Here is a 102,082-nt window from a genome sequence, read left to right on the forward strand (position 1 = left end):
GACACCTCAAGTTAAGGAATTTAGCGCTTTTCTATGTATGGGAAGATGCAAGAGTCTGAGCTCACTGAAATAGTTCCTTTGATATGCACCTCAGCCATTTGGGGCCAGTATCCTGTATTTTCACATCCTGAGTTTCCTCAGGGCTCACTGCAGGGAGTGGCTGCAGTCTGATGGCTGCTAGATGGCAGATATTCTTTTCAGCCCTGAGTTTCCTCAGAGCTCACCGGCTCATGTTGGAGGGTTGCAGTCATTGATGACTGTGACATCCTTTGTGTATTGACATGGCAGGAAATATTCCATTTATAAATACTCTATTTATCAAGTTCATTCTTAAGTCTGTGAGTCTGTTTCTCTTTTGTAAATAAGTTCATTTGTATCTTTCTTTCTTTTAGATTCCACATATAAGTGATATCATATGATATTTGTCTTTCTCTGTCTGACTTACTTCACTTAGTATGATAATCTCCAGGTCCATCCGTGTTGCTGCAAATGGCATTATTTCATTCTTTTTAATGGCTGAGTAATATTCCATTGTATTGTACCACAATACAATATATATGTACCACATCTTCTTTATCCATTTATCTGTCGATGGACATTTAGGTTGCTTCCAAGTCTTGGCTATTGTAAACAGTGCTACAATGAACATTGGGGTGCATGTATACTTTTGAACCATGTTTTTCTCCAGATATATGCCTAAGAGTGGGATTGCTGTGTCACATGGTAGCTTTAGCTTTAGTTTTTTTTAAGGAAACTCCATACTGTTCTCCATAGTGGCTGTACCAATTTACATTCCCACCAACAGTGTAGGAGGGTTCCCTTTTCTCCACATCCTCTCCAGCACTAATTGTTTGTAGATTTTTTGATGACAGCCATTCTGACTGGTGTGAGGTGATATCTCATGGCAGTTTTGATTTGCATTTCTTGAATAATTAGTGATGTTGAGCATTTCTTCATGTGCCTCTTGGTCACTTGTATGTCTTCTTTGAAGAAATGTCTATTTAGGTCTTCTGCCTATTTTTTGATTGGGTTTGTTTTTTGGATATTGAGCACACAAGTTGTTTGCAAATTTTGGAGACTAATCCCTTGCCAGTTGCATCATTTGTGAATATTTTCTCCCATTCTGTGGGTTGTCTTTTCGTTTTATTTGTGATTTCCTTTGCTGTGCAAAAGCTTTTGAGTTTAATTAGGTCCCATTTGTTTATTTTTGTTTTATTTCCATTACTCTGGGAGATGGATCAAAAAAAGACATTGCAATTTATGTCAAAGAATGTTCTGCCTACGTTTTCCTCTAAGAGTTTTATATTATCCAGTCTTATATTTAGGACTTTAATCCATTTTGGGTTTATTTTTGTGTATGGTGTTAAAGAATGTTCTAGTTTCATCTTTTTTACATGTAGCAGTCCAGTTTTCCCAGCACCATTTATTGAAGAGACTGTCTTTTCTCCATTGTATAGTCTTGCCTGCTTTGTCATAGATTAATTGACCATAGGTGTGTGGTCAATTAATATTCTGGGCTTTCTATCCTGTTCTATTGATCTATAGTTCTGTTTTTTTTGCTAGTACCATACTGTTTTGTATCATTTTGCCCCTCAAAGTATAGCCAGTGACTGTTCCTTCTATTAAGAAATGTGATCTTTTTGCTTGATTAACTAATTATGTCACCTAAAACTTATGAGCAGGTAGAAGTATCTTCCAGTCTGCCAGATCAGTGCTTCTGAACTGAATTGCACGTACAGATTAACTGGAGGTCCTGATAAATTGCAGATTTTGATTTAATGGCTCTGGGAGGGGCCTGAAATGCTGCCTTCTTAACAAGCCCCTAGTGAAGCTTATCCCAGGACCCCTCTGTGAGCAGCAAAATCTAGAGAATTAGAAACTGGACAAGTGTAAACATGAATAAATGTAAACAAGTATCAGAGAACTGTAGAAAAACTTAATTTTAAGTAGTGATATGTTTAGCCCATTCAGAATAAAACCCAGGAGGGTCCCAGGGATTCCCAGCTCTGTTCCATTTGTGAGGAACACGACCTTAAGGTTCTCATTTGTTTATTAGTACATCAATTTTCTTGTTCTCAAATTGCTATAATAATTTGCTATCAAGAAGCTTAGTGCATTTATTTTTTGCTGAATGAGGGCAAGTAAGGGTTACAGCTGCTAACCTGGAAAAATGCATTAGAGAATAAAGAGCTTGAAGAACTTATACTACTAAAAAAAATAGAATTGAATGAGAATAAGGAAGATCAAATTGAAATAAAGAATGAGTCAGTAGGGTATAGACTGTTAAACACTTGATGAGATTTCCCAGGTATTGGCACACTGGAAACTTGAAATAAGAAGAATAGAAGAAAAGGTCAATTTGAATCCTTAAAATGCTGTGGGAGGCTTGGAGTAAGAAATACTACATCATAGAGTCTGGTACTAAAAATTTTTAATTTATCTTATGGAAGAAAAAAGAGAGCAATTGACCAGAAGCAATAGGAAATGGAAGAAAGAGGTTTGTCTTCAATTATTTAAACAAGAGGAAAATCTATAAAGCTAGTTAAAGGAAGATTTATGAAATTTATATTTACAGAAAAAATATTCTATTAAAGACATTATGTATGATCAATTATTCATAATTAATATATAATGCCAACAAATTTCACAGGATATAAATATGAGAATAATTTAACTTAAAACAGAGTTGAGTACAACCTTCACTTCAAAAAAACAGAGAGGAGGGGGCAGATTAGTTAAATACAGGATAACAAACAAATATTTAAAAAGGCTGTGAAGTTATGTGGAAGCACATTTATAAAAAATATTAACGGCAATAAAAATGGTTGACATAATGTTTTCAAAAAGCAGGGGATATTTTTCTACCAAGAATATGGTAGACTGGATTTGCTGAACCCCCAATCTGCTATATAACATGTACTCATACCAGATAAAATGTACATGTCATTTTAAAATGAGTACTGCCAACCTGTAAAGGAATTAAGGTAAACCTGATAGGCTAAAACATGAGGAGACTATATGAATCCAGAGAGATATGCAACCACCACAACCAGAGTCTTCTGCTTAAAGCCAGAACTCCAAAGGACTATAATTTCAGTGAAAGGGAAAATTAGGAAAAAACCTGCCTCTCAGAGGGGGCCAACTAGAAAAATTTTCTGCCCCAAACCTAATACTAGGTTGAGAAGGAAGAATCACAAGTCCATCTTCACATGAATTTGTACTTTAAAATCTTACTACCTATATAATTTTTAAAAACTCAATTGAAAATTTATTTTATAGCTGTCCCTGGTTGGTGTTATCTCCAAGAACCTAGCCAAAACAAAAACAAAACAACTTTGGAGAAATCCATATGTATCGCAGGTCTCAAAGAATTACCACTGACAAAATTCCATTAAACATGAAATTAAAAACAAGACTATCAGAAAACTCATGAGGATATAGGCATCACGAGCAGAAACATAGAATAGAATGATAAAGATTTCAGATATTAGAACTATTATATAACCATAAAAGCTATATTTAAGATGTTTAGAGAAATCAAAGAAGTGTTCCAGGAATATAAATTAGAAAAAAAAAATATCAAGCAGATTGGGAAATAATTTAAGAGAACTTTTAGAAATAAAAAATATCATAGAAATCAAAAACTTAAAGGACAGATTAAATACTAGATTAGAAACAGCCAAAGATAAAATAAGTGAATTAGAAGTTAGATGTGAAAAAATTATACTGGATATAGCAAAGGGAGGAAAGGAAAATGTGTATGTGAAACAGAGATTGAATTGAAACAGAGAGAGAAATAGGGTCAATATCTAATATGATCAACAAAAGAAAAATAGAATTAGGGAAAGATAATATCCATGGAAATAATATCTGAGGACTTTTCATAATTCAAATTTGTCAATGTTCAAGATGAAATAAAACACTTGAAAAATTTCCGAGCCTATTAAACATATTTAATTAGAAGCTAAAAATTCTTCCCACAAAAAGAGAACAAACATGTCCAGACATTTTTACTGGTGAGTTCTAACAAATGTTTTCAAGAAATGTATTATTTTTATCATACAAAAAGCAAAAAGTATTCCAGAATGGAAAAAGAAGGAACACTTCATTTAATGAGGCCACTACAATCTTGATACCAACATTAGACAAGAAATGTACGATAGGGGCTTCCCTGGTGGCGCAGTGGTTGAGAGTCCACCTGCCAGTGCAGGGGACACAGGTTCGTGCCCCGGTCCGGGAAGATCCCACATGCCGCGGAGCAGCTGGGCCCGTGAGCCATGGCTGCTGAGCCTGTGCGTCCGGAGCCTGTGCTCCACAACCGGAGAGGCCACAACAGTGAGAGGCCTGCGTACTGCAAAAAAAAAAAAAGAAGAAAGAAATGTACAATAAAGGAAAATTATAATCAATTTCCCTCATGAACCTAAAGGCAAAAATTGTAAATTAGAAATTAGCAAATGAAGTCTAGCAATCTATGAAGAAAGATAACATAGTATGAAAACTGGGTTTATTCTATGAATGCAAGGACTTTTAACAATAGAAAAAATCTATAAATGTAATTCACGTTAACAAGTAAAATGAGCAAAAGCAAATCATCATTTCAGGAGATGCAGAAAGTAAATTCAATAAAATTAAATAATTAAGTTTGATGAATCTAGCAGACTAGAAATAGAAGAGCTTTTAGTGTCCACTTATAAATCAGAAACTCTTCTTGGTCTTTCAAGTAGAGGTGAGTTAATGGAGATAATTAATTACGCAGATGATGGAAGCCAAACCAGGCATGGTGAGTTAGCTACTTAAGAGCAGGAAACCAGCAGTACCCCTAGGGCTAGAAGGATAACGGTAAGAGTGATCTCTGGTGGCCTCAGCCTGCAGTGGCCTGTAGCATTGTTTTGGTTCCCGGCCAGTGATTGAGGTCAGGTCACGGCAGCCAGGTCACGGCACCGAATTGTAGCCAGTAGACCAGTGGTCAGTGACAAGGCCCTGGCCCTATGGCTTTGCAGAAAAGGAATTCCCACAAAGACGGAAAGTAGTGAAACAAATAAAGTATGTATTAGGAGAAAAAAGAAGTACAGTACATGTGGATAGACATACAGGCGGGCTCAGAGAAAGAGTCGTGCCCTCGTGGCAGTTTGAATCACTTTTATGGGGCATTTCTTCTGGGTTTCCTTTGACCAATCATTTTGATCTGCCTGGTTCAAAGTCCATATTTGGTATATCTCAAGATTTTCCCATGTGTGTGTGCACATCCCTTAGCCAAGATGGATTCTACTGAAGAGGCCTATGGGTAAGTGAGCATTAGTTGGCATCACTCCCCTTTTGGGCTCTAAGGAGCCCTTCTGCGCATGTGTAGTCGGGGAGGTCTCCTGACTTCAAGAATGAGGAATATGTGGTCTCTTACCTTCTATCTGGGAAGGGCCCAGCCTCCTCTCTCAATTGTCCTGTTATTCCCATCTCTGAGTAGCGGTCCACAAGGAACGAAGTCAAACCGTTTGCCCTGGGGGCCCATCTGTCTCCTGCCTCAGGAGGTATCATTATCAGAGACAGGAGACCAGAATCTCAGGCAGGTGCTAGAGCTGGGATCAGCACTGTCTACTGTAGTTGGCTCCATGAAAGTGGGGCCATTTGTCAGGAGTTGGGCCCCCAGGAAAGAGACGGGCTTTGCAGGAGATACCATAGGAGACAGAGAGCTGATACCTTGGCTTCTTCCACTGCCTCTCACAGATGCCTGGAAATGTATTTTCCTGAAATACAAAACAGAGCAGGAGAGTAGATAGGAAGCAATCTGAGAACAAACTAGTTTGGGACCTAATAAATGATTGAATAGAGCAGGGAAGAGAGGGACTGGTCAAAGCAGGTGGCTTCAATGGTATTTCAATGTCCTAGTTTTGAAACTCAGAGGTGGATACATTATTGTTTTACTATGTATGTCAATATCTTATACCTATTTTATAAATATTATTTTATATATATTCAGTATTTAACTACTTTTCAAAACAGCTGTATACAAATTTGTATGTACAGTATAATGCCATTATTGTTGCACATACTTTTACATAATAGTATTTAAATACATAAATATGGAAATATACATGAACTTTGAAAGCTAGAATATGAACATGAGACAAAAATGTACCCCAAGTTATAGTTATGTTACAATAATTGAATTTAAAAAGAAAGAAGCAAATTGCAAAAGAAAATATCACTCATTCTTAGAAGCTGTCCAAGAAATGTTCTGTGGCCATTCCAAATCCAACTGCTACAAACTTAGGGAAGCATAACTGAACTGTGGCTTAACTCAGAAAGCTTATATATTTAGTAACCATATTTATTCTGCCTCAGGAAATGATGTCTTAACAGAAGAGGGTTAATCTGCATGGAGTCTGTAAAAGGGAAGCTTGGATAGAATTAAGTTATGTATTTGTCCAAAATTATCTAGAGGCAAAGGACAGTTGGTCGACAGGAGTGAATCTCTGATATTTTTTCTTTTGACATTAAGAGGTATAATATAAATCAGCGAAAAAAATACTGAAAGGGAGTGTGCTAAGATTTTAATAGTGACTATTTCTGTCAATGATTTTGGTTTTACTCTTTACTATTTTCTATATATTTCTAATGTCTCTTAATGAGTATATAGTATTTAAAAAATACAAAAACAGCAATGAGTAATGCACTAAAATAATTTTTTAAAAAATTGTGACCTTTGCCATTGTCTTAGTCTGCTGGGCTGCTATAACAAATTGCCACAGACTGGGTGGTTTATAAACAACAGAAATTTGTTTCTCACAGTTCTCACAGTTCTAGAAATCCAAGATCAAGGCACCGGTATATCTGGTATCTGGTGAGAGTCCACTTGCTAGTTTACAGCCAGCTGTCTTTTCACATGTCCTTACATGGCAGAAAGGGGGAGGGATCTCCCTGGCGTCTCTTTCATAAGGGCACTGATCCCATTCCTGAGGGCTCTGTCTTCATTCCCTAATCATCTCCCAAAGCCCCATCTCCCTATACCATCACCTTGGGGGTTACGATTTCAACACATAAGTTTTGGAAGATACAAACATTCAGACCATAGCAGCAATGTTTATAAGCCAATCACGAAAGGGAGAGACACAGGTAGAAAGGGGGGCAATCAATCTCCCAATTTGCTCAGGAATGAGGGGTTTTCTGGATGTGGAACCTTTGTTGCTAAAATCAAGACAGTACTGGACACAACAGGAATTCACTTTTCAACTGTGAATTTTTTTATGTTGGTCTAGAGGCCTGATGGTTCTGATGAATAGAGTGAGAAGATGTAATATCCCTGGAAAGACAATTGAAATCTTCCCATTACCTGCCCTATTAAATATTGATACTCTGCATCCTTGTGAGAAAATATCTTATACTTTGAAAGAGAATGTCTTAGTTAATTAGCTGAGAGCAAAGCCCTTGGAGATTGTGACATAAGAATGGTTCCTAGATAGAGCAAAAGGGGAAGTTGATAAAAGAAATTGAGAGGAGGCCATGGAAAAATTTTTTCTAATCTCACTAATTTTCCTAGACACTATGTTGCAGAGGGAAAATATGTTTTCAAGAGGTAGACTTCTAGTAATGAACTCTAACAGAAATTTTCAAACCAAGTTTCAAAAAGCAGAATATGTGTCCATATAGTTGTTGTACTTTATTTCCCTTTGTCTGTCATTATCCTGTGGTTAGGTATATACTCGGGATCTCTTTGGGAAAGGGACATTATATTTGACAAGACAGGACTTGGAGTTTCTTAAGTATCTCGGTCCTATAGGGTGGTTCTCTTTCAGACCTAAGAACCATTAATCTTATAACAGTGCAATTCCTATGAAGAACACAGATACTGTAAGTAGATTTGTTACAACTGTGTTATCACTAGGCCAGATCAGTCTATAGGAATCTATCAATGGTAAGGACTTGAGTTAAATTTAAGAGAAGTATCATTAATGTAAGAGTGGTGTTTGGTCCTGTTTGAGGCCTAAGGCATATGCGTGGGCATAATAGAATCATGTTTAGAGCTTTAAAAAAGGGCCCTGGCCTCACACTGTCCCAATTAAATCCAAATCTCTACCTGATTGTGTCCAGAGTATTAGTATAAAGAAATAGCGATTCTGTTGCACAGCCAGGGTTAAGAACCAGCTTTCAAAACAATCATTATGTGAAACACCTGTTTCAGAAGAGATACTTTCCAGACTTTGAATTCAGAGGAGACAAGGCAAGCAATAAAACAATCAAGCCAAAGGTCTCGAAAAGCTAGTAGATAATAGGGTGTCAATTTAAATTAATTCAGTTATTTGGTTAAGATTGCTGGAGTAAAATTTCACTTAAATTCCAGTTGGCCAAATAGAATGAAAATATTGAGTGTCCTTTTATAGAAACAATATTGTGTTTTTCTGAGTGCCTTGAAAGAGGCTGGAAGTGTTAGATATGAAGTACATCCATTTGTTAAATGGGCAAACGTTCTGTTTTATTTTATTTACGTAATGTGAAATGTTTGGCCACCTGGAGCAGTGCCTGAAAGTGGATGTAAAATGGAAAATGTAGTCAGTGAGACTGATTAATAACCATGAGCAGAAAAATAGGCCAAGTGGAAAAACTTATTCATGTAATTGCTTCATTTTGCTGACTGCAAAAGAATTTGTTTGGGAAGTGATTTCAGCTATTTAACTTTGTAGATTGATAGATCAGAGAAAGGTCTTTAAAAATGACATTACACAATCTTGCTCATAACATGAAATTAGTCTGACCCAAGAGATATATGCCACTTTTTGTGTCTACCTTATAAGACCCCCGTCCTGAAAAAATAATTATTGTACAACATAAACAGACTTTGTGAAAGGAAAGTTAGGAAGACAGCAGAGTACCTTCCTAAAAATCATGGTTTAAAAATTATCAAATTTTAAAAAGACATTTTTCTTTATACACAAAAATAAATGGGAGAAAACAGAAAAAAAGCCATAATTTCATGTACCTGATAACTCATGCTAACATAAAAATATAATTCATGCACCAGATAAGAAAATCCAAGAATTAAATTAAGGTAAAAATAAAATATAAAATTCTTCTTCTCTAGTCTTCCACCACCATACATCTAGAACTTTCCCTGCAGATAGCTGTTAACAATTTCTTGCCTTTCTGAAAATGATTTTAACACATATCCCCCAGTATAGAATATATATCTTAAATAAGTTATAGAAAATATAACTATCTTTCAGAATTACACAAAAAGATGCTCAGAACCTAGGCTTTGTGCTTTTTCCCCAGCTTTACTGAGATAGAATTGACAACATTATGTAACTTTAAGATGTACAGTAAGATGATTTGATATACATATACATTGGAAAATGATTACCTAGGCTTTGTGTTTTTATTTAATAATTTATCTTCAAGATATTCTTACTTTTAACAATTGCATTGTATGAACACTTCATTTAAACCCTCTACTACCAACAACATTAATGACCAATCTTGGTTTATGTACCTTTGCAAGATTATCTATGTGATAAATTCCTGTCAGTGAAATTGCTGTATACAAATTTAACATTTTTTGTTGCTGAATGTTGGTGCTCAAGAAGTATCATACCAGATTTAAGAAAAATATTCTGGCTCCTTGGACTGTATTCTCTACTTTTCATCATATTATTATCAGCACCAGGATGTTAGGACTATTTCTCAGAGAGTAAGAGAAAGATCAAGGAAAGTGAGAAGTAATGAAACTAGATTCAGTTAATCTCTGGCTTGTCAGCAGCTTTCACGAAAGATTTGTTTGTTGAAGAAGTTGAACCCATTAGCTTAAACAGGGATTCACTCTGTTAGCTCTAACAGAGCATGGACAACTAAAAATTCATTGGAAATTAATTGAAAATAATGCAGTGCTGTGAGATGGAGGAACATGATTTACAGGAAATTATACCAAGTGCTCTGAATTAGCCAAGGGTAAACAAATGCAAACCACCATTCAATAAAGGTTACTATAAGCTGATAAAACAATTCAAAGTATAAGAATAGAAGATTGGTAAGAATGAGTGAATTTACAGAGACAAATAGCAAAGATGTGAAGTACTGGAAAGAGGAACAGTGAGTGGATGCATGAGTTGATGATATTGTTTCACAGGGGAGACCTATTCATTTATGAAGAAATTTCAATTTTCAAAACACCACCATCTCACCAGTAAGAATGCCATGAACTCACTATTAAGATTTGCATTTATGTGTTTTTTTGTTTGTTTTGCTTCACTTTGTTTTGCTTTATTTTGGGGTTTTGTTTTTGGAGGCTGCTGCTGATGTTCTCACTTTATACTGTTTGCCTCTAGAGTTTAAAGACAGGGTCAGTAACCGATAAAGACAGTAGGTGTCTTTATTTTGTTGTTGTTTTTTTGGGGTTTTTTTGCGGTACGCGGGCCTCTCACCGCTCCGGACGCGCAGGCTCAGCGGCCATGGCTCACGGGCCCAGCCGCTCCGCGGCACGTGGGATCTTTCCAGACCGGGGCACGAACCCGTGTCCACTGCATCGGCAGGAGGACTCTCAACCACTGCGCCACCAGGGAAGCCCCGGTGACTTTTGTTTTGCCAGCAAAATATTTAAAAATTTTTGAAATGTGAATACACTGAGATCACCAAGGTGCCAATCTACTTTTGCTCTGCATCCACATGTTTCACTCAAGATCCTAGAGAGTGTATTAGAAGGTGGTAAGCATCCTGGTAATACCAGCCAATGTTTATCGTTGCTTTCTTTCTATGTGCCAGGAATTGTGTTGACCACTTTAACAAGATGTTACTCCTTAACGTGAACACAACACCCCAGGAAGAAGGTATGATGATTTAGTCCAGTTTAGATATTATGGGAACTAAAACTTAGAAAAGTTAAGCAACTTGCCCACATTTGCAAAACTAGTAGGTGGAAGAGCTAGGATTTATATAGGAACTTTCCAGCTCCACAGCCAGTGCTCTGTTTGTTCAGGAATTCTGATATTTAATTTACCAGGACTCTTGGCATTTATTATAGTTATACATATTTTCAGAATTTGCATTTTAAAGGGATAATGTTGATATTTAATCTCATTAGTGAACAGGGAATTTCAAATTGAAGAAGACACTATTTTTTTCATCCATCCGATTATATTTTAAAAATTCAGAGATGGTGAGGATTCAGGGATACCAACATTATACATTGTTGGTAGAAAGGTGAATTGGAAACTTTTTGTAAAGTAATCTGCCAATAATCTTTATTTTTCTTAAAGACAAAATACCATTTGACCTTGAAGTTCTACTTTTGGGATTTGGGCCTATGGAAATTGAAGCACGAGTGTGAAAGAATACATCTTCCAGAAAGTTAGATGTTTATTGCTGCTTCGTTTGCAGTAGCAAAATATATCAGACCATGGTGAATCTCTATTAACAGGAGAATGCTTAAATAACTTGTAGAATTAAGTTATATGTATATATATATTCACACTCATATATATACACATGCACACATACATACATTTTATTTACATCTATACGTAAATATTATGCAGTTATGTAAGGTAACAGTTTTGATTTTTTTTTTTATTGTCCTGAGGAAGTGTTCATACTGTATGACATGGAAGAGAATCAATATGTTTATATGAGTTTAAGTGGCAAAGTCAAATTACATTTATAAAGTTTATTACAGATTTTATAAAGGGTAAAAATTTACCTATAAATTCCTCAAAAATTGTTAAAACAGCACGGTGAATCATTTTGTGCAGCTTATTTTTGATGGCCTTGGAGACATTGGTTCCAATTTATCCTCCACTGTATCACTAAATGGGGTCAGCCTACGTTGAGGCAATGAAGAATGAGGACCGTTCATCCTTGCTTTTGTACAACTAAGAAAAAAAAATTGGAGAGTGATGGATTCTTTTACTCTGGAATTCTTAATAAAATTTCAAGGAAGAAGGAATAACAATTTTTATTGTATCAATGTATTTATGTCCTCCTAGGAGAAAAGGAAGAAATTCCAAATCTTTAGAATTCTTGAATAGCAAAAATAGAGAAAACAGAATCAAACAGCAATGAGACCGGCATGGTCTACAGCTTGTGGACTGGGCTGGAGATAACACAAGTGTGATATTACTTAGGCCTGAAGAACCCAGACATTCTGATTTTAGGCCTCTGTGTCCAAGACTCTTGGAAATTTGTTGTCAGACCACAGCTCTTTGATTTTGTGTAATGTCAGGGAGCCACTCTTCTGTCAGGTGAAAGTGTTAGGGCACCTGGCAGATAGTCTTTTACACCTTTTTTTTTTTCTGGTCTATTTGTATTGAAGATGTTGATGACTTCTAGCATCCTCTGTTGTTTTTCTTTTTGCACAACTGCATGAGCTCAAAATGTTTGCACTCATTGGAATGGAGAGTCACACTTTGAGATGTGGGTCAGTGAACTTTCGTGTTCTTTGCTTCTTTCTGACATATGAATGAAATTGTAAAGCTTTTTGTGCGTGTGAAATGAAATTCAAGTTTTTCCCTATTCTTATGAGAAAAGGTTAATTAGCCTTTAAAGTGGTCTGTTTTTAAGTGTTACTACTCTTTCATTTTTTTCTCTCTCTCTCCGAAATCTTTGGCAGATTAATTGGGCACAAAAATCAGTCATTTTGTGAACATTCTAGGACAGTGGTTCTCAAAGTAGTCCTTGGTCCAGTGCTATCAGCATTACCTGGGAACTTGTGATTCTCCGGCACACTCACGTTGAATCACTGTTGTAGCAGTAACTAATGAAGACAGTTCTGCATGGCTTGTAAAATGGAGAGTTCTAACTTTTGAGAGGGTTTTGCTTGGTTTGTCTAAACCAAGCTTTTGGTGAGCCTGAGTACGTTTTGTAGTGGGAATTGTTGCTTTTGACTTGTCTGAAGTGGCATCTCCTTCTGAAAACTCTAAAGCGTTTGGAGTGTATAACTTTCTCCTTTCTCTCAAAAGAAAACAGGAAAATCTCACAGAAATATAAAAATGAGTCAAAATAAGATGTGAGGGATATTCGGTATGCCAACAATAAGGTATTGCTAAATCTCAACAATTACGTCCCTAACTTGACCCACAATCTGACTGGGTGAGGACCATAAATAAACAGCACATAAAGGTACACAATAAAATAGGGAGAAAATCATCACTGGCCCAGAATTTGATAATGACCTTCTGTTGTGTGATATAAATATCTTTTAGACAAATTCTTATATATTTTACCATCTTTGGAGAAAATTAATAAATTAAGGTAAACAATCTCTTAAATTTAATGAAGCTCCTGGTTTCATTGGCATATCTATATAAACTAACTTGCTGACCTGTGTACAGCTCAGAGGAAAAAATACAGAGGTTTAGTTTTGAGTTGAATTAATGGACTTCACTGCTATGTGAGATGAGAAAAAGCAAAGGAAGGCAGGTGGGTAAAAGGAATCAAATAATGTTAAGGACTTTGGTACTTTATAAAGGGGGCGTGTTGCCTCCCCGTCGGGGAATCGAACCCCGGTCTCCCGCGTGACAGGCGGGGATACTCACCACTATACTAACGAGGACGGCAGGACTTTGGTACTTTAAAACAAAATTTGAAGGGTTTTACTATTGAATTAAAATGAAGCTTACTAATATTTCTAATCACGGGAAATTCTTGAATAAATGCATATGGTTTGATAGTTTTGTTCTAAATAAATCATATGTTTTCTTCCTGTTTGTATCACAATGTTAGAATTAATGTTAGCATTTTTTTTTTCTAATTTATAACATACCCTAATTAATCAGAAGTCTCTAAATGTCCCATGTTGGTTTTATGGTTCAACTAAATTGAATTATAGTAAGTACTGTCTTTTAAAAAGTTTTATTCCTGGAACTTGAGGTAGGGCTACAAATCGTTACGTTGTTTAGGCGAAATTACACACTCTGGGAAAAACTTTTCAAATTTCATACCTAACAAAATTTTAACATACATTTTTGTTTCTCTGTAACGGGTCGGCATAAATTGAATTTTAATATACCACTTAACTTTAACAACTTGGATTAATATTGCATTGAGATAATTAACAAATAATCTCTGGATACTCAAGCAAAATTTTTAATATATCCCTGTCCCTTATTTTTATAGGTTATAGAATGACTATCAGATAAAAGAATTAACAGTATGTACAAATATCTTTAACTCCTATTGGTGTGCCCATTTGTTCTATTTTAAGAAATCAAGTCAGTGTGAATGTAGGCAAAGCACATGCAAGATAATGTGTTTTTGTTTATCAAGGCAAAAAGGGAGTAACTTTTTAAAAAATAGTAAAATTGTTATGGTTTGCCATAATACCAAATTAGACTTTAAAATACAAATCTGAGGGTATATAACAATTGTAGAGTATCTGTGGAAAGTAAACTTTATTCACTACATAGTTCATGATACTTGCATATAATGAGTTTAAATGAGCAATACAATGTTTACAATTTTTTGACTAAGTTGTTTTAATTTAATGAGTTTATATATAAAATGTAAAAGGGCTTTTGAATCTCTTATTGCAAAATCTTATATAGATGATCTAAGAAAAGTAATAATATTTGGGTTTTCTTTTTCATAAAATGATAAATCAATGTTTGTATACTAGCATGCTCTTAATAAAAATAGTAAAGTTACTGTCTTCCAGATAGCAAAGGTTCTTCATTTAGTCAAGACACTCAATGTTTTTGCTTCTGTTATGTATTTGAATACTCTTTAACAAAATCTCATTTGTAATAACCATTTTGTCTCACTGTTTCTAATGATCAGTGTTTCTTATTGCGGTGCTTTTTTTGTGCCTTTTATTATTCATTGTCCTTAGGTGCTTAAAACTGATGCTCCTATTTATATCCTCTGATATATTTATTTTTGTGGTAAAACAGTCATGTTTCCATATAAGAGTGAGGTGAAGAGTGGTGAATCAACTTTAAATGACAACACGACCATTCTCCTCTGATGTCATTTTGGTCATTTTAAAAAGGAGTTAAGAAAGCCTTTTGGAGAACATTAAGTTGATGAACGGTGTGATGCATTTAACATAGGTATAGAAAAATTTTCTGCATCCATTATGTAACTAACTTCTAATGTTCAGATTGCTTTGGCATAATTACAGATTATTTTCTGCCATTAACTAGAAAGTAAAAAATTTACAAGTCAGAAAATTATGTCCTGAATTCTGAAAGACACCAACAAAGGATATCTTTAAGTTGACTATTTATGATTGTCGATTTGGAAATTAACTTCTTAAAAACTTTGAGATTTAATATACCAAGGCTATGAGAATTCTATCTGATAACTTATGCAGTGTAAGTTGTTACATATTGAAAATTCATTGTTCATAAAAAATTGTGTTCAGAAGTGTCTTGTCTTCCTGCTCCCAGAAAATAGCTTCATTTCTTAGTCACATTGAAGAATCGAGGTCTAATGTAATTTTTACCTGCAGAATAGAGAAAACCTAGAATCAAAGCTTCTGTGACTAATCCTTGGGTAACAACTCTCATGTGAATAAAATGAATGAACATTTTCTGACCTCTTCTGTACTTTAACTTGTAAAGATCATTGGACACTATAGTTACAAAACTGGTAACCCTCAGGGGCCAAAGGGGAAGCTCTCAATTTCCTGATTAGTTTAGGATAATTGGCTTTCCCCATCATTTGCACATCAACTGTTATCTGAAGACATTTTTTCCTTTGAAGTGTCCCATCACCTGCTGTCTGTCTTCTGACAGACAGAAGCCCCATATATCAGTACAGTCTGAGGCAGGGACACATTTACGTGAACTTTCCCACTAATTGACAATGGGAAAGCCCAGTCTCACAAACCCCTTGGGGGAGTGGTCAGTAGCTACTGGTCAAGGTTTCCACAACCTCTGCTGGAAAATCACGGGTAGTGCCACCTGGGCCACAATCAAACTTAAGGCTTCAGAAGAAGATGAATTTACTTAATTCTGCCCTTCACAGGACAGCTCCCAACTTAAGCCCCAGTACCTGATCCCTGGACAGAGATTCAAGGGGAAGGCGGGTGCAGGGGTGTAATAGGCTGGGGTGGAGTTGTAGGGGGCTAGCAAAAATTCTTGTCCTTTTAGGAGATGTGCTTTCCCAGAGTGGCACCACTGCAGCTGGGATGCTGAACTAAGTTGGGAGCCCACCTGGGGTTACCTGATGGCAGGGTTCTTGACTCTGCAACCTCTATTGTTGACACTCTTTTTGATACTACTTTTCCAAAATTTAACCCTCCAACTGAAAATAGCAGACTATTAAGTTTTTTTTTGTTTTTTTTTTTTAAGAAGATGTTGGGGGTAGGAGTTTATTTATTTATTTTTGCTGTGTTGGGTCTTCATTTCTGTGCGAGGGCTTTCTCTAGTTGTGCCAAGTGGGGGCCACTCTTCATCGTGGTGCGCAGGCCTCGCATAATCGCGGCCTCTCTTGTTGTGTAGCGCAGGCTCCAGATGCGCAGGATCAGTAGTTGTGGCTCACGGGCCTAGCTGCTCTGCGGCATGTGGGATCCTCCCATACCAGGGCTCGAACCCGTGTCCCCTGCATCAGCAGGCAGATTCTCAACCACTGCGCCACCAGGCAAGCCCAAGATTTTTTTTTATGAATACAATATCTCTAGGTTTCCTAGATGACCACTGGGCAACCCCAGAGATCTGCTTTCTAGCCATATACAAGAAGAAATAAGAAATAAAGGTGGTATTTTGCATTCTCCAGATTCTTAATTAGCTCACGACTCCCAGTGGGAGTCGTTCTGCTTTTCAAGCCCACAATATAAGAACACCTAACAAGTAAAAATAGTCCTAGATTAATTAAACACAATAATTATTTATAACTACTGTGGCTACATTGCAACAATTATGTACTTTTCAGGTTGGATTGAGGCATATTTATGGTCATGTACAAAGACTGGTATAATAACTGTCCACCAATTAATTTTTTTTAAATAACCTTATCAACTGGTGACAGTAATAATATATACTTTATGGGGTAAATTAAAGGCCCTAGAGATGTATTAGAATTCTCTTATTGTCCTTAATATGCTTGTTCTTTTATGGCATTCACTGATAAAAGTTTTATTAAATGAATTTGTATTATACCTCAAAAGAGAATTTCATTCTCCTTCATTGTGAGGTTGTTTACTATGACACAAAATAAACCAGACTTTTTGGTCTTGTTATCAACATCTTCTTTCTCTTTAAAACAAAGGCCTCTAGAAGCAATGTCAAAAGAGCTTCAGTAAGAACTGTACCAGACACGGTAGATACTCTTGATACCACAGGAAACTGACTCATGGATATCAGCCTCCCAAATGAGCTGACCTTGTTCTCACAAACAATATTCTAACTATACCAAGTGAATGAGTCAGGACTTCCAAGTCTTTTATGTAGAAGCAGGTGAATTCATGAAGGTAGACTGCACAGCTCAAGACCAGTAAAAGAAGAAGTAATGGCTTAGGACTAAAGGGACTTAATAAAGTGATTTAATTGGGGTTAATTTAATTTTTTTATTTTAATGAACACGAGAGAACCCCTTGTTTTCTTCTGAATCTATTTCTAACCCTCAATTTAAGATTAAATTCTGTAAAAACTAAATGGAGCACTCCGAATTGGAATTCTCAGTGTTGAGAAAAATATACCTTATGAAAATTCTTTATATAGAATTGAAACTAATAAGTTTCCAAGAAAAAATACTGTTAATGATTTTGTAAAGTCTTATGCTACATTTGGCTTTGTCTATTAAAACACTCATGAAATTAGTTGTAATGGTTAAACATTATACAAAATTACTTCCCCCCCCCTCCAAAGTTACTTTTAATAAAGACCTTTACTTTTCATGACAATGTAGTTATTTATATTGGTTCAGTAAGAACTGGTTTTCTTTTTTACCTGAATATAATTGGAAAAATCAAACGTTTACCATTACCATGCTACAAATTCCATTTAATTAGACAAGACAGACCCAGTAATAAAAACGTGTTCTATGTTTTGCATGCAGAAGTGATGCCTACAGCATCCTTCAGGAACCTGATCTGGTACTTGCTCTACGGACTAGGGAACTCAGCCTTGGAGGTGGAAAAGGATGCCACTTCTTGACAGGACAAGGACAGTGAGAAACTTGAGTATCTTTTATAAAAAGGACACCCTTAAAATTATAAGTACTGTAGACAGAATCAGGTAGAATGAATTGGATGGGTTATCTGCTCTCAACTGAACTAGTAAACACATAGAAATAAATTAAAACCATAGGGTCTGGGCTTCCCTGGTGGCGCAGTGGTTGAGAGTCCGCCTGCCGATGCAGGGGACACGGGTTTGTGCCCCGGTCCGGGAGGATCCCACATGCCACGGAGCGGCTGGGCCTGTGAGCCATGGCCGCTGAGCCTGCGCGTCTGGAGCCTGTGCTCCGCAACGGGAGAGGCCACAACAGTGAGAGCCCCGCGTACCGCAAAAAAAACCAAAAACAAAAACAAAAAACAAACCATAGGGCCTTACAAACCTACAGATAGAAGTAAACTCTTGAATCTTAGTATCATATTGTTCCATTAAAAAACCATACAAAGAGATAATTACATATTAATCAACATTTCTTGTTACATCTATGCAAATAAAATGAGTCAAAGTAAAATATAAAATCAATAATACTGATTGAGAAAATGTTAAGCAAATGTAGGTAGGCAAATGTGTCCTATGGGGAGGAAACATGACCACAGGAAGGACTGTAAAAGCAGAAGTGACACCTGGCACTGCCACCATTGTAAGCACATGTACCACATCCCACCACTGAAGAAAGAAAAAAAAACCCTCACACTTCACTCTGATATAAATAAAAAATAAAAGGCTCTGTCTGTCTGGTTCTATCTAGTCTCCCAAATAAATAAAACTTTGAGTATTTTCTTTAAATTGCTAACTCAATAAAAATGACTTCATTGTCGACAAGGCGATTGTCTGAAGATATATCATGAACTTTGTGAGTATGGTAACCATGATAAAATTGCTGTTTGCCACCGTGAACACACTTAACAGTCTTTATAATATTGTTTGTTTACTTTAAAAAACTGGTCCTGTTTTTTATTTTCTTGGGCTACTTCTTCTGAAGTTGACTTCCTCATATTTCTTTGCAAGCAAATGCCACCTTCGTTTTTCCATGTGCTTTTGTTTCTGAGCCTTCCTTTCATGCTCCATACACAAATCAGTAGGTGATGGAACCTGCAGCTATATTTGGGATTTTATGCTTCACTGTTCACTTTCAAAGGAAGAGAATATTTTTGTTCTAGGCTTCTTAACAAAAGACCTGAAATTCACCCAGAACCAATGAATGTCCTTTATATTTACCTTTGGCAAGAAGGCTTTAAGTATTTCTAGCTCATTACTTCAGAACTCAATAGTATTTCACCCTTGCTGCTAATCCTGACCTCCTCTATGTTCTTATGTTGTCTTATGCCCCTATAATTGATTCAGTGACTCAGTAATAGGCTTAATTTCTTAACAACTTAGGCCATGCATCAGTCTTGCTATCTCTCAGCCATTTTCCTCAATAGTTTTGTACCACACCCCTGCCTGTCTGCCTTCTATTTACTAACACAGTTCCCCAAGTTGATTTATCCACTCTTTGAAATACCTACTTTTTGGCCCTGCGCTGACAGCTTGCCTGGGTTCGCACTGGTTTTTGGTTGTTACCATCTACAGATTCTGAAAATATCATCTAGAATGTACATCACTTCCAGCTAGGCCTGTTCTCCCAGAGTCTGCCTTAAACGAGCAGATTTTGCTTCAAGTTCCATCTTCTCCCCATCTACTCCATTTCATGACAGTTAGAGAAGCCATGCACTAATGTAGGACAAGTGGTAATTTAGCAGAGAAAAATGTTACTTCAGGGTGAGTTCGGGGAAAGCACTTTGATGGAGAGTCAGCTAAGATCAGTTATAATAGGTAATCTGTAGAGCATGTAGATGATGGAATGATGAAATGGAAAATGAAGTAGATACATATGGACATTCCAGATAGAAACAATGTAAGCAAAAATGTGACGACAAGAAATGAAATGGCTTTGACAAAGACAAGGAAATAATTCAGATTCTTCAGATCATCAGTGTTGGGGGGAGCTGGGCTTATGGAAATCAATGGTTAATGTATCAGAACATGAGCGCTGTTGGGAAATGGGACACAAACTGGGTGACTCATGTATAAGGTGACCATTCAACAGGGGGAGTGGCTTCTCAGTTGTAAACATGGCTGAATGTCACTGAACGTTAAGGCCACCTTCAGTTAAAACCTTACTGAAATTATATTGACCGCTGATGACCTTCAGAGAACACCAGTTGGATGGATTGATGGTAAGAGAAATTTGAGAGGGCAATAGAGCAAATCTGTGTATGAATCCCTACTATATAATTTATCTAAGGCTTCAGCTTGATCCAGTGATTTGTTTGTTCTGACTGTGGTCAAAACACTAGGTACAACCCTATTGGAACAATAAATCCAGTCATAATAAATGACAAAGGGCATTCAAGCGGAGGCAAGAAGCAAAATATTTTTCAAGTGTAAAGATCCACTGTGTTAGGTCTTGTCCTTCTAACAAGCTTCTCCAATATTTTCATGTTGCCGACCTGCCTGCCTACCCTCCAGCTGGATAGACTCCTTCTATTTGCTAATTCCCCTGAAAGTGATTACCTGATTCTCTGTTCCCCAAATTGATTCATCCTGTTCATTCAGAAATGCATTTTTAGGCTACTAACAAATGGCTTAATTTCTCTCTTTTTTAACCACTTCTGTAAAGTTCCCTGCTTTCCTTCGGGGGTTGTATTAAGAATCAATACTTGGTGAGATGAAGACAACATGGTCTAAATGATAAATGTGTCTAAAAGCAACTGGTAAATTACCTAAACAGGTAGAACAACACACTCTAGAGGGAGGTGGGCTGCATGAGAACGTGTGAAGAGTGGAAATCCCACTGAGGTCTTTCATTTCTCCATCGTTCTACACACGCTGAGCACCTGCAGGTGGCAGGAGCAGTGCAAGATGCTAAGAATACCCAGGTGAAAAACACCACTTCTGGTCCTACTGGTTCTGCAGGCTTAAGGAACAGACCTGAAGCTGTATTTTTCCTCCCTGTACCTTCTGACTCAGGCTGAGAAAAAAATAACAAAGCAAAAAGTGCTGCATGTTTGGCAGAAAAGGACGTAACTGATTTCTAGAAAAAAGAATTATGTGTAGGGGCTTCCCTGGTGGTGCAGTGGTTAAGAATCCGCCTCCCAATGCAGGGGACATGGGTTCAAGCCCTGGTCCGGGAAGATCCCACATGTCGTGGAGCAACTAAGCCCGTGCGCCACAACTACTGAGCGTGCGCTCTAGAGCTCGCGAGCCACTACTGAAGCCCATGCACCTAGAGTCCATGCTCTGCAATGAGAGAAGCCATCGAAATGAGAAGCCATGCACCGCAACGAAGACTAGCCTCTGCTCAGCGCAACTAGAGAAAGCTCGTGCAGCAATGAAGACCCAACACAGCCAAAAATAAATAAATTTATATATATAAAAAAAAGAATTATGTGTAGACTAGAAAGGGGCACCCCAGAGAAGAAAAAAGAGACAGTGTGTGAAAAGGTTTAGGAAACACTGAGGTGCCACAGAAAGGTAATGTGTGGTCTATCTAGGAGTATCCGGGCTCTTACGCTTTTGTTGTTGAAGTGAACCTCCTTCACCAGGATTGTTGTCATTGCTGTTTGCAGGAGGTCCTTGGTGGGTTTGTTTGGGAGGAAGTATACCCTTCCTTTACTCATTCAGCTCCCCTCCACCCCAAGTGCTGTTTATTAAGATAATATTTTAAAAGGATATCTATTATGCACATTTTTAATGCTTCCACAGAGAACTGAAGGCAAATATTACCATGACAATAGAGCATATAACAAGGTGAGAAAGCATTAAAGAAAATGCAGTGTAGGATTCTGTGCTGTTACCTGAGGGCCTAGAGTAAGGAGGTGCAGTCACAGGTGCATCCCAAGGTGTGGCTGATATGATTAGAAGTTAGTGCTCAGGAGTGGCTTCTAAACTATAGGCAAATGAGAAGATAGATGTGAAAGTCACTACAAAGGCAATAGTATTATGCAAATATAAACTATGACTACTAAAATGTATGATGAATTGAGGTGTCATGAAAAGAGTTCCAGCATTGGACCGGGAATCAGGAAACATGGGTTTCTGGTTTCTCATCATTAGAATGAAGGAGTTAGATTTACAATCCCCAAGGGTCCCTTGTAGGCTCTGTGGGTTCTAAGTAACTGGTGAAAACAAAGTAAGAGGGACACAGGCCAGTTTCAAACCAAAAAATAAAATGGGAAATTAAAGAAATAGATTGGCTACTCTGCCCAAAACAAATGACTGTTATTTGTTTTTTTTTTTTTTTTTTTTTTTTTTTATGCGTTACGCGGGCCTCTCACTGTTGTGGCCTCTCCCGCTGCGGAGGACAGGCTCCGGACGCGCAGGCTCAGCGGCCATGGCTCACGGGCCCAGCCGCTCCGCGGCATGTGGGATCCTCCCAGACCGGGGCACGAACCCGTGTCCCCTGCATCGGCAGGCGGACTCTCAACCACTGCGCCACCAGGGAAGCCCCTGTTATTTGTTTTTTTAAAGCCACATGAGACTGTGTAGTGCAGTGAATGAAATGAGACCAAAAACAAAGAAAATAGATTTCTGTTGATAGAGGTGGTGTGAAGGAAGACAGGTAATATGGCTGCAAATGAAACTATATGCATAAAGAAGAGAGCACCTAAACCATAGCTCTTTTTAGTAAAGAAGTTTTATCTAAGTCTAGCAGTGGAAAGGTAGAAAGAGGAAAAGAATGTATGGATACATCAATAGAGGAAAGCAACAGAGGAAAAGGCTCAAAGAAATAAAGTTAATAGGCCCAATGAAATGGACCATTATGCCTGGAAGAACTAGGAGGATAGGGGCAGGGCAATAACAATAAGCCTTGAGACAAATGGAAGAAGCAGAAAGAGGGAAACTGAAGGGCGTGGAGAGGAAAGGGAATTATTATTATTATTACTACTACTACTACTACTAGTCAGTATTTTCCATGCACCAAGATATTTTACATTTATCTCTTGAGAATGTGCTGCTTTCTTTTGAGAGGAGAACATGACAATTTCTAATAGGGATACTCTTAAGGGAAATATGAAAAGTTATCTGAGGATAATTTCCCTGCATCTAGAAGTTATTCAAAGGAGATTTTAGTTGCATCTCAGGGAGAAGAACATAAGGTGAAAGCGCATGTATTTGTGTATATGTGCTTACAGTTTGGATTGTAATATGAAAAAAGAAAACAGAAAGAAAAGCAAGAAGCAAGTCAATAACAACTACCAATACATTTGGATAATATTGTGATGGCTACACTATATTTTCAGAAATGTGATCTCAACTGAACTTCAAAACTGCCCTGTAGGGCTTCCCTAGTGGCACAGTGGTTGAGAGTCCGCCTGCCGATGCAGGGGACACGGGTTCGTGCCCCGGTCCGGGAGGATCCCACATGCCGTGGAGCGGCTGGGCCCGTGAGCCACGGCCGCTGAGCCCGTGCGTCCGGAGCCTGTGCTCCGCAACGGGAGGGGCCACAACAGTGAGAGGCCCGCGTACCTCAAAACAAAACAAAACAAAACAAAAAACAAAAAAAAAACTGCCTTGTGATGGAAGATGGCACCTTTCCTGATAATGTCAAAATTCATTTCTCAAAACCTGAATAACTGGCAGGAGCACATAAAAGATGAACAAATTCTATTAGAAATGGGAATGCATTTAAAATATAGGACATAACTTTAAAATATTTAAAAGTTTTGTTGTTGCACAACTAATACTTATTCATTGTAGTAAAAAATTAGAAAATACTGAAAAGAAGAGATTAATCACCTATAAACTCACCATCCATACTATGGGAATTTTCAAAAATATATAAAAGTAGAGAGCGAGCATGATGAATCCCCTGTACCCATCATCCATGTTTAGTAATGATCAACATCCTGTCAATCTTGTTATCTATTGCCCCATCCGATCCCAAAGCATACAGTTTGACAAGCGGGGCTGGAATATTTTAAATCAAATTTCACCTATTGTAACACTTCACCAGAAAATACTTCAGTGTGCATCTCTAACAGACAGGCTTTAAAAAATATATAGCTACAATGCCATTATCACGCATAACAAAGTTAATTACTCCTTAATATAATTTCCACGATTTTCTCAAAAATGTATTTTAACAGTTGTCTTTGTGTGTTTGTTTGCAAATGAGGATATAAGAATTTTGTAACAAACCAAATTTTTAAGTTTTTAATCGTTTCTCCTTCCACTTATTTTTATGACATGTATGGTTGAAGAAATTAGGTCCATTGTTTTGAAGAATTTCCCACAGTTTGGATTTGGTTGATTGCTTCCTTTGTGTTGTCATTTAACTTACTCTGTTCCTCTTTCCTTCAAATTTTTTTGCAATTTGGTAGTTAGATTTAGACATTGGTGTATAAATTTATTATAATACACATTATTTCTATAACAATAAGATGTTCTCACTCTAGTTTTTGTAACTTGCTTTCACACTTCATATATCGTATGTATAAAAGAAAGCTAACACTGGTGAGGAAACCATTGATCCTTTTTAACTTTTAAAATTTTGGAGAATAATGAAACAATTTAAATATGATAAAAGTTTTAAGAGAAAAAGTGATCAAAAGATATTAAAATAATAAATTTTCAAAATTACAGAATGCAACTGAATGATCTAAGAAATAGAAAAAAACAAAAGGCAGAGAAAGTGAAAATCAGAATAATGGAGGTTAGATGGGAAAAGAGGAAATACAAAGAAGAAAAGAAGCACTACAATGAAACTAAAAAATGTTACAGCTGTGAGGGTCCTGAGGTAGGATGTGTCTTTTCTGTCTGCCAAACATATTACCGTGGATTGTTGTTCTAAAGTCTTTTCACAACCATTTCTCACATAAGGAGATTACAACTCCCCAGCCGTGTAGATTAAGTTAAATTCCTGGTAGAACTACAGAAGGAAGGTACACGCACTCCTACTTCTCAGTTTCTCTGAGGCAATTCTTGTGGTTAGGTATTCCAACTTTTCTTTAGATTCTCAGAGATGCCTGAGTAATTTTTCAAAAAATTCTTTTATTCTCCCTTCAGGGTAAATGAAGTTTTATATACATTGGTGACTGGGCCCTGAAATTTTTCTCCTAAAGATTAATTCCAGTAAAGGCGATAGGGGCAACTCAGATTTATAAATGTGCATTTGGGGGGTGGGGCAAGGTAGTGGGTGTTCTAATGATTTAGAGAAAGGTTCTTCTGGCCAAAAGAACTCACTATTAAATCTTACTTGATAGTATCTATCACTTAGCATAGCTGATGCCAGTATGTCATTCTGGCTTTTCCCTCAAGGACTGCCCTCATTGCCACTCATTTCCTTGTCATTGGATGTCTTGCCCTGTTTGCCATGTAGGCCATTAAGTCACATTATTACATGGACATTTTCCTCATTTATATGTCACCGTTTGGCAGCTGAGGGCTGGAGTGGGTTGACATAGACCCATGGCTGCTAGAAGATTTTACTTAATTTGAGATTACATAGGACTGACTTGGGAAAGAGGTTTGCTGACATCCTTACTGCAAAACAGGAAGCAAAAGGTACACCACTCTCACTCCAACATCCATTGTGTGCAGCCTCACAGGTTGGAGAAAACAGGAGTTAATTGGAAGGCACACTTGGTGACAATGGAGTCACTGGGGAGATCCCTTAAGAATGTGTTATTATTCTTATTTTTCATACTTATTGGTATATTTTCTTTCTTCTTGTTATCTCCAGTCTTACAGTGGAACTAAAAGATTCTTAACTAAGATAGCATATAAAGAAACACTTGCACTAATCTACAGAAATAGGTGAGAATATTATATATCATCTTAATCACCATCTTCTGTTTATCGTCTGAGGCTAATTAGAAACTGGCTCTGGTTAAATTAAGTAAATAAACATATTTAAAAGGAAGATGTTGCATAGCTCACACAGTAAAAGGGAAAACAGGATAACCATGCCTCAGAAAAAAATTGAACTATGACAGCTTTCGGCATCTCAGTCAGAAATTCAGAGACAGTTTCTTCTGAGTGCCCACAACTCAACTTTAAGACCACCATGGCATTCTAGTCAAGACTCAGATTCCCAGGAGAGACAGAATCTTGGTTTATGTACTACCTGTTAGTTAGGAAGGGGTGGGTCACTGTGATTTAGTCTAAGAGCACTTTGCCATTAAAAAAGGAGGAGAAAGGGCTACTGGAAAGACAACAACTTATATTCACCCTACCCACGACCATTGGATCTCTACAGAGAGAAATTGAGGAGAATGGGGCAAGGTCATTAGCTATATATACTACATATAGTATATATATATACTATATGTAGTGTGTATATATATATATATATACTATATATAGTATATAATATCTATCTTTAGACATAGAACTTAAATGTGAGAAAAATCAAAAGATGAAAATAAGGGCTTCCCTGGTGGCGCAGAGGTTGAGAATCTGCCTGCCAATGCAGGGGACAAGGGTTCGAGCCCTGGTCTGGGAAGATCCCACATGCCGCGGAGCAACTGGGCCCGTGAGCCACAACTATTGAGCCTGTGCGTCTGGAGCCTGTGCTCTGCAAAGAGAGGCCACAACAGTGAGAGGCCCGCTTACCGCAAAAAAAAAAAAAAAAATGGATGTAGAGAAATCTTGTATAATCCTTTGAAAATGGTATGTCAAGAAAGTAACAAATAAAAATAAATGAAGGAAACCAGAAAAAGGAAATATGAGGCATTAAAATATATCATTAGAAATCAGATCAATAAAACTAGATTAGAAATTTAATGAAGTGGGGGGAGAATTCTTGTATCGTTTGTTGCTGAGGGAAGGCAGCCTCATTTGTTTTTTTGGACCTAAATGTCTCTTTCTCCACCCCAGATTTGACATTATTATTCAGTACTGTTCTGATCAATGTAAAGACCTGTGTTAGTCTCAATTGTTGCTGTAAAAAATTATCACAAACTTAGTGGCATAAAACACATAAATTTATTATCTCACAGTTATGTAGATCACAAGTCTGACACGGATCTGAGAAAACATCCAGGGGTAGGCAGGGCTGCAATCCTTTCTGGAGGCTGTGGCAGAGACTTTCCCTGCTTTCAGAAGCCACTCATATTCCCTGGCTCAAAGCAGGCAGTGCCCGGCCCTTCTAATGTCTCATTTCTCTGACCTTCTTCTGTCTTCACATCCTTCTCAGACTGAAGCCGAGAAAGATTCTCTGCTTTTAAGGACTGCTGTGATTAGACTGGGGCCATCCAGACAATTTCTCCATTTTAAGGCCCGCTGAATAGCAACCTTAATTCCATTTGAAACCTGAGTTTCCTTTTGCATATTCACAGGTTCCAGAGACTAGGACATGAACATCTTTGAGAGGCCATTATCCTGCCTACCACAACATGGGACAAGAATAGAAGGGAGAACTTTTTTAACAAGCTGGGATATAATTGCTAATATGTTTAGATAATAAGATGATACCATGGCCTATTGGGAGTATGATGGTCTATGTATTTTTTTGCATTTTATAACTTTTCCTGTCATGAGTATTATCTTTATTAAAGAAAAATAATGAGTTGGATAATTTGATTGACATTTTTATCATCTGTGAGGTACCACAGTTAATAGCATGTTAGAGTTCTAAAGGCAGTTTCTGTTAATGAAAAAAATTTTAAGAAGAAAGAAAAACAATAAACCTTGTATTTAAAATAGTAAAACTATTAGGTACACATCTATAAAAGGAACTTTACTGAGAAACAAAATAATATTTGAAAAACACAAGCATGCTAAGTCCTGAGACTACAAATTCAACTGTTTCAGAATTAATTTAGAAGTTTAATGTTATTTTTAATAAAGTTACCATGGGGAGCATTTAATATAATTTTCTTTTAGAATTGAACCACATTTTAACAAAATGTGTTTGGCAGAATAAACAGTCTAAACAATTTAGACTATTTTGAAAAAAGATGGGGATGGTCGGAAAGGATTTTCCCATCAGATATAAAATGAATTTTGAAGCTGCAATGCATAGAACTGAAGTAGATATGTCAGAAATAGGCCATACGTGTAGTACTCTTCTGAATCAAATACTACTGGTGTATATGCAATACAATACCTGTTTGAAGAGTGAAGGCAAATAAATGTTTGTATTGGGTACTTGCCAAGGAGATTCAAGGTTTGATACAGAAGAGGAACCCCAGAGATCATTCAACTTGTTAAAAATTAAACACTTGATGGAAATTTATTTCTTCTTAGCAAAACTGTCATGTCTTTTAGAAAAGTAATGTCTCTTATCATTGAAAGAATTTTTATTATTGAAAATTTTCAGCTTTAGATGAAGTCATGAAACCTCACTCAGATACTTATTTCATTATGTCTCAAAGGATTTTGATTTTTTTAAAAGACATTTTTTCGTATAATTTATATATCACCAAAACAACAGCTGGCATTTGGGAAATCTTATTTTAAAACTCCAAATATCCAAGAAAATCATTCAAACTCTGCAACTTCTACTTGACATCTGTTAAGGCTCAATCATCCAGTCTACCACACTCAAACCTGTAGTCTGACAAAATCTTATTTATTGACTTGCAAGCATGGGAGCGCACTGCAGAGGAAACATGAATGGTGCTCTCCAGAGGGGGAAGAAGGTGTCATCTCTGTAAGGTTTGGGTTCCTGCTGAAGGATTCTGAGGCAGCTCTCAGGGAAGGGAGACCAGTTCTGGGTTGGATGCTGTTTCTGCAGCAGGATTAGGAGAAGCAGGGATAAAATAGGAACTGGGTGCTATCCTGAGGCAGGGATGGTTTAGTAACTGAGTATCTCCAGTAATAGATGGGTGAGGATAGAAAAGCAGGGCTGGAGGCATCATTAGTAACAAAGCAGTGGTCACACAAAGAGGGGAGTTCGTGATGGCATTTTATAGCTGCATGACCTTGGAAGAAACAATGTTTCCTGTTAAGTTTGCAGCTGGTTTTATCTGTGTCTGTCCTCCCAGCATGATTAATGGCAGGACTACTTTTTTCTTTTTCAGTCCAAGCTGATTTTCAGTCCTTCAGTCCCAGACAGATTTTACTCTTTCACATCTACAGAACCAACTCTACTTGAATTTTCCTGTTAATAGCTTCTGAAAATAGCTATATCCATTGACAACCAGCTTTATTTTAACAATTCAAGAGAAAAACAGTGTGAATTTATGCTGTTGTTATTCAAAATTATGCTATGAAGACATGGATTAATGACTAGGAAAAATCAGTTTAAGATTGTTTTAGAGTTTGGTTTTGAGTTTCAATATAAAGGAGAGAGAAAATAAACACATTGGAGACAAGTTCTAACAACTGATCAGATATGACCCAGGGTATTCGCGTGAGCCGGAGCTGGGCCACGGGTGGGAGAGGGAGAGGAGGAACCGTCTAAAAGTGTGAAGAAATGAGCACATAACATCTGGTCCTTCTTTGATTACCCTCTTTACATAGTTCTTTGTCAGACTAACACTGATACTGCAGTCACCACTTTCTTGTGCTTCTTCTCATGTCTTTCCTTCCCTTAGTCTTAAGAACCTTTGGAAAGCGGGTCCTTCTAGCAAGAATAGACTCAGAGGAAGGAATGAACTCCCCAGCTTTGTTCTGCTCTCCTCTTCCACATCCTTCCTTCCCGTCCTCCCCTTCCCAACCCTCCATTCCTCCCTCTTCCTTATTCAAACTACATTCACAATTATTCTCCCCCACCTCCTCCCATGGAAAATAAATACATGCAAAGAGACATCAAGGGTGATTCTTCTATGCAAGAAAGAAATGATTAGATCTGTAGACAAACACCTTCAAAGGACTGCTGAGATTGGAACTAGAACAATGCTGAATTGGCACGTGAAAGTGTTTACACAGCTACTAGAAAAAGTCAACATAAAACTCCTAGGGAAGGGAAAAAGCATTTGCCCTAGAGAAGGGTTAGAGAATAAGCAAAACAACCTCTAAATGTGCATAAACTAAAATTAAGGGGTAGAAAATTGGGATGGGGAAGAGTGGACTCATTATATTGACAAAGAATCTTATTAAACATAAAGGGAAACAACTACAATTATTCTCTGGGAAATATGGGTTCTCTGGGATATCAGTATTTTGGAAGCATTGCTATGTACAAGGTTTGGTCAACAAATGATCCTAAAATGTGAACTACATGCTAGAAAATAGAATGGAAAAGGCAGTGACAATTTGAGTATGCAGTCTTTATAATGTTTTGCTATTTAATATTTGTGGAGGTTCTGTTGGTGTGGTGGTGGGAAGAAAGTCATGAAAGTTGAATTAAACCAGCGTTGAACAATGTGCAATCACCTTAAGTATGTCTTTGTTAGATATTATTAACGTTTGTGATTTCTAGTAGTAACTTAGAAGGGAAATCCATATTTCTTACAGTGAAATAAAATTTTAAACATTGTTTTTCATTGGGAGGAAGGGCAAGTGAAGAGTAGGACTGAGTAACTGAAATGGTAAGAAAAAACTTGCCTGAGTATCTGTTGCAGTGGGAATTTAGGGATTTGCCTTTTCAAGTTTGGATAAACACAATTTGAAAATGGTGTTAAAGAAATAAGAATGCTGTTAGCTAACATGTGAATTATGTATAGAGATGACATATTGAGCCCAAGAAAAAATGAAGCTGAAACATTCTGGTTCAACATACCTGTCTACAAGATATCAAGGGAATGTAATTAAAATAAAAAATTAGGGATAAGAATGCTAAGACTTCCCCCCAATGTTCACTGCAGCACTCTTTACAGTAGCCAAGACATGGAAGCAGCCTAAATGCCCATAGAGAGGAATGAATAAAGAAGATGAGGTACATATATACAATGGACTATTACTCAGCTATAAAAAAGAATGAAATAATGCCATTTGCAGCAACATCGATGGACCTAGAGATTATCAGACTAAGTGAAGTAAGTCAGACAAATATCATACGATATCACTTATATGTGAAATCAAAAAAAAATGATACCAATGAACTTATTTAGAAAATAGAAACAGACTCACAGACTTCAAAAAAAAAATTATGGTTACGAAAGGGGAAAGGTGGCAGGGAGGGATAAGTTAGGAGTTTGGGATTAACATATGCACACTGCTATAGAAAAAATAAATAGTCAACAAGGACCTACTGTACAGCACAGGGACCTCTACTCAGTATTCTGTAATAACCTATATGGGAAAAGAATCTGAAAAAGAATGGACATAAGTATATGTATAACTGAATCACTTTGCTATACACCTGAAACTAACACAACATTGTAAATCAACTATACTTTAATATAAAATAAAAATTAAATTAAAAAACTTACTGGGCTCAGGAACATAGGACAATTGTAGTAGTTTTCTGTCTGACCTATCTGCATACCATCCCTTCCCTACCAATTTACCATTGCTAGATTATTCTTCCTAAAATATGGCTTTTGTTATATCACTCTTGGGCTCAAAAGTCTTCAGCAGCTGGATATTGTCTCCAAAATGAAACCCCAAAGCCTCCAAAAACAAAAAAAGAATGTTAAGACTTATAAAGAAAAATATTTGGGACTTCCCTGGTGGCACAGTGGTTAAGAATCCACCTGCCAATACAGGGGACACAGGTTTGAGCCCTGGTCCGGGAAGATCTCACATGCCGCGAAACAACTAAGCCTGTGAGCCACAACTACTGAGCCTGCACTCTAGAGCCCACCAGCCACAACTACTGAGCCTGCGTGCCACAACTACTGAAGCCCACACACCTACAGCCCGTGTTCCGCAGCAAGAGAAGCCACTGTGATGAGAAGCCCACGCACCGCAATGAAGAGTAGCCCCCGCTCGCCACAACTAGAGAAAACCTGTGCGCAGCAGCAAAGACCCAACGTAGCCAGAAAGAAAGAAAGATATTTTTAGAGACTTGAAACCATCATAGAATGAAGAAATATTATTCAATTGCCGTAAAGTGTAAATATCTACATTAAATAGGAAAAAAAAAACCTTATCTAACCTTTTCTGACATGGATGGGAAAATCTTAGATATTTACAAATGAAATACAAACAACCTAATATTTGAAAAAGTGATTGACAAGAGTTAGTCTGTATGAAATCAGGCATATGAGATTGTTGATATAAAATTACATTTGACTCGGGGCTTCCCTGGTGGTGCAGTGGTTGAGAGTTCGCCTGCCGATGCAGGGGACACGGGTTCGTGCCCCGGTCTGGGAGGATCCCACATGCCGCGGAGCGGCTGGGTCCGTGAGCCATGGCCACTGAGCCTGCGCCTCCGGAGCCTGTGCGCCGCAACGGGAGAGGCCACAACAGTGAGAGGCCCGCGTACCGCAAAAAAAAAAAAAAAAAAAAAAAATTACACTTGACTTATGAAAATGGTAATATCATGTGATTCAAAGTAGTACATAATTTTAAAGTATTTAGCAAGTGTTAACTGCATACTGAATAATGTGTAATTTTGCCTTTGAGGAAAAGTTTTCATGGATTTTTTAATAAACACTCTTCCAAAGGTAATCATAAAAGTAAAATAATATAGCATTGACTAATTTCATAAATGTTAAGGGAAAACCGAATAGAGGAGTAACCATGGGAGGAATTAAATGGAACACAATTCTTCCTGATGGAATACATTTTCTCTTGTGTATTACCATTTTCTTGTTTGTGGCAGAAGCCTTAGGTATTCATAAAGCGTTTTACAACCTTCCTGGTTTGTTATGAGGTTAACCTCTTTATTAGTAAGTAATTTCTGATATAGAATTTTAATATTAACAATCTCTTTGGAAAACATGTCTCTGAAAAATTATTTTGGGAATGAAACATTCTGTGTATAAGTATCTGAAATGAGCAGTTCTGGTGGCATCTCGAGGGAAGTTTGAGATCTTTTTCTCTAGAGCAGCCAAACGGCTTTGCAGCAGTGTCCCAGGGGCTGTACTGAGGAGCTGACATTTCCCGGAAGAATGTAATAAGGATAAAGGCTGAATTTTTACTTTGGCTTAGGGAGAAACAAAAGTTCCTTCTGGAGTTTCGAGGAGTCAACTTAAATGAAAAGTCAGCCATTTCTGCCCTAAACAATGCTTGGGTTGCTAAAGGGAGAGCAAGTATGTTTCAGCAGAAGGTATACATTACAAAACAGCAAAATTAAAAAGAGTGACACTCTTCCCCTCCTTCCCCTCACATTTTCATTGTCATCACAAATACCCAGGATGTCTTCCTCTTCTTCTCTTTTAAGAATTCTTTTGTTTTCATTGTGTTCATATCATTAAATGTACTGCAGTGAGGCTGTTTTTCCTCTTGTTTGTACTTCTTAAACTTCATTCTGTCACAAAAGTTGGACAGAAAATAGAAGCACATGGACTAAATTCATCATTCATAAATAATCACAGTCATAAAAATCATTTTTTGTTTGAATTGTACATTGTAATTTTTCAAGCACTTAGCTATATGATTGTCTCACTTTACAAAATCCTTTGAGGTATGTATGGCACTTGATCTTATACCCTTTCTTTCAATTTTATTTATTTATTTATTTTTGGCAGCTTTGGGTCTTGGTTGCTGCACGCGGGCTTTCTCTAGTTGGTTCAAGCGGGGGCTACTCTTCCTTCCGGTGCGCGGGCTTCTCATTGCAGTGGCTTCTCTTGTTGCGGGGCACGGGCTCTAGGCACATGGGCTTCAGTAGTTGTGGTCTGTGGGCTCAGTAGTTGTGGCTCGTGGGCTCTAGAGCACAGGCTCAGTAGCTGTGGCGCACGGGCTTAGTTGCTCTGCGGCATGTGGGATCTTCCCGGACCAGGGCTCGAACCCATGTCCCCTGCAGTGGCAGGCGGATTCTTAACCACTGTGCCACCAGGGAAGTCCCGATCTTATACCCTTTTGACAGTAAGGAAACTGAGGTCCAGATTGCTTACTGATGTGTTCAAAATAAAGAGCAATATTATGATGAGCAAGGCGCCTGGTGCCTAGTCTCAAGTTCAGAACCACAGACTAGCCTACAGTGCTCCTTCTGTACCAGGGGTCCCTGTGGCAGGGGTTTAGCTACACATTCTGGGCCCTTTATTGATAAATCTGTAAAGAACATGTTTATCCTGCAAAATTTAGGGTTCATATGGATGACAGAGTGAGAAGACAATTAAGGCATGCCTGACTCTGCTCTTCTCCCCATAGCCTTCCATGCAGACCAGAGAAACACAAGTCGTTGATCTTCCATCATCTAAAACATTGATTTTGAGCAACAGGTACTTCCTACAGGCATAGGAGATTTAGCTGAAGCAAGGACTATAAATACAGTAGCTAGTAACTGATTCAATATCCTTGGTTGAGTTATATCTTCCTATTTTGTGACTTCCAAATTTGTCTCTTGGGAGCCCTCCAGTTACTAGGCCTCCAAGCCTTGCTAGGTTTCCTCCCGCTGAACCCATGCCCTAGGGTTGTTGTGTTGTTGTGGTCATTTTCAAGGAAAAGAGAAGGGACATCTTCAAAGCAATGCATGACCTAAAGTAGCAATTCTCAATTCTGACATTTAAAAACTGAACTCAGGGGCTTCCCTGGTGGAGCAGTGGTTGAGAGTCCACCTGCCGATGCAGGGGACATGGGTTCGTGTCCCGGTCTGGGAGGATCCCACATGCCGCGGAGCAGCTGGGCCTGTGAGCCATGGCCGCTGAGCCTGTGCGTCCGGAGCCTGTGCTCTGCAATGGGAGAGGCCACAACAGTGAGAGGCCCATGTACCGCAAAAAACAAAACAAAACAAAAAAACCCCCCAAAAAATGAACTCACACCTTGATACCACCCCAAAGATTCTGACTTAATTGGGCTCAAGCAACAATATTTTTTAAAGCCTTCAAGAGATTCTAATATGTAAGTGGGGCTTGAGAATCACCGTTTCCAGGAAATCATAACAGATGTATTTTAGAGAAGTTCCAGAGAAGAGAACAGAGGGCGATGCAATACTACATGCATTTAAAACTTTAAAAGAGCACACATACATTAAGAAAATGCACATATCGAGGAAATGCCAGTTTTGAAAAGGGATTCAGAATTGTGATGGGATTATTAATACATACAAGTTTTTACATGGGTCAACTCAATTCTTCTTTTCAGGGAAGCTAAAACTTTACAGATGGTGCTCTGACAGAAGAGAGAGTTAATCCAGTCAAGACAGGTAAGAAGTATTAGAGAACCTTTGAAAAGGCAGAAGTGGGAGAGAACGATCTATAAGAAAGGATGATGTTCGATTTTTAAAATCCGAGTTGGGCCAAAAATATGAAGTGAGGAGTTAGAGATGTGTGATGAAAATGGGATCTGTGGTGAGAGCCTTGTAGCTCAAGATAAAGATGTTGCTACAATTACTGCACTATATATCTAAACATTTCAGCGTACTGTTCTGGTGAGATGAAATAATGACTTTTACTTCTTTCCTGTCTTAGAAAAGGAAGAGCAAAAGTCATTATTAATTTAATTGCTTTTTCCTGGAGAGCTTGCAATGCTTGGCAGCAAGGCAGAGAAGGAATGATATGTACTTAGACCTGGAATCATACCCTGGCTCAGGCCATTTATTGTAGTGATGGAGGATCGTGCAGTATTGAACTGTGTGCATCTCTTTCTTGTCTGCGCTTCCTGAGGATTCCCTTCATAAACAGAGGCATCTACTTTGCCTTAGAGTTATTAGGTAGGGCAGAGAGGTAAAGAGAAAAAACAGTTAACTTTCAAACATTTTTTACTTTAAATCTAGACTTTTGAGAGTAAAACAGAAGGCTGTCAGAGGAGCAGAGTACAGATGTCTGCCATAACTACTTATCTCTTCCCTGGGGGATGTTATGTGAAGGTGGCCAGGCTGGAGGAGAAGCGGGGAAGGGAAGGAGTGGAGGTCTCCCTGTGGGAGTTCTGCGGAGAGGAAGACTTCCAGGCAGTGGTGCACCAGCCGTAACAGAGGAGAAGGTTTTGAAGAGCATTTAAAAAGATTTGCTTGGGGCCTCCCTGGTGGCGCAGTGGTTGAGAGTCCGCCTGCCTATGCAGGGGACACGGGTTCGTGCCCCGGTCCGGGAAGATCCCACATGCCGCGGAGCAGCTGGGCCCGTGAGCCATGGCCACTGAGCCTGCGCGTCCGGAGCCTGTGCTCTGCAACGGGGAGAGGGCACAACAGTGAGAGACCTGCGTACCGCAAAAAAAAAAAAAAAAAAAAAAAAAAAGATTTGCTTGGACCGTCCCACAGAGATTCTGGTAAGGTCTGGGAGTGAGACCTGGGTGTGTGCACACATTTGAAAGTCTCCCAGATGGTTTTGACATGCAACCAGTGTAACAGAAAGCACGCTACCTGACTGAGAGTAGGCAATCAATAAACACTGGTCTCTCTTCCACCCTTTTCATTACTTCCACCATTACCCACATGCCCTCATCAAGTCACATCTATATTACTGCAAAAACATCCACACTGGTTCCCAACACTTTAATTTTACCAGATGAAATTACTGCTTTTACTTTGTCATCACTGTGACTGGAAGCCACCGATGAGTTCACTCCCACTTTGGAAATCAAGTCCCACATCTCTAGAGTTTACTGTTTCTAACCAACTTACATCAACATTACCATGCTGACATAACAAGTCCTCCAAGTTCTCTGCCTTAGGTAAATAAAGCTACGTAAAATTAAGCATAATAGACAATGTCTCTTATTTATTCAACTAACAGGTTTTATCATTTTTGAACTATCTTGTGCCAGTTGCTTGACATATGTAATCTCATCAATCCTCAAAGCCCCCAGAGAGAGTAGGATGGTAATGTTATTTTTATCAGTTCACGTTTTGTAAGTTTTTAAGAGAAATGCCTGTGCCTTGAGCCTTTCGGAGCCTTGTTCTTCAAAGTATGGTCTGGGCCAGCAACATCAGTATCCCTCCTAGAACTGCAGAATTTTCAGGCAACAGCTACTGGACCACCCTACACCTAAGGGACCTAAAAGTTAGAAAGAGCAGTTTAACATTATCCTCAACTGGTCATTTACACATTACAGTTTAGGAAGTACTACAAGTGTAAGAACTCAGCTAGTTTAGCAAACGTTGCACACCCGGCTGTCTGTTGATTGAAGACAAGTATTTCATAGTCACGCTGCAAGGAAGGGACTAGTGGTTTCACTGTAATGTATAAATGAAAAATATTCATAACGTATATTTACTTTCCTATGAAGAAAAGCCATAGTGTTTCCTGTTTATTGTACTGTCCCATTTAACACCACTACCAAGAACAAAGCCACTAGCTTAATTCACTGACCCATGATCTGTACAATTTAAAGATCCATTAGATGAAGTCTGAGAAATTTCCAGATAAAGGATCATTACACTTGATCGGTTTCACAACTACTGTATTAAGGACAGTCATTGAAAATTAACATTATAACCCTTTAAAGAAAACCCCAGAGGAAAGCTTTTTAGCAACCAAGCCTCATTCTTACTTGGAGACTACTGAAAAACGAATTTGATCAGTGAAGTTTGCTCTTTCATTCCCCTCATCAAGCAGTAATATCAATCTCACAACAAAAATGTTTAACAAAGCTTTTACTCTGACCTTGAGAGACATATGTGTTTGATAATAGTAAAGGTTATTTGAACTTACAGATGGTCTATAGCGTTAACAAAATATATAATGAAAACCAAAAGCCTTGAGTCTACAAATTAACGACAGGCCATAGTACTTTGATATCCTCTTTTGAGATATTCAAAGAATAGATGCTATTTCTGAGTTGAACTACAAATTGATACTCAACCAAATAACACTAAAATAGATGTCTCAGGAGAATTTCCATACACATCACTATCTAATATAATAATAGTAATATGATTAATTAATAATATAATAAAATAAATTATACACAAAATGATATGAAAAATAAAGATGATTATTTAGTTTAACCATCTGTTGTGGGCTGAATATTTGTGCCCCCCCCATTATACAATAGGATTAGTGTACTTATAAGAGGAGACACCAGAGAGCTTGTTCTTTCTCTGCCATGTGAGGACACAGCTAGAAGGTGGCCATCTGCAAGCCAGGAAGAAAGTTCTCACTAGAAATTAACCCTGCTGGAACTGTGAGAAAATAAATTTCTGTTGTTTAAGCCACCCGGTCTATGGTATTTTGTCATGGCAGTCAAAGCGGCCCAGTTACCAATTTTCCCTTCTGCTAACCTCACAAAGAGAATGGAGTTAACAGTTGGTAATATCATTTACGGGGAGCTCTAACTTTTAGCAAATGCATGAACCCAAGGTTCTCCTAAAATCACTGAAGAAGTTTCCTAGAGTCCCCTTAAGTGGCCAGGTACTTTACAGGGACATGTTTCAGAGTCTCATTTACTGAGCATACAATTTTTGACAAGTCTACTTATCTGGTTTCACCTCTCATCGAAGAGTAAAAACTATAAAAATGAAAAATACTAGAAATTTGGTAAATTTGGACACCTTCAGTGCCATAGAGGTTGACAGCCTTCTATTTAAGAAGGAAGAGACACAAAGTCTAAAATACAGTCCTAGTGCTTTATTTCAATAATGGATATTCATCAAAAGTCATTAAGACTACACGGATGTGCATAGATTACCCTTGGTTTAAAGAGGCAAAAATGAGATGTCTTTAGTAATGATCCTTCTAACACTATAAAAACACCATAAGGGCAGGGACCTTTGTATCACAGGGTTGTATCACAGGGTTAGTCCCATGCCTGGCAAACACAGCAGCCTTATACAGAATTTATACTTATAGAAGGAAATAGTGAAATATATGCAGTGATGCACCTTGGAGCTGAAAGCTTTAGTTAGCTGGAAAACTTACTATGTATAAATATGCAAACCTCAGTTACTGTTTAATTTTATTTCTAAAAGGAGTAGTTCATTGTTAGAATGTCAACACTGAAGAACTTTTACATGCTATTATTTATTTTTTTTATTGAATGCACATGGTACAAAGGCACGCAGTATAAAATTCTAAAATGTTCCTTCCATAAAGTTCTCTAACCATCCAGTGCTTTCCCTAGCGGCAAATATAATTCCTTGCTTCTTTTGCATCCTTTCCTAACTACTATTAAGTGCAAGCAAAATTTAATTTTATTCATTTCAATATTGTTTAGGGGATGTTGCCCTGAAAAAGCAGGTGTTCTTTTTATAAGGTAAACTTGTTGTAATTAGAATAATTTGCATCCCACAGATGAAATGCTGTCCAAAATTCAATGATCCAGAAGTGTTCTTTGAACATTAAAGTAAAAATGTGTATTGTTGTTCTTTATTACTCTCTGATGAAACTGGACTTGGCAGCAGCAGGTGGGATAATGCCAAGTTTATTTCCAGAGTTTGCAGTCAGAGAGTAGACTGTACTAGAGACCATGGAGGCAGTATTGCAAATGATTATTGGCCCAGTGTCTGGGCATTCACAAAGGACTGGAGAGAAAAAAGGGAACTAATACTTATTAATCAGTAATAACCAATACAATGTGGTAAAAGAATTCTTGGACCCTGGCTCAAAACACCTGAGATAGTTCCCTGATTTTCTTTCCAAAAAGTTGCTTTACCTTGGAAAATTGCCTTAGCTTCTCTGGGAATTGTATCCTTACCTATAAAATAAAATTTCAAAGATTTCTTGCAAAACTTATATTCAGTAATTCTCAAAAGGCTGGTCATAAGTTATCTTAACCATTACCATATCTCTTCATTGACTATGAAGTGTCATAGAACCTAAAGTATCATTATTGTGGCTGGACACAGGATCAATGAGGTTTTAAACTGATGTTGAACGGGAGCATACCTGTTAAGTGTAAGATCTCTCGGCACCCCCTGCTTTCCAGTTAATCTGCGAAGAATTTAGGATTTCTCAATTTAGGGTTTTAGGATTCCTGGATCTGGGTTTTCAGCAGAGTAGGCTGTGATGTGTCCATACTACTTTTTTGGCCTTTGAGTGACTCTGAGTGTGAGACTCTGCATGTGCAGATTTTTTGGCCAACAGCAGTGGAATCTTATGCTCTAATGTTGGGAAGCAATAGATTAAAACAATTAAATCAGACAAACCTAGGATTTGAGCTCTAGCTCTTTCAGTTACTTTTTTTGATCTAAATATCAGTTTTCTCACCTACAAAATGTATCATAAATAAGAGTAACTTCCCAGAGTTGATATAAAGATTAAATGAGAGAATTCATTTAAAATATTTAGCTCTGTACCTGGCATCAAACAAAAATTTAGTACATTCTACTGTGTTTATTGTGATGATGCTCTGATATATCCAATTATTCTCTTTCTTTTTTCAATGTGCTAGGAAGTTGCCCCATAAAATTGATTTTGGTTTTCAGTTGGGTGAGAATTCAGTTGTTGGAGACATAGAAGCTTTACTGACATTCACATTTCCTTCCCTTAGTTCATTTTTTAGGTAATAGATTTATTGTGATAACATTCACATACCATATAATTCATCTATTTAAAACATATAATTCAATGATTTTTTATTATATTCAGAGTTGTACAAACATCACCACAATCAAGTTTAGAAACTTTTAATTACTCCAAAAAGAAACCCCGTACCCACTAGCAATTATTCTCATTTATTTCATTTTGCTTGCAAAAGTGGGGGAAAGGTCGTAAGATTGCCCTTAGGAAAAAAAGAGTGTTGAATAAACGATCAGTGGGTAAGGGGACAGTATATCATGCAAATAAGTTTGAAAACAATATACAAATATTGTAACAGAACAAATGCAATAAAATTCAATGGATTCTGTTTCAACTCTGTGGAGTAACACTCTTTGTGGAAAAAGGAACATAGGATTTCTTTTGACAAATAGTACCCTCATCATATTATCATTCTTTTTGGAAATCGTTACAAAAACATTTATTATTCTTGACTTAATAATGTTCTTCTGGGAATATATCCTTAGGAAATCATTCAAATTAGCAAAAAAAAAATTTTTTTTTTTTTTTTGTAAGAGCCCTCCTTATGGTTAGGATGTAAAAGAACGTGAAAGACCTTCACTCCTACTGACACAAGTTACCCAATAAACTGAAAACTGATGTGTTTGTTGAAAACCACCATTTTGTGAAAATCCTATTTGGTACAAATAAATCTAGAACTAAACTGTCCAGAGAGATAAACTCTTCACAGCTGAACAAGAGACAGAGAACACTTTTACCTGGTGCAGTTGCTGAGGCTGGGGACAAGACAGGTGGAGGAGCAAGCCTCCAGAACAAGGACAATCTTTGCTTTGAGTAAGGGACACCTGCCAAACGTTTTTGGCAGATCTTTTTTTTTTTTGCGGTACACGGGCCTCTCACTGTTGTGGTCTCTCCCGCTGCGGAGCACAGGCTCCGGACGCGGACGCGCAGGCCCAGAGGCCATGGCTCATGGGCCCAGCCACTCCGCGGCATGTGGGATCTTCCCAGACCGGGGCATGAACCCGAGTCTCCTGCATCGGCAGGCGGACTCTCAACCACTGCGCCGCCAGGGAAGCCCTGCCAAATGTCTTTGAACCTCAGAGCTGATGCGAGGGCTTTGAGTCTGAGGAAGTCTCAGATGCAAAGAAAATGCTCTTTCCAGTTAATTCTCTTACATGAGTATGTTACTGAGTAATCAAATCCAGAAATCGAAAGACATGGCATTACCTTGCAATCTCACAGTTTAAAACTCTCTTATTTTTGTTGTCTTCTGATCTCAGAAATCCTGTGGTCTCCAAGACATAAATTTGTGAGGTCTCACTGTCCTGTAATACTACAAGAACTAGAAAAAGTGACATGTTGTTAAGAATGTGGAGCAACTGGAATGCTCATACATTGCCAGTTGGGATGTAAAGTGGTACAATTACTTTGGAAAATGGTTGAGTAATTTCTTATAAAATTAAAGATAGCTACGCTCCAGAAATTCCAGAATAAGTATTTATCCTGGAGAAATAAAAATCTAATAAGTATTTATCCTGGAGAAATAAAAATCTATGTCCACAAAAGACTTGTACAAGATGTTAATTGCAGTTTCATTCACTATCTCCCCAAATTTGAAACAACCCAAATGTCTTTCAACACATGAATGAATGAACAAATTCACACAACGGAATACTACCTACCAATAAAGATGAACAAACTACCAAGACAGATGACAACATGGATAAATCTCAAAAATATTATACTGAACCAAAAAAGCCAGACACGAGAATAACTACTGTATGATTAATTTATACTTCGTTCTACAACAGGCCAAACTAATATACGATGATAGAAAGCTTGTAAGTGGCCTTGGGATGGGAAGTTGGGGGGAGGGTGGGATTGGCTGCAAAGGAGCTCAAAGAAAGTCTCTGAGCTGATGAAAATTTCCTATATCTGTATTGGTGGTTATATAAAAGTGTACATTTGTCAAAACTCATTGGTCTTTATAATTAAAATGTGCACTTCATTATATATAAATTATATCTCAAAGTTGATTGTTTTAAAAAATGTACTTGAAATTCAAATAAATCTTTGAAACAGTTATTTGCAAATCTTATAAACAATTATTTGCTGGAAATTAATTATTTTAGTGTTTCCAAATACAGAAAAACAAACAAATAAATAAATTGAAACAAACTATGTAACTAGCAGTTGGGTGATGGCATAGTCAAATTAAGGTAATTCAGTGTGGAATAACATTATTCAGGGCAGTTACATTTCTAATTTTATTAGAATATTTATTGGAACTTAATTAGAATATTTAATAATATTTTTAATATTATTATTCAGAATACCATTATTCAGGGCAGTTAAAATTTTAATTATTAAAATTTTAATTATTAAGACTGTGTAGCAGCACAGGATATATAAATAAACATTTAACTAGAAAACTTAGACAAAAAATCTAGAATGTTATGGACTGCTGACATTGAGATTAATGAGACTCATAAATCTAAGATCTACAGTCTTGAAAAAAATCATAGTTAACATTTTTAGCTGATTCTACACTTTACTGATAATGTGCAAACAAAATAACCATAATAATAAGAAATAATACTGCCAGCAAAACTTAGTAGAATAGATCAAGAATGTCTAGTTTAAGGGATTACATTAAGTGATTACATTTGTGAAAGTTTATCATCATCCTTTCTCAGTAAGAATTATAAAAGCCTTGGTGGAAGTTTGGCATGCTAAAATTTTTCACTTCTAGCCTTATTATAAATATTTGTTAAATATTTTCCCAGTACATTATATCTGTGTAAAACAAGCAGCATAAAGTATGTATCTCTGTGTATTATTCTTCATAAATATTTTGTTAAAGTTTAGCAAACTCTTCAGATCATGCATTTTATTAACATATCAGTTTATTGTCAAGTTTAGCACCAGCCAATACTTGTGAGGAAATGTCTTAATATAACACTATTCCTCAAGTTCTGTAAATATCTAATATTATGGTGAAACTCTTGTAAAAATGAACCAGTATCCTACGACAATAACCTGCATTTCAAGCCTATTTCGTAAGGAATAAAACAAAAGAAAGATAGCAGTGATATCTGCATACATTCTAGCATAGAAAAATACTCACAGCAGCAGTTCACCTGTTCAGTGTTCTTAATATCCTCAGAAAAATAACTGATACTGATTTCAGTTGTGTTTGTACCTGTAATCTGTACTTACAAGCAAGCCATGCTGTGCTTGCAAAGCAGCTGTAGGTGAGACAGTTAATATACATGAATTTGCTTTACATTTTGGAATTCAAAGGCAAGGATAAAGAATAACTGGGATTTGATCTGTCGAGGAGCATCTCCAGAGTAGTCAGCAATGAAGTAAAGTGAGACTAAGATTGTTCCTTTACACATGGTGAGGAGTGCAGCTGGATCGTGCCACTGCAGCAGCATTTAATTGTAAAAGTAGTCCATTTGGGGAAATGTAAGAGGTCAGACTGTGTCTAATATGGCCAGTCCCAGAGAGAAAGAGAGAAAGGTAATATCTCTTCCCACGAACTAGAGCTTTCTTAAATATAAGGTTTTTTCTAAATGTAGCTACTAATGTTTCTAGAATGGTTTACAGTTAAAAAAAACAAAAAAACAGATGGCAGTCAGTTTTTCAATTTCTTCTAATGTGTTGTCTACAAAACTCAGGCACATTGGAAGTCCACAGACTGTCTCATATAATTAATGTCTTCACAACAGAAGAATCACTATTGTCTGAATTACTTAAACATCTATCTTTAGTTACAAGTTCCCCAGACACAATCTTCTCTGCTTTGATAACATAGAGGAGAAAGAAAGTACTAGCCTTGAAGTACTTCATGTGTGGGTAAAGGAGGATAAACTTGACAAAGAAATTGAGTAGTTGCAGGCAGAATATGAGAAGAAGACTGGGAATGAACAGTACTAATGAAGCCAAGTGAAGGAAGATATGGTCAACAAGTACAAAAGTTACAAGGAGATTAAGTACGATGAAGTTGAAAAAAACCTGTCAGGTTAATCATTTAATAAGGGAGAGAATGGGGAGTGAGGAGTGAATGGGTGTGAAGGAAACGAAAGCAAATATGGACAACTTATTAGAAGAGTTTGGCTGTGAAAGGGTAGATAGAGAGGGATTTAGGGGCGAGGTTTTCTGTTTTGTTTGCGTTTGTTTTGCCTGGTTTTAAATATGGAAAAGACATGAAGATATTTAAAAGCTGATATGGCTGAGGCAAGAAGGATAGTTGGTAGTGTCAATTTCCTAAGAAGGCAAAAGACAAGTTGATTCAGAGTGCCAGTGAAAGGACTGGTCTTCAACAGGAAGAGGGTCAGTTCCTTTATTCTACTTTAAAGGAGGAGAAGATGAATGGAGAAGGAGACAACATTGGTGGATTTATTGGGGAGAAACTGAGGTAGGTCCAATCCAATGGCTTTTGTTTTTTTTTTTTTTGAAGATGGGAGACATCATAATTAGACATCTAGTGTCAGACTTAGTTTCCTACCTTTAAAATGGAATGTTTTGTGGATTAGTTGAAACAATGAATATGAGAGCACTATGAAACTGAAAGTATTGTTTACAATAATTATTTTCATTATAGATATACCCTTGTAAATTTGGATACTATCGTATCCTCTTTAATAATCAGAAAGGTTTTTTAATGTGTGGCATTGTTTCCAAATCTTGTTTTCAGATAAGTAACAGTATTTATTATCTAGAGATATTGTGAGACTAATAAATAAATATAAAATATTGTATTTTATTTAAAATCACAAGATAAATTCAATATTTTATTTCACTATACAATATAATATTCATTCATACACAGTCTCTTTTGGTAGTTTATTTTTAGGGTGGAAAGGTAATGGTATCATGTAAAATGTCTAAGAGTAACTCCAATACAATAATTACAAAGTCTATCAGATTTATGTGAAAACACCACAAGATGACCAATATCTATATTTTGATGTTCTTCCATTTCAGCTCTTTTTTATCTCCTTAGGACCCATATGCTTATTTATCTTTCTCTGTTTGCTTCCACTTGGAGAGCAAGTTTGGTCAACTTCAACATGTGAGGTAAAAAAGAACAGAAAAGAAATGGTCTACTGTTTGCCAAATTGTTTTTCAAATTGTATTCACACATGTCTGGAAGCATTTTTATAACCATTTTAGATTAAGCCTTCAAATACTGTGCTAATTCCTTTCCCCAAGTATTTTTAAAGGCTACCTGCTTCTGTATAGGTTTAGCAAGGCCACTTGCTATCATCTACACCTGTCCATTCCTGTCATGTTCTTTATTGTTATATTTAAAAATGGACCACCAAGAATTTTTAACGCAATTCAGGAATATCATGATTAAAACAAGATTATAGACGCCCTCAGTCTTTGGAATCATCAAAATATAGCATAGTGTACTGAGAAATATTTATGAAGCCTACTGTAAGCAAACTCTGTGCCCTGCCATGTACCCCAGGTTCTTAGCATTGTAGTACACGCCAGTAGACTTCCAAGAACAGCATGTACATTTCTTTGTGGGTTTTCTCTGGCAGTTGGAGGCTGCTATGCTGGTGCATGGTAGCTGGCTGGAAGTCCTGGTAAATTTACATCCCTTGGGAACATCTTTCAACCACAACTGATAGGAGATAGTATTTAAATACCCCAGCTCCCTTGCCCCTCAGTTGGGATAAGGCTGAGGTGCATGTTCTACAATGGGTCCCAAAGCCCAAAGTAGTGACTTGCTTAATAAGACACCCTTGTTACTGTGCTGTTATCACATTTTTATGCTATTAAATTTGTCTCCATTCCCTGTTTCACTTTCTCACTCTGCTACCAGTGTTTCCTGAGGTCATCTCCTATCTAAACTATTTACGCTTGAATTCCTTTTTCAGGGTTTACTTGTCAGGGGAGTAAAAATAAGATACTACCACATATTCTCATATATATTTTCTCGTGTAACTTAAAATTTCTAAATATGGTGGAGAGAAAAGAACACAGAAAGGAAACATGTTGCCACAATTTTCAGAAAACTTAACCTTATGTCCACTGTGAACACTGTAGGACCCTTGAAAATACCTGAATTCACCTATATAAATTACAAAATGATGAAAGTTCTATTTATTTGTGATTGTAATATATTTTCATCAACATATATTTTAAAAGCTACAACTATCATGCCGTGTATTCATGCATTCAGTCAGAAATATTTCTTGAGCACCTCCTACTCGATCCAAAGTACAGTGCTAGGTTGTGAGGATAAAATGGTGAATAAAATTGATAAGGTCCTTTCTTTTTTTTTTTTACGGTACGTGGGCCTCTCACTGTTGTGGCCTCTCCTGTTACGGAGCACAGGCTCCGGACGCGCAGGCTTAGCGGCCATGGCTCACGGGCCTATCCGCTCCGCGGCATGTGGGATCTTCCCGGACCGGGGCACGAACCTGTGTCCCCTGCATTGGCAGGTGGACTCTCAACCACTGTGCCACCAGGGAAGCCCTACTATTAATGTTTTGTTAAGAAATTTGGCCTTGGAGGATTTACGCTGGAAAGTGAAATAACATTTATATTTTTAAACAACTGTTGTAGACACTGTATTGGAAGATGAGCATAGATCACTTCAACGTCCAAGTAATTTGTGTTAAAGCCTAAAGCTCAAGTCCAAATCGTTAGAAATGTCAAACTATTTTAAAATATGCTGCATCAACCTGACTATTTAATAATATGTTGAGATTGCAAACTGTTTCAAATGCTTACTTGAGAGTAGTTATAAGAGCATAAAATGAGTAGTCTTTCACACTGTCAGGACTATTCTTTGTTTCAAATTCAAAGGCATCTCTTCGTTTGCATTCAAATACATGTGTGTGTGTGTGTGTGTGTGTGTATGTGTGTGTGTATGGCACTAGCCAGCAGCTTCTCTATTATCAAAAAATAAAGCAAAGTAAAAGCTCAGTGGCAAAGCCTATTTAGTGCATAATGGCGTCCACATTTGCCACAGTCTCTGCGCTGCCTATTCTTAATGCTGAAAATAATTGGAATAGGCGAAGCATGATGTCTTCCCCTTTACTTATAAATTACAAAGCTCTTTTTGTCAAAGCTATGATTGCATTCATTCGAAGACACAGCCTGAACTGAAAGAAATTCTGTAATATAATTTAAGGAATTTAAATGGAATCACCAATTACCTTTCTATCTTCCCCTTCTTCTTCTTCCTTCTTTTTGTTCTCCTCCTTTTTATTCATTCTGTAGGCACTTTCCTTGTGTCATTTTACCACTGAGCCAAAAACCATGGATACAGTTAGATTTTCAGAACTGTTCTGTGGAGCTCTGCGCTTAAAGATATGCTCATTTTCTCCCCTTAATCCTTGACCCACTATCTCACTTTGAGTCTTCTTACCCACTGAACAATTATATCCTGTTATGGAGGGAGTTTCATGAGTCATTGCAGTTACAGATGTCAAAAGAAAACCATTTGGAAATTGGGAAATCCACTGAAGAAAATAACACCATGATATTTTCAAGCAATTATAAATACATTGTTATAAAGGAAAATGATTACTTATAAAAACAAGCAATGCATTCAGAAATTTTACTCATCTGGGAGGAAATCCACACTTTTGATGAATCAAAAGTGAAACTGCTTTATTATATCTTTTCATTTGAAGCTCTTAAAGCATTCAATACATAGGAAAATAATTTCAATAAACACATTTTATAATAAAAAAAGTCAGAAACTGTTAAAATTTCAAGATCAAAGAGAGTCAATGATACAATTGGAAGAGACTAATATGTTCTAATATATGACCAAAGTAATTATTTTTATTGTACATTGCAAATGATAATAACCATTTTTGCTGAAAATGAAAATTGGGACATAAACTAAAGCTACATTAAACATTTTAAAGATTATAAGAGAACATAATAAATAAATACATGTCTATAAATTTGAAAGCATACATGAAGAAACAATTTTCTCAAGAGAATGTATTAAGATAATCAAGCCAAGACAAAAACAAAAAATCAGAAAAACCAATAGAGTAATAATAGCCAGTTCATCAGGTATTTTTTTTTTTTTTTTTTTTTGTGGTACACGGGCCCCTCACTGCTATGACCTCTCTCGTTGCGGAGCACAGGCTCTGGACGCGCAGGCTCAGCGGCCATGGCTCACGGGCCCAGCCGCTCTGCGGCACGTGGGATCTTCCCGGACCGGGGCACGAACCCGTGTCCCCTGCATCGGCAGGTGGACTCTCAACCACTGCGCCACCAGGGAAGCCCCATCAGGTATTTTTAATGGTAATACCAACTAATAACTTTGTTTTGCTGAAGAAAAGATTAGATAGACTTCAAGATCAAATGTCAGAAGGGACACATGCTAAAGAAAAGATTTTTCTGATTTATAACCGAAATGATCTAGTAAATTGAACCACAAAACCCCTTTTTAATTTTTAATTAATTATTTATTTAAACATCTTTATTGGAGTATAATTGCTTTACAATGGTGTGTTAGTTTCTGCTTTATAACAAAGTGAATCAGCTATACATATATTCCCATATAAAACCGCTTTTTAAATATGTGTAAATCTGATTCAAAATACTGTAAAAGCAAGCTATGCTATTATAATAATTCTATAATTAATCTTAAATTATTTCATTTTACCCTTTTAAAAATCGTAACCTCAGTCATATTTGGGATAACAATTCTAATCTTGATGAGAAAATGACTTGTATCTTTTTTTTTATAAATTTATTTTACTTATTTATTTCATTTTTGGCTGCCTTGGGTCTCCATCGCTGCACACGGGCTTTTTTCTGTAGTTGCGGTGAGTGGGGGCTACTCTTTGTTGCGGTGCACTGGTTTCTCATTGCGGTGGCTTCTCTTGTTATGGAGCACCGGCTCTAGGCGTACAGGCTTCAGTAGTTGCAGCACGGAGCACGTAGGCTCAGTAGTTGTGGCTCACTGGCTTAGTTGCTCCGAAGCATGTAGGACCTTCCCGGACCAGGGCTCGAACCTGTGTCTCCTGCATTGGCAGGCAGATTCTTAACCACCGCACCACCAGCGAAGTCCCAAATTGTATCTTTTTTATAATTAGCAGTCATTGACAATCAACTATAATTAGCAGTCATTGACAATCAGTCAGCTTTTTTTTGCTTATATGTGAAAGATCTACTTTATCTTTAATTCATATTATATTATGTAAAATGCTGGAAAATGTTATGTAAGAAATTGCAGTTGAACAAAATTTGCTTTCATAGGCTTTGTTCAAGTTGCATGGTCACAATGGTACTGCAAAATGTGCTCTATTTAATTACTTTTCTTTTGTTTTACTTAGTTATCTCAATTTTCTGAGCTACACAGATGTAAGTCTTGGCACTGAACAGCATACAGACATGGGAGTGTTTTGTTGTTTTATGAGAAATGCAGTTGGATAGATTCCTAAAATTTTCTAAATGATTCAGGTATGATAGTATAAAGGTAGCTAGATTATGATAACTTTTCTTCTCTTCCTGAAAATGACTATAATATTTAACTGCTGTGCAATGAAACCATAAATTATAATACAGACAGCAAAGAAAGGAAGAAAGTCTGTCAAAACACATTCTAAATTGTTAAAGACATAAGTGGATGTGTCTGGCTAAATGAGATTTAGAACTCCTTAAGCCTTTTTTACTTTTAGAAAGGAAAGAGATCTGGAATTTTTAAGTCTGAATAGAATGATAAAAGAAAATAAAGTATTAACCAATCTCTCTATCATTAGTTATTTTGATCATCCATCTATATTCTTTATCCAATCAAATTATATAAAAATTTTAATAGGGAGAAAGAAATTTTACTGAGAGAGGAAAATAAATTTTACTAATTGAGGAAACTAAACCGAAGAGACTTAATAAATAAATGCTTTTTTGGGATACTGTAATTAGCAATGATAACAGCAATGCATAAAGCAAATTATGAGAGTAAAGTGATTTTTCTTCCCGCTAGGCTATAAAAGATGCTTTTTTAAAGGACACATTAGTATCATTCCCTTCTTAATGTAAGCTTGGGCATCAGCCCAGGTACCATTTCTAAAAGCAGTAAGCATTTAACAAGGTGTTTATAGAAATACATCAGTAGTATCACTCAAGCGGAGCTTTGCATTTCTAGTGAAAGGACTAAGTAGTCATTAGCAACTTAACTTATATTGAAATCTTTTGGGCAGCTTTCATAGGAAAGCAATGAGGTATTCACTAAACTGCTCAGGAAAATTAATTCCAAATGAAAGAAATGCATTTGAAGTTCAAGAAGTTGAATGGAAATGCCAATTAATCACATTTTCTATTTAAGAAAAGATTAGATAGACTTCAAGGTCAAGATGGCAGAAGGAACGCACGTTAATACACCAATTCTTGTGTGCATTCTCTCTGTATACATTACACATACATATATGCATCTCTTCCTGCTATGTAACATATATGTGTGTATGTATAAAATGTGTATGTGTATATATATATATATATATATATATACACACACAAAACAGAAAAATTAATAGATATGTAGAAAATGGTATATAGAATTTTTAATATCAGAACAAGGAAGTAAAGTGTCTAGATGTCTAGCTGCCAGAAACAGAAAAGAGACATATAGCAATAAGCCATATTTGAAGCCATTAGACCTGTGCAGTGACTGTCACCTAAAAAATCCACAGCGGCTGAGGCCTCAGCACCTGTAGAGAGAGAGAAGCCAAGTCTGCAAGCCCCATGTACAGTGGGGAATCAGAAGTTGGAACCATCTGTGAAGCCAGAAGATGGACTGCATTCAAAGTGACAAAGGGAAATTTCATAATGATAAAATGAAAAATCAACCAAAATATGACAATTGAAACTTGTGTGCACTGAACCAGAACTTTGCAATATATAAAGCAAGACTGATATAATTACAGAGGAAAAATCTCAAATCTACAAGTATGGTAGGATATTTTAAGCAACTAATTAAGAAACTGATAGATTAAGCACACAAAAAGCAAGTCTTCAAATATCCAAACTTGGTTAATACCTTTTAGTCCATAGATATTTTAGAGATCTATTCACCCAATAAAGAATGTATATTTTTAAGCACATAGTTTCAACCTTTATAAAAATGAATCATTAGTCTGATCAAAAGTTTTAAGAGATTCAAAAGAATAACATTAAACTGTCCATAACTCTCTAGTCAAAATAAATAAAATTAGAAACCAGCAACCAAAGATATCTAATAAAACAGAATAATTTTGGAAATGAAATAACATATTGCTAAATAACACACTGCTAAATAAGTAACAATGGAGATTTTAAAATATTTAAAATTAATAAACAGAAAAGGCACTTTATGTTTCAACTAGTGGTCCTAAATTAATATTTGAATAGAAATGTATAATTTTATATTCATAATTAAAAGATAAGACCAACCGAGAATAAATAAACTTAGCAATTGTCTCAAACAGTTAGAAATGTAGTAAACCAAGAAATACCAAAGAGCAAGAAATACCAAAAGTAAAAGTAGACACTAATAATACAGAAAGTGACAAGAGTAACAGAAGCAATAATAACCAAATATCAGAAATGATGATCAACAGAACTAAGAGATAGTTTATTGAAAAACAAATAAACATTCTTACAAGCCTGGTAAATAAAGCTAGAGAACATAATGCATAAATATCAACACATTTGAGGTTGGTTGCTTGGCCTGAGGTGACCCAGCACTGGAGCCTACCCGGGCTCTTTGGTGGGGCTAATGGCGGACTCTGGGAGGGCTCACGCCAAGGAGTACTTCCCAGAACTTCTGCTGCCAGCGTCCTTGTCCCCGCGGTGAGACACTGCCACCCCCGCCCCCTCTGCAGGAGACCCTCCAACACTAGCAGGTGTTTGGGGTACTCGTGTGGATCCTGGTCGCCTCCTCCAATGCTTCTCTACCTCTGCTGCATGGATGGGTCATGTTCGTGTCTGTGACGGCTTTCATCTGTTCCCGCCTCTTCCTGGGCGTGTTCCCCTCTGGCGTGGTGACTCTGATTAATGCCAGCTGGAACTTCCTGGGTTTTGCTTACCATTTTACAGTGTTCGTCTTCTACTTTGGAGCCTTTTTGTTGGAAGCACCCGCCACATCACTGCACGATCTACGTTGCAATAGAAGCATGGCTGTGCAGCTGCTCTTGAACGATAACCAGTATAACATAAATGTGGCAGCCACACTCTAAGGTCACTTTCCATTGTCACAGAAATGATTTGCTACATCCTCAAGTCCTGATAGCTGCACTTTGCTTGGCTGTGAGATCACTGTGCGAATAGACATCTCATCGTGAAGTTTTGAATATGTACCACATTAGGGGTCTCACCACTGCTTAACAAATTTTTGCCTTTATGATGACAGCTTGTTACAGTTGCAGTTTGGGTCTGGCTTTACAACGATGGTGACCGTAACACCCCTTACAAACTGACTGCTTGTGTGTTAGTTTCATTTGTGTACTTTTTATGTCTGATCAATTTGGATACCATTTTGTCCAGATATAACAACATCCCCAAAGTAATTTGTTTAGTATATGCAGAGAATCTAAGTATAAGTTTTGGTTCATTTCACGGATGGAATTTTAATTTTAGTATGATGTTAAACAGAGAAATAGCCTTTAGTTTTACATCTCCTTCTCTTTTTCTTTTCTTATTTTAAAGAAAATAACCCTTTACACCCATAAAATACATAGATATCATTCATGAAAAAAGGGGTATCTCTTGTGTTTAGTTACTGAGTCACCTGAACCTTAATTTTAATAGGTAACTAAAACTCCTGAAGAAAAACACATTTCAAATAAGCTTCCCACTGAACTCTGTGTTTTAGTGTAAAACAGAGATCGACGCTCTTTAAAGGTCCAGATGGTAAATGTTTTAGGCTTTGTGGGCCATTCAGTCTCTGTCACAATTACTCACCTCTGCTGTTATTACGTGAAAGCAGCCATAGACAATAAGTAAACAAGTGAGTGTAGCTGTGTTCCAATAAATTTTTATTTACAAAAACCGGCAGCAGGCTGGATTTGGCCTGTGGGCTGCAGGCTATCGTTTGCTGACCTCTGGTGTAAAACTTTGGTTATGGGTTCCGTATTTTATTGAACTGATCCTGAAAGGTATAAAGCGAATTAGACAAGCCACATAGCATTTAGTCTCATGCAGTAATCACATTGCCTTTGGGTTAATGGTCAAATACTTACCCTTGAAGGGGCTATAGTTTCTCAAGCTAATTCAAGCAGAGTCTTGGGTACAGGAAAAAGTAATTTATGAAGTGAACCCTAGTTGCTTAATCCACCTAAGTGTTTCCTAACAACTGAGCAAACTGCTCATCTGGCATCCTTAAGACGAGAGCCCCAGAGACCACTAACCACTCCTGGAACTGGTATCTAGCTCCTGATGTCTTACTTTGGGTTTATTTATGCTTCAAATACAGCTGTTTGCCCTGTGCATGAAAATACAGATATTTATGTGTGGATATGTGAGGCTTTACCCAATAGACTTCTCCAAAGGGTGAACTTTTTACTTCTAATTCTTTTACATGACTCTGAGTTAAATTTGAATAGAATATGAAATATAACTTAAAGTTGTAGATCCTCACATGTTTAGAGAACAGTCCTGACATCTACTGAATATGAATAGCACAGAGACGTATTTTAACCCACCTCAGAGACCCTGGCCGTGGCAAGATGCCAAAATGGCTTGAATGGGAGAAGAAGATAGAGTTAGGCCCCCAGCTCACACCACCCATCCGAACAAGATAACTTATCTCTTGCCTCGAGAGGGCTACCTCTGGGAAAAGAGGGCTTTTGATTATTTTATACTTTCAACCCTTTGCTTTTTGGCTGAATCATCCACTACAAGTGCCAGGTATAAGCTGGGCTGTCAGATTTCATGGAACATAGAACAATACTGAATGAGTGGCATAATCAATGCTCAATGATCAAATACTGTTTATGTGATAATCCCCTAGAAAGAAGAATCTTATTAAGGTTTGGTTTGTGATGTAATTACAGAGATAAAAGGTATATTTACTATGTGGCAAGAGGAAATCAGTCTTGTGACTTTATACTGATGTTATAGCTTTTCTATAATATCCAACTTCCCTGGTTTTTCTAGCTCCACGCTACACTCTTAACCCTGAATTATGAATTGTATATTACAAAGTCATATATGTGCCATAAGGATATATTGTCCATTCCGGCTGGAATTGTTAAAAGTTAGTCTGCTAGATATAGTTGTGAGATTATATTTTTGTTTCCAAGGTATAAGCTTGGTGGCTTTAAATTAAATGATTTCATGAAACTGCTTGGTGACACTTTTGTAAATGGATTGCTTCTAGATCATTAAGAACCAAGCCTAAAACTCATCTAACTGTGAATACTTAGAATTGTAAATTAATCACGATCTAGATTTGTGAGTTGACTGACAAAGCACTTGAACAAAAATTATGGCATTTGAGAATTTCTTTATATATCTTAGCTGTAAAAATGAGAAAGTGTTGGCTGGTTTTAAAATCTGGTAACTCCGTGATGAAAAGAAATGTATTTTGTAAGTGTTATAACTCTAATAAAGTATCCATCTGATAAAAAATAAAATCAACACCTTTGAAAGCATAAATGAAACTGCAATTTCCTCAAAAGATTGAATTATGTAAGTCAAAACGAGGCCCCCAAAAAAGATTTAAAAAACCCCAAAATATATAGAAGACCTAAAATTTCTCTCAGAAGCAGATCCCCAAGACAAGCATTTGGGTGCGAGTAATTTATACGGGACTTGACCTCCCAAAGCGCTGACTGGGAAGCGGAGAAGCAGTACTGGGAAGAAAGTTTTTGTGTGGGTTACTGCTGAGGGCAACTGGGGCTCAATCCCATTGGAGACTCTGGAAGGCTGTGTAGAACACCGCTCAGAATTATCGTGCCTGAGGAGCGAAGAAACTAGGCTATTTATCCACAAACTCTCATTTTTCCTTTGTTGAGGGTTTCTCTTGGGGGTGTTAGTTCCCTGGAACTTATGGCCTGCTCTGCACAGAGCCAGAGTCTGCAACCAGAGAATTCCAAGTGCTCCTAGTAAGCAGTAGTTGGCATGCACAGTACAGAGGGATTATGGGCAGGGCACCAACAGCCTGTGCTGAAGTATCTATTCATTGTTTTTTGTTTTTTTTAAAATACTTCAGCAGGATGGCTGGAGGAGAACAGTGATGGGGGTCCCTCACCACCAGGCATCCAACTTGGGAAGCCTCTCCATCCCCAAGGGCCTGAGAGCCCCCTCTCCCATCCAACCTATTAACACTCAAGTCTTTTCATTTGATTAGAGAGTTCAGATGCAAGACAACTCATTTTGGTTTGGGGTAATCAGAACAGACTTTTTGGAGGATGTGAAATACGAGCAGAGCAAGTTTTCAGTGGGTAGTAAGGAATGAAGAGGGCACTCCAGGTAGAGAAGCAAGTATACACGAAGTGAGCAAAAAAGAAGAAATGAGAAAACTCAGTTCATGTTTTCACATAAATGAGTGATCTAGGTTGACTGGGGCAGAAAGTTTGATTATGTAAGTGGTTTGTATGATAAATTTCAGTGGCAGGTGATTTAGAAAGATCTAGAATATCATTTTAATTAACACTGCTAGCTGTTTTAGGTAAGGAATTAACAAAGAGAATGGTGTTTTAGAAAGTTAAATCTGTTCATAAGGTCAACGATGGGTTTTAGGGCAAAGAGCTGCAGTGATTTTTGAAGTAATGTAAAATCTACAAATAAAGTGATAAGTGCCTATATTTGGACTGGCTACAGTGGGGATAGAAAAAAAGGGACAAATATGACAAGAGGGAGGATCACACAGAATTTTAGAATCTATTTTAGAATACCACCCACTTCCCCACCATTCTGAAGATTAGGTAACTGAAGCAGAGAGGGGAAGTGTCTTATCTGATGTCACAAGGCTAGTTGGTAGCTGAGACAAGTTTAGATTTTGATCACTGGACTCTAGGTAAGGGTTATTTTTAAATTCAGAGGCTCCTTCTTCCCATGGTAAGCAAATGATCGAACTCTGCTTGTTGCATTTAGAATTTCCTTTCCCCTTTCTGGTTTGAGGCTTAAGAAGGGAAGTAAGAAATAACCAACGATCTTTTATCTCACTAGAAACATTTTTAGAACTTGCTAACTGGTTAGACATGAGGTTCAAAATCAAAGACTGGAAGACAAGTGTATACTTTGAAGGCTTAATGATTGAGGAAATAAAATGGATTTTAATTGAGAAACTATTTTTGCAGAGATAAAGACATTTCCTCTAGGCTTACTGAGTTTAAGGTGACAACAGGATATACAAATATGTACGGTCAGCATGAAGATGGAGTATATGGTCAGGCGGATATGAGACTCATCTGTATACAGGTGCTGACTTTACTTATATACCCATTGATTTCAGACGTGATTTTTGAAGTTATTTTATTTAGTCAAATTTCTCTTCTTCTCTATCCTGAAAGACCTAGGATTGAATAGGAACTTCTTGTTTGTTTAACTTGGTACAGTTTGATTAATCTCTGATGCCCAGTTGCTATATAATAATACCTGCATCGCATTTATAAATTTATAGTTATTTTTATATACTTATTTTTAAATTTAAATATAGTTGATTTACAATATTGTGTTAGTTTCAGGTATACAATTTTAGATTATTTTCCATTATAGGTTATTATAAGATATTGAATATAGTTCTCTGTGCTATACAGTAAATCCTTGTTGTTGATCTATTTTATATATGGTGTGTATCTGTTAATCCCATACTCCTAATTTCTCTCTTCCCCTCCCCTTTCCCCTTTGGTAACCATAATTTTGTTTTCTGTGTCTGTGAGTCTGTTTCTGTTTTGTAAATAAGTTGATTTGTACTGTTTTTTTTTTTAGATTCCACATGTAAGAGATATTATATAATATTTAGACAAAGTTATTTTAAAAGGAAATATCACAGAGTAAGATTTGACTGTCTGGAAAATACAATATCTAATTCTATAATATTGCCAAACAAATGCACTACAACCTTTTTTTAAAGTCAAGCATAAATTATATTTCTTATTCTTTAAAGAATGTTTAATAAGAATATCTTGAAAAAATTATTTTTTAAGTTTGTCTGAGTTTCTGCTCTATTAAATTGATTATGAAAAGTATTTTTTTCTTTGAATTATTTTCTTTCTTTGGACAATTTTTTTAGAACGGTTTTAGGTTTACAACAAAATTTAGAGGGAGGTACAGAGATTTCCTATATACTCCCTGCCCCTACACATGCATAACCTCTCTCATTGTTAACATCGGTCACCAGAATGGTACTTTTTTTTTTAAACCAAGGATGAACCTATATTGACACACCATAATCAACCAAAACCCCATAGTTTACCCTGGGGTTCACTCTTGGTATTATACATTACATGGGTTTGGACAAATGTATAATGACATATACACTGTACCCATTATTATTATATCAGAGTATTTTTACTGCTCTAAAAATCTCCTGTGCCCTGCTTATTCATCTCTCTTCCCCTTACTCCACCCTTAGCAACCACTGATCTTTTTATTGCCTCCATAGTTTTGCCTTTTCCAGAATATCATATAGTTGGAATCATAGAGTATGTTGCCTTTTCACATTGACTTCTTTCACTTAGTAATATGAATTTAAGGTCTTTCTTTTTTAATACATTTTTAATTTCATTTGCTGCTACAGTCTCTAGGTTATATAATTGTTACCTATTTGTTCCAAGACCCATTAAATTTTTATTGCTATTAGTGAATATTTATTAGGCAGCTAGTTGAATGGAGAACTAAATACAGTATGTGTTTGGAAAATGTTTGCTTTCTAATACATGTAAGCTTAAGTGATTTAAATTGGGAAACAAACAAAAACCAAAATAAAACTTCTACTATCTGGCAGGCACTCTACTAGCATTCCACTTAATCCAGAAAGCAGCTTAAACATTAAGTCTTATTATCCCCACTTTAATGATAAAGAAACTAAAATAGAGATTAAGTAACTTGCCAATATTAATATAATTACTAGGAGATAGAGCCTACAAGTGAACCTATCTTCATTCACTTAATCATTCATAACCAGGAGATTGGGAAAAACTGATCCTTCATTTTAGCATGACAACACTTGGCACTCACCAAGATACCCACCACTCTCTGTTGTCTTCTACTGGGCCTACTTTACTCATTGTGTGATTTGCCTAGTTTCTTGGTGAGCCCAGAAATAGTTCAGTAGCCTTTGGATAATCCTGTTTATTTTGAGAAACTTATTCTGAAAAGTTTCAACATTGATATGAAGTCTCAAAAAGCCAAGAACTATACTGTGGCTCCTTGGAATTCCTGTAGTTGCACACAGTCATCTAGGAAAGCTCACGAAGCCTCTTTTACCCTAGGAATCTCCTGATGAATAGGTGAGCAGGAAGAGAGTCCAAGCATTATCCCCGTTTTTGAGTTACTGACAGCTGCCTAAAATTTCAACAGGAACTTTAGGGAGTAAATCATTTCTCTAAGTGTAAACTGACATTCAAATTAATGACCCATGGAGAACTGAGGTATTAATTCATTCAGCAGTAAATATTTATTCCACTCCCAAAGTGGGCTTTGCACTGTGTAACGCTCTGGAAGGGTCCCTGGAAAACAGGTTGGGCATGGTGTCTACTCTTATGGAGCAGGGCTTGTGTGTGTGTGGGGACAATAAACAACTTAGCAAATAAATTAAAAATATATAACTGTAGATTATGAGAAGTGATGAAACAGGGTGCTGTGATAGGAACTGGCATAAAAGGCTTTATTTTAGATTGGGTGGTCATGGAAGGTTTCTCTGAGGATATGACTTTTGGGCTGAGACGTGAGAGATGAGAAGGGTCCAATCACATGAGGGGACAAGGAAGCAGAATTTCAAGCAGAGCGAATTGCAAGAGCAATGTGAGGTGCTGGTTAAAACTGGGCTTGTTCTAAGAACAGACAGAAGGCAAGAATAGCTGGAGCTTCCTGAGGAAGGAGGCTAAAAGCAGAAAATGAGGTAATTAATTGTTCTTATTTCATGAATTTAATTAAAATGTTCTGGCATATTTGTAAACCACAAGACCCCTCAGTGGATTCTGAAGGCTTCTCATTGTTTAAAAGTGAATAAGAAGACAAACATCAATAAAAATGAACAAAAGATGAGAAGACACTTTCCAAGAAGATAAGACATGGTAATAAGCACAGGAAAAGATGCTCAGCCTCATTGCTCACCAGAGAAACGCAAATTAAAACTACCAGGAGATAACACTCCCCAATAAAATGGCTACAATTATGAAGATTAATAATGTCGAGTGTGGGGAAAGATGCAGGACAACTGGAACTCTTGCACATTGCTTGTGGGTCACACTGCTTTAGAAAATAATTAGGTAGTTTCTTCTAAAGTTGAACATACACTTACCATATGATACAGAAATTCCACTACTAAATTATTTACCCCAAATAAATGAAAATACATAACTACAGAAAAATTTGCACACAGATGCTCATAGCAGCTGGATTGGTAGTAGGCAAAAATTAGAAACAATGAAAAGGTCCATTCACATGTGGTGTATCAATATAATGGCATATTCCCCTGCAACAGAAAGAAACAAACTACCAGTAAACACAGCTATATGGATGAACCTCAAAACATTATGCTGAGAGAAAGAACCTAGACATACATATAAACACAAATGTGTGTGCGATAATTCTATTCATACGAAATTCTAGAATGAACAAAATTACTCTATGGTGACATAAAGTGAAAGCCGATGAGACCAGTGGTTGCCTGGGGCTAAGAGTGGGAAAGTGTTGCCGAAAAAGGTCAGGAGAGAACTATTTGGGGTGATGAAAATATCCTAAATCTTGATTGTGATGATGGTAATATGGGTATAGATATTTGTCAGAACTCATTGAACTGTATAATTTAAATGGGTACATTTTATTGTATATACATTATACCTCAATAAAGTTCATGAGAAAGAAAAAAAAGCTAATTAATTTTTGTTAACGTTCATTGTTATAGTTCATCAGATCTATTTTCCACAGTAAACTAATCATATGTTTCCTGTATTTCTTTAAAACATACTTTTTAATTATTTTTTTTAGGGTGTTAGAAATATATATATATTTAACATCTTTATTGGAGTATAATTGCTTTACAGTGGTGTGTTAGTTTCTGCTTTATAACAAAGTGAATCAGTTATACATATACATATGTCCCCATATCTCTTCCCTCTTGCATCTCCTTCCCCCCCACCCTCCCTATCCCACCCCTCTAGGTGGTCACAGATCACCAAGCTGATCTCCCTGTGCTATGCAGCTGCTTCCCACTAGCTACCTATTTTACGTTTGGTAGTGTATATATGTCCATGCCACTCTCTCACTTTGTCACAGCTTACCCTTCCTCCTCCCTGTATCCTCAAGTCCATTCTCTAGTAGGTCTGTGTCTTTATTCCTGTCTTACCCCTAGGTACTTCATGACCATTTTTTTTTTTCTTAGATTCCACATATATGTGGTAGCATACGGTATTTGTTTTTCCCTTTCTGACTTACTGCACTCTGTATGACAGGCTCTAGGTCCATCCACCTCACTACAAATAACTCAATTTCATTTCTTTTTATGGCTGAGTAATATTCCTTTGTATATATGTGCTACGTCTTCTTTATCCATTCATATGTTGATGGACACTTAGGTTGCTTCCATGTCCTGGCTACTGTAAAGAGAGCTGCAATGAACATTGTGGTACATGACTCTTTTTGAATTATGGTTTTCTCAGGGTATATGCCCAGGAGTGGGATTGCTGGGTTGTATGGTAGTTCTATTTATAGTTTTTTTAAGGAACCTCCATACTGTTCTCCATGGTGGCTGTATCAGTTTACATTCCCACCAATAGTGCAAGAGGGTTCCCTTTTCTCCACACCCTCTCCAGCATTTATTGTTTGTAGATTCTTTGATGATGGCTATTCTGACCAGTATGAGATGATATCTCATTGTAGTTTTGATTTGCATTTCTCTAATGATTAATGATGTTGAGCATCCTTTCATGTGTTTGCTGGCATGGCAATCTGTATATCTTCTTTGGAGAAATGTCTACTTAGGTCTTCTGCCCATTTTTGGATTGGGTTGTTTGTTTTTTCGATATTGAGCTACATGAGCTGCTTGTAAATTTTGGAGATTAATCCTTTGTCAGTTGCTTCATTTGCAAATATTTTCTCCCATTCTGAGGGTTGTCTTTTCATCTTGTTTATGGTTTCCTTTGCTGTGCAAAAGCTTTTAAGTTTCATTAGGTCCCATTTGTTTATTTTTGTTTTTATTTCTATTTCTCTAGGAAGTGGGTCAAAAAGGGTCTTGCTGTGATTTATGTCATAGAGTGTTCTGCCTATGTTTTCCTTTAAAAGTTTTATAGTGTCTGGCCTTACATTTAGGTCTTTAATCCATTTTGAGTTAATTTTTGTGTATGGTGTTAGAGAGTGTTCTAATTTCATTCTTCTACATTTAGCTATCCAGTTTTCCCAGCACCACTTATTGAAGAGCCTGTCTTTTCTCCACTGTATATTCTTGCCTCCTTTAACAAAGATAAGGTGACCATATGTGCGTGGGTTTATCTCTGGGTTTTCTATCCTGTTCCATTGATCTATCTTTCTGTTTTAGTGGCAGTACCATACTGTCTTCATTACTGTAGCTTTGTAGTATAGTCTGAAGTCTGGGAGCCTGATTCCTCCAGCTCCGTTTTTCTTTCTCAAGATTGCTTGGCCTATTCGGGGGTCTTTTTTTTTTTTTTTTTTTTTTTTTTGCTGTACGCGGGCCTCTCACTGTTGTGGCCTCTCCTGTTGCACAGCACAGGCTCCAGACACACAGGCTCAGCAGCCATGGCTCACAGGCCTAGCCGCTCTGCGGCATCTTCCCGGACCGGGGCACAAACCTGCGTCCCCTGCCTCAGCAGGCGGACTCTCAACCACTACGCAACCCGGGAAGCCCTATTCAGGGTCTTTTGTGTTTCCATACAAATTGTGAAATTTTTTGTTCTAGTTCTGTGAAAAATGTCAGTGGTAGTTTGACAGGGATTGCATTGAATCTGTAGATTGCTTTGGGTAGTAGAGTCATTTTCACAATGTTGATTCTTCCAATTCAAGAACATGGTATATCTCTCCATCTGTTTGTATCATCTTTAATTTCTTTCATCAGTGTCTTATAATTTTCTGCATACAGGTCTTTTGTCTCCTTAGGTAGGTTTATTCCTAGATATTTTATTCTTTTTGTTGCAATGGTAAATGGGAGTGTTTTCTTAATTTCACTTTCAGATTTTTCATCATTAGTGTATAGGAATGCCAGAGATTTCTGTGCATTAATTTTGTATCCTGCTACTTTACCAAATTCATTGATTAACTCTAGTAGTAAAACATATTTTTTAATTATTTTATTATCCTTTACCAGTCCTGACTGAAGTTTAAAAACTGATTGGTATTTTACATCACATGGTACAGAGCTATAAGAAAAATAGGATCTTTTCCTGATCTAGGTTAATTTCCTGTATTAAGGAGAACTTTGTCTTTTTTTTTTTTTTAAACTTGGGGTATTGTTGTTAAAGGGTGAAAACTATGGATATCCAAGTGGAATTTTACAGAAAGATTTTTAATTATTATCATAGTATTTTAGATTTCTTACAGATTTAAGAATAGATATGCCCCAAAGTTTGATATCTTAAAGCTCCCTGAAAAATAGAGACTACGTCCTAAGACTTTATGAGGAGGGTCAATGCCCGGGCAACAAGAGTGAGAGAAAAAGAGGTGAGTCACAGAAGGAGGAAAGGTGGTTCACTGTCCAGAAGCCACAGCTTCAGAAGGAAGCACAACATATTTCTCATAATCAGTACGGAAGTCTTTGAGGAAGGTTTTATGGAACCCTTGCTACTCAACAGTCTGAAAGAGAAGGAAAGGAGAGGAATTTATCTGCTGGCTCTTTCATTTTCCTGACTCTAATTAGCCTACATTTGTCCATGGGTGTTAAACCCCACACTTCTGAGTTGTGTTATCAGGTGCTGGTGGAGCCTTGTCCCAGGTCCCACTGCACAATACTTTATATGAGTCTGGCCATGATGGGAAGAACCAGAGCTACTGTGAGTCCTATCAAGTTGGGCCTGGGTGCGTGGGCCACTGTACTTCCCCTTGTGGATGGTGTGCGAGGACTGTGCTGGGCCAGCTGGCAGCTGGGAGGGCGGAAATACTGGCGGTGTGGCAGATGAAGCACTGCTGGTGACAGCGGGGACATTCCAGTGAGCACCCTGTTGAAGCCTAGCAGGCAGATGTGAACGTGGGAACCTGGGCAGGCATGTGAAGTGGGTTCTATACTTGAGGTCAGAAGACTCTAGAAGCCAACTGAGCATTTGTAACTGTAGGATAATTTGTCCTTTAAGTTTGGGGGAAATTTGGTGGTGGTGGTGAGGAAAGAAAGGAAACTTTTCCCTCTTGGACTGCTTTGGCAAGGGAGTTTACTACTTCAAACTAATAATGATATTTGGCAACTAACTGTGCTTTTAACCTAAAAAAATCAATATTTCTTATGAAGGTACCGATTAAATGTCTTTTGATGGTATTACTATATTTTATTTCCACCATGAGCCCATCTGCACTACTTTATTAAACTACAGTTATACATTTCAGAATATTCATTCATCTACAAGGTTCTGGTTTGGTCACATCTGCAACTTAACCCTTAATTAAAAATGAAACAAAACAAAATAAAAAGAATCACCATAATATCATCATTTTTATGTAGGCAAGATGTCAATTAATACACATTTTAATTCAAATAAAGCTGAATACCACCTTCTGCAATAAATGTTCACCTTAAAATTTGAATTAAGATTTAATGTTTATAAATTAAATATTTTAAATGTTAGGCTAAATCCATTTGAAAGTAAACAAATCCTACTTAATTTATAATTTTTGGCATATAAATTTTTCCATATAGGGTCATAAATATTTTATTTCTTTAAAATACAGTTGTGCTAGAATTGGATAAAGCCAATTTCGTTATACAAGAAAAACTGCATGGCCCTTGCTAAGTAGAGAAGTTCAGGCATTAGTAAATCATCCTATTTCTCCTCATTTTGGGGAAAGTACATCTGCATGCACTTTCTTTGTTTTTTTAGGTTGCAAGTAATCTAAGTTTTCTTTTTTTCCCCCCACAAAGAATGAACTAGAGAAACATCTTTTTTCATTTTTTGTAGTGCTAGGAAATTTTTTTGTATCTCAGGGGGAAATTCTGAGGCACACATAAGTCATGGGTTGCCTAGGGAAAACTAATTCTACTAAATATAACAAGTATAATCAGTATGGATTATGTAATTATACATAGAATGCCAGATAATTTATACAAGTGAGAAAAAAATGAAATAGAAAAATAATATCAGAGAAGTAAGGTCACAAAACTGGTCAGTGACCAAAGAAGGTCTAGAATTTTGAGAGCGCAGAATCCTAACCACTAGACCAATGGGGATAGAATTTTGAAAATCTATGGCTAACTACGTTTTTGTTTACCTCAAAGCCCATCCTACTGCAAGACAATTTTTGTCTAGATCTGACCTTAAAATTCAATGGAAGGAGAAGAAATAGTCTCCTTAGCCTCATTCAGAGTTATCTCAACAGTGTTTATATCCAATATATAATTTCAATTCTGAGGTTAGCAAAGCAGAGGTTTCTAGGTCAGAGAATCAATCTCTTTGAGTCTCTTTAATCAATATTTTAGTTAGGTTCAGAGAAACTAAATATTCCTGTTTGATTACAGTTTGTGTTCTGTGCCTTGGATCAATTTCCATAATTAAAAATTATACCACAGACACTTTTCTCTGCGTACACATACATGAGCACACATACTTGTGCACACACATGGAGCAGCATACACATTCACATGACATCACAAATCTTGATTATGAAAAATACAGTACATCTTCCTGGGATGAAATGTGGATGATGAAAACAAAGAGAGATTGAATTTCTGTCACCGTTATACTTATTCCAGGTAAGATGACACGGGTCTCTCATTCCTAATTATTAATTCTGATTTTTTGTACATGTCTTACTCTGCAAGTTATGATTTGAATGGGGTAGAATATCCTTAATAACATTAATGACATATTATTAATTAAATATTGAAGAAATTAATTTCCACACATAAAAATAGGAAAGACTAATGAGGATTTTTATGCACAAGATAATACTCTGTTGACTAATGCTTAAATCACAAAAATATTTGTGAAGCTACAAATGTTTAGTTGATGGATTTTAAATTTTTAATTACTAAAATGCATTATGGAATATTTTATACATTCCAAAATAACAAAATGTTAACAACAATCTATACGCTAATCGCCAGCTTAGAAATAAAACATTCCGATATAGTTAAAGCTGATTATGACTCTCTTTTTAATAGCAACACATTTCCTTCAACTTCTGAGGTTACTTCTTTCATGAAATTGCTGTTTATTACCACCACGCATGGCAGATTATATATATATGTATAATATGTATATATAAAGGGTCTAAAAGTTTTATTTAAAAAGCATCATACTATATATATTTTCTGGCAATTTTTTTCAACATTAAATTTGTAAGGTTCACCCATATGGGTTTGTATAGCTTGGATTTATTCGTCCTCTCTGCTGTATAACATTTCATTTTATGGGTCTATCACATGTTATCTATTTTCCAATTAATGGACATTTCAGATTTTTTTTCTATTATAAAAGTACTGTAATCAGTTATTTTAATTACTATCATAGGTGGATGACTGATCCTGTGACTGGAAAATTCAAGTGGCTTGTTGAAAAAAAGTTCTACTTGCAGATGTTTTACCATGATCTGTCATATTTTAAACGTTTCAGTAGATTTCTTTCCTTCCAGTTTTATACATTCAAAATACGATTATTGTGTATAGATATTGCTTTGTATTCAATTTACACAGAGGAAAGAAATGGAATATTTTAAAACCACATTAGAGAACAATTTTCTGGGAGCGGGGGAGAAGGAATTGTTTGGTTGGTTGGTTTAAAACAAACTGTGCCTAGAAAGTGCTTAATACATTTTGTTGAATAAATGAATAATAAATTTAGAAATATTTTATAGCTTGGGAGTCCAATTTAAAATAGCCTCTGGTTTATTGTTTCCCAATTTCCCATTATAATATGTATAAAGACAAAGACAAAGCCCACATTGCCATCAAACACCTAGGATGGCAGTAACCCTACTGCTAGAATCTGAGAGGAATATTTACCATCCATAGGTTGATACAACCAGTTAGAAAAATGCAATGGACAGCTTCCTTGGAAGAGTGCATCTCAGATGGTACAATACTGCCTTCTGAAGGTAGGTTGAGAGCAGTGTGCTGGAGCCAGCTCATAGTGGTTTGAAATAGTCAAGTGCTAAATTATCAGAAATTTTGCAAGCTGGTTGTTACATTGGAGCTTGAAATCAGCCACGGTGGGAATATTTACATCATAGAAATCATCAAAGGCTACAAATCAGCCTTTATCCCCCAAACTGGTTATGAAATATTTATCAACTCATCACTCCTACTGTACTCCCTTCCCTCTCATTACCCCAATCAGAATTCTAAATGGCTGTTATGCTACTATATAGGTACTGCTTTGAAGGCAGCAGGGATATTTAAAAGTGCTTCATTTGTGTGTTTTGTTTTGTTTTTTATGCAGTTGGACACTGTAAATTTCAGAAAACAAAGTAAGGAGAAGTAGGCAAGGGAATAGAATTTACAGAGGCAACAGGGTGCCAAGGGGATATGGGCATGACAAAATCCCTACAATTAAAGTATTGCATTGCAGGTCAGATATGGTTTGGGGAGGGGACTGGTGGACAAAGCAGACCCATCCAAAAACTAAGTTTCATTCCCAAATTATGCAGCCACTTATCAGGGAAGTGATGGAATGAATGTTGGACACTAACCACACTGTTTACTTCAGCTTGGCTTAGCCTACTGAAACGGACTCATTCTATCTGGTCAACCTTATTCCTCATGATTTTGTAATATGCACAAAAATTAGGCTATTTTTACTAAATTTTTATCCTTCAAATAGTTTCCCCTAAATGGATCCTCCTTTCCCCCTGTCTAGACTGTCTGATCTCTCCCTCCCATAGACCTTCAGACTCAGGGTCTATGCATTACTTGCGTCACCTGTCAACACAGCCATGTTTAAACCTCTGTGTGTTTAAAAAAGTTTTTTAGGCTGATATGTATTGTTTTTATACTCCCTTTTAGATTACCTTTCTGTAGCTCAAATTCTTGAGTCTCTCTAATCTTCCTATTGTGTCTGCTCAGTCTCTTTTATGGCAATTTATTTCTGTGATTTCCATATGTGTTGTTAGTTTTTAACTGTCGTTTTATTCCAGCGGGGCTTTTGTCCTCCCTTTCTTGTGAGACTATATATGTGGCACAGCTTTAAGGAACAGCTTTGCATTAGCTGTACCAGGTGGCCTAATGGTAATCACTGTCTCAGGAACAATATGATGCATTAACAATACGTGCTAATTTTCCCTCAAGCCCACCATAGCCATAGGACTAGAATTTCACTTTATTTGGGGATATATATATATATATATATATTTTTTTTCTTTTTCCACATAGAGTGGAGGAAGAGACAGGACAAGCTTTCTTATTATCTCCCCATAACATTAGGCAATTTAAAAAATTAAATCATCCACCAAACTTGTAGAGATGTGAGGGTCCCAGCTCTGTTCAAATTTCTGAGTTCCAATTCACCGTCCTGTGTAGGCTGGAGAACACACCCCTTCTCACATGGGATGGACAGCTTGAGTCCCTAAAGTTCTGGGAGAAAAAGCACATCACAGGACAGTCTCAGGTTCCACTCACATGCTTACCATTTGGTTTTCGGTTTCCAGTTTATTTCTGGTATCGACCAATTTGCGTCTTTGTTGAAAACTTAGTTATGCATTTAAAATAAGTTTTGTTATATTTCACCTGCCGTGTCTAGGTATTTACAGTGGTGGTAGGGTTTCTTAGTCAACTTTCCTGCTAGAAATAGGAGTTGCATTTTACAGAATTTTTTAGTCAGGAAAAAATCTTTGAAAAGTGAATTTATCCTTCAGTAGGAATAACAATTGCTAGTAAGCACATTTTGGTAGAATTAGATGCTGCTTTCTATACTGCTAAAGTATAATATATATATTTTTAATGGGCACTACATAAAATTTGCCACTACAAATACATGTGGGGGCTTTGAATTGGTAGAATTCTTCCTAAGTTTAATAAATAAATAAAAAGCTCCCTCCAAATGTAAAATATTACTAAGAATATCAAGAAAATAGGGAAAATAAGGCATATCAGAAGAATATAGCTCTGTGGAATATTTGGGGAAGATACAAAACAAATTTTTCTCAGCAAATGGGAGTTTATTCATACCCTAACTAAAAACTGAGCTGTAAAGGTAGTCGTATAAATCAGACTGCAACAATGCTGATGTAATAATCCATTTCAATTTATTTCACAAGCATTTGAGATGCATGTAAAACGTGCTGTGCTCAGACCTGGGCAACCCAAACACCGTAATTATTCTCAAGCATCTTACTGCCTAGTGTGAGAACGGCATGTAAAAAAAATTAAAACCCAGAATAATGGTGTGGTACTAACAGCACGTACAAGAAACACAGGGAAGGAAGACTTCACTGAGGAGATAGCACCCTAGCAAGAATTTGAAAGATAAACAGAATTTGACGTGTTAACTAATAAGGGAAGGACATTCCAGGCGGGCACAATGAAGAAAATGCCTCACACGCTGATGTGCAGCTTAATGGAAATGATGCTTAGTTGGGATCATCTATGTTGAATAAGAGTATATTAATACTGATTCACAGAATTGGAGCCAGAGGACCTTGGAATATCTGAGTCCTCCCTTGTGAGTTTGATTCAGTTACTAATCAAGAAGAAACCCATTTGAGAACTGATGTGGATTTCCCACACACGAGAAGAACAACCAATTAGAAAATAGAATATAAATCTTAGAATTTGCTAGAGTATCCCGCAGTCACGTGAGAAATGTGAGTTAACTTGGATGGGAGCCTGTTTTGTTCCAATGCAGGTGCATACTGTGTGTCAATGATGGTTGTATGATCAGCACTCAGTTATAGGCCCCCTTTTTCTCTACACATTTTGTATGTGACGTGGTGGTTTTGAGCAGAAGCAGGAGCCTATGATTAGCTTCAAATCCAAACTCCACAACTTGCAAGTTCCAAGCCTTACTTATGTTCAAATCCAAACCACACAACTTGCAAGTTCCATGACTTTGGAGAAAGTACTTAACCTCTAATTGCCTCAGTTTACTCATTTGCGCGATCAGAATAATCTAGTAACTACCTCGGGTCCTTGTAAGGCTTCAGTGTGCTAATGAGCACACAAGTATTTTAAAAAGCGACTGGAATTTAGGAGATATTAGCTATTTCTATTATTGCTATGTAGATCGTCTGCCTTGGTTTTGTCCCTCATTCCTGTTACAAAATATTTGTTCAGAGTTCTCTTGGGGGAAAAAAAATCCCACATATCCACAAATCAATATTATATGTATTATCTATGGGGTTATGTTCAAAGTGACCTTAACCTTATCTACAATATTTTAAAATTTTTATGCAGAGAAAAAATGTATTACTTACATGTGATACAAATTTACAATCATTCCTACTCTCTGCTTGTAATTTTAGTTTAATGCTGACTGAGATACAAGTTTTATCTTACCAAGGATATTTATTTTATCTTTTGAGCTTTTTTCAGATACAAATACAGATATAATCAGTATCTCCCTTCTCCCACCACGGGTGCATTTACCATTCATTCATTCGTCATTCATTCATTCCTTTAATCTTCAGTTACTGAGTTCTATGTACAGACATTGCTTCTCATTATTTAGATATGAATTATAGTTTGATCTGCACAATTAGCAGATGGGTAAAAGAGAACAAAAATATTGTGTATTCACATTTGAAGCATCTCAGCAGGAAATCAGTATTTTAGGAAAATTTATAAGACTTGTAAGAAACACAGAATAATGATTCTCATATACGCATAAAGAACAGGTAGAATGCTGATGATGGCACCACCTGGGCAATTTTAAATATAGCTTGCAATGGAGGAGGGGATGTTTTTCACATGTTGATATGTAATTTTTTTAAAGGAAAATAAACATAAATACAGCCAATCAACTATGAAGCACACATAGGATATTAGTTCTGTAATATATTGGGAAAAGATTTAAAACGTTTTCTGCAACTTTGTAGGTGGAATAAATGATCCATAGGTGACTAAACTATGCACAAAGAAGTGAGGAAGAAAATAAAATTTATATTAAGGTTTGTTTGTGGTTGCATTATTTATGTTTTCTGCCAATAGGAAACAAAAAAGATACTCTGAGGCTGAACTACATGTTTTTTTTGCTGATTTTTTTAAATTGAGGCAACATTCACTGATAACATTATATAAGTTCCATGTGCACAAATTATATGCCGACTTCTGTATACATTACAGCGTGTTCACCAGCAAAAGTTTAATTTCCATCCATCGCCATACAGTTGGCCCCCTTTATCCATTTTGCTCTCTCCCCACACTCCTTCCCCTCTAATAACCACTAATCTTGAACTTAAGTTTTGTAAGAAAATACTTAACCCGACAAAATGTTCTTTCCTTTTTTCCTTCCTTTCTTTCTTGCTTTCTCTTTTAAAAAGAAATCTAAACATCATACTTTTAGAAAGAATCTCCATTTCTGTACTCTGGTGGAAAATACATAAGGTTTGGCATTTTGGCCAGTTTCATTTTGAAGTATCTTGATTTTATTAAAGTCTCATGATATATTTCCATGCCGCTTTAAAAAAAAATTTTCCCCTCCACTAAGTTTGAGAATCTCTATTAATATGCAGGGCCCTTGACACCACACTTCCCAACAGTCAAGGTGTTTCTCACACTCACCCAGCTTGTTTGTCCTTCCCCATTGCCATTTCAGATGTGTTCCCTCCTGCAGGACAGCTCTATATTAAGCTTTATTAAGCACATTCCCTCCTAAATCCACCTGATATCTGTCATGACTACTCTAAGTCACCCCAGTACTTGTACCATCAATTTAGATAAACTGTTAATTTGTACTTACTTGTTCCTCATATGTAGTGTGTTTGGCTAAAACAACAATAGCTAAATTCTTCTTACACCCACCTTATAAATCTTTTTAAAAACTCTTAAAGAGTAGAAACTATGTTATATTTATTTTGTGTTTTCTTTTCCATTCCCTGAATCTTTATGTAAGATAAAGAACAAGTATTTTATTTCTTCTCTAAATTTTAATAGATAAAGTGTCCAAAACCAAATAAAACAGAGAATTGGTCAGTATAAACTCTACCTGTAAAAGCCAATTTTTCTTTGATTATTACTCTAAGGATGATGACAGGGTCTTTTAAATGACTGGATTTGCTCTGAATCTACAAGAACTACATTTATTTTATTTGCTTAGGGAATTTCTTATCCTAAGAGAAATGTATTTGTGTATCAAACCAGAAACGAAACAGAGGAGGTCAAATGAATTAAATGCAAAGTTTGTTTTCAATATGTACCTTAAAAATAAGTAGAAGTTTAATGATTTATTTTGTTTTCATTTTTAGATTCTCAGAATAGCCTTCTCTCTCAATCCCTTCTAGCTAAGGGCCTATTTTCCAATTTTCTGTGTATCCCGCAAAAGAGGAAAAAAAATCATATTATATATATGAACATTGTCCAAAGGTGTTTGTGAGATATATTTAGCAGTATTATAATGAGGTCATTATCATGAGAACAGAGAGAACTGAAAAAAAAAGTACTGTCAACATAGTAGAAGTACTTTCAACAATTACCTTTTTTTCAAGTTGTTTGATCTGCTGAGTGTTCCATGAGATGATTTTAAATCTATGAGAAAAACATCTTGTGAGAGTTTTTTCCCCTTAAATGTGGGGGACACCACAAGATAATGTAAGTCAAAAATGACAGTGAACATTTGGATAGCTTTAAAACTAAGCTAAATTTAAACTTAGAAATAGATAAAATATATCTTTCTAAATTTTTAAAGTGGGGATCTTCTTTATCTCTATGTCTTTATTGTATATCTTACTACGTACATTTTCATAGATCACATATATAAGTGTTTGTCATATTTTCCTTTCAAAATGACTCCACCCATGTCAATTTTCCTTCATTCCTTTATTCTGTGATAACACTTAATGCCTGGATAAGCACAAGGCATTATTGCTGCCTCCTGACTTCCCAGGTGTCACTCTTGATCTCATAAACCAAGATCAAGCCTTCTAAAATACTGTTTTTATAGTAACATCCCTTGCTCAAGAATCATAAATTGTCCTCTACTGCCACTCCAATGGGAAAAAAGCACTGACATAGGAATCAGATGGTAGCTCCAACATCCGTAAAATAATAAGCCTTCTCTACTATAAAAATGAATAATGATAATATTTACCTCACAAAGTTGTTAAAAGTGGTTTTGTTTAAAGGACCAAAAACGATAAGTATCTCAAAGCAGTTTTAAAATTGTAAAGCACTATACAGATAGAATAGTGTACTATGTAAGTTTCAAGGTTTCTCATAAATGGACTACCACCTACCTGTCTAACCTTATTTCCCATCACTGATGTATAGGCATAGTCTGCGCTAAGTAAATTAAATTCTCTGTCCTAACATGTCATATCGATCCCTATCTTTATTCCTGCTTGTCCATTCTATCTGCTCACTTCTCCCCCTTTAACCCTACCTGACTGCCCAGGAAAACTCTTCATTCTATCCTAACCTCCTGCTACATGTATCTTCATGTCCTACTACATGGATTAGATTTACAGTCTAAAGGCAGTTTGTGAACACACAGTAGGTATGCAGTAAATAGTTGTCAATGGGTTTGGTTTTTGTGTCAACTCTCTCTCCTTCCTCTGAATGCTATGGCATTATTTGTTAGGTTGAGAAAACAAAGGAAACTAATTAAAGTCACTTATGATAGTCAATTTTATGTGGCAATTTGACTGGGCCACAGGTATTTGGTGAGATATTATTTTGAATATTCTTGTGACAGTGTTAGGATGAGATTCATATTTGGATCAGTAGACTGAATAAAGCAGATTGCCCTCCCTAATGTGGATGGGCCTCATCCAATCAGTTGAAAGTCTAAATAGAACAAAAAGGCTGAGTAAGAGGAAACTTCTTCTGCCTGGCTTTGAACTGAGATATCAGTTTTTCCTTGTCTTCGAACTCGAACTGAAAGATTAACTCTTCCTGGGTATGAAGCCCACTGGCCTAAGGACTGGAACTAGGCTTTAGCTCTCCTGAGTCTCTAACTTGCTTACTCACCCTGCAGATCTTGCGCCTTTTCAGTCTCCATGACGGCATGAGCAAATTCCTTATAATAATAAATTCGTATATATATATATATATATATATATATATATATATATATATATATATATGGGTCCCTTAGGATGCTTCTTGTCAGTGTCTTCCAAATACAAACTACTTACTCTTAAATCTCCATGCAAACAAAACAAGACAAAACAAAACAAAACAAAAAACAACAAACCAAGACCAAACAAACAAAAAAGAATGAAAGAAAAATCAAATGGTTAAAAGACCTACAATTAAGCTATACTCTAGGGAGGATACATACAAGAACTTAAAAAAAAAAAAACCCAGAAAATTAGCTATAAGCATGAATAACAGTATTCTATCTAATTTAAATTTGAGAGAAAGAAATACTTTAAGACACTCATCACAAAGCCGAAGGAATAAACATTTAGTTACGGTGGGCATATTAAGATATGAGTATGTACTAGCCTACTCTCTCTGAAGATACTATGGGAGTATGTGCATAGTGTATACATTCAACTTGTTTTTAAAAAATGAAATATCACTCACAAGAAATCTTAAAATATGATTATTTCCATCCCACTAACTTGAACAGTTTAATATACATTCCCATCTTGATCTCAAGTGTTGTTTTTCTAGTGGCATTCTTGTACTTTGATTGTAATACAATTTGAAGCAGAGGCTTACTTTTTAAAGGGAACAGTAGATTATAGTATCATTATTACTATTTTACTTCATCTCTCTATTGCACCGAGCCCTTGATTTATATAGCCTCCAATGTGCTTTGCACTGTATTTTGCAGTTTTGCCTTAGGTCATTGGACTGAACACAGGCTCCATAAAGTAAGGGTCCTTTCTGGTTTTGCTTGCCTTATATTTTCAGCATTTAAAATAGTGCCCGGCCTATTGTAAACCAACAAAAAATTTTACGGGTGAATACATGGCAAAATAGTGTGCCAAAAGAATTCAGCAGAGAGTCTGTCCAGGCAGATTTCCATGAGAAGGTAAGATCTGAGTAAAATCTTAATTTGTAAAATTTTGCTACACTTCCTAAACTTTACAGGTAATATTAAGAATAAGATAAAGATAAAGGTTTCTAAATACACCTAAAGCAATACATATATGTATATTTTTAATACATATATATTTATCAGAAGAAAATTAATGGAATCAGTTACCTTAAGTGAAACTTTTTTTTTATAATATAGAATCTCATTAAGAACAGAACAACTCCCGTTAACTGTTAAATATAAAACATGTCATATTTAGCACTGATAATTTAAGAGAATTTCCAATAATTCCATTGTCATTTTTAAAAGAGAACTTATGCACTTTTGTGGTAAAAACAACAACAAGAAGTTTCTGAAACTCTGATTCTGGGGCAGAGAGGAAGAGAGCAAACAAACTTTAGAAGTTCCTCATTGCCTATGTTTGATATAAATTTGCAGGTTTCAGAGCAGCATTTCTAACCTGGGTGGAAAATAATGAAGATTTTTCCTACTTCAAAATTACCAAACAAGTAAAATATGTAAAAATGTAAATGACTGCAAAATTCAATTACAGTGTAGAGAAGAAGTACAGTACTTAAAAAAAATTAAAGTAAAATCTGCATGAGTATGTCTGGTGGTTAGATTTTTAAGGTATGGTATTTCTTAATGGTTGTCTTGCTAAATCTTTTTTCATGTAGCTCCTGAAGAATAATGGAAAAATTCCAATTGGCCACTTCTTACCTATTTACATATTTTAACTTCTTGATTATCCAATTTCTTGGACGTTTCTATCTGCTTTCTTATTTCATAGAGTGAAATTCTCTTGTCTTTGTTGTTTGCTTTTATTCTTTTCTAGACTCCTTCCCTCCCTTTCATTGTGTCTTGTACAAAATAAATGTATATAGTTGTAATAATTATGTTGTGCATTTTGATTTATACATTACCTTCTATCCTCTGGTACATTCATTGACTAAAGCCTTGTATATAGTAAGATCTTAGTGTGGTGCTTTTTTATTCAACTAAAATAAAGATCTCAGTTTCCTCACTTGTAAGGTAAGGTGGAGTGGATCTTTAATCACAGAATACATCTGCCCCATTCTTCCAACAAATCAGCTTTCCATATTTAACAAGCATGGAAGCACCAGTCACTGAACTACCCAGGCCCCAAATGGGAATTTCAACTTTGGTTTCTTCCCTTCTGTTTCCTATACCCTAGAGCCAAGTAATCCCCAATCCCTATATATTCTGTTTCCTAAATAATTCTTAAATAAATCCATTTCCTATCTTGTTTATTCCAATCCATTTTCCAACAAAAAAGCCATGTTAACCATAACTTGAAACTCCTGCATATTTCCCCTTCCTGTGTGATAAGGTATAAGCTCTAACATACCCTAAGAGGACATTTTAGACGCTGGCTCCAGTCTTCCTCCTCCATTTTGGATTTCCCCATCACTCTCTTCCCTGCCCCACAGCTCTACTCTCCAGCTGTGTTGAATTTCTTTCAGCTCCTTGAACCCGCTCATTCACTTGTGCCGGCAGATTCTTTTTCTTGCTTCCTGGCATTTGCTCTTCTCTCTGTCTGGAGCACTCTTTTCTCAATTCTTCCTAACTCCTGCTTATCCTTCAGGATTCATCTTAGATGTTATTTCCATGGGCAAATCTTAACTGACTCTCCAAGACAAGTTCTCTGAAGAACTCTATTCTTGACCCCTTCATGGTCCTCACACATTATTTTTAAGTGGGTAGTCCACCATACTGCCATTTTTTTAGAAGGAAATTTTTGTTCATTATTTTGTCTCCAGTACCTAGCATAGTACATTACTATGATAGGCACTAATAAAACATGTTTCAATCAGTGAGTTCATATATTTCCCTTTAGTTTTATTATTTTTACTAGATTGGGCACCTGCTTTTTGTGGGTATGGGGCACTTCTTATTTTTTTCTGTTTCTTCCACTTCCTCTGTCAAAGATAAACGAAGCCAGACAGTAAAGTGGTAAGGACAGACTTTAATCAGTGATATACTGTTGCACAGTGAAAAGAGTCTGATGTGAACTGAACTCAACATCGATTTATATAGAAGTGACTGGTTTTAAAAGGAACGGTTTACACAGAGTTTTAAAAGGAGTGAATAGGGACGGAAGTGAATGAGGGCTCAGTAGAGTCAAGGAAGTGAAAAATTACAAAAAGCAGGTAGAAGGGTTGGTCCATGTGAATGCCATCTGGGTTTGCTAATCGGCGTTTATTACTTATTGAAGTTAATTAAGCTCCTATCCTCCATCAATGCTGACAGACAGGGGCTCCCTCTTCAGGTGTTGGCTGGAATACAGTAAATTTGGGGGGCATCTGTGAGTTTTCTCTGGTCTTGAGCTGTTAGAGAATATGCTACTGTTTAAGCCTTTAAAGGCTAAGGTTTAGCTTTAGTAGAAAGGAGGGCTTGGAGGAGCTTGGCTAGAGTTTGGTCAAGGAGACAACCTTTGTCTCTTCTTTGACTAATTTTTTAAAATCTCCTCTTTTTAATTTTATTTTGCTTTTGCTAACTCTTCCATCCAATAGAATTACAATAACTTAAGTGTATTAAATAAATCTTAATATTTAATATAAATTTAACACACCTATATTAGCTTACACTGATTATGTGTAGAATTTGGAATTGAGAGAAAGTTGAAAAGAACTGGTACTAAAAATTGATTTCTAATACTGGTGCTGTTGCCCCAAAATAGCGGCTTATGTATCTGGTTTATGTCTATTCCTGAAAAGCCCTTGCTGGCCTTTCCTAAAGTGACTCTCATATTTCTTTTCTGAAGTGAGTAGTCAGTCTTACCATTTTTTCTGCTCTTATCTTTCTTACTCTACGGTAAGGATTATAATCTTACATCTTGCATTTCTGACATCTACATGTCTTCGTTATTTCACTAACTCAGAAAGGGCAGGTAATAAAACTTTCTTTATAGTAAGTGTTTTTTCACTCCAAGTTCAAAGAGGGAAGTTTTAGGGAGCTTGAAATAAATGTTATCAGTCAAACCGAACAGACTCGTTAAGCCAGGAAGTTCTTTCCTTCTCTTATATTTATTGTCCTATCCCGATCAAGGACAAAATAATCTATGAATAAATTAAGTAGCTCAAGATTGTTTTTTGAATATTTGATCCACTCACTAAATCGTGTAGTTTATTACGAGTATAGTTCTTCAATTCTCCTTTCTGACTCCATTTTTTGGTTTATAAATAAAAATACAAGGGCTTTCAAATAACTCAATTAATTTCTTATAGTTTAATATAGCCCTCTTTATGATATGTCTATTTGCTAAAGCTGTATGGTCGAAGATGATTTTTTTTTTTCTTTTTTTTTTTTTTTTGCAGCCGCTCTGCGGCATGTGGGATCTTCCCGGACCGGGGCATGAACCCGTGTCCCCTGCATCGGCAGGCGGACTCCCAACCACTGCGTCACCAGGGAAGCCCGATATTTTAAAATTCTATATAAAGAGCTATGTTGTAAAATCACCTAAGATCTGTTCTTAAGAATGCCAGTTAGCGGGGAGGTTATACCTGTGAGGGGCGTATGGGGAATGTCTGTAACTTTCTCTAAATCTTGCTGTGAAACTAAAACCACCTTAAAAAATTGTCTGTAAAAAAGAAAAGTGCCAGTTAGGTCTTTGCTATTATTTATATTCTGATAGTGTGGAAAGGGAAATAGGAAGGCAACTGCTCGGTTGTTGTTTATACCAATTGACAATAACCTCCTTCACCATAAAACAGTTAAGAATAATCTGTTTTAAAGAGTAGAATAGTGGTTGCCAGGGGCTGGGAAATGGGGGAGATGGGGAGATGTTGATCAAAGGGTAGAAGCTTCCAGTTACAGGATGAGTAAGTTCTAGGCATCTCATGTACAGCATAGTGACTAGAGTCAACAATACTTTATTATATACTTGAAGGTTGCCAAGAGAGTAGATCTTAAGTGTTCTCACCACACACACACAAATGGGAATTATGTGATGTGATGGAGATGTTAACTAACCTTATTATGGCAATCATTTCTTAATAAATATGTGTATCAAATCGCCACATGTACACTTTAAACTTATATGAAGTTATATCTCAATAAAGCTGGAAGAAAGGATACTCTGCTTCATCTCTAAATTCAGAGTGAGTATAATAAGTAAAGGTTTTAATAAGGAAAGGAAGAGAAGGGAAGGAAGTTGACAGATTTTTTTCAAGGCAACCAATAACTTCAAGTAAGTATTTTATCATTATTTGATTAAGCTTTCAATAGCTTATGGATGCTACCATTTTATCTCTGGGACACTGTTACCTTTGTAGATAAATGCTTATTTTTCAGGAAACAGGGAAATAATACCTTTAATGTAAAAATGCCTTGCTACTCTTACAGGGCTTAAAATGGGGTGAGAGCTTATAGGGGAATGTCAGGTAAAGGAAGAGTTTTGTTTGTTTTGTTTGGCAGCACCATGCGGGCTTGTGGGATCTTAGCTCCTTGACTGGGGATTGAATGCAGGCCCTTGCAGGCAGTGAGAACACAGAACCTTAACCACTAAACCGCCAGGGAATTCCCAAAGGAAGAGTTCTTGTTTCTAGAGAAAGGTATTACTTTCAGACAAAGCTTTCCTAGAGAAATGAATCCAAAAAGCATTGAAGAGAAAATTTCTTTTGCAATACAATCCCCAAACTATTCCTTACCAAATCCATAAAAGATGGTTGCAAATTGCATGTAGTCATACATATATAAGATTGCACTTGAAATAATTTGGGTTTAATAAGATCAGGGAAACAAAGTAGGTTTATATTCAATAAAAAGAATTTCATATAAAATCAAAGAACTCATATTTAAAATTACCACTAGAGGGCAGAAAACAGGGGGAAAAGGATAAATAATTAGGTTTCTACAATCAAAATTTTTAAGCTCCTGGAATCTCTGAAAACAAGTGTAATAATAACAACAGTTAACATTTATGAGGTGCCTACCATGTACTAGGCCCAGTTTTAAGATATACATGTGAAATGTGAATATATATATATGAAATTAACTCATTTAATTTCACAACAACCCTATGAGATAGGTATCTGGTAGATGGGGGAAACTGAGGTTAAATTGAGTAGTGCAAGGTCATGTAGTAACCCACTGGATTCAAATCCAGTCAGTTTTACTTCCAAGACTGTACACACACTCACTACCTTTCCTCATGGGTGACAATCTCTTTTTGTGTGTGTGTACTTTATTACAGTCATCCTCTGAACTGTGAGAGCAAGTAGTTTTTTTTCTAGCATGATAAGTTTCCTAACTTGCTTCTACTGCGTTATCTGGCAAGCCACGAATTTTGTGGCTGGCCTCAAATATACACCTTAGAAGTCTAAAAATGTGTTTTATTAATGCTGCGAACTATTAAGTTTTCTGGATAATCTGAACTAATAAGCAGGGCCTGTAATGGTAACATTAACAGTGTCAGGGGTTGGCTGACCCCAGAATGGAAGAGTAGCTGTATTAACTAAACACAGCAGAGTGATACAGGACAGTGCTGGAGCTCTCCTGGTAGACACTGAATGATACCAGGTATAGAAAGACCAGAGACCCCAGCTTGTCCTTAAGCCATACTGGTGCTGTGTGGAGAAGGGTGCAAATTAAAATAGAATGGTTGAGCCTCGATTGTTAAACCACAAGCTCTCTGTACTCATCCCATTTCTAAACTCACCAGTCAATTGCAAGTTAGGGCCTAAATTTCAAACCTGCCCTGAGCACATATGACTTGTCAAGGTAGCTGATTCTCAATACCAATGCCCAGGAAAAATTAGGAAACTGTCATATCGGTGTTATAAAAGAAAGCCAATAAACTAAAGTCAGCGGGATTAAGGGACCAGGCAAAATAAGGGTCTAAAATATGCATGGTCAATATTTTCAAGGAGATGCTATCCTATTTTCAATTAAAATTCAATCATGCAGGTTTGGAGGAACTTAGCAATTATATTCAAAAATATACATGGAAGAATAAAGGTCCATGAATAATTTAGTCATTTTTATCTAAAGAAAAGCAAAGAATGGGAACACATCCTGCTAGATACAAGACATAGTACAAAGCCATAATAATGATATGATAATAATAAAACCAGTGCGGAATTCATCACAGATAGAAAGACCACAGAACACAATGGCAAGCTCAGGAATATATATACACACACAAATCACATACATGAATTTTCTATATGATAATGTTGAACTATAAGTGAGTGCAAAAATGATAGATTGTTCGGTAGATGGCATTAGGAAACTGATATAATTCAAGAAAATTAAGTTGGAGCCATACCTTGTACCATAAATAAGCTACCCCAGGTGTGTTTAAACATTATAATGAAAAGTAAAATTTAAAAAGTAAGAAAAAATTCAGAAGAATATATATGTTGCCTTGGGGCAGTGGAAAATCATATTAATTAAAACTCTAGGGACTTCCCTGGTGGTCCAGCGGCTAAGGCTCCACGCTCCCAACGCAGGGGGCCTGGGTTCTATCCCTGGTCAGGGAACTAGATCCCACATGCCTCAACTAAGAGTTCGCATGCTGCAATTAAAGTTCCCACATGCTGCAACTAAAAGATCCCTCATGCTGCAACAAAGATCCTGCATGCCACAATGAAGATCCTGTGTGCTGCAACTAAGACCTGGTGAAGCCAAATAAATAAATAAATATTAATAAAAATAAAAACAACTCAAGGAGGACAAACCACAAAGGAAAGAAAGAGAGTTTGATAGAGAGAGAGAATATGGATTTGATTACATTAAATTAAAGAGCTATTTCAGTGAGGAAAAAACAGAGACAAAGTTAATAAATGGTTAATAAACTAGGAGAAGTGTTGCAATGTATGAAATAATCTAGGGATTGGCATCTAGAATATGCAAGGAATTCTTGAAAATCAACACGAAAAAGACAAGTATTCCAGTTTTAAAAAAATGGGCAAAGGAGAATAATAGACAATTTCCATCCAGAGAAAACTACACAGCTAAGAATTCTGTGGAGAGTTGCTCAACTTTCCCTGTAAACAAAGATGGGTAAAGTAAATCAACAACGAGATATGACTTCACCCATTAGTTTGGCAAAATGTTAAGAGCTGGATATCACCAAGTATTGGTAAAGCAATGGAAAAGGGAGTGTAAACCTGTGTAGCCATTGCAGAGACCAAACAGTGGAATTAAAACTGTACAATTTATGCCCTCGTAATCCTACTCCTGGGAGTTTCCTAGAGAACCTTCTACCCAGATCCATAAGGAGACATGTATGAAAACATGTGTTCATTACAACATTGTTTTGAAAGCAAGAAGTATGTTACAACCTTGCTGTTCTTACAGGAGAATAAATTTTAAAAATGGTCAAGGCATACTAGGAATAACAGTGTGGCAGAGAGAAGCACTGAGCTAGATGTATTTGAAGAGCATGGATAGATTTTTAAATAATGTTAACGGAAAAAAGTAAAAAACAGCCAGACCGGAACTTCCCTGGTGGTCCAGTGGTTGAGAATCTGTCTTGCAATGCAGGGCACGCCAGTTTGATCCCTGGTCAGGGAAATAAGATCCCACATGCTGTGAGGCAACTAAGCCTACATGCCATAACTAGAGAGAGGCCCAAGCACCACAACGAAGCAAAGAGCCCACACGCCGCAACGAAAGATCCTGCATGCCGCAACTAAGACCCAATGCAACCAAAAATAAATAAATAAATAAATATTTTTTAAAAAAACAGCCAGACCAATAGAATACAATCATTTAGTTAATAAATTCAAAACACCTACACTCCCCAAATACAATACAATTTTCAGAGTATAGGGGAGAAAAACTATTTTCCCTCTACCCATCTTAGGTTCATTGACTGGGCCCTATAAATTAGACTAACAAAATACAGATTAGCAAGAGAAAAGCAGTTTATTAATGTATGCATTGTGCATACATATGGGAGCACCCAGTGATGAGTATCTTGGGAGCAGGTGGTTAGAACTTGGGTTTATATAGCATCTTAACAAAAGAACAATACATTTTTAGAGAAGTGACAAGAAAAAAGCAAAGGACTTTGAGTTTCTAGGGGCACGAATTGTGGGAAGGCAAATATTTTGGGACAAATAATGGTAGATAATGCCTATTATGGCAAGGTTTGCTAAGTAGATTCTTCTGGTTCTGTCTTCAGGCTGATAAGGGTTTAGAGTTGTCTCCTGTGATTAACTGCTTTTCTTCCTGGTACAGAGGGAGGGGAGATGCGTTTATAAGTTTATGTCCCACTTTTAGGCAAATAAAGGGAAAGTAGAGAGCTATTCTTATATTTGCTTCTTCTCAGTTACCTTTAGCTCAAAATAATCCTTATGCAAAGTGGCGCATTTTGGAGTGGCATATTCTGTTGCCCTTCAAGGGTAATTTAAGACCAGATATCCAGCAAAGTGCTTAGGTGGTGCAGTGGGAAAGGTGATAAAGGCAGGACCCAGAGCTCATAGGAAAAAGTGAATACAGACCAAGAGAAGGCCTTTTCTGTGCTGATAATACTTTTCAGAGTAAAATTAACTCAATTTCCTGCAACTGAGTTTTTAAAAAGTAAGAAAAATAGAGCAGCTTGAAAGAGGGATATGGAAATCTCTAGAAAAAGAATTTCATTTTTATATGTAAGTAAATTCACATTGCTATGTTTATAAATTATAGAATATTTCCAATATATTTTGAAACACTGTTACTGTTGAGGAAGTACTTTGAACAGGAAATTTTCTCATGTCTTTTAATAAAAATATTTATATTTGAGGTACTGGGCAGAAGGGGCCTTAGATTATGAGCCAAGAGCAAGATGGTCTGTATGCCTGTGAGAAGCCAGAGAGCACAGAAGACACCGTGGAGATGTTCTTTTCTGTAGTACAATTTCAAAGTCAGTAGATGATATCTGACTTACAAAAATTAATAAGAGGAAATCAAGGGTAGGAAAAAAGGGAAGGAACCAATTCATAAAAAAATGACAAACATTTCAAATTCCTTGAGTTTTAAGAGAATAAACTGGTATTCTCACTGCATCAATAGTTCACTGTGATACAAACACTGGCATTATTTATATATATATATATATATATATATATATATACACACACACATACACACACATTTTATATATACATGCAAGGTACCTATATGCACACATACACACACATTGGCATCATATATATATGATACAAACACTGGCATTATATATATATATACACACACATTTTATATATACATGCAAGGTACCTATATGCAAACCCATAAACATTCCTAAGAGACCACTATTTTGTATTCTCAGTATTTTTATCTGTAAAGTAGAATTAGTCACATTCAAATGAATGGTGACTTCTAAGCCACTGAAAGTAAATAAAAAATGAAGTCATGTTTTGGTCTATTATCTCATAGGGAACTAATAGACATTACTACCAGGGAAAATGGAAACCTTTACTTCTCTTCCACCTAGTTTTATAATTCAATAGGCAATATCAAGCTGCCCAAGAAAGTATAAAATATTTTTCATCATTGTACTATTTTTATGATTCTATTAAACTATAATTTCTCTAAGATTTGAGATTTTTATGAATCTTTTATGGAGGTTGCTTATGTTTTTAAAGTTTCCTGTTATCTGATTTTTACAACCTTGTAATAACATAGGCTTATGAAGAGATGGTGTGCTTACTATACTGTGATACAATGGAAGTATGGAATACATTTATAGTCCATTTCACTTTTTTTAAATCACTTTACACACGTGTCAATATGTACTGAGCATGGGAAATTAGAAGCATATGTGCACACACACATGCACATAATATTCCCTGCCTTTGTAGAGCTTGCAGTCCAGATGAGGTTTTGACTTTAAATTGAACCAAAAATCTCAAAAAATCTACCTTCCTGTGACATTTTAACTGCTCAACCTCAGCAGCAAACCAATTGAACTTATTACCTCTTCTACATGAGAGGCTCTTTAAAAATTTCAAGATTCACCAGAACCTTCCTTATACAAGTATTGAGTGCATCCTCAGATCACATTTCATTTCCACCGAGACCCTCTTAGAATGCAATACCCAGAATTGAATGTAGATACTGTCTACCCAAACAGTTAAATTATTAAGTATGAGAAAACAGATGGTATGCAGTATTTTAAAGCAACTGGTATGTCAACAACACGTCATTATTGTTGAGGTTTTGTAATGTGTCGATTTGGCTATGCAGAACTACATTTTCCATAATTCTCTTTCTTGTGTGCTAGGGTGAACCACAAGGGAGATACTTGGGAGACTGGAGGCGAAAGGGGAAGCAACAGTTCTTTTGTAGCTCACAAATGTTTTTTTTCTGCTGACTCACCTCCTTGAGGTGAAGTAGCAGCTGGGTGGGCCTGCAACTGCTCTAGCTTGCCCTGAATCGGAGGTCAGCTTCATTTACACCTGGGTCAGGTGTGTGTGTTAGCTCTGTGACAAAGGACCCGGGAAATTCGGCAGGACACCCTTGTCACCAAGGTCCCAGGCAACAAAAACCGACGTGACTTTCAGTCTGCCCTCTTGTGGTTCCATTCGTGCTTATGGGCTCCCACTTTCCCTTGATCTCCTCCACTTTATGTCCATCTTCCCTTCCTGCCTCCCTTCCTAGTGGACTTCATGCTCCAGCATTAGAATCAGGGACAACCACCTAAGACTGCTTAACCAGCTCCCACATTTGCCCAACTCCCTGTAACAAATTGTATATATTTATCTCCTAGTAGTTCTGCTTCTCTAGCTGAACATATACAATTACTAAGTTTTTATTATTTTCTAATTTAATTTTGAAATAATTCACACACACAGATATATCCCATTTATGAAGCAAAACATTACTGATCCATCTGATGCTGGTGCCCTTATGCTTCCATTACTATTATACTTGCATGGCCTCACGGATGCCTCTTCTCTCTTACTAACCACTGATCTGAATTTTATGCTTATCATTCCTTGCTTTTCTTAAAGTTTTAATGTATATATTATTTAATTTTGAATACTTTTTGAACTTTAAATAAATGGCAAAATTTTAGGCAGCCATACGACAGTGAGGACTTAAAAATTATTTACTTAAATCTGTACATCTTTTGTTAAAAAATATTTTCTGTATAGGTGTCTTCCATCCCATACTATATTTTTCTCTTATTAAATGTGGTAACATTGATTTTGGACCCTCAACCTAGACAGTTGACATTAGCTTGGATCTTGGTTCAACTCTCTAGCATATCAGATTTCCCACCTGAAGCTTTGCTTTCCCTCAAGTCTTGCTAAGAATATTTTCTATGTTTTCATTCAAATGATAAAAATATTAAGAGGAGGGCTTCCCTGGTGGCGCAGTAGTTGAGAGTCCGCCTGCCGATGCAGGGGACACGGGTTCGTGCCCCGATCTGGGAAGATTCCACATGCCATGGAGCGGCTGGGCTCGTGAGCCATGGTGGCTGAGTCTGCGCGTCCGGAACCTGTGCTCCGCAACGGGAGAGGCCACAACAGTGAGAGGCCCGCGTACCGCAAAAAAAAAAAAAAAAAATTAAGAGGAGAGGCTGAAGGACATTGTACAGACATGTGCTACTATTAGCTTCACCTTCGTTTGGCCTTCTAATTCAATTTATATGCTGCTTTGCTGCGTTACCAAAGTGTTCTCAGGCATCATCCTTATCACACATTGCTGTAACTGTTTATTTACTTATCACTCTCAACACCCAGACAGTAATATCCTTGGTGAAGGGACAAAGACTGATTCAATTTATATTTTCTGTGCTATCACAATTCTTGCATTAAAGAGGCATTCAGTAATTATTTACTGAATGTACAAGCTTCATTTAGAAGGATAAATAGGAATTCAAGAGACGAATAAGGTGGGAAAGGGTGGTTTAGGCAGTGGAAGCAATGAATAGGCAGGGCACATTGGGCAAAATTGAGGACAAGCTCAGTACTATTAAATTTCCTTTAAGGAATTAATATTATAGAAACATAGGTAGGCAAATAAACCAACCATCAGATTAGGCCTACAGCTGAAGCATCTCCAGAAATTTCAAAAAATACTACAGGAAAATGATAGTAGGGACCACTGACTTTTAAAAGAAGTGTTCATATTTTAAAAGGCATAAAATGGGGGCTGTCTTTCTGGTCTTACATCTGTTTTTGAATAGTTTGGTGTGATTTTAAACGGGCTGGATAAACCATCATATTTTTCACTTAAAAAGGAAACTCAGAGCTAGGACATTTGAATATTTGCTTTTGTTTCCTTAAGCAAGGATTTCTTGATACTGACTTCTTCATTATTTCTTTGTTTCTCTCTTCCATCTTACATCAGTGATTTTTGTCCTTGTAATATGGTTGAAGGGAGAAAGAGGGAGGGGAGGAAGAAGAAAGTTGGAGGGAGGAAGGGAGAGAGGCAAGGAGGGTAGGAAAAGGGTTATAAGTTTTTCTTCCTAAAGATTCTAATTCAGTAGATCTGAATTGGGTTGTACTGTGAGACTGTAGTTTTAGACATTTCCAGAATTGATGGTGATGTGCAACTCAGGTTGAGAACCATCATCTAAGGGGTATGACAATGAACTGATAGAAAAGTGAGCACAACCACAAAAAAATCATCTATAATATGAGTCTAGTGTAAGATACTGATCCACCATTAGAATATTAGTGAAGGATCTCTCCAAAGGAAAAAAGATGGCTCAAAATTGGAAGCTCATCTCCATCAAGCTCATGCTCACATCAAGAATTACCTGGAATATTATTCCAAATTATTCCATAACAAAATATGGGAGACAGGAAAAGCCTAAGAAAAACAACTACACAGAATCAGAAGCCATAATAAATTTCAAAGTCAAGCTGTCAGGAATATAATATAGAAGTATTAAGGGAGAACATTATCTATTCAGAGTACAGATTTTTAAACCAAATTAACTATTAAGGGAGAACATTATCTATTCAGAGTACAGATTTTTAAACCAAATTAACTACAATTGGTTACAATGTTAAAACTGGACTTTGCTGCAGTAGTTATATTTTGAGATACCTTGATTTTTCAGAGGTTTAAAGTTATTTTCTAGTAAAATATCTTTAAAAATCAACCAGTATCAGAGCTTCAGTGATGTGTAGTTTTCAAACTACAGTGCATTTCTGGTTTGTCTTTTTTTTACTACATAGTTTAATTTGAGAAAGATAGGGATTGAAATAAGCTTAGGTTTGATCCTAGACTGAGAAAGTTGGAGTTTAGATTGAACAGCCACTGCTATTTGACAGGATTATGTTGCTATCTTAATACCACTAATAAGTTCATATACAAAAAAGTTCTGATTAGTTATAAGTTGTATATATAGTTTCATATTTCAAAGGGTAATAAACATTAAATTTTACTTTTTCATGGAATATTTGGACTTTAGTCAAATATTCTGACTTTAATCACATATTTTGAGGATATAGATTTATTAAACTGAAAATTTTTTGTTATATATATGAATGTATATATATATATATATATATATATAAATCTATATAGGGGTGTGTGTGTGTGTGTGTGTATGTGTGTGTGATTTGAACTGAATTTATGTATTTTAAGGCCATCTTGTTTGCTTCCATTCCCTGAGAGCACTATTTTTGTTATTTGAGAGTTTCTGAATATTCTTTTCTGCAGATAAAATAGAATTAAGGAAAAAAATCTAGACAAAATATTTAACAAGTGTTTTAGATGATTAATTATAATAATTCAGGGCAATAAAGGATATTAAACAGATAACTATTCCTAGTCATGCTAAAAGTCTAATGGTATGTCTAATGGTATAAAATTTTTATAATATATGTATACTGTTGATGAAATTCCTCATTAGATGAGAATACAGAGAAAAATACCATTTTATAGTCCAAGTCCATTTATATGCAATGCAGAATGTAGCAGTAGAGCTATCTGATAAACATATGTAATATTTAAAGGTAAATACTATAATTTTCATAAAATATTTTTGCATTTACTCTCCTTGAAATTGGTAGTAGATATATAAGGTACAGATCCTACTGAATAGACAGTAATCAGTACCTCCATATACTACATACACGCATGCATGCACGCACGCACACACACACACACACACACACACATGCACACACAGAACAATACATCTTTAGGACCAGTCTCTATTTGGAACTTTCGGAAATATAAATTTTAGAGAAAAATTTGGCTATTGCTGTCAAATAAGCAATAACTCCGAATGTAGAGATGTTAACCCAGTCAAGTACTAACTCTTAACGGAAATGTATGTAAAGTTGGTGGAATGGCTGAAGTTGTGGAAGAAAGCAAATTCACCCAAGGAGTTTCTTTAGTAACAGATTGGCAAAAGTCCATCTTCTCTTCTGCCTTTCTCTTGATGTTACTTACTTGTCTCCCCATCTATAAACTTGAGTTGATTAGAGAAGTGAAACTGAAAGACAGATGTCTAGAATTTCAGTTCCTTGAGGAGCAATGATATCTGATCTCACACTACTCCACTTCAAAGATAAATGGCTTTGTTAAAATAGGAAACACAGGTAATATAATGCCACTGATGGGTACGATCAGTTGTTTGAAAATACTCTAGAAATTGCAAAATACTGTAGCTTTTAAGATGAGATAGGAGAAAATTTTTAAAAAAAAGAACTTTGCTATGTATTTATAGTTATTTCTGATAATATTTTAAAGTAAAAATGTTTATTTAACTTTAAATATAAAACACTTTATGGTTTCTAAAGTTTAATTGTATTATATTGAAATAATCATTTTTATTGAGGTATAGTTGATGTATAACAGACTCATCTATTAGGAAAATAATTAAATAGTGAAATGTAAGGTACATTTATTATTTGTACATTATAATCCTTTAAAGACTAATCTACCAAGTAATCTTCATTAATAAATATGATGTGTGGAAGAATGGATCATCTTTGAAATCAATACATGTAAACTATGAGCCCTCATCATACACTGAAAATGACATAGAAGGAAACATAGGGAAAACCTTAGTTCCTTCATGTGTCAGTCCTTCCTTACTCATCAGTAAGTTGAAGGAAGAGAGTAGATATAATGTGCATGTGTCAAAAAGCAAAATAAAAACAGCTGAGTTAATTTTGAGCAGCATTTTCATTCACTTGGTAAGAACCAAATATATACTTATATATAAGCTATGAAATATGAATTGTGTAATTTCAGTGATTCTGCAAATGAGTTAAATGCTCTTATATTTACATCTAATCTGGTATTGCATAATCTAATGACGAACGGTAAAATTCTTTCTAATAATTAAAAACATTTTGTTTTCTTTACTTAGAACACCATTACATAGGAAATAAAAAAGACATGATAAGTCAAGGGAGAGAACACAGAAGAAAGTTAAAAACTTTATAGTTTAGTATTGGTAATGGAACTTCTTCCTGCTTTTTGAACAGGAGGCCCACATTTGCATTTTGCATTGGGTTCTGCAAATTATGGAGCTATCTCTGCCCAGTTTAACGAGGCCCTGGAGAGGATACCACAGTGGCACAGATGTCAGTGATTCTGTCTCGCAGGTGCTGCAGCAGGTACTTTGACCACCCTTCCTGGCTCCACTATTGTGGCAAATCTCTCCAGATTCTCTTTGAAAGCTTGCTGGGGCCAACTCACTCAGACCCACACCATTGCCCTGGCCTGCCCTGTTAACTTGCTTTGCCAACCATGGGGCCAGCATTTCTAAAATGTTTTTTTCACAGCACTGCCAAGACAATAGAGCTCTTTTCCTTTGCCTAAGGAGCCTGGCTGAGTCACAGATGGAGAATGTAATTCATCCCCTCAAAGTTCTGAAAGATACAAAGAACCTGCAGTACTTGCTCGGCACCTGGCTCCTCCATTGGACCCCGTGATCTGAATGAACCTGCTGGTTACTTTTCCGGCTGTCTCTGTGCCAATGACTTTGCTGATGGCTCTATCTGTCCTTTTTATTTCTAATCCAATGCCGAAGCTCATTATAGAAGCCATGAACTGAGATCTATGGTGTTTGGAGTCTAGAAAAGGAGGCTGAGAAACTGCAGTAGACTCTACTTTCTTACACAGACTTTTAAGACTAAGCCTAATCCATCTATATATTGTCTCAAATGCATCCCATCCCACTTTTTTTCAAGTGGAGGCTTTATCTTTTGTACTGATTTATTAGTATTCTTTTAATATTAAGGGTATTAATGCTTTGTAGATGATACCCTGTACATATTTTCTCCCAATCTGTATTTCATTTTTCATCATGTAAATGTTTTCTTTTAAATTTTATATAGTTAAAAATTTGTGACTTATTTTGATCTTATTGAATACTCTGGAATTCCTATAGTATTCTGCTGTTAAATATATTTTTTTGTTGTTGCTAGATACCCATAATTATACAAAGAAAGTTTCCTTCTATTCCTTGCTTACTGAAAGTTTTTGGGTTGTTATTATTTTAATAGAAAAATGGATGTTGACTTCTTATCAAATACCTTTTGAGATGTATAGAGATAACTATATAATTTTCTCCATTAATATAAAATAATAAATTACATGAGTAGTTCCCTAAGGTTGAATTATTCTTTCAAAATATACCCCATTTGACCTTGTGGTGTTATTGCTAAATTGCTATTTTGGTATTATTAGTGGTATTGATAAATATTCAGTGTTTACATTATTAGGTCTATATAAAATATTTCACAGCTGATAATTTTAGCGTATTAGGAATATTTTTGTTTTTCCCCCTCCTTTTGTTTTTCTCGTGTGTGTGTGTGTGTGTGTGTGTGTATCTGTTGCTATTTCCCTCCACCGCTTATCAGTAGTAGCCTCTAAATACAATTTCCAACAAGGTCAATCACATAAGGTGAACTTAGACATCTCAATTATTTTCCTGGAAACAACCCTCCTGGAGACCCTCTTTTTCCGGTCTGAGCTGGTTGTACTCTGGGTCTGAAGCACAACGGTCATTCTAGGACTCCCCTTTTCCTTCATACTTTGAATTCTTTGTCTTTTTCTGGCTTGGATCTATTGTTTATGGCTCCCATCTTCCCCTTACTTGATTTGTTGCAGAGGCAGGGGGATGAGAGCCCTCAAAAAGTTACACTACTCTAATCTGAGCTGATGGTGCTCTGTGCCGGTGCTCATTTATCATCCTGGGATCTCCTTTCAATGTCATCCTGATGATTTCTGTTCCTGTATCTCCCCCTTTCATTTGATTTACTCTCTTGATTTTGAGGAGTTCCTTCTTCAGTAGCTTGCTGAGAAAAAGTATGCATGGGAGATAAATTTTTTGAGACAGTTCATACTTTAACATGTGTGTATTTCATTCTCAAATTTAATTGACTTTTCAACAGGGTACAGAATTCTAGGTGGTAAATGTTTTCCTTCAGAATTTTGGAGATATTTCTCTTCTGTTAAGACCATCAAAACTATTCTATTTTCTGACCAGTTCCATATCCCTTCCCCCTTCTATGGAACCTATAGAATTTTCTCCTTTTCCACAGTGTTTTGAAATTTTACAGTGATGTGCCTTGGTGTGGGTCTATTTTCATTCATTTGACAAGGAACGTGGTGGCTCCCTTCAGCCTGCATTTCCTTCAGTTTTAATTTTTGAATTGTTTCATTGTTGATTTCCTCCCTTCTGTTTTCTCTGTTCTATCTTTCTTTTATTTGGATGTTGAGCCTCCTGGACTAATCATTTAATATTATCTTTCTTCTCTTCTTACAGCTATCTTTGTCCTTCTGCTCCACTTGCCGTGGGATTTTTAACTTTATTTTCCAAAACTTCTTTCATTTAGTCTATCATGTTTTAAAAGCTGATCACCTTTTTCTTTCTTAACTGTTCATTTACATAATAACTTGTTCTTTTTTTCATAGATGTAAAATTGTCTCTTAATATGAGGGTTTTTATGATAGTTTTCTATTGAAATTTTTTCTCTGTGTATATTTTTTACTCATAAATGATGTTTCTTCTGTTTTGGTTTCTTTTTCCATATTAAATCTTTTCCTTGGGTGTTTGGAAATCTTTAGGTGTTTATTTTGTTTAAGACTGTGGGATTAAAATTTTATTTTAATCATTTTGAGTGTATTGGACTTTTTTGACTTTAAACTTCACTTGAAGATTATCTTAAATAATATGTTTTGAGGGATCCTTGGGCTGGTCATATACACTTGAAAATATTCTTTCAATCTCTTATCTGGAGAGTAAAGGTAATGGCCCATTAGTAAAGGCTTCTCAGTGTTCAGCATACACTACGTGTGTGGACACTGACCCTCCTATCTTCAGTAAAGTACTATGTAGCCAATTATATGGGGGCAGAACCAAATTGTACAGTCACATTGAGCCCTGAGAAGAGCCCCACATTTGATTTGTCTATTGTAATTATCTTGAAATTAGTAATTTTTGAATAATGAACCCAGCAAGTTATGTATCCAGTCCTGGGTATCCACACCCTCAAGTCTGCAGATCTAAGGCCAAAGACCGTCAGTTTTATCTTCTCCAGTTCTCTTTAAGGGTGGAAGAAGGGCATTTGCCCAGCAACGTATAATTCAAGTGGGCATCTAGGGATCTAACTGTTTCTAAATTGGACTTCACAGAATTCTCTAGCACTGCCTTTCATCCTCCTCCCTCCCTCAAAAAGTAGCTATGCCTAAATCTAGCTTTCCATGGGCACCAAGGTCACAGACTGCTAGTAGCTGATTTTTCTCTGCCGCTCCTACATGTGGCTAGCTACCCAAATCCAGAATGCCTGTTGATAAGTAATCTTTTATTCCTCCACCAAAAAGGTTGCTCTTTATTAACCGTGGGGTAGGGTTCTTCCTGTGAATGCTAACCCTCCCTCTGTGTCCAGTAGAGCACCCTGGCCCTAGAATACTTCTCTGTGTGATAAGGGGACATACTGGAGGACCTGTGCATTTCTTTCCGGTGATCATGCACTTTATGCTTTGCCAATAAAATCTGTTTCTTAACCCATTAGAGTGACTTGGTAGCGGCTTCAACAGAACACAGCTCCAAATGGATGCATTCGACACTGTGGGGGAGCAAAATTTGCCACCCCAAAATGTGTCTCTTTGGAATAAGGATTGATTTAGGCTGCTTATTTTTAAGAAACAGAGGACTCAGAAGTCTTTCTTTTTACCTCCCCCTTAACTGCAGAATGTATATAAAGGGCCTGTTTAATAGCGCTATCGCTAGAGATATCTGCAAAGAATATGGGCTAGGTGTGGTGGGCAGACTCAGCAAGGCCTGCAGATCAGAGTCCACTCTGTTTCCCATTGTGTCTGTTTGGCTCAGAAACCATTTATTTACCAAACATTTGCTTTTTCATCTCCATGTCAGTTGCCTTCCTCCCCTTTGAAGTCCCAAACCAGTACCCCCAACAACCTCTTTTGTCTTTAGCTAAGGATGGTATTAAAGATGAGGGTTTTGGCCATTTTGGCTAAGTTACCTAGTTTTCCTGGGTCTCTCCCACGTATAGATGTTCTTAAAATTTTGTTTGATTTTTCTCCAGTTAATCTATCTATCTCATGTCAATTTCATTCTTAGACCAGCCAGAAAAACCCAGAGAGGTAGAGAGAAATGTTTTTTTCCTCCCTGACACCACAAAACTAGAAAAAAATATAACTTTTGTGAAATCTACAATAATAATAGGAACAACAATAAACGTTCACATATTTTGTTTTATCATTTGCAATACTGCCAAAACTGTTTCTTTCACCTTTACGACACTGGCAGATACGTATTATTTTCCTATGTTATGGGAAAAGAAACTGAGGCTTGGAGTGGTTAGGTGATATTCCCAAATTTACAAAAAGATTAAGTGGTATTGCTCAGTCTCCAAACTGCTGCCTCCAAATATCTTCTTAATCAGTGTGAACATGCAAGGCTGTCTCATCCACAGGCTGAGTTTTCTCCTTTTTTATATGGCATCTCCATTTTTGCTAATTTTTTCATTGAGGAAAGCTAGTCTTCCTGTCTTTCCCTCTTAGTCAAGAGCTCCTTAAATAATACCTTAATTTATTAACTAAACACTTTCCTTAGCAACCATTAATCTTCCAGAATGACTACAAAGCTGCTTTGTATCAGAACGCAAATCAGGGTTACAAATGATAGATCGATTGATTGATTTCTTATGCCACATCTTCAAAGACATTTATAGAGCACCTAACAGCTTGTAAAAACTATGAATATGTTTTCTGGGCAACAGTTTAATGAAAAAAAAGAGGACATCATTACAAACGGCCAAATATCTAGTTGTTGAGATCAATCAGTTTTATTTAACTTCTCAATCTTATTTTTAAAAAATTTTAACAAAACAGTTAAAACGTTATGGGAAATAATATATTGGCTCTATTTTGAGATAAAACTCTCTGCATAAAGTCAAACATTTGGATAAAAATTGAGAATTTGAAAGCAGTTATAGTGGAAAATGTCCTTTCTCGCCATCCCCTCTTTCACCCCTCACTCCTATTGTAAAGGTTGAAATAAAATTTTATGGATCAGGCTTGACATCTTTGATTTTGCTTTCTGTAAACTGCTTTATCTCTAAAATGTGAACATGAACGGGATCTCTTGAGAATCAGTCCAGCTATGAAATCTTCACTTCCATCAGTCTAAATAATCAGATAACTGGGTATAATCAGGTTATTTAATTTTCCTTTCTCATTCATATATTCGGTTAGCCCTCTTCCCCATAGTTTTAATTAAACATTGTCACTTCCTTGAGCTAGCATGAAGTACGAGAAACAGTTAGGAATATTAAACAAATAATAAATGAATAATTCATTTAAATGAGTGGATTATTTTATTGGCCCAAACGCAGAAGCAAAATGAAATTCTAAAATAAAAGATGACTGGATATGACAGGAAGATGAGTCATAACTGTTGTTTATAAATGCATCAAAAAAATCAAACATAAAAAGAGAAAGCAAAAAATACTAGAAGAATCATAGATATTTTTATATTTTTCTTAAAATAATGAAGGCTTTTTCTAGCTATGACAAAAGCAGAAGTCATTTTTCTTTTTTTCTAAAGACTGGTTAATCTGACTGCATAATACATAATTTTTGGTGATAATGCCGAAGACAAAAGGCATACGGGGAAAAGTTACCACCAGAAGTGAAATAGACAGTGACAAGTGACCCAAGGAGGCTTGGTTTCTCCTGAGGCCTCTTACCTTGACCTGTAGATGGCCACCTTCTCTCTGTGTCCTCACATGACCTTTTCTCTGTATGCACATCCTTGGTGTCTCTTCTATAATCTTGGATTATGTCCAAGATTAGTCATATTAGATTCTGAGACCACCCATATGACCTCATTTAACTTTAATCACCCCTTTAAAGACCTATCTCCAAGTACACTCACATTCTAGGGTACTGGGGGGTTAGTGCTTCAACATATGAATTTTGGGGGAACACAATTCAGACCATAACACTTTGTGCCAAGTGATCATAGGGTATCAGGCTTTGGTCTTCCACTATTCACCTTTATGTTGGGATGCCCAGAATCTCCTCAGTCACAGTGCTGAGTGAGTCCCACAGCAAAAGGTCTGTATACCTTTAAGTCATTTCTAGACTAGGTGGCTAGCAATAACTTGTCTCTATACCAAAGGGACTGCAAAACACAAAATTATATTAGAATAAATCTCTACCAAGTATATCCTTAACTCAACTTCCTTTTAGCAGGACCCCCAAAACAGTCACAGCATGCCATCTGACATGTGGGAAAGTATGACGCAAGAGAAGTTGGAGTAGAAATAAATGGTCATATTGAGTAGTTCCAGTTAAAATAGCTTACTTTAGCAAACTTTACAAAAAATCAGATGGAAAGTGAACATATTACTAGTTCCTGTCCCAGAGCCTTAGAATGCATCTGTACAAGTCATGGATCTGACTTCCCCTTCTAACAAGACTTGCCTATTTCTGGGGTTAGATGGAGTGTCTGCATTTGATATGAGTAGAAGGTATATTAAGTTGAAGGAGTATCTGCTTTTGTTTCAGAGAATAAGTATGAAGAAGGGTTGCCTGTCAACAGTGAATAGGACTGGAGAGAATATTTGACATATTCAGGACTTCTTATATTCTGAAAACGCTTCTGTATTTGGGGAAATTTTCACATTATGAATCCTACCTCCCCCCACTGAGATCAGAAGTCAAATACTAGCCTCTCTTGCAGCTAGCACTCAGGCATGTGCCCTAGCCCTTCACACACCCAGGTGAGTGAGACCAATTCAGAGATGAGCCTGGCGGCACTCCTGTTTATGCAGGGTAGCTCTCCCATTTGGCTGGTGCAGGTGGCAGCAGGAATTGCAGGAGCAAGTTCCTGACACACAGGCAGCATCAGTGATGGAGGCAGTAGTGGATGTGGGGCGCTGAGTCCCTGGCATTTCATGTTTGATGGAGGAGGCATCAGTGGTATCCATTGGTGTTCCTGGAAGTTTATCCTTGAGTTTGTTTCTTCAATAACCCCAAGTAGGACCTAATAAACTTTAAGAGGTTATTTTTCTGGTTAAACTAGCCAGACTGGATTTTGTTGTTTGCAATGTTTGTACATCACATTTTAACATATAAAAAATAAACATTCCGACTTACAACTTCTTATAAAGAAGTACAAATTGTAAATACATGCCATTTTTCAACTGTCAGATTGGCAAAGATCAAGGATTTGATTTCTTGGCATTAATATAGGGAAACAGGCCCTTTCACTGTTGGTGAGAATGTAAACTAATAATTTTGAAGAAAAACAATGGTACAGTATCTATCAAAGTTTAAAACACAAATATCTTTTGATGAGGAAATATTATTTCCATGATTATATTCTATATGTATACCCTTGTATGAACCACTAAAGAAATGTACAATGATATTAATTATTAAGCTGCTTGTAAATGGAAGTATTTAAAACAATATAAATGCAGTCAAGTGAGACCTGGTAAATACATAGCTGGACATTCACAGAATGGAATGATATTTAGCTGTTGAAAGGGGAAAGCTCTATACAGAGGAAATAGATATATTGTCAAAGTAGAAAAGTTAGGCACGGAATGCCGCCATCCATGTGAAGAGGCATAGGCGTACAGAAATGTTTTGCATAGATTTGGAATATCCGTGAAGAAGGCAGCACAGATAACTATCATCTCCGGGGAGGGAGTCTGGGTGAGGGACATGCCAAGAGATGGTTACTTTTCAGAGAGCATCTGTAGATTTTGAGTTTCATTCTTTATTCATCTCTGTGACAACTGTGTGCTGCTTGCTCTGGCACATGGGACATGAAGGTAAACCAGACACTGTTTCAGCATTTAGGGAGCTAAACGACATAACTACACAGATGATTATAGCATAATGCATTAAGAGCTGGGATAGGTGTGCACACAAGATGCTGTGGAAGCCAGAGAAGAAGCTCCTGAAGTGGCACAAAGAGAACTTTCTGAAGAAAAGGGCACGCAGAAATTGAAGTGAGAATTGGCAGTGGAGCAATAGGCAAAGCTATTCCAAGCATTAAAAAAAGAGAAAAGAAAAGAAAAAGAAAATAATCAGAGGTAAAGTCAGTGAGCAGACAAAACAGTCAACTTTGGGGGAATTCTAAGTATTTCAGGATGAGTATAGTTTGGGTGGGGGAAGATGTCGAAAGGTAAATTAAAGAATTATTTAAGGTCCTTAGATACTGGATATTATCCTCACAGAAAAGGTGAGTAATTAAAGCTAGGAGGTGAAAGCAGAATCCTGTGTGGAGACAGAATGGGAGTTCCAAGGCAAAGTGCAAGGCTTTTAATTTAAACTAAGGAAGTACTCGAACAGATAGGAATGCATTCAACTGCTGTGAACCAAAAAGAGTGCTGTAACCAGTAGTTATTATTTGATACAGGTCTGGAGGGAGGCATCTCGGGGCTGGTACAGTAACTCAGAGATGTACCAAGGACCCAGGTTTCTTTCTTCTTTCTTCTCTGCTATTCTTGGAAAAGTTGCCTGGTCACCACATCATTGCAAAGTTGCCACCGCTGATACTGGTATCATGGTTATATTCAAGGCAGGAAGAAAGAGGCAAAGGGATGGGACAAAAAGCCTTCTCTACTTAAAGCTTTTCTCTCTTTGATGAGGGAAGCCATTCACAGCAGACTTGCTCTTGTATTTCATCAGCTATGCTCCCCTTAGACACACCATTGCTAAGAGGAATGAGATTTTACTCATGGTTTCCAATTATGATTTATCTCCTAGCATGTACTAGAGGACTTCCATCCCTGAGATCAAAGGATCTCCATACATTGCATAAATAATTTAGCAATTATTAAATATATATATATATGTGTATACAGTATATATATACATGCATGTCTATACATGTAATACCCATGTATATATACACACATGTATGTGCATATATATATATATACACACACCTATATATCAATGTATCTATATATTCTTTTTCTTCCTTCCAGAGAAGGAGAGCAAATGACTGTCAGATGGTCATAGGTCCCAATTTAGAAATGGTATAAACTTCTGAGTAGCTTTGGAACTTTTTCATCGAATTCTTAATATCTAGAGACAACTAATGTGGTTTCTTTTTCCTTTCATATGCATTCCTGACCTTGTTCAAGTATAGGATCATTCTTTTACAATGTAACTAGAATCACATCTGATGGGATGCCCTGTATTAGTTTATTACCAACAACTTAGTGATTTAACACAAATTTATCAGCTCATAATTTCCATGGGTCAGAAGAGACAGGCACAGTTAATTGCATCCTCTGCTCAGGGTCTCACCAGGCTGCAAGGTGTTGACTGGGGCTGTGATGTCATCTGAGGCTTGGGGCTTCTTCCTAGCTCACTGGTTGTTGGCAGAATTCAGCTCCCTGGGGTTGTAGGACTGCCATGCTCAGCTCCTGGAGGATGCCCCTCTCCATGGGCAGTTAGTTCACCATGTGGCTGTTTGCTTTTTCCAGACAAGCATGAGGGTATCTGCCTCACTAGGAATGTCTCCCTCCAGCCTGCTGAAATAGAGTCTTATCAAATGTACCCTAATCAAAATAGTGACTACCCCAATATATTCACAAACCTGCCCACATTCCAGGATCACCCCATGTGACCAGGTGTCAAGAATCTTGGGGGGCCACTGAAGAATTCTGCCTACCGTTATCTCATGACTTGAATTTGTATTCTACTAATGGGCAGTAGCAAATTCCCACCTTTATTTTTAGTACTTTACATATTACTGTCTGACATAATGCTTTTTTCTCATAAAATTTTAAAATTAAATATTATTTTCAGTAGGAACTAACCCACTCCACATCCCCATTCTCATTTTCAGAGTTTCCCAGGATCATGTCATACACTTTTCACTCAACAATAGCTTAAGGAAAAAAAAAAAGAAAGATTTTATAGCATTATTTTACTATAGAAAAAGGGAAAACAGAGTTTTAGGAAAAACAGAAGAAGAAAAGAGATGGTTTGCCTATACTGAAAAGAGTTGTAATGTAGTCGGGAAAGAAGATATAATCACATAAGTTGAATACCAATAAAATATTTAAATGGGGGTTGAAACCAACCATGAAAGTCAAGTCACAAGGCTGTAAATTGTTAATTGTCAAATTAATCCTAGGGAGATTCAGAGGAGAGTGGTTGGATAATTTATTGTCGTGACACAAGCTACCCTTAACTTCAGTGTCTTAAAACAATAGTGTTCTTACATCTCACGATTGTGTGGGTCAGGAGTACAGGCAGGGCTCAGCTGGACAATTCTTCTGCTTCAAGGAGCATCACGTGGCACTCAGCAGGCCTTGTCTGAGGCTCCAAGAAGGGTCCCTCACAAAACTAGAACACCTTACTGCCCCTCAGCCCCTCTTTCTACATGGCACCTCATCCTTCTAGGCCCCCCATGTAGTTTGGGCTTCTCACAGCACGGTGATCTCAAGGTAGTCATACTTCTTTCCTGGCAGCTGTCTTGTAAGACAAGAAGGAAGGAAATGGACACTCTTGTCGTCTGGATCCGGAAGTAACACAATGTTACTTCAGCGATATTCAATATGTCAACAGGAGTCACCCAGCTCAAGGGGAGGAAATACAGGACCCTCTTTCTTCTTCAACATACCTCATGATGAGGACAGTGTCAAAGCAGATGTGGCCATATTTAATTCACCATGGAGGGAAAGGTCAATCTGGACCAGAAAGGTCAGAAAAATCTGTACATGGAAGGTAGTATATAAATTGGTTTTAAAGGATACGGATCATTTGAAAAAAATGGACTGGGGATAAGGCTAAAAAATATTAAATATATAAATATAAACCAGTACTAATGGGGAAAACTTTCAAAACGCTTAGCAAAACAAGAATTAAATTTCTTCCTCAATTTATTTCGCCCTAACAGCAAGAGAGAAGTGGAAACTTGCCTCAACCTGGCAAGTCACTTTTTTCTGTTCATAAACACGTTGATCTGACTGGGAAGATAATTTTTCCTTAAATGAGATCAGTTTATTTGAAGAAAGGTGAATCTGAGCTTAAGGATTTTATTGGAGTAATTGGGGAAGGTCAGTCAGAGTCCAGTTTGTTTTGAGAAGTGCTTAACTGTTAAAACTCTCCAAAGACATAGGGAAATGCTTGTAGTTAGTCTTGAGACAGGATGCAGGGCAGGAAGACAGGGGTGTGACTTAGCGACAAGTGATCAGGCAGTTTGGGTTTAGCAAGTCCGCTCAAGGTCTTAAGAGGGTCATGATGTAAAATGTTTAGTCCTTCAGGGTCTCTCATAAGGCTTTGTTCAGAAAGGTTTAATCATTATAGCCATAATTTTCTGACTGAGACGAGGCTTTCCTTAGATTTGTAGTTCATAGATAAATAGCTCTCTAGGTGTGTGTGTGTGTGTGTGTGTGTGTGTGTGTGCACGCACGCACGCATGCGGGCACTCCTTGCAATACAAGAAATGAACACATTGCCTGGCACTTGGTGGAAATTTAATATTGCTTAACGAACTGTATTATTCATGTTCTCTCGATACAAATTGAAATAATCTACATTTTCCCTCAAAGTTTTGCCTATGTAACATTAAACTGGAAACAGGAATATTTTAAAAATACACACCAATTAAAAATCATTCCTGTATGAGGTGAGCATAGCTCTTGTCTTGCACTTCAATTTTTAAAATTCGTATCTAACATTTTCTTTCAATCCTTTTTTTGACAGATATATTTTGAATTTATGACTATCAAACCTGACATTGCAAAGACAAAGGCAGAGGGAACAAACT

General features: G+C 36.7%; 2 non-coding genes and 1 pseudogene across 2 annotated transcripts; 2 read left to right on the plus strand and 1 right to left on the minus strand.

The window, feature by feature from the left end:
* Window positions 1-4,756: 4,756 nt before the first annotated feature.
* LOC116751103 lies at window positions 4,757-63,725 on the plus strand (annotated as a pseudogene).
* TRNAD-GUC lies at window positions 13,460-13,531 on the minus strand. Its single transcript has one exon. It is a non-coding gene; the product is annotated as a tRNA-Asp (tRNA).
* LOC116752406 lies at window positions 27,646-27,719 on the plus strand. The gene has a single exon (XR_004349479.1). It is a non-coding gene; the product is annotated as a small nucleolar RNA SNORD28 (small nucleolar RNA).
* Window positions 63,726-102,082: the final 38,357 nt, after the last annotated feature.

Source organism: Phocoena sinus, chromosome 3, assembly GCF_008692025.1.
Source record: "Phocoena sinus isolate mPhoSin1 chromosome 3, mPhoSin1.pri, whole genome shotgun sequence".
In the NCBI taxonomy this organism is placed as follows: domain Eukaryota; kingdom Metazoa; phylum Chordata; class Mammalia; order Artiodactyla; family Phocoenidae; genus Phocoena; species Phocoena sinus.